General features: G+C 39.0%; 2 protein-coding genes and 1 long non-coding RNA gene across 5 annotated transcripts in view; 1 reads left to right on the forward strand and 2 right to left on the reverse strand.

Annotated features, from left to right (window-relative positions):
* LOC121295433 (alpha-N-acetylgalactosaminide alpha-2,6-sialyltransferase 1-like) overlaps window positions 1–10,302 on the reverse strand; it is a 17,222-nt gene extending 6,920 nt beyond the window's left edge. The window contains exons 1-5 of the mRNA XM_041220033.1: window positions 10,168–10,302; window positions 7,351–7,708; window positions 4,612–4,780; window positions 3,458–3,623; window positions 728–866 (exon numbers count right to left, since the gene is read on the reverse strand). Of these exons, the coding sequence (XP_041075967.1) occupies window positions 728–866; window positions 3,458–3,623; window positions 4,612–4,780; window positions 7,351–7,708; window positions 10,168–10,283 (948 nt within the window). The 5' untranslated portion in view covers window positions 10,284–10,302. The remainder of the gene's footprint in view (window positions 1–727; window positions 867–3,457; window positions 3,624–4,611; window positions 4,781–7,350; window positions 7,709–10,167) is intronic.
* Window positions 10,303–20,952: 10,650 nt separating this feature from the next.
* Window positions 20,953–79,751, forward strand: LOC121295436. Of its 2 annotated transcripts, XR_005946930.1 has the most exons (4): window positions 20,953–20,993; window positions 45,425–45,524; window positions 46,307–46,452; window positions 47,194–47,233. It is a non-coding gene; the product is annotated as an uncharacterized LOC121295436 (long non-coding RNA). The 2 variants fall into 2 exon arrangements; XR_005946931.1 differs by lacking the exons at window positions 46,307–46,452; window positions 47,194–47,233 and adding an exon at window positions 78,464–79,751.
* Window positions 74,698–103,661, reverse strand: LOC121295435 (alpha-N-acetylgalactosaminide alpha-2,6-sialyltransferase 1-like). 2 transcript variants are annotated; one of them, XM_041220041.1, is made up of 9 exons: window positions 103,473–103,661; window positions 92,914–93,163; window positions 91,338–91,506; window positions 87,671–87,836; window positions 84,715–84,853; window positions 81,174–81,277; window positions 77,856–77,894; window positions 76,059–76,158; window positions 74,698–75,767 (listed from the first exon to the last, which is right to left on the reverse strand). In XM_041220041.1, exons 1-9 carry the CDS (start codon window positions 103,568–103,570, stop codon window positions 75,597–75,599), a joined length of 1,236 nt encoding a protein of 411 aa, XP_041075975.1. In that variant the 5' UTR covers window positions 103,571–103,661; the 3' UTR covers window positions 74,698–75,596. The 2 variants fall into 2 exon arrangements, with proteins under 2 accessions (XP_041075975.1, XP_041075974.1); XM_041220040.1 differs by having other exon boundaries at window positions 77,811–77,894; window positions 103,473–103,659.
* Between the last annotated feature and the right edge of the window lie 40,518 nt (window positions 103,662–144,179).

Here is a 144,179-nt window from a genome sequence, read left to right on the forward strand (position 1 = left end):
TCTGCTCCTGCCCAGCCTCCACCTGTTTTTCGGCTTTGTCTAAAGGGGAGGGCAGCTATCCTGCTCCCCTGCCCATGTATTCCCTACAGTCAGCCTGTCCGTTATCAGCAAAGTACATTATGGGCAGGGACACCTCGCAGGCCAAAGATGTAATGAAGATATGTATAACATAGTATTTGTTGTCTAAGCTTTAATAAATATTGTTCTCTATAGCATGAGTTTTCCTGACTGAAAAAATTACTTTTTTTTTACTCTGCGTAAAGTTCATTTAAACAAAGCTTTTCTTTTTTTCTTAGTGCGGTAGAGTTCTATTTTTTGAATGTCATTGTTGCATGGATGAGTGCAAACTTGCCTCACAGGTTTTATTATTTTCTGTTTAAACGTTTTTTTATTGTTGCTGTTATTCAGTCAAAATTCAAAATAACACATTTCAAAATGTCATCTTGACCAATTACAAACATGCATACATGCAATCGCACTTATTAAACATGTGAACAAAAATTGTCCTCAACACTGTGATTTGTGGTAAGCATTTTTTGACTTTTGCACTTGTAGGTGGACTTGCATAATTATTCTCAACTCAGCAGCCTCTAGACTTGAGGAAAAAGCACTTGTAATAACAATAAAGGCTGAATTCAGTTGAAAAAGTCCCTGCAACTGCCTGTGTGAAACACATCTCATTTGAATATCTGACCCTCAGTTCTTAGTATCAAGTCTCAATCTTTACCTTATCCATGGGTATGTTGGTAAAACCTAGTTCCTCATAACCCACGAGAGACGAGAGCATGGTTTGAGCTGTGTGGACATAAAATGAGGTTCTCACTCCAACATGATCTTCAAAGCCTTTGATAACAGCCCCATTCACACTGTAGGAACACAAACACATCGGTCTATATGTGTTTTATATAAATATAAACAGTGTGTGCTAGGTCACGTTAAAATTACATACATTACATTTTCAAAAATTGGTCTGCATAATGATACAAATCCATCATTGATAAATGAGTGACTTTTGTTAAACACTCATCAACCTCTTTCTATTCTGCATTAGCACATTAAATGACTGACAGGCATTTCAAATATACAGCACTGTGCAAAAGTTGTAGGCAGGTGTGAAAAAATGCTGTAAAGTAAGAATGCTTTCAAAAATAGACATGTTAATAGATTATATTTATCAATTAACAAAATGCAAAGTGAGTGAACAGAAGAAAAATCTACATCAAATCAATATTTGGTGTGATCACACTTTGCTTTCAAAACAGCATCAATTCTTCTAGGTACACTTGCACACAGTTTTTGAAGGAACTCGGCAGGTAGGTTGGCCCAAACATCTTGGAGAACTAACCACAGTTCTTCTGTGGATTTAGGCAGCCTCAGTTGCTTCTCTCTCTTCATGTAATCCCAGACAAACTCGATGATGTTGAGATCAGGGTTCTGTGGGGGCCATACCATCACTTCCAGGGCTCCTTGTTCTTCTTTATGCTGAAGATAGTTCTTAATGACTTTCACTGTATGTTTGGGGTCGTTGTTATGCTGCAGAATAAATTTGGGGCCAATCAGATGCCTCCCTGATGGTATTGCATGATGGATAAGTATCTGCCTGTACTTCTCAGCATTGAGGAGAACATTAATTCTGACCAAACCCCCAACTCCATTTGCAGAAATGCAGCCCCAAACTTGCAAGGAACCTCCACCATGCTTCACTGTTGCCTGCAGACACTCATTCGCGTACTGCTCTCCAGCCCTTCGGCGAACAAACTGCCTTCTGCTACAGCCAAATATTTCAAATTAGTCCAGAGCACCTGCTGCCATTTTTCTGCACCCCAGTTTCTGTGTTTTCGTGCATAGTTGAGTCGCTTGGCCTTGTTTCCATGTCGATGGGATGGCTTTTTGGCCGCAAGTCTTCCACGAAGGCCACTTCTGACCAGACTTCTCCGGAAAGTAGATGGGTGTACCAGGGTCCCACTGTTTTCTCCCAATTCTGAGTTGATGGCATTGCTGGACATCTTCCGAATGCGAAGGGAAGTAAGCATGGTGTGTCTTTCATCTACTGCAGTAAGTTTCCTTGGCCGACCACTGCGTCTACGGTCCTCAACGTTGCCCATTTCTTTGTGCTTCTTCAAAAGAGCTTGGACAGCACATCTGGAAACCCCTGTCTGCCTTGAAATTTCTGCCTGGGAGAGACCTTGCTGATGCAGTATAACTACCTTGTGTCTTGTTGCTGTGCTCAGTCTTGCCATGGTGTATGACTTTTGACAGTAAACTGTCTTCAGCAACCTCACCTTGTTAGCTGAGTTTGGCTGTTCCTCACCCAGTTTTATTCCTTCTACACAGCTGTTTCTGTTTCAGTTAATGATAGTGTTTTAACCTACATATTGAATTGATGATCATTAGCACCTGTTTGGTATAATTGTTTAATCATACACCTGACTATATGCCTATAAAATCCCTGACTTTGTGCAAGTGTACCTAGAAGAATTGATGCTGTTTTGAAGGCAAAGGGTGGTCACACCAAATATGGATTTGATTTAGATTTTTCTTCTGTTCACTCATTTTGCATTTTGTTAATTGATAAATATAATCTATTAACACGTCTCTTTTTGAGAGCACTCTTACTTTACAGCATTTTTTCACACCTGCCTAAAACTTTTGCACAGTACTGTATATCTACCTAAACAAGCTTAATATCCCAGCCAATCAGGAGTACAGAAGCAGCTTCCATAATGCCATAATGCCATTCCATTATATATATATATATATATATATATATATATATATATATATATATATATATATATATATATATAAACCCAGGCTGCGCTTGGCATTAAGGAAGCTGGTCCTGTACCCCTGATTGGCTGGGATATTAAGCTTGTTTAAGTATATATCAGTAACATACATCCCAGTCGTGGGCACTGGTATCATGAAAATGCAGATTACCATAACATACATCCGCAGAATGACAAAAGGTACCTCATACAAAAAAAAGATGATGAAGACATATTGCACCATATTTTCAAAGCATAAATAAATAAATAAATATTCATGTTACAAAACTAGAGCCAGGCAACTAAGTTATATATTTCAAGTTATCTTAAGCACTCTCGGTGTGTTTTGTTTTTTATTTTGTAACAGCAACATGATTTCTTCTCCTTTCAGAAAATTAGAGTTAATTAAAAAAAAATACAGACCTGTATTTCTTCCTAACTTTGAAAAGTCAGGCCACACATTCTCAATCAGATGCAATTAGTAACTTAGACTATTTTTTTTTGCATTATGTTATATAAGATATGTTTTCTGAAAGAGACAATAATAATCAGATTTATAACCAGGTGTTTGATGGTTCTGTGAGATCAAATATAGTCGTGGTTGAGCTGACCATGCCCCCAGCTGTTCTTCTATTGAAGTAGTGGAAACATGTATCTTGCATTAGAAAATACTTTAGAGCACCTCGTACCGGAATACGTAATCATGCGAGTCGATTTCAGCACCCTTCCGAGAGCCGTTCAATATCCCTCCATTCCCAACAGCAGCACAACGGATACAACCGTCATTCCTCTTGGAGCTGAGCAGGGCTTTCTGTTCTTTTAGCCCAGGTATCAATTCCACAGCCTGTTTGACTTCTAAATAAAAATGAACAGGACACAGAAAATGAATTCTCACTAAGCCACCAGCATCACTTCTAGCTTCTCGCAGCACCTGATTTCCATGCAGGCTCCATTCCAATACTAACCAGGGGTAACCTTGCTTAGCTTCTGAGATCTAATAAGATCAGGCAGCAGGGATACAGGGGTTTGATCAAAATATTTCACCATCTATCAGGTAAAAGGCACACAATAATCCAGATTAGTAACATGCTTTCACACCAAAGGAGGTCACCTTAGAACAATAGTGCTGGTCATGTGGTGGCCACATAACTGATGTCTTGTCATCTTTGTAGCATTATGAACTCTCAACTAACTCTCAACTAACCTGCTCACAGGTTTGCATATAATGCTGTGCTAGTACCTTGGGTGAACAAGCATTCACAGTCTCAATCACCATATACAAACACAGAGAAGTTAATGTTCGGCAGAGATGCTTAGTTGCCAGTATATATGAGATCTCCACTAGACTGAAAGTAACTGGGTAATGGGTAATGGCTTGAAGTAACACCACTGTTTAGATCATTCAAATGAATGGAAATTACACATCAAACTGAGAGCATTTCTTTCTGTAAAAATATGTCATTCGCCAGGGAGGTCCCGTCTTAATGATTTAGACCCGCCACTGTTTAGATCAATTGAATGGATTATTGCTAGGCAAGTTACATTGACTCGATGACGTAGTTCACTGCTTGCAAGCGAAGCAACATGTGTATGTAGTGCATGTCACAAATGTACTGGTCCTGCACATTCATTTTCATTTTTCATGAAGACCTTTACACAGGGCCTTGCTGTGATGGAGACCTGCTCTGACACCAACACCATGTCATGCATTGCATATCCTGATATTCCATGCAGGTCATCAACTTACTAACCAAGACCAAGCATGCAAATCAAGTTAACATGGCTACAGACTACCTAGGAAGGCCCTGGGTGTGCCGGAGTCATTTCCAAGCTCATTCCTCACCTGTGTAATTAGTCCCCATCCATCCATATGGAGGGTTGAAATGTTCCAGCCTCTTCCACTCCTCATCATTAAAGTGTTCTTTGTGCATGAATAGGCTGATGTCAGGGATGAAGATCTGTTTAAACCAATCAATTTCAGCAGACCTGGATCTTATAGACTCTGGGCAGGTCTGTAACAGAAACATTGAGAAAATGTAGTGGGCTAGGGATGTGAGATAATGAACAAGAGGAAGCCATTCAGGGCACTTAAACTTGTATTGTGCATTTGGGTCATAAATTTAAAGAATACCTTTGCTGACTACAAAAAAATGATTTGTAATAATTCACAAGTAATTTGCTGTAAGTCGTATTTACATTTTTAAAAATGCATCTAACATCTTACTAAGGAAAACATTAGGCACCCATCATTGTCTCAGAGGAGAGTAGAGTGAGCAGAGCTGCCAGCACCTAATTCCTTCATACATCCACTCTGAATAATGGATTTCCCAAAACACACACTTTATTTTCAGAGTGAGGTTGTAGCTGCTATAATTATAATAAGAGAAGTACTTTTGTATTAAAATATTTTCCAGCAACAGGATTCTTTGTTATAATCTTAAGCACTGTAAGCTACTGTTACAGGGTGCCCACCCCGTTTATGTATTTATGTCTTAGTATTATTTTAATTGCATTATTATTACAGATGTTTAAAAACATTAGTCTTATAATGTTTAGTTGGTGTGGGTGGAGTTAAATCCCAAGTCCCTATAACCCTGTGAGCATCTGGCTAGAGCCTTAGAGGCTAGAGAGAGAGAGAGAGAGAGAGAGAGAGAGACTGCTAGGTTTAAAGGTACTTGTTTTTTCTAAAGTTCAATTATTGTTTGTTTTGTTTTGTGCCCTTTTCTTTCCTGTTTTTGTAAAACTGTTTAATTTATTATTAAATAAATACACTGCTGCAGCAGTTTCAGTTCAGTACCTCTGTTTGCGGTGTACTGCGTCCTGGTTCTGACATCACTACACACATCACTCAAGCCTACCCTGTGACAGCTACACAGAGAGTTCTGCTTGGTGTTGACATGTCTATGGCAAGCCGTTTTAACATTTAATCCTCAATTGCTGATACTAAGAATGGCATTTCTGATATCAAAAATTGCATTTTGATATCAAGAATGGCATTTTTGATATCAGTATTGTAATTATATTTTTCATATCAAAAATACAATTCAATGTCAAAAGTACAATTCTTGATATCAAAAGTACAATTCTTGATATCAAAAATGCCATTCTTTATATCAAAAACGCCATTCTTGATATCAGAAATATCATTCTTGATGTCAAAAATGCCATTCTTGATATCAAAAATGCTTTTCTTGATATCAAAAAATGGCATTCTTGATATAAAAAATGCATACTAATGAGCATCCAGTTTGAATTCTTGATATCAGAAATGCATACTAATGAGCATCAAGTCTGAATTCTTGATATCAGAAATGTATACTAATTAGGTGATGAATTACACCCATGAATTACAATTATATGTCTGTTTTGTGTTTGGCAAAATGTCTGAGAATTCTCATGACATGGACAATGTTTTATGAGCAATTAATAGAAAATGCACTTCCAGGCAGGATTGGAACTCACAAGGCTTATATAGTTTCAATTAATTAAGACAGAAATAGTAATGTTCAGCTATTGCATTCTGAATGTAGAACATTTTTTGTTTGTTTGTTTTTAAATACATAGGTTATACAATGTGTTATGACCATACAATAAATTGTTAAATATCTTTTTATTCATCTTTGAAAAGACCTTCATGTTAAAGTCACTAACTCTGATGCTTCGTTATTGTTAGACATGTCCATTCTGGCTGGCCTTTCTATAGATGAAAAACGTGCCTTAATACAGCAGAAATATTATCAACACTATCGGCCATGGCATTCTTGACATACCCAGGATAATGTGCTTACAAATGTGTCGACCAGAAGTCTCCGTCTTATTAGTATGTGTTTTTAAAGTCCAAAATTGAATCCAGATGTTCATTAGCATGCATTTTTGATATCGGAAATAGAATTGTTGATATCAAAAACAGAATTGTTGATATCGGAAATAGAATTGTTGATATCAAAAAAAGAATTGTTGATATCAGAAATAGAATTGTTGATATAAAAAACATCATTCTTGATGTCAAAATGCCATTCTTGATATCGAAAACACCATTCTTGATATCAGAAATGCCATTTTTGATATAAAAAATGCTATTCTTGATATCAACAATTCAATTTTTGATATCCACAATTCTATTTCCGATATCAACAATTCTATTTTTGATATAAAAAAATAACATTGACAGTTTTTGATATCAAAAATAGAATTGCTGATATCAGTATTAAAATTGTTAAAATGGCTTGCCATACATGTCAATGGTTTTAACAGCGACAGTGTGGAGATGTGTACATCTCAACATACTGTACTTGTTATTTATACTTATACAAAATGTACAGTAAAAACATATTCCCCTGTTTTGAGAATTCAGAGAGGTATGTTGTGAAATTCCTATTCATGCACTTTTGCAGTCGTGGGAAAGCAATGATGTCATTCTGTGCCCTGGTTGTGCCCTGTACAACTCGTATGTAACAAAGTGTGCATGTTAACCACTGTGATAAGGCAGGGAGGGGGTTAAAATCCTCCCTGCCAGAAACGTATTTGTTTATTGTTTAATTACAATTACAATTAAGAAATATCAAGTCAACAGTTTCCTTACTGTGTTTTTTGCAGAAGGGTCCTGGTGGTAGTCCTCCTCTATGTCCCACTTGGGGTAGAGTTGAAAATCTTCAATCCTTAAGGACTTTTTTGTCTGTGGTCGTGGATTTTCTGTGGTAGACTTCTTTGTTGTGGGTTTGAGTCTTACTACAGTAGTACTCTCAGTTATGGGTTTGGGTTTTTCTCTGGTAGACTTCTTTGTCGTGGGTTTGGGTACATTCACAGGAGTGGCTTGCTTTTCCACAGTGGGTTTGAGAGGTGGCTCCTGGCTCATCACTGTAGATCTTAGAGAAGCAGCTGCTTTTTCTCCTAAAGTTGCTTTGTCTCTGTTTTCTGGAATGGGAGCCACCATGACATACCTATTGTTGGATTTACAACAACAACAACAACATTTTATTTATATAGCCTTTCTTATCAAGTATCCCAAGGCACTTTACAAGAAACAAACCAAAAGAAAAAGTGCAATTAAGTACAGTTGAAAGCCAGTTAAAAGTACAGTTAGATACAATTGAAAGACTATTTAAAATAATAACCCTTGATGGTTCTGATGTTTGACAAACCAAGCATGGAAATAAGCTACTAAAACGGTATAACTATCCCCACGCAGTTGCTGTTTGCATACAAGTGAAATTGTCCATCCTATTTCTCCATCCAACTAGTTATAATAATCAGTTATTTATTTAATATATATAAAAAAAAATTGGCACAGGCTTAAAATACCACTCCACTGTTACATGTGAGTAATTGAGCCCACAGTAGGTGCAATCCAGAGAGTTATCAAAAGATGTAGTTGTTGATTTTTGTACATTATTAGCATTTTGCTGTAGTTTTAGGCAGGCAGGCAGTTTAACTTTTACTCTGCATGACTTATCAGATGATTTGGTTCACTTTTTACACAGCTTCTTTGAGATTTTAAGCCATCCAAGAGGTGGTAAGTAAAGAGACCATTTCAAACATTAATACCACAGATCACATAGGCACCTGCCACTTGTTTTATGGAACGTACACAAGGAAGGCTTGCTCGCCAACACGTGGCAAAGGGTCATGCTTTATGTTAATGGCCATTTTTTTTTTACATGTTAATGTACATTATTTATTTTCTGTTAACTGTTAGTTAGTAATATATAGTAGGCCAGTTAAAACTGCAAACACCAGAGCTCTATGGATGAACAATCAAACACCAGAGTCGATAAATGGATGATAAATTCCCAGTCGATCGTATGGTGGGAATCAGTTCAAATTGTTACTGTAGTAATTTTTAGCAAATTAAATCGGGTTTTTATTAACCCTAACCCTTAGCTAAACATTAACAGTTAAAAAAAAAAAAAAACAGCCCTTAAAATAAAGCGTGACCTGGCAAAGAAATTGAGACCCCTTCATGTAGTTTGTGTGTTCACCAGCTCACTTTTACTGTGATTTGATGTATTATGTTTTAAAGGGCTGAGATGTGTAGAAATGCTTGAAAAGTGTAATTGCGATTCTAAGTTGTAATTGCACATTCTAAAAGCTGTGTGTATTTCCTATTTGGTTTAGACTTGTCTCATTCAGTGTGTATACAAAAAGTACTACAAATTTAATATAAGTTTGAAAGGTGTTAAAGAAATATAATGTATACATACAGAGCTATATATACTAATATTAGTTATGTGTTTGTAAATACTGCAAATTTGTAAATATCGTCCTTTGTACAATTTTTGCGTGCAATGTATTAAACAGCTCTTTTTCGTGAACAACTATAGTAATAATTTGCCAACAGCATAAACTACTGGTCATTATACAGGAGAAATCAGAATTTACATCTCATTATAAATAGATTCGTAACGGCAAAAGTCAAGATTTATAACTTCTTTCTGGCAAAGATAAATGAGTGGTGTACCGTACAGAACAGAAAGAAGCTGTAGGCAAATATAATAGGATCAAGCTATGGCTTCTGCAGACTCCGACCTTGATGCAACTATGGCACCAGCCAAAATAAAAAGGAAAATAAATTTCCACAAAGACGAAGTTGACCTGTTATTAAAATTGGGGGGGGGGGGATATTATTAACACTTCGCAGGGTCAAAAAAACATTAAGAAACATGGAAAGAAATAACTAACAAAATAAATTCACTGGGACTCTGTAACCGCCATTAAGAAAAATGGCATGATCTTAGGAGAATTACAAAAAAGAAAGCAGCAGAAAACAAAAAAACAAACAGGACAAACTGAATGTGATGTTAAACCCAGCGGAGACCCTGAATGTGATGTTGAACGCAGCGCAGACCATGAATGTGATGTTAAACGCAGCGCAGACCATGAATGTGATGTTAAACGCAGCGCAGACCATGAATGTGATGTTAAACGCAGCCCAGACCCTGATTGTGATGTTAAATGTAGCGCAGACCCTGAATGTGATGTTAAACGCCGCGCAGACCCTGAATGTGATGTTAAACGCAGCGCAGACCCTGAATGTGATGTTAAACGCAGCGCAGACCCTGAATGTGATGTTAAATGCAGCCCAGACCCTGAATGTGATGTTAAATGCAGCGCAGACCAAGGCACAGCGAAAACAAGCCAACACGTAGATCTAAAGAAAGGGTTCCCAAAAACGGAAAGCATAAATAAAACTAGGCTTGTTTCTAAATATGGAAGTTTAGCATGGGAAACGTGCACAGTAATTCTGCAGTTTGTCGTGTTTGTACTCGTCTGTACCCTAACCATGCATCTTTATGCTTTCTGTGCTCTCATTTATGAATATCACAAAATACTTTGGTTTGAGCCTATGTAAATTTTAGTTGTTTAAAGGGGAAAAAAGTATATATATATAAAGGTAACTCACCGGTTTAGATAATCCACATTTACCTCATATTTAAATATAAAAAAAGAGGCTATGATTAGTATAAAAACTACGGTCATGAGACCAAAAATGATCTTCTTCAAACTCTGACACTTCATGCTGTAAAGGTAACAGAGCTTCATGCTGTAAAGGTAAAGGAGCTACCTGCACATTGAAGTTATCTGCCTGTTTTGGGAGTACACTGTGACCTGAGGGAGGTTCCTTCAGTGATTTACTTCTCTTATTGGCAAACAGAATTGTTTCAGTGCAGGATTTGTTACAGCATTTACCTGCATCCCTCATTCATTAAAAAAAAACTTGCCAGCTTTTACTTTAAAGTACATATATATTTTAGAAGGTTATTTTATAATACACTCATTATTTCAATAAGGTGATCCTTTTATCATCTTCCTGAGCTGAATGTGTCACCTCTAACCTCTGCTGCAAGCACACCAGCAGAACTGGTTTTAGTCCCAGCGCATGGGTTTTACAGTCTGTCTTGTTTTTTAAAAATATCTGTTTGATTTTTCTTCAGTGCCAGCAACTATCTTAGTGCACCATGGAGACAAGAACTCAGAAGGATCAGTTAAACTACATTTCAAATATGCTGTGAGCAGCCAAGGCAGGGTTGGAGATGTTTAAACGCTTCTAGCAATTTTATTGTTGGGTTGGGTGACAAACATAAGCACAGAAAAAGTTGCTTCCTCAAGCTTGTAATTAAGGGTAGGGGCAGCTTCTCCGAGGACTGATACAGCAACACACTCAGAGCTCTTCAGCTGTAGAGTTTGTCTTTATATCACATGGCTCTCTGATTCTTACAGTGAAATCCATTGCTTTATCTATCAGTTGCCAATTATGTGAACATTGTAGTTTGCAAATAATTGTTTAAAAAGCTTGTAGCAAGTCTCAGTGCAGTTGTGAATCATCGTTTTACACAAGCAGCTGTGGAGCTGAATGAATGAAAACCAGAAAGTACTAAATTACAATTAACAAATCACACAAGTTTTGTTTCAAATGCACTCATGTGGATCAGTTCTCATGGCCACTCGTGCATTACGGATCAAAACCAACTTGAGACATGTTATTAGATGGTAATATATTCTGACCCATATATTATCCTCTATATATTATCTATTATCCAAGAAAGTAATGGATAATACAGTATATAAAATGCAGTAAGTGTTCAGCCCAGCACTGGAGAATGCATACCCCAGACATGTGTGCCACATGTGACAGGTTGTACCGTTGTTAATGTTTTTTTGTTTTTTTTTCCAAATGTGCTGTAGAAAGTTATGAGCAGCATTTTTTTTAGGCATTACTATTATGGGTATTTGTTTGATGCTGTGGTGAAAGCAGCAGGGCTTCTATTGTTTAGTATCTGATCAAAATATTAAACAAAAAGCCTAAAAAGGGACAAATTAAAGAGTAAACGTGTATTAAATGGATTAGTAAATGAAGAGACTATTGAGGCTTGTCTTTCCCTGCTATCATTCCCTGAACAAAGTACTGAGTAACTGATAGAAAATCTAATATTTATTCAAGGGCTGTTCCTTAGTAAAATGTTACAATGAGATGGTATTGGTGTTATGCTAGCTTTAATTGTGACTTGTGTAACTAAGGTATCTTGTGTCTCATATGCCCTTAGGATGTTTGATATACGCTTTGCAGGTTTTTGTGTACATAGTTTAAAATGCAACCTTAAGCAAATACTGATGTTATATTACACTGTGTAACAATTTTTTTTGTTTTGTTTTGTTCCTGAGTAGTAAGTGTTATTTCCTAATTGCTTATGCCTCAAAAGTATAGAAAACGGCTATTATTCCCCACAAACTTTGCTTTTGTGACCAGGACAGTGATATTTCAAAATATCACTGTTTCCAAAGGGAAAAATCTTTTCGTTCACAGCGAGTAGTTTTTCGAGATTTACAATTATACTGTAAATACAGTATAATTGTAAATCTCGAAAAGCTACTCACTTCTAAATCTTTTGTAATCATCTTTGTATTACTTTAGTATAAATACATGTTAATTTGGATTCATATGTTGTTTTTTTCTGACTTTATGTGAACGAAAATACACACATTTGCCCATTTTCCCATTTTGAAATATCACTGTCCTGGTCACAAATGCAAAGTTTGTGGGGAATAATAGCCATTTTCTATACTTTTGAGGCATAAGCAATTAGGAAATAACACTTACTACTCAGGAACAAAAAAAAAAATAAAATTGTTACACAGTGTTATATTTATCAATTAACAAAATGCAAAGTGAGTGAACAGAAGAAAAATCTAAATCAAATCCATATTTGCATTCAAAACAGCATCAATTCTTCTAGGTACACTTGCACAAAGTCAGGTGTATGATTAAACAATTATACCAAACAGGTGCAAATGATCATCAATTCAATATGTAGGTTGAAACACAATCATTAACTGAAACAGAAACAGCTGTGTAGGAGGAATACAACTGGGTGAGGAACAGCCAAACTCAGCTAACAAGGTGAGGTTGCTGAAGACAGTTTACTGTCAAAAGTCATATACCATGGCAAGATTGAGCACAGCAACAAGGTAGTTATATTGCATCAGCAAGGTCTCTCCCAGGCAGAAATTTCAAGGCAGACAGGGGTTTCCAGGTGTGCTGTCCAAGCTCTTTTGAAGAAGCACAAAGAAACGGGCAACATTGAGGACCATAGACGCAGAGGTCAGCCAAGGAAACTTACTGCAGCAGATGAAAGACACATCTTGCTTACTTCCCTTTGCAATCGGAAGATGTCCAGCAATGCCATCAGCTCAGAATTGGCAGAAAACAGTGGGACCCTGGTACACCCATCTACTTTCCGGAGAAGTCTGGTGAGATGTGGCCTTCGTGGAAGACTTGCGGCCAAAAAGCCATACCACCGACATGGAAACAAGGCCAAGCGACTCAACTATGCACGAAAACACAGAAACTGGGGCGCAGAAAAATGGCAGCAGGTGCTCTGGACTGATGAGTCAAAATTTGAAATATTTGGCTGTAGCAGAAGGCAGTTTGTTCGCCGAAGGGCTGGAGAGCGGTACACGAATGAATGTCTGCAGGCAACAGTGAAGCATGGTTGGGACTGCATTTCTGCAAATGGAGTTAGGGATTTGGTCAGAATTAATGTACTCCTCAATGCTGAGAAGTATCCATCATGCAATACCATCAGGGAGGCATCTGATTGGCCCCAAATTTATTCTGCAGCATGACAACGACCCCAAACATACAGCAAAAGTCATTAAAAACTATCTTCAGCGTAAAGAAGAACAAGGAGTCCTGGAAGTGATGGTATGGCCCCCACAGAGCCCTGATCTCAACATCATCGAGTCTGTCTGGGATTACATGAAGAGAGAGAAGCAATTGAGGCTGCCTAAATCCACAGAAGAACTGTGGCTAGTTCTCCAAGATGTTTGGGCCAACCTACCTGCCGAGTTCCTTCAAAAACTGTGTGCAAGTGTACCTAGAAGAATTGATGCTGTTTTGAAGGCAAAGGGTGGTCACACCAAATATTGATTTGATGTAACTTTTTCTTCTGTTCACTCACTTTGCATTTAGTTAATTGATAAATATAATCTATTAACATGTCTATTTTTGAAAGCATTCTTACTTTACAGCATTTTTTCACACCTGTCTAAGACTTTTGCACAGTGCTGTACATCAATAAATGTAAAAAAGGATTTATGGTCATTTCATTTGCAGCTCCCGTTTCCAATATTCAGGATTAACCCCATCAACCAGGACTGGATTATAGTATTTACAGTGCACTGTAGCTGTGCGCCTCGCCCCTGTGTGTAATTTTATGTTTATATGTTGCGTGTCATGTATTAATGTTGGTGTATATGTACTGGTACACTGGATATATTGTGGGGTTATGTATATTTGTATTTAGAAGCATGGGGAGTACAAGTAGTTCACATGCAGATGTATCGAGATTCCAATTGAATGAATGATTAACAACTCAATCTCGATATAGCTGCATAAAAGGGTGAAAGGGAGAAGGAACGGGAAAGAGAGAGGATAATTAAGAATTAAAGATAACCCTTGCTATTGTGCTGGAGGGCCAGCACAATACTACTTGTGTGTTTAGTGTTTGTTAGTGTCTGTCTGTGGATTTCCCTTCCTTTCACTCACCCTATCACTTCACAGTGTTATGTTTCTTTCGGGTCTGACGTCACAACTCAGGCCAGCTTGCCACGTGCACGCAAAGGACTCTTTACATCTTGCACCAGCTACAATCAAATCCTATCTGTCAGGAATTCAATACCAATGTGGCTTAATGTTCATTACCTCCCTGTAGCAGGGAGAGATCTGTGCTGACTCTGCTGGCGTGTTCACAGTACTGCAGGAAGAGGGCGGCAGTCTTCCAACAACCGCCTGTGAGTCTTGGCAGTGACACGGGGAGGTGGGAAGGTAGGTGTGTGGACTTTCCCCCTCGCTGAATGGCTGAGAAGCGAGTCTTGGCAGATTGCTAGCCCTATAAAAAAATGCTCTGCTGTTTCCTCAGCCCACCTAGACGCAACGAGAGTGCGGAAGCTCTGATCCAGGACCGGGGATCAGGCGAAACAAAGAGTTTCACAGCGAGACAGAGCGAGAGCGGGGAACCCTTGGGCAGACCCCGGCGTATTGTAAAAGAGCAGGCTAGTTAGCCTACAGAGTAGGACGGTGATCCGGGTCATGCGGGTAGCGGCGACCTGGATAACGCTGCCGAGTGCAGCACGTTTTATTTGTAGTTTTATTACTGTTTTATCTTCCATTGTTCTTTTCGCCTTCTGTTTTCATTATTATTTCGTTGAGCACCTGCAAGCGCACTTGCTGTTCACGTACCAGCTGTGGTATTTCCGTGGTGCTGTCTATCATCGTTGATAGGTAGCCCACGGTCAACAGTGCCCTCTGCCGGAAAAAGCAAGAACTGTTCTCAAATAAAACTGGGCACCTGGGTGGTGTTTTCAATTACACCTGTCTGTCTCCTAGTCAGTGAATTACCCACACCCCTTCCACACTCCCCAACCATCAATTCCAGCTGTCCCTCTCCTCCTGCGCGCAATCTTTAAGAGCTCTCTGACAGCTTCTCCTTCTCGTGTGCCTATCTCTATAGATATTCTGAGCAATTTGATTTCAATTCTCCGTCAAGGCTGCTTCTCTACATTTGATGACCTAACAATGGAAACTATATGTCTAACTCAATTTTTTTGCTCAAAATATGCAGTTCCTTCTATTCCCAGCTTTCCTATGCTAGGTATTCACTGCAGTGATCTCACGCTCATCTCCAAAAAAGAAAGTTTTTTTTTTCCTTTGTACTCAGTGGAGGATCTTCACATAGTAGGTAGCCAGTTGCTAACATTTTTTGTTGTGTTAAAATGTTTTCTTTCTTTCTTTCTTTCTTTCTTTCTTTGTATATGCATTGGCAGTTCTTTTGTTTGTCTGCACATATATGATTGTTTAGTTGGGAACTGAGGGTCCATTCTTTGGGGGGTTAGTGATCTTACTTTCTCCAACCCCTGTTTAAGCTCTGCTTCCTTTACCTCAGCAGGAGGGTTCTCCACGAGTAAGAGGGGACCCCCAGCCTAACCCAACCTTTCAGCATCTCATGATCTCTCACTACCCTAGCAATCTGAGGGGCTAAGCTTATTCTTGCTAAACCTTGCTGTAGGAGCTCTCCCTTCGTAACACAAGGCTCTCTTCTCATTTCAGGTTCTTTAGGGGGGGGGCATCACCATCCCAGCTTTGGAAGTCTATAATTCATGTCATCAATGGCCGCTCTCAGCGAGAGTTCTCCCTTTTCTTTCACCTTCCTTTCAGGTGCTTGAGCCTCTATTTATGTATGGCCCCCCCCCCCCTCCCCAAGAGACGGGGAGCCTGTCTTATGTCGGATCCCCCAAGAGATGGGGATCCCTTGTATATGTCAGGTCCCCCAAGAGACAGGGACCCCTTTTCTATATGTTTCAGTCTTTACTAACTCTTGAGGGTGCTGTGCCCCCAGCATTGGAGATCTTGCCTAACTGTGGCAGTGACTTCACCATGACATGGACCTCGTCCTGCCGAGGGCTTGGTACTAACATGGGCGGCTGTCCGAGAAGTCAGGCAATGTCACTACAGGTAGCCTGGCTCCTGCCCCATGAATTACAATTCGGGCCTGAACTGACTTAGGTTCGACCAGATTAAAAGAATCTTATCATTTGAGACATCCGTTTACACTTGAGCACAGACCTATATAAAGGGGGGCCCTGGGATTTACTCTTTTCTGTCTGTAAATAAATAGACATCTACATTGCACTCCAACAAGTGTGGACAGATGAATAAATGCAGAATCGCTTACTACATATGCAGAGACACTTGATCTCCTCCATGCAGTTCAGTATGTCCAGCCCTAATGAGTCCTGGTTTGCTGCTATGAATAATTCTACAGGACAATGCTGCTGCAGCGCATTCAACTCGTGCACTGCATAATATATTATCTACCCAAAACCAGGGCCGAACAGCACTCGAATTCCAGAGGTGTGAGATGTGACAACACCCACTCATCCCATATAGTATAATGGCCAATTGAAAAGCATTGGGTTCACAGCAGCAAAGCAATTTAAAAGTCACTTTCAGGTCTTTATACCAGCTGAATCCATTAGAAAGGAACTCAATTAGATTAACTGATCCGGACTGGTCACAGGTTTAATGTACAAAAGCTGAGTTTCCGACGAAGTCTTCCTGAATTCCATCGAACTGCAGTGTGAGAGATCAAGGCCAAAGAAATCAAAACAACCGAAGAGCAATAACTGCAGATTTCACAGATTGTATGGTGCACGTTTGTAACTAAACTTATAAAGCACAAATGACACTTCAGAAGGGCAGCCGCACCCCATTGTATATTTAAAGCAGTTGTAGCTCACAACATCATTCCAGGAATCTTAGGCATTTTGCACTTCCATTAGTTACAAAGGTCTCAAATGTGCAGTTATGAAAGAAATACAATCAGACCTGGTACTACTTGAGCTTAATGGAAAGTCAGTTTCTATGCCCTATTATTGGGTTATCTGTTTGCACTTGTACTTCCTGGGTCATTACACCTCAGCAGTGTCTTCTGGGTCAAAGCAAGTTACTGGCTGAAAGCATGTCAATCAGTAAGGGAAACAGCTGACTATAGACAGGAAAGAAGCCACTCTCCAGGTGAAATAACCCAGGAAGAGCAAGACCATCTAAAAGCATGGCTTACAAACAGATTTCTGTAATGTACTATAGTCTGTTTTAAAGTGAAAATACAGGTTTGCTGTACATTATAATATAGTCAGAGGAACGGTTATGATCGAAAGATACATCGGGGCCAAGCTAAATTGTAGTTTGTATCCCTTACAGTTTTAAAAGGAAAAATGTAGTCCTGGTAGTTTTAAAAAGGAACATAGAGACACCCAGAGATTAGAAGGCAGTGTGGTCCAGTGGTTAAAGTCCAGGGCTTATAACCATAAGGTCACTGGTTCAAATCCTGCATCTGTTACTGACTGACTCCCTCTGTAACACTAAGGAATTCGCTTAACCTGCTTGTGCTCCATCCTGTGGATGAGATGTTAAATCAATGGCCTATTCTATTGTAAGTGACTATGCACAGTTCACAATCTATCTTTCTGATGGTGCTCCACTATGAAAGATGCTATATAAAAATAAAGCTTTTTTTGTTTTTTTATACATTTTTCAGAATTCTCAGCTTGCCAGCAGTTAATAAACACAGGGCTTGTAATGGGAAACACCTGTGATAATGAAGGCTAACTATATAAACAGATGACTGGAAAAGGATGGCTGGGTGGCGTTGGCCTGAATGTAGACCTGGAGGGATCGAATTTCTAAACATAAAGGAAGAAAAGGTTAGTTTAGAACTTTAAAAGTTTTAAAAGTTTAGTTTGGACTCCTTGGAGGAGTTAGGCTTTTGTTCTGTTTGTTTACACCCTATCTGCTGGTTATTTAAGTACTTTTACACCAAAAGACAGTAAAAAGGTCCAGAGAGGTGGCAAAGCAAGACCCACTTTGCCACACCACGTATATGTGTTTCTTTCTAAACTGCACATTTTAGACCTATATAATGCTTACATGTGCATGGCAGAGAAGTGTATATGGAATTATTTTGTTAGCTACAATTACTTTAATTTCAAAGCTTATTGATCGAGTGAGATATTTGCTCTTATTTTTAAACCCCAACAGATGGTTTTCTACAGAGGAGTCCATATATACTAAAACTATACTAAAAACTTAATAAATTCAATGACAGATATTTAGACTGTAAGTATTTCTCAATGTCTTCAAGGTGCAATGTTCAATGTGGTTGCATTGCCGACAGTGAGGAGTAAAATAAAGACCCAATGTTCTTCCAGTTGTATCCATCCGTATGTCTCAATGTTTGTATATCATTTGTATGTAAAAAAAAAGAGAAGAGGTAGAACAGATCCTTTTAAATGATGTACAGCTTCAGTTGTTCTTCCACGTTGTCACAAGTAACGTTGAATCAGCTAGGCTGGTCAGTAAAACATTGAATTCCTTTGTATGGAGAATCGCAGTAGCTAAGGCTCATGGTTCATCAACTGATTCAGATTCAGTTGTATTGTGTCTGCCAACTGATGATGTGAGGCAGAACAGTAATTGGATACCAGAAAATATGAATAACAGTGAGTTTTGGCCCTCTTCAGTATTCTGGATGGAAGGCATACCTCACAAAGTGACCTTGTGTGAGCAGAAAGAAATGTATAGTAACAATGTGTACAGATCCAGAACTATTGTATATGGTGCAGAAGTAACCCTGACACATAAATTAAAACATAATCCTCTTGTTAATTGTGCATGTAATATGTGCCAAACCAAGTCATCGGTGACTGGGCCCAGACTTTGTCCGGCATGCAGTCATTTGGCTAAACACTGTAGAATCTTGTTTGAATGCAATGATTCTGTAGGAGTTTCTTTCTCTCATTTAAATGTAAACCCAAAAGATATTAAGAGGATTGAATGCATGAGTTGTGAAGGAGGTCACTTAGTAAAATGGGCACATCTGGGAAAATTAGAATGTGAGGAAGGTGTCCCTGCTAAGCGTATACAAGTGTCTTGTAGGTACAAGGTCAAGGCCATGGCGACTCCCACCTGTGATGCGAGACGATGGATTCGAGGGCCCATTGTCGTGTTCGCTGAACCAACCCGAGCTGAACCTGAGACCAAAGTGGAGTCCTGCTGGGAGCGAGCTGAAACCCTGGACATGGATTGGATGATTTAAAATGAAATGTATTAATGCAATAATATGTGTTATAATCCTTTGTAGTGTTTGTATAATCTTTAGTTTGGAAAAAGTAGTGTTTATATAATCTTTAGTTTGTAAAATTATGTAAGTGTGTAATCAAAAGTAATGCTTAATGCTGTTTTAGTCAGTAATTGTGAAACTTATGTATTTTCTTTATATAAAATCATGCAGTAGAAACTGGTATAGTTTGATACAAGTGGCCAGTTTTTAGGTGGTTTCTTATCAAGATGGGCTTGATTCCCAGAATTGAATGCTAAGTTTCTACAGCACCCTTTTTAGCCTAAGAAAATGTTGTTAAATGTTTAAATAAGCTTTAATATGCTTGCTTTTTATTAAAAAACTATTTGTGTGTGTAAGACCATATGCTTAACACTGCCTGTTATAATAATATACATGAAATTGTTTCTCATCAAGATAAGTTTACATTTAAAATAGTTAGTAATCGTGTGCCATAGGGAATAAACTGTTTAGTTTGACTCTGAGTTAAAGATAATGCAACATAAAGAGATGTTGTTTGAAATATAAAATAAGAAGCTTAAACAAATAATAAAAAGTAATTTTAAAAGTAGAGGATAGGTTTTGAGAAGGTAAACTTTATGTGACCTTTCTTCCCGAACTTTCTGTGAGCCTGTTTTTTAAAAAAAAAACGTCTGGTAAAGGGAGGCATAGTTGACACGTAGAGCGAGAATTCTTTTATCAAAAAGATTATAGCGTCAAGGTTAGAATTTAACAAGGGAGTTTATTTTCTCATCCTAGAAGAAGGGGGAGCGTTGCTAAAAGATATTAATTATCGTTGGAAATTAGGAGGATTGGTGTACCACTAGCGAACCGGTTTTAGCTGGCTTGTGTGCTACTGAAAAATAGGAGGTCGTCCACAGTTCAGCTGAGTTCATGCTGTTAAGAAACTCATAGGACAGAGACATTACAATCTTACACTTAAATAAAAAACAAATAGATTATCCATGAAGAGAAACTCTATATTAGAAAAACATAAGATGGAAGTTCCCTATAATATCTGTTAAGCACACACCTGTAAGGAGAGAAGGAAAACTAATTTGAAGAATAGAATGGCATGAGGGAATATATACTTAGACATTAATACATATAATCAATATAATCATAACTAATAGTGTTGTATATATTTTAAACAACACTCATATACTCAAAGTAACATTATTCTTTTTGTATACACATATAAAAAAAAGGAATAGTGAACTATATTTTACCAAAATTTTTAGATAGAGGAGGGGTCGAGAAATGAGTGAGTGAGATCACGGTCAAGTGTTTGGAACAGGTGTCATATCTTGGAAAGTTATTGGCATATGGCCCTAAAATTTTAGGTTGTTGCATGCCAAAGAAAGATAAGAAGTGGATTTGATAAAGTCTGTCCATGTATTTCAATGGAGACAAAAACCTATAAAGCCTCAAGTCTTTTACAATGAGGTACCACAATCAAGACTCAGCTTGGCAGAGTGAAGTGGTCCATCATTTGCAGATCTCCACAAGACAATTCTGATTCCTTTGTTCAAGCTACTCTTCCTTATAATAGGAGGTAAGCATATTATCTACAATATTATATCTCACATGTATTGGTTGTATTGCTATAGGGTATTGCAACTATGTTTTAGTTTTTGAGAGAGTGTTATATTGAATGAACTGAAATATAGAAGTGGGTGTTTTTTTAGACCGCGTGTATAGCTGGCCCGGTGGCTGCACAAATACATATAAGTGTATTAGGTCATTGCCGTGTGTATAGCTGGCCCGGTGGCTGCACTGATGCACGAAGATGTATCATGCCAATTGAAGTGTTAATGCTGAACTTGCAACTAACTTAGAAACGCTAATTGTTATTGCATGTTTATGGGTTTTGGTGGTGTGCGCAAACTGCCTTTCCAATATTAAAAGCATTTCAATAAAGCAAAGGAGCATTGCTCTGATTCGTAAAACTTCAGATGAATGAGTCTTGTGTGTTTTTCTTGATTAAATAGGGGTTATATGGACATACATACAAGCTCGTCCAGTGTTCGAACATAAACAACTAGGAGTTTATATCATCTCTGTCCTCCTAACATCTCCCCTGAGTTAAGAGTGTGTTCAGAGTGAATAAAAAGAGTATGTGAAAATCTGTGAACGCAGCAGACGTGACAACGTCTACATCTGACATCTCTCCAAAGGTGTCCTTGTCCTCCTCCAGCAGTCTGACGATCACGGTCAGCTGCTCTCTCTGCACTCTGAAACATAAACAGCACAGATTGGTGGAGGACCTTTCTTTTGGCGCCGTTTTGGGAAGCTTTGATCCCATAGCGCCTTGTCTTTCACATTGTTTAACTATTTAATAAATGTGATCGGTCTGATATAAAGTTTACATATAACAATACATTGCCTAAACAATACTGGGACAGATTTTGTAGGAATGATCTTTTTTAAGAGTTTGTTTCCACATGTACATTTCATGGAAACTAAAATAGCCAAGTGTGGCAATGTCCCCTGTCCCTGTATGTATTTTTGTGTTATATGTTGCATTTTTGTGTTAATGTTTGTGTATTGTAAAGTGCACATGGTATAAAGTGGGTTATGAGCACCAGTGTTATAAAGTGTAATTTGTATTTAGGCACAAGGATTGCACAATCACTTAACGTGCAAATTAAAAGGGCATTGATATGTGAGCACAGGAGTGCACAGATTAGTTCACGTGCTGGGATTCAAGTGAATAATTCATTTGGTAATTGAATACCAGCACAATTGTATATATAGATGCACAAAGCACTCACTTGGGGTTATGTATAAGAGAGAGACAGACAGAGAGAGAGAGAGAAAGAGAGAGAAGAGTAAATTTAAAATATAACAAATGCTACTCCTGCGAGAGGACTCGCACGATGCTTGTTTAGTGATTCTCCTATCTGTCTGTCTGTCTATTTGTTTGGCCACCGCTTCGTGTTTTTTTGTGTCTTTTGTATTTTCTGTCTGTTTGTTAATAAGCCACGCAGCAGCGCATTCAATTCACCACATCACCTCACAGTACTGTATGTTCCTTTCTGGTCTGATGCCATCTCTGCAACCACTCTGCCACACAAGTTACAATAAAGGGATTAGGCAACAGGAACTATTAGCAAATAAAAAGGGCGTCTAAGTTAGCAATAGTGCTTTCAAAACTTGTTGTAGATATCACATGTTTATAGGGCTGCTCCCTTTTTTCTAATTCGGCTGTTTTTGGACATGTCAATCAATGCTTTCTATCAATTATATTTTTTGGGGGAAAAAAAAACAAACAATCCATACCTTTAGACTGCTAGGCAATGCAGACCATAACAATTCTATATTTAATAGTAAAATAAAATAAAAAAAATATTTAATTGACGTGACTACGCACACTATACACAAGGAAAGTTTAATCAGAAAAGTCAGAAAGTAAATCTCTTAAGTTTCTAAGTACAAAACTCACCATGCATTCACGCAGCTAGCAAGGCCAGTGAAATAGGACACTGCTTATACACACACGTGTCTAGCAGTTTGTTAAACCACACACACACAGCCTAAACTGAAACGGTGCAGACAATCTTAGAATATATCACTGAGCCAGGGTAGCCGGGTGGGCATTAAGGGTGTTACATTCCAAAGATTCCAGAATCGATTCTTAATTTGAGAATCGATTCCAAGAATCGATTCCCAAAGCCATTCCTGTCGATTCCGATTCCTATGCCTAGCAAAATTAAAAAAACCATGACCAGCCAGAGAGTAGAAAAAAAAAATGTGAGCAAAAATACGACTAAAATAGGGGTGTCTGGAATAGTTTTCTTTTTATATAAGGAAATAATAACTTGAAAACATACAATTACATTGGCTTAGACATATATTCATGATGACAAAAAGTGAATTTTAGTAATATTGTTTGTGACTGCTGGTCAGCTCTGTACAAAACATGCCACCCTCTGCACAAGTTTTGTGGATGGTCTTCCCCATCCATACTGCCAAACAATAACAAAATATTGTGTTTTAAAATCAATAGAAATGCATTTAACCCTCCTATTAGGTTTCAGGTCTATTTGACCCGACTCTAGTTTCCAGTTAACTTAAATGATATTTTTTTTTTCATTTTCTGTATAATATTTTATGACTTTTCCTAAGTTGGGGTCATGAATTTCTATACAGAAAACAGAAGCTTTGAGATGTTTATTTTTTTTTTAGAACAAATAAGATGTTTCGGGTCACTGTGACCCGTGGCATTTATCTATGTAGATTTGTGTGCACGAATAAAACAAACTTCTTTAATTTGTTATTTTATTATTATTACATTTGTATTATTATCTCTGGAAATGGCTGCACCTGTCTGGAGATATTTATAAACAAAAAAACAAACAGTATATATCTACAAGGCAGAGCCTAATTTTCTCTGTCAGTATTGCAACAGCATCTCACTGGTAAAGACACTCCAAAATGAGGAGCTCCCAGGTGGGCAGTTTTATCACAGCTCCTGGACTAAAAGAGCATAAAAGAGTAAGACCTTTGCAAATAAAAACATTTAATCAATTTAAGGCTGTTTAAATTAGTTTGAAATTGCATCGGGTCAATATGACAAAAACATAACAGATGTACCTAAATTCTGTACATAATAGGAGGGTTAAATTACACATTTTTAAATCATAAATACACTGTGTTTTAACAAAACACAAAATACTTTTTAAATAACACAAGATACAAACACTTCTTTTAAAATATACATAGCAGGGTTCTCCCCACTGCAGGTATTTTCCCAGGCTGAAAAAACCTGATCAGCCCATCTTGCAGATGCTACTATGCCTTTAGCAATAAGGATTTATTGCTCTTCTAGCAGACTGGATCAGTTGCACGTCGTTGGGTGAAAAAAATAGGACCCACGTGACAGCTGTGTTACGTCTTGACACAACATTTAACCAATTAAAGTGTTGAAGGGGCAGGTTTTCTGTGTTAAGTACTTCAAGAGGCGAAAACGTTAAAAATGACTGCTAAAAAAATAACCAATTATTTTCAAAGCAAAAATAGTGACAATGAATGCAGGGGGTCAAAAATAAGCAGACGAACAGTGCAATCCACCACCTAATACTATATTTGTGCTGGCTACTTTATTACTAAGATTATTTTCAGGTATTATCATTAATCCATTTTTTGTCATGTTATTGTACTGTAAGGTGATACATAGTACATCATAGCTATGCATATCCACCAAGAAAAAAAAAAAATATATTCCTTTTGTTGTGATATCGTTACAATATGTACCCGGTGCTTGTGAGAGATATTGAGGGTTCATGTATAGAGGCTATATGCCTATAAGAAGAAAAACATGATAGGATATCAGCTGTTCTCAGATGACATAAAAATGCTTATGTGCAGAGGTGCTGGATTATTACATTAGAACATAAGAACATAAGAAAGTTTACAAACGAGAGGAGGCCATTCGGCTCATCTTGCTCGTTTGGTTGTTAGTAGCTTATTGATCCCAGAATCTCATCAGGCAGCTTCTTGAAGAATCCCAGGGTGTCAGCTTCAACAACATTACTGGGGAGTTGATTCCAGACCCTCACAATTCTCTGTGTAAAAAAAGTGTCTCCTATTTTCTGTTCTGAATGCCCCTTTTTCTAAACTCCATTTGTGACCCCTGGTCCTTGTTTCTTTTTTCAGGCTGAAAAAGTCCCTTGGGTCGACACTGTCAATACCTTTTAGAATTTTGAATGCTTGAATTAGGTCGCCACGTAGTCTTCTTTGTTCAAGACTGAACAGATTCAATTCTTTTAACCTTTCTGCATATGACATGCCTTTTAAGCCCGGAATAATTCTGGTCGTCTTCTTTGTACTCTTTCTAGAGCAGCAATATCTTTTTTATAGCGAGGTGACCAGAACTGCACACAATATTCAAGATGAGGTCTTACTAGTGCATTGTACAGTTTTAACATTACTTCCCTTGATTTAAATTCAACTCTTTTCACAATGTATCTGAGCATCTTGTTAGCCTTTTTTATAGCTTCCCCACATTGTCTAGATGAAGACATTTCTGAGTCAACAAAAACTTCTAGGTCTTTTTCATAGATTCCATCTCCAATTTCAGTATCTCCCATATGATATTTATAATGCACATTTTTATTTCCTGCGTGCAGTACCTTAAACTTTTCTCTATTAAATTTCATTTGCCATGTGTCTGCCCAGTTCTGAATCTTGTCTAGATCATTTTGAATGACCTTTGCTGCTACAACAGTGTTTGCCACTCCTCCTACTTTTGTGTCGTCTGCAAATTTAACAAGTTTGCTTACTATACCACAATCTAAATCATTAATGTAGATTAGGAATAGCAGAGGACCTAATATTGATCCCTGTGGTACACCACTGGTTACCACACTCCATTCTGAGGTTTTTCCTCTAATCAGTACTTTCTGTTTTCTACATGTTAACCACTCCCTAATCCATGTACATGCGTTTCCTTGAATCCCAACTGCGTTCAGTTTGAGAATTAATCTTTTGTGCGGGACTTTGTCAAAAGCTTTCTGGAAATCTAAATAAACCATGTCATATGCTTTGCAATTATCCATTATCGATGTTGCATCCTCAAAAAAATCAAGCAAGTTAGTTAGACACGATCTCCCTTTCCTAAAACCATGCTGACTGTCTCCCAGGACCCTGTTACCATATAGGTAATTTTCCATTTTGGATCTTATTATAGTTTCCATAAGTTTGCATATAATAGAAGTCAGGCTTACTGGTCTGTAGTTACCTGGTTCAGTTTTGTTTCCCTTTTTGTGGATCGGTATTACGTTTGCAATTTTCCAGTCTGTCGGTACCACCCCTGTGTCAAGAGACTGCTGCATGATCTTGGTTAGCGGTTTGTAAATTACTTCTTTCATTTCTTTGAGTACTACTGGGAGGATCTCATCCGGCCCAGGGGATTTGTTTATTTTAAGAGCTCCTAGTCCCTTTAACACTTCTGCCTCAGTTATGCTAAAGTTATTTAAAACTGGATAGGAACTGGATGACATGTGGGGCATGTTGTCAGTATCTTCCTTTGTAAAAACTTGTGAAAAGTAATCATTTAATATATTTGCTATTTTTTTTTCTTCATCTACGATTTTGCCATTTGTATCTCTTAAACATTTAATCTCCTCTTTGAATGTTCGCTTGCTGTTGCAATATTGGAAAAACATTTTGGAATTGGTTTTAGCTCCCTTAGCAATGTTCATTTCTATTTCTCTCTTGGCCTTTCTAACTTCCTTTTTGACTTGCATTTGCAGTTCCGTGTACTCTTTCTGCGTACTTTCTTTTTGGTCCTTTTTTAATGCTCTGTAAAGTGCCTTTTTTCGCTGAATATTTTTTTTAATTGATCTATTAAACCATTTTGGCAATTTAGTTTTACATTTAGATTTGTCTACTTTAGGGATGTAATTGTTTTACGCCTCTAGTACTACATTTTTGAAGAATAACCATCCTTCTTCTGTGGGTGTTTTCTTTATTTTACTCCAATCTACTTCTGTTAGTCTCTGTTTCATACCTTCATAGTTTGCTTTTCTAAAATTGTAAACCTTAGCTTTAGTCACTACTTTTGGGGTTTTAAAAAACACTTCAAATGAGACCATGTTGTGGTCTGAGTTTGCCAGTGGTTCTCTGACCTGTTTTAGTTATTCTGTCTTCGTTATTTGAAAAGACTAAATCAAGGCATGCCTCCCCTATAGTCGGTGCGAGTACTGCTGTGTAAAAAAAAATAGTTAAAATTAACAGCTGCATTCAGAAAACGTAGAATAGTGAAAAACTGGAGCTCACTCCCCATTTTTACTGTCTAACTGTGGATGCCTTAGTTGCAATAGTCATAGGCAATTACTGTTCTTTTTATTTCTTATTGCAAATCACAAAGAGCAATATACAAAACAATTAAAAACAAACCATTAATATTGTACTGTTATCATATACACACATATTGCAAAATAACACAAAGCAAATTAAATATCTACTTGCTGAAGCGGTTTTAATTTTAGCCAACGAGGTGTACACATGTGGAAGCAATATATTAGCCAGTCACGAGGCAGTTCCTCAGCAACAAGCCTCCTGTGTTGTTGGGATTGGATTCTTTCAATGCAGCGGGTTTGTGCATTTGAGAAAGGAGAGGAAAACTAATGAAATTAATTGGAGACTGAAGTTGACGAGAAGCAATTACCCTCCGCTGTACGAATTAAAACAGTGTGCTGCTTTTTATACAAAAAATGAGAAAAAAAATCAGGTTGTGAGGAGGATTTATACTGGAGCCCGATGCCCCTGATAAAACGAGGGAGTGGTTGTACAGTATTTATTTGTTAGCCCCTTTGTTTTTCTATGGGTCTCTCGCTATAGTGCGGCCCTCGATATATAGCAGATTTTTATTGGACCCTGACACCCGCGATATAACGAGTGGGTGGTGTCTTTACAAGCAGGGCTTTGCCCTTCCCCCTTTAATTATGTGCAGGGCATTTTCTCATGTCCAGGTACAGTCATGCTGAGTTTACTAATGGTAAATATATTAAGGATATAGCAAGTTTACTTTTAAAAGAGATTCTTCATACAACAATATGAAGTAGATTACTTATAGTTACTTCATCAAGTTTTGCTAAAAGTTGTTTCACGCGCAAGGTGTGGAAGCTAAATAATTACTAGTTCAATTATATGTGAATGTGTTGCAATTCATTACTTTAGTTCCATAAAATGAGAATGCAAATGGAGTTATACTCAATGGTTGAAGTGTTCTACTCAATCTGTTGAAGTGTACAGTATATAAGCAATGAAGTCTTCAGTCCCAGTACAAATCAGAAGCTCAGCAACAAAGTCTTCAATCCCGATTAGGATCAGCAAAAATGGTGCAACAAAGCCTTCAATCCTGGAATAGGATCCACCACAGCGCCCATCCGCTCTGTCCTCTTCGCTAAATCTTTAGCTACACAGGTAGCAGGCACAGTTTCTTTTGGATACTGTGGCTTTAGGTATACAGCAGACCCAGACTTCTTTGTCTGATAAAAGTCTCTATGTTTTACAGCAGTCCTCCAGCCAGGCCTCAGTCTCGTCGTATTCGATCGTTGACCACTTGCATCTTGCTGTCTGTTCTTGGGACCTGTTCGCAGGCAGACTTCCGGAGTTGCAGCTGCGTTAAGCAGAGTGACAGCACCTTGTTAAGCAATCGATGTGGAGCGTACAATGTTTAATTTTGCTCCAATATTTATAGTCTTCACTGAGTAGCTACTTTCATGAGGCCATTTGTGTACCTTGCCTCTTTAAAACTCACAGTCCTTTGATGTTTAATGTCCTTTTCTCCTCTGGACATTGATACTTTATGTCTTCCTTGCATTAAAACTCTTGTTGTTGCAGTTGTCAATTATCTGTACATAATTCAACTGTCCTTTCAGCCTAATCCCCCAAACCCCAGTCACCTAGTTCAGTAGTCACACAGTTCAGTATGTCCGCTAGGAAAAGGGCCATTTTCTTCAAGACATAGAGATTTCATTACTTAGTCCAGTTACATTTCTAATACACATTCAGGTATTAATATTATATTCAGGGAATATGAACCACACCAATATTGGGCACTGTGGTAATAACACAATCAATTTGATAACATTATGAAGAAATTAATAAAAGGGCTACAGAGTTCAAATAAATATACATTTTATGTTAGGTTGTTGTACTTTGTGTCTGCTTATTTCTCCTAATCCAGGGATGAGCAAATCCAGTCCTACCAGATCAACTATGCTTTTAACTGTTAAATTGGACCAATCAGGCCCCTGGCCAGGTCCTGAAGCATGAAATGATGTCATTTTAACTGTTGAATCAGATGTAGAATAGCCACCCTGGACCAGAGATGCCCACAATCCATCAGTAAGATCTTCTTTATGAAGTGACGTTAGAGTATCTGTGCTGAAACGACAGGAGAATGGTATTCCAATAATTGGGTAGGTACAGTCTCTGAGCTGCAGGGAATAATGCAAGACAATGGTAAGAATGCTGCTGTAGCCGTGGGGTTCTTCTGCACATTCTGGAGACCGACCAGAGACGTGTTTCAAAGCCCTGTAATCTGTAAATCAGCAGCCTCAGGAAAAACGAAAGCAACACTGTGGCAAAGTGGTTTGTAGTGCACAGGTGTGGAGGTCATGCAGTGCTCAATAACAACAATGCAATAATAGTCCAATGGTGAAAAGTGAAGCTTTATTAATGTTTGTTAAATAATAATACTGACTGTACACAGCGAGTCAGTAAAACCATGGGGTTCAGTCCTGAAATAATAACACACTCTATACACAGACACGATCATGAATCCCAACAGTGACTGCTCCTTGTGTAAGTGATGAATTATACAGCTACAGTAAAACAGTAGTGCAATGTAGTCCAGGGTTGATGCTGGCTGATCAATGACATTTCCCGGATATTTTATGACAGGGATGGCTTTGTGGTGACATCAAGCCAGAAGCAGGAAGGAAACAAACAGTACAAGTGCAGTACTGCAGGACAAAGGACGTTGTGGCGTCATTTATTTAAATAATAAAAGGAAAATAAAATATTTTAACAAAGCACTGCTCACAGAGCAAAACAAAACAGGTTTACAAAAACAAAAATCACGAACACAATACTACTGTCATCAGGCTGGGCAGTAGCCTTCATTGATCGTACTTATTATTCTTATACGCCTCTCTCGCTTGCTCCTCTAAACACCCACCTCAAGCAAGGAGAACTGCAGGCTTATATATTGTGGCCAAGTATTAATGTGGACGGGATTTCCATTCCACTTTGCAACATAATACAAAGTAAATACAAAATATGCACAGGGCAAGGGAGTACACTGTTCTTAAATGAATACAAAACAATAATGTGAGGGACAACACCTAGCTTGTCCTCCACATGCTTTGCCCTGCACCTTTTCATGTACAGGGCTTCTGGCCCTGTTACACCATCCATCAATGACAATCCAATTATTAATAGACCGACAAAAACAACACAAAAAATACTCACAGTTGAAATCACAGTAAGTTCTTACAGGTCTTTTCCATAACCGTAACAAAGGAACAGATCGCTCGGCCACACCCCCTGATATACCTTCAGTCACACCCCTTTGGTAGTGAATGCAGTCACGTCTCCTCCAATCCATGACTGACACACCACCTACCACAGTGAGGCGCTGACTTCTAGTATTGTAGAAGTCTGTGTCTGTGGCACACTGTTCCTGTTATACCATGCCCTTACATTGAATGTTGACTTGGATTCATTCGCTTTCTATGACATATCCCACAGCTCAGAGTGGAGCCGAAGAAACACTCAGCTGAATCTACTTTCCCCATTACACCCCCTACCGGGAAAAGTAATACGCATTTTGGTGATCTTTCCCTGCACAGTATGTCATGAAATATATGAAGGGTTGTAGCGCCGGATACCACCGAGTTATTCGTGCATTGCTATCCTTCATTGTGCTTAACAACTTGAGTAGGGCGTGGTCTGTGACGAGATTGAATGTGAATGTCATCAATACGGAGCAGCATAAGGCCTAGGTTAGTGGTCAGACTCTGTTCCTTCTCAATGTTCTACTCCATCGACCAGCTGGGAAAGATCGAAGAGTTCAACATGAGACACCCTGTCGGACAAGGAAAGGGTATGGTACACAGCCGACACCATAACTTACAACAAGTCATAAGGTAAGGGCTTGGCATAGACTTATCTGTCGAACACCTCGGCAGTCCATTGTCAGCGCCTGTCAGGCAGGTCAGGAAGATCGATGTGTGGGGATGGCCCTTTCATTATGCTTGCTACATCTTTCCCTGCACAGTATGTCATGAAATATATGAAGGGTTGTAGCGCCGGATACCACCGAGTTATTCGTGCATTGCTATCCTTCATTGTGCTTAACCGTCTGGCTGGGGTGTGGTCAGTGTCGAGATTGAATGTCTCAATACGGAGCAGCATAAGGCCTATTTAATGGTCAGACTTTCCTTCTCAATGTTCTACTCCATCGACCTGCTGGGTCAAGACCGCTCCCAGACCAACATCCGAAGTGTCGGTGTGGAATATGAATTCCATGTCATAAGGGTAAGGGCTTGGCAGATTATCTGCTTAACCCTTTGCAGTCCATTTTTTCAGCGCCTGTCAGGCACGTCAGGAACAATTTATTTTCATATGCTCTGCTTATTTTACACACGCTGTTTAAAATATTTTTTCTGAGTAAAACTTTGTTTATGTGTGCTTATCTCTGTGTGGTGCAGCTGCTAGGGCTATTGCTCACACGTCCTTTTTTTGGTTTCATTCGGCTCCTATTGGTCTCACTCGGCCATTGAATGATTTTCTCGGCTTTTTCCAGAGAAAAAACAACTAGAGACCTGTGCTTTACGTCTTTTCGATGATGTCAGACAGGATCCGACATTGGACTGGAAAGGGAAAATCGTAATGTCGGACCTGGAACACAAAGGGTTAATAGTATCAAATGCCCCCTGACATTCTTCTCTCCATTTAATTAAATTTGGTGCACACTTTTTAGTGAGGATCACTAAAGAGTGGACCGCTGTGGCATATTTGGGGATAAAGCGTTGGTAATAACAGGCCAACCCCAGGAGAGACCTTACCTGGGTTTTCGGGATTGCCACATCCATCAAAGTCTGGACTTTGGCGGTGACAGGCTTCACCTACCCATGCCGAATGCACATTTACCCAAGTTGACTGTCAGCCGAGCTACCCTCAGAGACTGCAGGAAATCCATGAGACTACCCGTATGTTCTCGCCAAGACCTGGACCATTAGTCTATGAAAGGTAGCAGGTGCACCATGTAGCCCAAACGGCATGGTTATGAAATGAAACAGACAATCAGGGGTAGAAAATGAAGTTTTCTCTCTAGAACTGTGGGATAAAGGGATCTGCCAATATCCCTTCATCAGGTCCAAAGTTGAGATGAACCTTGCTGTTCCCAGTCTGTCAAGACAAACTCTTCGACCCGAGGCATGGGGTATGCATCAGACTTGGCAATAGTGTTTACCTTACAGAAATCAATGCAGAAGTAGTTGGTGCCTTCCTTTTTGGTGACTATCACAACTGGCCTGCACCACTCACTCCTGGAAGGCTCAATCACCCCAAGCTTAAACATCACCCACACGTCTTTACTAACGCCACTTCGTTGACTTTCCGGTATCCAATACGGTCTCTCTGGAACCATGATACCTAGGGGGAGTGATAATAGCATGCTCAACAAGGTTAGTTCTCCCAGGCACATCAGAAAAACATCCTTGACCTCTCCACTTAACTCACGCAGATCTGGAAGTAACTGTTCCCCCATCAGAATGCTTTGAGTGCTAGGGGCCTCTAGACAGGGTCCAAAATCATCCTCTGCCTCGCCTGGGGCTATAAATAAGGCCTCCCTTGCCTGCCAGGGCTTCAATGAATTCAAATGGTAAATTTCACGCTCATTACGACGATCGGGCTGCAAAATTTCATAATTCACTTTCCCTGTAGCCCGAATCACCTCATACGGCCCTGCCATTTAGCACATAGTTTGGATTCTGATATGGGAAGAAGCAACAGTACCTTTCCTGGTTGAATGGTCATGCATGCATTTTGATTGTGCTGCTGCTGTTGTCGGTGCTGAGCCAATTTGAGATTGTCCTGGGCCAAACAACCAACCAAATCCAGCCAATTTTTCAATAGGAGCACATGCTGATCTACATTTCTGGTCGAGCCTTTGTGCTCTTCCCACCCCTCTCTCAACAAATTGGCCATACAAGAGCGTGAAGGGGGAGAACCCTGTTGAACTGTGCGGCACTTGTTTCACTGCAACAAGGAGGTAGGGAAGAGGCGTTGCCCAGTGTTTTTGTTCTTGGTTCACATACAGTCTCAGCATCTGATTTAGGTTCTGATTAAAACATTCCACCAAACTGTCCATCTGTGGATGATAAACAGATGTCCAGATGGGACGTAGTGTTAATATTTTATACACTTGCTGTAACTTTTGAGAAAAAAAGTTAGTTCTATGATCAGTCAGTATCTACTGGGGGATCCCTACTCTAGACATAATCTTCACTAGTTCTTTGGCTATTGCAGCTGCACTTATAGACCACAATGGAACGGCCTCCAGGTATTGGGTTGCATAATCTACCACTACCAGGTGCAGCTGGTGTATAGAGGGTGTTGGGGCACCGCCCCACCAGTTTTAATTCAGTAAATAATGCTTTAAGTAATTCATTATTTTATCCTGACCACAGACAGCAGCAGAGGTTACCATATTGTTACCTACCTTATATAGTATTGTTACGGGATTGCTGCTGCTGCCGCCTCATATGAGCATTTGGGTGGTTTCCCATGCTGCCCCTGTACCACATGCGCCACAGCGATTTCCTTATCGTTTTGGTAAAGCAAAGGTACTCAGTGCTCAGTGGGGCGAGTCCACTGCTGCCCCTGTAGCACATGCACAGGAGTGGTTTCTGAGCTCTGTATCGAACAACAATGCTCACGTGTTCAGTGCCTAATGGGGTGTGTTATTTTTCGCCCAATCGCAAGGTTTCACGGGTATATCAGCTGTTACCTAGGAAACCGAGTATACAATCTCAGAAGGCCGTGGTTGTTGACGGATAACTAGCAAGAGAAATGTTGGAGATTAACAGTGTTGAGAAATTATTGATCAATTCATTCCTTGGAATGAGTTTCGAGGAGAAACTAAAACTGAAAAGATTAGGACCAGATCAGCCTGATCTGACACTTCAGTAAACTGCAAATTCTTTCAAGAACTCTTTCAAGTAGTTTAGGCACACTCAGAGGAACAACAAGAAAAAATTAGGTGGATCCAGAAGGCAGGCCACGGTTTTTCAAACCAAGACCAGTCCCATACGCCATGAAAGACAAAGTGGATCAAGAACTGGACCGATTTATAGCAGAAGGGGTTATTGAACCAGTACAGTTTTCTGAGTGGGCAGCCGCAATAGTACCAATCCTAAAACCAAACAGGTCACAGTTAACCAGTTGGCAAGGATAGATACATACCCTATTCCCAGGATCTTTATGCTACGCTCTCAGGAGGCAAGAAATTTACAAAAATACTGTCTACTGGACAAAGGATCCAAACCTTATGTGACCATTAACACACATCAGGGACTGTTTTGCTATAACTGCTTGCCTTTTGGAGTGTCAGCAGCACCTGGTATTTTTTAAAGAATAATGGATTCGCTCTTACAGGGCATACAGGATGTGTGTGTGTACCTTGATGAAATTGTCATTACAGGCAGAACTGAACAGGAACATCTTGCAAATTTAGATTAAGTTTTACACAGGCTCTCATAGTCAGGAATGCTTCTAAAAAAAGACAAGTGCATTTTCCAGGCTCCTGAAGTCATCTATTTGGGACGTAAGATAGACACATCCGGTCTACATCCCGTGGAAGAGAAAGTGAGAGCCATATCAGAAGCTCCAGCTCCAAAGTCGGCTACTGAGCTAAAATCATTTCTCGGACTGCTCAACTATTATGGATGTTTCTTGCCAAATCTGTCTGCAGTTTTAGTACTATTGCATAAACTGTTGCAGAAACAGGTCCGGTGGCATTGGGGTCTGGAGCAGACAAAGGCGTTTACGCAGGCAAAGGCTCTGCTGCAGTCTTCAGACGTACTGGTGCACTATGATTGTAAGAAAGCCCTGGTGTTATCATGCGATGCTTTGCCTTAAGGTTTGGGAGCTGTGCTCGCACATAGGATGACGGATAACTCAGAGCAGCCCATCAGCTATGCATCACGATCTTTGGCACCTGAAGAGAAAAAGTATTCCCAACTGGAGAAGGAAGGGCTGGCTGTTATTTTTGGCATAAAGAGGAAAAGTATTCCCAACTGGAGAAGGAAGGGCTGGCTGCTATTTTTGGCATAAAGAGGTTCCATTGCTATCTGCTGGGCAGACATTTTACAATAAGCCCCTCCAAAGCTTGTTCAATGAAAATAAACCAATACCCCCAATGGCCTCAGATGCACTGAGCAGACTTCCTTTACCTGAAGGCCCACAAAAAGTGCCAATGCCAACTGAAACAGTTCTTTTATTGGAATGGCTCTCAACGTCCCTATTAGATGCAAGGCTATTTAAACTCATACAAGGCAGATGTAGCTTTTCTGCAGGAAAATAAAAAAAAAAATCTGAAAAACTTAAAAAATCTTGGGTAGGTAGGATATATTCAAGCCCAGGTACTTCCAAGATTAGAGGTGTGTCCATTTTAATAAATAAAACTTTAAATTTCTCTGATACAAAGGTTCTGGAGGTTGCTATATTATAGTAATGGGTTTGCTTATGGGAGTTCCTATCATATTTTGCAACACATATGCAGATTGCCCGGATTTCTTTCATGGGTTGTCACAAACCTTATTAGAATTGGGTGATGCTCCAATTATTCTAGGGGGAGACTTTAACCAGATTATAGATCGGGATCTGAATAGGTCTAGGCCATGTGCAGGCGCAGAGAGTAGATCAGCAGCTGCAGTCCACCAGTTGGCAATGGACTTAGGTTTAAAGGATATTTGGAGTCTGATGCTTCCAGACAGTAGAGATTATTCTTTCTTCTCCCCTCCACATAATATTTATACAAGGGTTGGTTATTTTCTTATCTCACTATCTCTGATTGGCATGGCCCTTACCTCCCAAATTGGTAATACAGTTATTTCTGACCATGCTCCAGTATTCTTATGCCTCACTCCTGTCTCAGCTGTCCCAAAAAGCCGCAGTTGGCGTTTAAATATCCCTTTATTGAAAAACCCGGATTGTGTTAAACTAATAGAGAGACAGATTGTGTTCTTTAAAATAAATGAAATAAATAACAGGGGGGGACCTCCCTTGCTGTCTGGTGGGATTCACTTAAGGATATCTCAGAGGTAGAATTATCTCTTATGCCACATTTAAGAAAAAAAATGGCCAATCAGAAAACAGTTGAGCTGGAGAAGAAATTAAAGTCCTTGGAACTGCAATATGCTCAGCTGAGGGACCGAGTTGTATTGAATAAAATAGTTACTGTTAAATATGAACTGAATAGGATTTATCATAGAAAGGCTGAATATGCTTTATTTCGCTTCAAACAATCATACTGGGAATCGGGTGAAAAACCAGGTCACATATTAGCCTACAGATTAAAACAACAAAACTGTGGGAACTTTTATATCAGCTATCAATACACAAAAGGGAGAAATCACACATTTAACTGCACAAATTAACAAAGAGTTCAGACACGTTTATAAAAAAATTATATACTTCTCAAGGCAAGCTAAAGACACAAAATATAAATCGTTTTTTTGCTGATAGTGATAGGGCACTGCTAGAGGAGCCTGCCTCTTAGACTGGAAGAGACTGGAGAGGCTATTTGCTCAATGCCTACTCATAAAGTACCCAAAGACGATGGCCTGTCTGCTGACTTTTATAAAACAATTTTGGCCAAGCTTAGTCCTATACTTCTTGATATATACAACGATACATATAGTTTGGGTATACTACCCTCTTCCATGCATGCAGCAGTTATTTCTTTGATACATAAAAAAGGCAAAACCTCTCTTACCAGACCAAACTGTTTTCATCCCTTATCACCTTAGCACAGATAATCTTAGGCGTTTAATCAATCTGCAGTGGGTGGTGCATGATTCAACTTTTCCAGTTATTGCTTTGTCACTTGATGTGGAGAAAGCATTTGACTGTGTTGAATGGAGATACTTACAGGTTGCCTTAACTCATTTTGGCTTTGATGAGGGCTTGGGATCACTACATTACACAAGTCTCCTTCCGCCTCTCTCCTCATAAATGATCTTTTATCTGAACCGTTTGAGCTGCAGAGAGGTACGAGGCAGGGGTGTCCCTTATCTCCATTATTGTTTATCGTGGCATTAGAACCCCTTGCCCAAAAACTTAGGGAGGATCCACAAATTCATGGCATTCAGACAGAGGACAAACAGCATAAGCTGATGTTGTATCCAGATGACATGCTTTTATTCCTATCGCAACCTGAGGTTATTATCCCTAAATTGTTACAGACTATTGACTTATTCTCTGCCTTTTCAGAGTACTGGATAAACCGGGGAAAGTCTGAGGCCCTCCCGCTGTCTGGTTACTTATAACTACAAAGATGCTGTTTCAGAAAATTTTAGGCCTCTATTAACTAAGATAAAAAAATTATTTTTCAAAATGGTCAAAAATGTATCTTTCATTATGGGGTAAGAAAATTCGATCAAAAAGATGATGGCACCTATTTTGTTTTATACATTAACACATCTTCCATTGAAGATTCCTGACCCCTATTTTAAAAAAAAATATTAAGTGTATTTTGGAGTTTTTGTGGGGTACTTCAAGGCCCCGCTTGCGACTTAAAAAACTACAAGCCTCTCTCTAGAAGGGGATTTGGCTTACCCAACTTTAAATGGTGTTACTGGGCATTTCATGTGAAACAGATTAACATAGAGAGACCTGGATGGAGGGGTAGGCCGAGGCCTGATTGGTATGCTATGGAGGTCGAGGTGGGAGGTGGTGTTCCCCCCTGCAACCCAATTTACAGGATCACCCAACAATTACTGTCACCCGAGAGGCTTAGTTTAAACTACTTGGAGCAGGGCACTGGGAACTTCGTATATCACCACAGGCACCAATCTGGGATAATAGAGATATTCAAATTGGTAGTAAAATAATTTTCTGGGAACAATAGAGTATGGCAGGCATTAAACATGTAACTGATCTTTATGATGAACACACAAAATGTTAGGCTAACTAAAGTGCACAGTATTTTTTTTAAAGCTCGCTGCAGCGTGTGCAACAGTGATTTCTCAATTTCACACGGTGGAGTGTGCGACGTGAAACGGCATTCAACTGGAGAAAATCACATTTGCAACACTAGAACGAGGGAGCAAAGTCAAGTCACTGCCAAATTTCTAGTTACTGAAGGTTCACCAGAAGCCAATAAGGTACAGTATTTTTTAGAACCTCTCTGTGTTGTCCAAATAAAATAGATAGTACACAAAATACTATCTTACCATGTTTTATTAAACTGCACTGATTCTTAGTTAAAACAATCACCATATGCCTTTAACTGATATGATATGCATGATTTATTTTTAGTAAAACTAAAGAAAACAGTATTAAGACTAAAAGTATGTTCAATACAAGTTGGCTATTAAAAAATAAAATCACCACCTCTGCTCCTTTTAATTTAATGATAACATCCTGTTCATTATTATTTTAATGCATCTGTTAAATGATAATGCATTTCATAACCAAACGTAAGCTAATAATTCTACTGCTACTTCTAATAATAATGAAATCCTGCACTGGGTAACGTGCCTGTACTTTTTTTTTTCTTTTTTAACATTGTAATGAATATACGACTACATGTGCTAAAAGTGCTTCATTGCAGTTTCCTGTCTCCTCGAGTCTCAATTTCACATACACCATCTTCACCAGCCCCACCAAAATGACAATATAGTGTGAGATTTTATTGAAAAAAAAAACAAAAAAAAAACAAACACAAGTGCTGATTCTTGTTCTTGCTTACTTGTGAATCATCCTGGTTAAAATGTGTAACTTTTTAAAACACACTAACACTACATATGCTCAAATTGCTTAGAGGTATTATTCATTTTTAATGACGTTTATACAATATTGGCACAACATTTTGTCATTCAGTGTTGCACCTGGTTTATAGCAAATGAACTGTAATCTGTTTCAATGCATTCATACAGTCCTTGTAAGTTACTGTTAGGATTCTGAAGCCCATAATATGGCAATTTCTTAAGGGCTCACAAATGTGTTCCTTATTTTAGAGTTCCTCAGGTGGCAACCCTACCTCCAATCCATGTCTGACACATACAGTCCAATCCAGGATACACTGTTCCTGTTATATCATGTTTTCACAGGTTGCGAGGGAGATTCATTCACTCTCTGTCACAAACACCCACGGAAATGAACCAGAAAATTGTTTATTCAGTATCACAAAGCATATTTATATAAAGACAATTACAGGATATAGTACAGTTAGAATTATGTGTGTACACACTGTGGTGCTACAATGTGGTACAATTAAACCCAACTGTATAGTACCCTAAGGGGAACCCTCTTCAGGACAGTGATTGTTCTAAGTACTGATTACAATCTGAACCACATTCAAAAATCTATTTCATTAGGACATTGTGGTTCAGGCCTTACTGAAAATCAATCCTATCAAAATCAATAGATGTTTATAGGAAGCTACAGAAAATGTAAGAAATGTGTCTCTAGCTTTACAGATCTATTGGACATGTAAGAAATCTATAGAAAAGAATGTCGATCTGTAGGAAAAAGGCAAAACAAAAACAACTGACACAGTATTAAAAAATAAATAAATAAATAAAAACAAAAAAGACCAGTCATGTTCAGGACATAACCTTAAAATATCTAATTTCCAGTTGTGATTACTCAATTTGTGAACTGTGATATTGCTTGGCATGTTGAATATATGGGGTCTGATCAGCACTTCCGATCTTTCCAAGCAGGTATTGTTTACTAGAAATGCTGACATTGTAAAAGCTTCTCTTTGAATTCCTCAGGAAGCTAATGACGCTTCTTTGAAAATGGCTGCCTGTATGTCACGGATGCAATGTTTTGATCGTCGTTTCTCGGCAGTCAGTCACAATGCTGTTTGTGTACTCAGGTAGTCATGTCTTATGTTTGCGATTTTAACACACACGTCACAATACTGTACTCGAATCTAAGACGCAGGCTATATTTGAGAAGTAAAAAATAGCCCAAAAAGTGTGTCTTAAATTCGAAAGAATATGGTAATAAACTATTGAGCAAAACCATCTCATTGTCAGTTATTCTGTGGAAGAGCCAGATTGCAGGCAGTTTGCTGGCAAACCTACTTACAGGATGTACCAACACCAGTTCTTGTTTGTGCAACTTCTTAATTGATGCAGCAACAACCCTGCACACTGCGCAGCATCAATATAACTTGACACGTTAAATACAAATATCCAGCTATTTGGGATTCTGACCTTAACAGGTTTTTGGTTGACAAGAGATGTGGATTTTCCTGGTTTACAGTCGTATCAGCCTTTGCATGGATTTCAATTTCAAGCATAACCAGCAAGTCTGGTCACTCATTGATCCCAATTTCAAGACAATATGTTAAGTCTACCTCTACAGGATGAAATTTCTACACTGCAGCATTGCTCTGCTTTTCATTCTTCAGGTTCTTTGAAAGACGACACTGCTGTGCCGCCCTTATCTGCATTCAAACCCCACTGAGCGTGCCTGGCTCGATACGGACTGTAAATGTGCACCCGGGGCGAGCCTCAACAACCACACACCCTGTCATGGATTATTGAGCACTAGAATAGAAAGAATATGGAACATGCTAATTCCAGCCTGTTGGAATGGTTAGAGGCTAGTTTTCTAGATATGGTTTTACTCAGATTTGAATAGCTTCTGATCTTGGGAGGGTTATATAAAAATGTAAAGAGAAAGGGCCTGTCTTCTTGAGCTATCCCTTTGGCTTGTAACAGTCTGTCAGCTATTGTATGTCACTCTTTCTAAGTATCTTCAATGTGAAATGAGTTTTGAGTCATGCTCATGTACCATAGGGTTTGATGAGGTCCTGTCAGGCATTAGCCTCATTTAGATGTGAAGAAGTCAACTACTGTTAGTAAATGTAGAGTTTTAGTAAGAAAACAAGATAATCATCTATGAAAGTCCGTTGCATCATGAGAGAGGTGAAGAAAAGCACAGCAGCCCAAAAATACAAAGTAGAATCAATCAAAGCACATCACAAAATACATTCAACAGCTTGCTAGAAGAGTCCCAACACTCAGGGACTGAGACACACAGATTAGTTGGCAACCCAAAGAAAAGATCCAGACATTTGGTTATCCCCTATAGTACCACTGTTGACCAGTCATGGTGTAATGATGGTGGCTGGACACGGTTTGGCTGTTGTCCCATATACCAAGCATAGTCTGGAAATGATTAACCAGGGTAATAGAGGGTCAAATTAAGAGTGACCATGTTAATGGTTTAACAATGATTAAAACAGAACAGAGTTTAATCTGGGGAAAAAGGCTAGTTGAAAATGTTATTTTAAAATATGAGGGCTCAGACACAATTATAATTAAAACATAAATGATATATTGTCATTATTGTATGGATTAAAAACATATATAATAAAGATTTAAAACTTGAGGCGATCCTGGAAAAACTTGGTTCCAGATATTCAAAGCGATGTGCAATCCCCTTGCAAAATTTGTGGTTTTGCACAAAAATGTACATTTTCAATGGATATACCAATATAGCAGAATGCACAAGAGTTATACGTGAATGTGCAGAATTGGAATACTACATGACAATGTAATGTCATGGAAACATTCTACGCATTGCAAGCCTGTCAGACTTGTTGCAAAACTTTTTCATTCAAATTTGGCCTTCAGAGCAATTCAAATATTTTTGGCCTTAAGCTTATGAAATTGCGCCAATGCACACATTTGAAGATAATGTTTATCATTATCACAGACGTTAGCATGGCTAATAAGCTAAATATTTACAGGGCCATCACAGATTCTACGGAACTCAAACAGATGTATCTATGCTCTGCTGTTTGCTGGGAAGTGGGTTTATGATTTCTCCATTATTCTGACAGGTGTCACACAAATATGAGTACATGTTACTGTGACAGAAAGACAATGATTCTTGGTGGTAAATCTTCCTCCCGACCTGTGAGGGTGCTAAGTAACAAGCACAAAGTACTCTGAACTACTTGGCCTGACACTTCATTCCGAGGGTTAAAAGGAAGTGGATCATGTAGGAAAGAGACAGAGCTTCGGTACATTAACTCACGCTGCTGTATTACTTAACTTCATTATTGTTTACTTGTTTGTTTTGCCATCAGGCACTGGACACAAAAATATCATTAAACAAACTTTACACCTGGATTATAATTGTATGTTCATTGATCACCTGCACCTGCACACTATCACCCACTTTGCCACAGTTACCTATTCTAATTAATTTACATTTACTTTCTTGTTTCCTGTTACCATCCATCCGTTTTTTATGTTGATGTTCTTTCTCAGTATTAGCTGTGATCTCGCTTATCAAACCGCTATTGCTCCCTGTCTGGACTGATCTGACTTTTGTAATGTGTTTTTTGTAAGAACTGTAAGTCACCCTGAATAAGGGCGTCTGCTATAAGAAAATGTATACATACATTAACAACAACAACAAACAACATGAATTAATAATATTAATAATCCAGCTGGAATCACCTATATGTATAGACACATACTGCTGTATGTGTCTATTAAAGCAAAGCTTCCCTGCATTATGAAGGATCTCGCAAATTGCTGGCCACTCCCACTAAATTGTGCTATGCATACATTATATTTGTGCACAGTGCAAAATGGATTGTAGCATGCAAAAAGAAGTTTCAAATATGGCACATTTTGGTCAGTCACGCATAACGGCCATTTGCAAATTTATTCACCCTTCTGCGCGGTGCGCAAACCAATCGAACATCTTTAATCTTGACTGGGCGTTTGCACTTTTGCTTTTAAAATGGAAACAAAACCTGTTTTATTAGCATCAGTTAGATTTTTGTTTTAAAAAAACATCCTTTTGTATTGTAAACCACCATACTTGAATGCCTTAAGTGGTAAACACTGTTAAAACTGAAAAATACTAAAAGATGTCTATAAATAGTGAATCAATTGAAAACGTGTATGGCAATTTAAACAGTAAAAAACCGTCGACACACAAGGTTTTAATTGCTTAATCTGTTACATGTAGGTTAGCAGCCTTGGAAATAATGTTAGGTTACTTACTGTAACCCTGGTTCCCTGAAAAAGAAATGTCAATCATTACGAGTTGGGAAATGACCCTCGTGTCACATGGTCTGAGCACAAATTTAAAAAGCTGCCTATAGGCCCGGCCTAACCACGTGTCTGTTGCATTCTGGAACATTACGTTATGTCACACAGCAACCTTTGCCATTTGATTACGTATGGCAATGAAGGCGAGCTAGCGACCTCACAAATTTGATGGTTGACATTTCTTTTTCAGGGAACCAGGGTTACGGTAAGTAACCGAACATTCCCTTTCAATCTCGAAATGTCAACCATTACGAGTTGGGAAATGTATACCCAAGCTGTTGCAGTGAGCTACAACAGACACAAGCCTTGCCCTGGCGTGAGCCTAAATGGAAGGCTGCTGCGTAAGAGGGCAAGCTGCATCAAGGACTCTGGACCCCACAGAAGGCACCGCTAAAGTAGCCACATTCAATCGGTAAAACGTGTGCGGTGTGGTCCATGCTGCCACGTTGCACATGTCAGGTAGGGATGCCCCATGAAACACTGCCCAAAATGTCATAGTCCCTCTAGTGGAGTGAGCTGTAACATCACTTGGAGAGGGTAGGTTAGCCAGCTCATAAGCCAGCCGGATTGTATCCCACGCATCTGTGGTGAATTTCCTCCATGCCAGAAGGTGGTGCTGGCTGAATGGGTGCAGGGCCAGAGGCTGGAGCCTGTCAGGGTTGCTACTGCTTTTTGCGAGCTGCTTTGACGACTCCCTCGCACAGTGAGACCACTGCAGCATCTCTTCCACAGCTGGCCCGAAGGTGTAGCTGGGGGAGATGGGCTTGTTGAGCAGGGACGCTTTGTCTGTGTCCGGGACCCTGGCCTGGGAGAGCCAGCTGGCGTCACGCAACCACAAGGGCTCCCAGGTTATGTCTGATAGCTTGTGCCAAGCTATGCGGAGAAGCTGGTCATTCACCAGCCTCAGCTCATTAATAATATGAGAAGGCTAGGGAGACAGGTCCTTCAACAGCTGCGATTGGTACACAGTCAGCAGACCAGCAGTGTTTGCTAGTCTTGCTGCCAGTGCCCCCGCACTGTATGTCCTTTTTAATTGCATCTCAGTGACCCTACACTGTTTATTTGGGCAGGAGAAGTCACGGGACAGCATTCACTAAGGCAGCCACCACGGGATAAATGGGCGGGAAATGCTGGAGCCCCAGCTTCTCCGCGCCCTGGAGAATACAATGCTTCCACCCGTCTGGAGCAAGTGGATGCTGATGCTAGGCTGCCCCAAGAAGACTGCAACTCCTCCACAAATTCCGGGAGGACCGGGAGGGACTTACACCCTGTGTAATCGACACCTAGGTTTCAAAAACCTGGGTCTCCTCAGTCCAAGGGATCAGGACCTGGGCAGCAGTAGCTCTGCTCACAAGGGCTGCTAGCTCGGCCACCAGCGGACTGTTAGGAACTATATATGTCTCAGATGGGGAGCCCTCTAAACAGGAGGGGGCCTCCGTTCCCCCTTCGAATTCCCCTTCCTCCATGGAGGCATTCCAGGACACCACATCGTCCTGCTCCTTCTCAATCAGCTGAGACTGTGGGAGAGCAGGGACCAGTGCTGGAGCTGAGGGGGGCTCCAGTACCCCAAAAGCCAGAGTGGGTGCAGGGGGAGCTGTCAAATTGACAAGAGTCTCCAACAACGACTGCTGATTTACAACCATGCTTGCTAGCTGCATCACTTGAGCCTGTAAGACTGACACATCTGCATTGGGTGAGCCTGCACTTCTTCGCTTTCTTGGTCTTGCGCTCTGGAGAGACTGAGCTCTGCGGCTTGCACATGGCTCATGTGAGGGGCTCAAGGCCACAGACAGCCAGAGGAGGTGTTACGACCTTGAGCATGGTCTGACCTCTTAGCCCTGGCCGCTTTTGAAAACTAGCGCACACAGCACCAAAGGTGGGATCTGGCAGTGCTCTCTGGGCATGATCAGCACCAGACATTGGACGCACAAATTATGGCCGTTCTCTGGGGAGAGGCTGGCCACACATCTCACACAATCGCGGAATGACATTGTAAGGATGGATAAAAGTGCGGAGCAAATAAGTCTTTCCAGTCTTATTTTATATAACTGTATACTTACCAGATATATTTTTTATTCAGGGTACTCCTAAAGCCGATGCCAACCTAAACATCGGGGTCTCTCTATATCTATTTCTTTTCCTTTTCAAGGGCACAGTTGCGAGTCCATTCTGTCCTCCCGAGATGGGTCATCTATCCTCTTCACCCTATGGGTTTGCATCCACATCCAAGTCACCGCCGTGGCTCTCAAGTGAGTAGGGGACTAACGTTTTATGTTTTCCACATCTCAGGGGTCATCAAGACCAGCCTTCAGTTACCAAGGTTCCTGATCACGAGACTGAGACTTGCTTTCCCCCTGCATCTCCAGCCAAGCCCAACCCCTTTTTTGCTGTATTTTTCACATACCTCTTTATCTACGTGCATACTGATAAATCCTCTCCTGATCACTTGTTTTATCACCAAACTCCTCAAAAAAATGCGATCCAAGTCATTATTTTATTACTATAACATCTCAAAAAGCTCTGCAAATGTCGGTGATATTCTTTGAACGCTGGATGTGTGTGTCCATGTTATCTTTGTGGTGCAGGTTCTATCTGTATTGTTCAGATATGCCCCTTTTTTCAGTTTCATGCTCCTCCTATCAGTCTCACTTGGTCATTGAAAAGTTTTCCCTGCTTTTTCTAGAGAGAAAAAATGACTAGAGACCTGTGTTTATGTCTTTTTGATGATATCGGGCTGGAAAGGGAAAATCGTGATTTCGGACCTGGTCTGACATAGGACCGCAAAGGGTTAATAATTTATTTTGAAAGCCGTTCAACTTCCAGGTATCTCTAATAACACAGGTGACGCTCTTTCTAGTTTACAGATTAGCAATTCAAATGTCTGGCTCCCTCAGCTCAACCTTTCCATCTACCCAACCCTCGATCCAGAGAACTGGTTTTCAACTAAAATTACATTTGCAATCTTCTGTCTTCAGTTCATTCTAAAGCCTTTCTTCCTCTCCAATCACATACTCCCATTCATTCCTTATAGGTGCAGCAACATCAGCAGCCAACCTTAACATCAGCCAGTCCTTCCTCTGTGGTGGAATCCTACATTCACTCTCCTCTCCTCGATATTATTCCACTAAACAAAGTATTGCTAGCATGCCTGGAGTGGGGGCCATCTCTGCCACAAAGGTGGGGTTTTTCCTCTCCACTGAGCGGTTAGATTAGTTCAAAAATAAAAAAAATTATAATATATAATAATTGTAATTTATCAAATATTGCAATTAAGCACTAACTTTTTAGTCAAACCACTTTTGGGGGCAAATGAAGTTCACTTCCTGACCTTAACCCTTGCAGTCCATTTATTCTGCGGCCGGCAGGCTGGTCCGGTCCAATTAATTTTTGTGAACAAAATAAAATTTCAGACCATGTGCTGTTCAAACTGAAATAAAGTGACTTTATTTGCTTAAAACAAGTAACAAAGCAGTGCAAGTCCAAAGGGTACTGTGATGAGTCAAAGGGGTTTCGGTCTGCAATTCAGCCTCCCAACAGTAGAAGGCATCAAACCAACTCGGGACTTCCCTTACCAAGGTCTTGTGACCATGACAAAAGTCATCTTTATGAGGGGCGGCACCTTGGTGAGGGGCGGAAGTACGAGTATGTAAATTCCAGCCACTGGAGTCAAGTGAAGTTAAGGATACCTGTCAGTCTGGGATTGGTGATCCACTGACTACTGGGGCGGGGTTTGCATACTAAATGAACGTGCTACTGTGTTCGGGGTTGGTCCTGAGGAATAGAGGCGGGGAAAAAAAGGCTGGAGGGAAGGACGTGCGTGGTTGGACTGTGTTATTTACTTTTAATTACGGACGGAGGCCTTACTAACTTTGCTCTTTTCTGTTTTTATTCCTTTTTGTTTCATTTTGGATTGAGCAGATCACGAAGAGGATTAAGAGGCTTCCGTTCCTTTATTTTTGATTACTCCAGCACTCCCTCCCTCACATCCTTCTTTATTGTTTTTTTTTCTTTTCCGTGTAATATTAAATAAAATTTTTATTTTTTTTACACGTAAATCGCTGTCTGGAAAATCCATTTTTACTCACACGCCTCACAGGTACCTTATACAAAGACGTGTTTTTTTTTTATATTTTATATATATATATATATATATATATATATATACATATATATGCCTTGCAAAAGTATTCAGACCCCTGACCAATTCTCTCATATTACCAAATTACAAATGGTACATTGAAATGTCGTTCTGTTTGATATTTTATTTTTAAACACTGAAACTCAAAATCAATTATTGTAAGGTGACATTGGTTTTATGTAGGGACATATATTTAAGAAAAATAAAAAACTGAAATATCTTGCTTGCATAAGTATATAAGTATTCAACCCCTGTGCTGTGGAAGCTCCCAGTTTGCACCGATGAAAGAAATTTCCCTAACGAGGACACAATTACCTTACTATTGGCCTCCACCTGTGAACCATTAAAGTTGCTGTTACATTTTCTGGATAAAAACCCTACTGTTGAAGGATCACTGGTAAGGCTGTGAATCTGAAGAAAAATGAAGACCAAAGAGCATTCTACAAAAGTTAGAGATAAAGTAATATAAATGCATAGATTAGGGAAAGGGTACAAAATAATATCCAAGTAAAAAAGCTCTGCATAACATTGGCCTGTATGGGAGGGTGGCAAAAAAGAAGCTGTTACTCAAAAAGTACCATCTGAAAGCACATCTAGAGTTTGCCAGAAAGCATGAGAGTGACCCAGCTGTGATGTGGGATTTTGTGGTCAGATGAGACCAAGATAGAGCTTTTTGGCCAAAACTCAAAGCGCTATGTGTGGCGCAAACCTAACACTGCCCACGCCTCAAAACACACCATCCCTACAGTGAAGTATGGTGGTGGCAGCATCATGCTGTGGGGATGCCTTTCATCAGCAGGGACTGGGCATCTTGTTACAATTGAAGGAAGAATGGATGGAGCAAAATACAGGAAAATACTGCAAGAGAATCTGCTTCAGTCCGCTCTGAAGCTTGGTAGGAAATTCACCTTTCAGCAGGACAATGATCCGAAGCAAAAGGACAAAGCAACATTGGAGTGGCTCAAGAACAAAAAGGTGAATGTCCTACAGTGGCCCAGTCAAAGTCCTGATCTCAATCCCATTGAGAATCTGTGGCACTATTTGAAAATTGTGGTCCACAAGCGTCGTCCAACCAACCTGAACATTGAAAAAAAGAGTAACAAAATGTCACAAAATTTGAGTTTTTGCTTGATTATATTACCTTTAGAATAATCAGACAGGTACAAAACTTTTTACAAATCAATGGCACACTACTACAAACAAACAAAAAATAACTAAAAATTATTTTTCATCAATGCTATAACTATTTACACCAGACGAGGTGTGCAAACAAAAAAGGCATTTAGTGACAGAAATTATCTGTATGTGTCCATGGTATGGTATCTTTCAAAACAGTCACCTGGGTGTAACCCTCGGTTCTCCGAGTAGTCAAGGGGAAGCCCTTATTCTGTCACTAAGTCACAAGCACTTTGTCTTTATCCTAGTAGTCCCTTTATGCAAGCCTGGCTCCTGCCTCGTGAAGTTTCAATGTAAGGGTCTGACTCCTTGCTTTATTATATGTGTGTGTTGTAGAACTTTTCTTGGGATGCTCGTTTCATCCCGTATTTTTTCCCAGAGCATCCACGTGCTGGTAACAGAATATTGTATTTTCATGCTGGCTGCTGTGTTACCATATCTAACTTATTACAATTACCCTTGATGTGATTAAAGGGAAGGTTGATCAACCAACAGCATTAAAAAGCAGCTGCACTAAAACTTGTCGCTCGAAGCTTGTCGTGGTTTGAACACTTTGCGTATTAAAATAGCCCTTCACAACAATAGGAGGGGCTCTAAAATAGGAGAAAATGATCCTGATCATATCATATTTTCTACTACAATAAGTCTATATTCACCAGTTCACCACCCTCTAAGAAACGTATGTTCCTAAATAATAGAAAATAATTTATGAACTAGCTATCTCCACACAGAGAATACAAATAACAATTTGACAGAAATGTTTTTGCACATACAGCCAGAAGTATAAGAATCCCTGATGATTTAATTTGGATTCATCACCCTTTATTGTTATGCCCCTACCTGTTCCACCACCCTGTAGCATACTATACCCCTGTAATAAAGTAACCAGTCACAATTCAATCGGTGAATAACAAGTCTACCTGTAAGTAACCCTGCTTAATTATCAGTACTAAATAGGTTGATAAATTATTCGATACGTACAATTTCAGCATCTAACAACCATACAGTGAACAACAAAGTCACCATACTCCATAAGTACACAGATAAGTAAGCATACCAAACAACTAACCAGGCTAAATAAATCAATTAACATTAAATCAATAAATACCGTTCCAGTGATTACCCAATCGGATCTCCAAAACACCAATAAATAAGTTTGTCATAAAACAATATAATTTACTTATCATACCTCAGCATTAATTTACCAAATCCAGAAAGTGTTCAGTTCCAATATCTACCTGCACACCCTCCTAAAATCACATTATCCAACTTTCTTTTTAAACCTGGAACTATTTTTTGTCCTTCTCTAAAGAGAAATACAAAAATATGCAATTCGTAAGTATGGTGTGCCCCCTGCCGTAATTCCCTGGTAATGCGCCCAAACCAATTTCACTATTAAGCACATCCAAATTGCAGTTGTCTTAGCATGGTGTGCCATGCGTAAAAAATCTTGTATTTTTTTCCCAGATTTAAAAATGTACAATATTTTATATTGTATATAAAAATGTTGTATATATACATACATATATATATATATATATATATATATATATATATATATATATATATATATATATATATGTGTGTATTTGAATGTGTACATTCAGATATCATTTTAAATCTAGTTAAGAGATTTAAGATTTTGTTAAATATTTAGCTAAATGTTAAAATTAGTTATTAAGAGATTGAAGATTCAGTTAAATAGTTATAGCTAAAGGTTAAATCTTGTCAGTCATTAATACCCCCCTACCACACTTCAGATGCAGCATGACAAGTCATACACAGCTGTTTCCAACCATTATCTGTCAAGGTGCTTAAAATACAATGCCATTTACTTCATTCCCCCAACATCACAACCAACTCGGCTTGTGATATATTTTGCACAAGTCAAGTGCCAGGAGCTCGTCGGCAATTTTGGAGTTCAAAAACCGTCAGACACGTGTTGTGTTGTTGGATGCAGCAATAGACAAGGCCAAAAGCTGAATCTATCATTTTCCTGCATACCTAAAGATGCTGAGAGACGAGAAAGATGGATTACTGCCATACATCGTAAAAACTGGAAGCCAACAGCGTACAGTTGTTTATGCAGCGAACACTTCATAGCAGGCAAGATTCTGCTTTTCAAAAATATATAACAGTTATGTTGTAATTCAAATTAACCTCTACATATTTGTCATAATCACATAAAAATAGATTTTTTTTTGTCACTGAAATATTTATTTATTTATTTTAATGTGTAGGGTTCCTGCCAAGTCACGCTAACAGTGCATTCACTGGTGGGTCAGTTTTTTGTTGTTGATTCAAAATTTCTAGCATTTATTATGTATATAAAATACTCTACACTTTGCAATTAAGCTGGTCTTATATAATGCGGTTCTCATACTACAGTGTTTCCTGTACCATTCGGGCCTACCTAATAGGAAAACAAAAATGCGCGTGTGGAGTTTTAAACTGCGGTTTTACAATCGCTTCAAAATTTGATTGGGTGAGAAATTATGAACTGGAGGCCACTGTGTTGTGCAGCCACATCAATAACAAAAAGGTTAATTCAAGTTAAGGAACAAATAAATAAATACATAAATAATGAATTGCCCTAGCTAAATTACACTTATTAGGTTTCACTTGATTCTGGGGGCCCTGAATTTTTAAGCACTTTAATGTAAGGGAAATAGGCAGACTTGCTATCAGTAAGTGGGGTTGTCACTTGGCCCCACAATCCTGGAGCACTTTGAGACAGAGCGGGATTTTAAACTTGCTGTTAAATTGAAATAAATTAACGTGTTAATTAGCCTTAGACGTTTGCTAAAATTAAGCCTTTGCTGAATTACTGTGCGCAACAAACAAGTCATTCTAATCTGTTCAACATACTGCCTCCGAACAGCTGAGCAATGTTACTGATTGGGACAGTAATTGTACCTTTTAGTGATTTATTATTAACAAACAGAAAGTAAGTGACTTTTCCGTATTAGTGTCTGCAAATAAATCAATTAAATATTCTTATCATTAATAATAATAATGAAATACATGAAAAGTAATATATTGTATTAATTATTATTAATTATACAGTGTGCCGTGTATTGTAATTAAGCACCATCATTAATTTGATCCAAGGTATAGGAGCTAATTAACACGTTCTTTTCTTACAGTTAATTAGTCTTTTTAAAATCCTGTTCTGTATCAGTGTCCCGGTATTATGGGGCCAGGTGGCAACCCTATCAGTAAGCAATATTATTTTCATTTATATTTTAAATAAAGCGCACACCTTCAGAAAAGACGGGATTCTTACACAACAATGTCACCCTACAATTCGTATAACTTAAAAACAACAAAACTACAACAAAAACCTGCTAGTTTATCAAGTGAAATTGAGACGTGGTTACCTTAGCCATGACGATGGCAGACGCGTCCTCCTGGTATTAGCCACTAATGCAAACATGTCACCCATCCTGATATGAAATACATGTGTGGGTCAAGGCTTTTGTATGCCTTGCGATCTTGGCCGGTGTACGGGGAGATGTTGTTTATTACATAGTGATATATATCGTGAGGCGTGAAGTCAGGCAGGGATGTACTGTCACACTTGACAACCTCAGAGAAGAGACCAGCTGGCAGCAAATACGCATCATTTTGAAGCCTGGCAAGCAAAATTTTCTCGTTATATCTATCTCGGTGTTCACCTCTGAGATGACTGGCTTTATAGAACAATGTCAAGTATGGTTCTTCAGACTGCATGATTTGAAAAAAAAAAAAAGTATTTAAAAAAAAAAAAAAGTTCTACTTCGTTGCAGGTTGTCAATAGGAAGAAGTCCAAAGCTTTTTGACTTCCAAAATGGCCGACCACACTTAGGTCACGTGATTTGGTGACGTATGTACAGATCATCAATACATATTGGTACACAATACATTTAGAAATAAGCCTTATAAAAATAACTGATCAATTATAACCAATTCACCATAAACAAGGAAGCTGAAAATACTGAAAGAGTTGTATCCTCTGCAGGTATCACTCAGTCATGTACTGTAATATAACGAGGCTTGCTTCTATTTGATTTTTATTTTTTGGACAAATCGACGACTAATATCGATGTTTATTTTTTAAAGAATTTACGGGGTTTTTTTCCATCTTTATTTTTCAATTCCATCAAAGAATGCGTGAAATTGACCTTTATGCTATAAAAAACGGACTGTTTATGCCATTGTGAAACCCCTTGATTATTCAACATATAACAAAACCATGGTCATCAACATTCTGGTAGAACAACATTCAAATGGAAATGGCGTTTGGACAATGCGGAGCTATGCCTTGTATAGATAAAGATCCTACACCATTGAAAAAAAAAGTCTCAAATAAACCGCAGAAAACACAGCATATAAATGTTTATTATAGAGTCTTTTATAGAATACATTTACTAGTAAAAAATATGCACAGAACAGAACTAACTTGCACTTATTCGGAGTCTGAGCTCCCCCCTCTCGCACTCAGCTGGGCTCAGATACTATGTTTCCAGGACACCTCCCTCAACTAGTAGCACTGAGCAGAATCGCTTCAATACACAGAGCATGCATTAAATCATGAGGGAAACCAGCACCGAATTCTTGTTTTTTTTTTTTTTCTTCATTTTCAACAAGCAAGCAATTTTCATATTTTTATGACCTAGTGATTGACCACCTGGAAGCTGGTTACTTATTCCTGGTTCCTTATTCGCAGTATAGTTGATAAAGCAGCGTGTCCTTTTTCTGTGTGTTTTGACTCATTTACACATCTTTCTCAATTAATATATTGCTACTATTTAAAAAAATAACCCAGAAAATATTAATAACAAATCTGTATCAGCAGCACATTACCCGCTTGTTTTACCCCATTTACCCCCTTAGACACCTTGCTCACTAAAAATTTTGGTGACTTATTTTGGTGTCTGTAATAACCCGAGATCCAAGATGCAAGAGTATAACTTTAATCACAGTGTCTTTATTAGAACAATCTCTGTTGAAACCTACACATTAGTGTTTTTTAAGGACTTCCTCGACCCCACGGTATCCTAGGTAGAGGGTAAGTATGTAGGGCGCTACTGACCTCTAGTGGCATAACTTGAACTGCATTATATACATACACATTAACATTACTACATTCTCCCCCCCTTAAGATTTCAGCTTCTCTAAAATTTGGAAACAGTTTAAACACAGTTATAAACTAAATGTAACACTAATACACTAGATGTCTCTGAACTATTGCTGTAACAACAACTAAACGCAATAGTCCATCCTTAACTGTACATAAACATTTAATTTCAAACTTTTTTAAAAAAATTTTATTTACAAGTCAAAGTCCTTCAGGTAACCAGGCTTTTTGACAGTTCTTTGGGAACGACTCACAGCTTGTGCCATGCTTTGATTGTCCCTGCCCACCTTTGGGGAACTCCCAGTTTGTTCCTCTGGTTTCAAAGCAAGCTGCTCTGAGACAGTGTCCACATTGTTTGGAACAAGTTCATCTGGCATGGTTACTCTAGCTGGTGGGTGTAGAACCTCTGCAGGTGTGTCCTGCACAATATCCTCTGACCCAGTGGTGTTGTCCTGTTGTCTAGACAGGATCTGATCTATGTGTCTGCGTACTATTCTGCCATCTCCCAGCATTACCTTGAAAGATACAGGACCAGTCACTGTTACAATGACTCCTGGTATCCACTTGGGACTGTAACTGAAGTTTCTTGTCATCACAGAGTCTCCGTCTCCAAAACTCCTCCCCTTTGTGTGCTTGTCGTGGTGTTCCTTTTGTTTATTGTGCTTAAGTTCTACTTTTCTCTTTAAATCGGGATGCACTAAATCAAGCGTAGACCGAAGTTTCCTCCCTAGTAACATCTCTGCTGGGGAGAGTCCTGTGGTAGTTTGAGGTGTTAACCTATAGCTGAATAGTACCCTTGACACTTTAGTTGACATGCTTCCTTCTCCCGCTTTCTTCATCATCGTCTTGAATATTTGAACAGCTCGTTCTGCGAGACCGTTGGAAGACGCATGAAACGGGGTTGATGTAACATGGACAATGCCATTTTTGTTCATGAATTCCTTGAACTCTGAGCTGACAAAACAGGTGCCGTTATCAGAAACTACCATTTCTGGTAATCCCTGATTGCTAAAACTTTTTCGCAAACAGTCAATTGTAACAGCTGATGTTGCTGAAGTTACCGGGTAAACATTCATCCATTTGGAATGTGCATCTATGAGTATCAAAAACATCTGCCCCATAAATGGTCCTGCATAATCTAGGTGCAATCGCTTCCAGGGTCTGTCTGGCCACTCCCAGGGATGTAGCGGGGCTGTGGCTGGTGCTTTCCGGTGTTCCTGACACTTGCTACATGCCTTTACCCGTGTCTTTATCTCCTCATCTAGTTTGGGCTACCAGAAATAACTTCTGGCCAGAGCCTTCATGCGTGAAACCCCTGGATGGCACTGATGCAGCTGTTCCAACACAGCCTGTCGTCCTCGCTGTGGGATGATGACACATGCCCCCCACAAGACACAACCATCTTGCACACTCAATTCTGTCTTCCTAGCAGAATAAGGTGTAAAATCTGTTCCTTCCCCCTGCTGTGGCCACCCCCTTAAAACATACTCTCTCACCCTAGACAGTATGGAATCTTTACCTGTCCACACTCTCACCTCCTCTGCGGTCACCATCGCTATGTCTTCCATCATCAGCACCCTGTCTTCCAGACCTGTGGATTGGGAAGTGTCCGGCAGTGGCACACGACTCAAGGCGTCTGCGTTGCCGTGGTCCTTACCCTCCTTGTAGACTATCACGTACTCATACGCCCGCAGTGTCACAGCCCACCTCTGGATCCTCGGTGACACCATCTGTGGCACAGCCTTCATTTCGTTGAAGAGTGAAAGAAGCGGTTTATGATCTGTGCATATGGTGAACTCCCACCCATCCGGCATGAGGTGTGAAAGTACTGCGCCTATCCCGTAGGGGGAGGTGTCACAGGACAGAATCAGCTCTTTCTCACTGTCGTAATGCACAAGTATATCTCTGGATTGCATTAGCTTTTTAGATTTCTCAAAAGCAGCCTCCTGCTTTTTTTTCCATTGCCATTTTGTGTCTTTTCTCAACAATTTGTGCAGTGGAGCCAACAGTGTTGACAGGTTAGGTAAAAACCTGTTATAATAGTTCAATAGTCCTAAATAAGCCTTAAGCTCTGTTATGTTAGTAGGTGCAGGTGCATTCTGGATAGCTTGTACCTTGTTCTTAAGTGGGTGTAATCCTGTGGCATCCACTTTGTGACCCAGAAACTCAGCCTCACTTCCCAGAAAGGTACATTTACTTCTCTTTAGCCATAGGCCTGCCTCCTCCACTCTCCGAAGTACCTTGCTTAGTATCTGCAGGTGCTCCTGATCATTCTTGCCCGTCACCATGATGTCGTCCAGGTAAATGGCTACATGGGGAATTCCCTGCAGCAAACCCTCCATAATTCTCTGAAAGATAGCTGGACTGGATGAAACCCCGAATGGAAGACGGTTTACAGTAAATAACCCTTTGTGTGTGTTTATAGTTACGTACTTTTCTGATTCCTCATCCAATATTACCTGTTGATAGGCATGACTCATGTCCAATTTGTTGAATTTTGCACCTCCTGACTTTGCAAAAAGATCTTCAATTCTGGGAATTGGAAACCGTTTCAGTTTGGACTCCGGATTTACAATAAGTTTTGAATCTCCGCAAATCCTCACAGAGTTATCAGGCTTTAGCACTGGGACTATGGGAGCTGCCCACTCAGAGAATTTCACTGGTTCAATTATTTTGTCTCTCAAGAGGCGGTCCAGCTCAGCCTCCACCTTCGGTTTCATAGCATAAGGCACAGGTCTTGGCTTAAAGAACCTTGGTGTTGCCTCTTTGTCAACATATATTTTAGCAGGTGGGCCTCGCAATGTCCCCAATTCCTCTTTGAATACATTCTCATGTTTCTTCAACACATCCTGGAGTGTTGTTTTGTCTCTACCTATCTGGTTTACAGTGCCCCAGTTTAATTCCAACTCCTTAATCCAACCGCGGCCCAGTAGGTTTGGTCCTAGACACTACTACTACTGGCAGCTGTTTAATGCACCCAATGTTTTCACTCTTTCCCCTGTATAGGTTCTGAGATGCAGGGAACAGCTCAGGTACTTTTGCTCCATTCCTTAGTTTGGAGTACTCTGTTTCATTCATAATTGTAACACTGGACCCCGTGTCAACCTCAAATTGCACATCCGACTTGTTCACTTTTAACTGTAATGTGATAGACGCTATGTGGCAGGCTGGTGAGTGGATAGAGGCCCAGAGACAATCTGTAGTTCAAAAAAATAATTAATTTTATTATAAATACACAAAAATAAAAGGGCGCAAGGGCCAAAACAAAGCGATTTAAACACAAAAAGAAAGACAAAAAGCAAAACTAACAAAAATAACAATTTCCAGGCTGGGCAATGCCTTCACTGGATTTATCAAAATTCAAAAATCACACACCAAAAACCACCAACCTGCTTCCTCAGCTCCCTCCTCCCTACTGGGAGGCTGAGGCCTCCTTTTATGCCTGGTGGCTAAACGATAATTGATTAATTACATTAGTTGATTGCTCCCACCTGGGGCAATCAACCTGGGCAGGGAGGAGAATTTAACTCCATCCCTGCCAGTACTTCCAAGGGCAGAGCCTTGCTCTGCCACACGCTACCTTGGGAATGCTTGTCTCAGTTACATTATTCATAATGAACACGTCTTCACCGTCACTTGCATCTGTTTAAGTATTTTCGCTAATGTGATGAGCCCCATGTTTTTCTTCCACTTTTCCCTGCTTTTGTTTTCCTCCCCCTCTAGGTTTGGTTTTCTCCACAGGTGAGTTCGCCCTGCACGCTTTCCTGATGTGCCCCTTTTTTCCGCATCTGTGACACATTTCCTTAAGAAAACGACAGTCATTCGCCATGTGCTCACCACCGCATCTATAACATGCCCTCATAGTTCCGCCAGTTTGTGGTTCCCTCCACGTTTTTAGCTTTTGCACTGTAGCCTGGCTAGCATGTTTCCAGTTAGCACCATTGCTTCCTTTGCTTTGCCATTGTAAATCCTGAACGTCCTTGTTCGCTGTCTCCAATGTCTGAGCAAGCTTCAGTGCTTTTTCAAATATTAACTCGGTTTCTGCTAACAGCCTGCGCTGAATACGATCATCGTCTACACCACAGACTAGCCTGTCCTGTAACATTTCCTTTAGCCTATCTCCATAGTTGCAATGTTGAGCCAGTTCTCATAGCACTGCCACATATTCAGTCACACTCTCATTTGCCTGTTTGTTTCTCAAGTTAAATTTAAAGCATTGAACCATTTCGCTGGGCTTTGGGTTGTAGTGCGTTTTCAACAGTCGTCAAACGATTTGTCCCCTGGCTTATCTGGGCTTAACAAATTTCTCATCAGACTATATGTTTGGCTTCCTACCGAACTTAAGAGAATCGCCCTCTTTTTATTGCCGTTGTCAATCTCATTTGCTTCAAAAAAATGCAACAGCACTTCGCAATATTCCTCCCATGTCTGTAGTTGACTATCAAACGGCGCAGTTGTTCCTAACGTGACAGCCATGTTCCGTTGTCTGTGAGCGCTCTCGCTAACGTTGGCAGGTTGGGCCGAAGCTATGCAGCTACACTTGTCTCTTCTCCTTCGTTGTCTCCGTTTTCAACGATCTAAGACAAGTCGCCCGATTTCCTCGTCGCCATATGTAATAACCCGAGATCCAAGATGCAAGAGTATAACTTTAATCACAGTGTCTTTATTAGAACAATCTCTGTTGAAACCTACACATTTGTGTTTTCTAAGGACTTCCTTGACCCCACGGTATCCTAGGTAGAGGGCAAGTATGTAGGGCGCTACTGACCTCTAGTGGCATAACTTGAACTGCATTATATACATGCACATTCCTATGCATAAAAATGCATAGGAATTCCTTTGCTCTTACTTGTTGATAAACAGGATCCAATGTATGATGCCAAAGTTGGCTTCTTATTCAGTGAGCTTGTTATTCGCATTCCAGCTGATTGTTCACATTCCATCTTATTCACATTTCAGCTTCTTAATCGCATCCCGCAAATGTAACACAAATTGAATAAGTTAATAGGGTATTTCAGGGGTTAAATAGTTTTGGGCTACTTATTTCAAAGCTGACTCACACAGGGGTAACCCCTCTATGTAGGGATGTGTGGGTTTCAGTTTGCCGCGGTTTAGGTACATTACGGTATTAATACCGTTGCTTTTATTCTAAACCGCAATTATCGTAATTCGGTTATACACCTGTTAACGCATTTTTTCAAACGCAAACATGCTTCTTCTAAATCAAGCGATGGTATTTGCAGCCTAAGCAAAGTGTCTAAGGAAGATCGGTTTGTGAACTGATACTGTATTTTGAAGAAAATGGTCAACGACACAGAATACACGTTTCAATTGCTGCGTTCTGTTACCCAGAGCTTGCTGCGCCGGCTGCTCTTGGCTGCTGTCTTTCTGACCTCTCACGCAGCTTTTAGAGAAACGCCTTCTCCAAACCTTGCAGCTCAGAACACATTTTCAATGTGCTATGTTTACATTTGTCTGGGTTATCAACAGTCAATTTAATGTAATAGATAAACATTAACTTTATTGTAAAATTATACATCACTTATCATGGATTTACTACATTATGGTTTTTTGTGTTTTTTAATAATTGATTTATTTGTTTACTCTAGCGTTAACAAGGCTATTCACAGCTTCATTGTATAATGATAAAATGTCGTCCGCCTCCACTAACAAGGTGGCAGCAGTAGTTTTAGTGGTTATTTGCATTACGATTAGCAGTTCACGCGTGATCTATGCATCGTCCCTTTGGTTCACAGCCACAGCCAGTCTCCCGCAGTAACATTTCAAAGCTGCGCTGGGCTGTGCAGAATCTGCATAGATTTCTGTGGGTGTTGTGCGACGTCTACAGCGCATCACCGCGATTCTGTGCAGAACTGCAGAAATCTGCGCTATAAGAACATGACCGATTTCTCAAATAAAACTAGCATAGACCAGCAACTGCAACAAGACAGCCTACTTATCAATGTAGTTTTGTTTAATATACACTGAACAAAAATATGAACGCAACATGCAACAATTTCAAAAAATTTACTGAGTTACATTTCACATAAGGAAATCAGTCAATTGAAATAAATTCATTAGGCCCTAATCTAAGGATTTCACATGACAGGGAAGACAGATATGCATCTGCTGGTCACAGATACTTTATAAAAAAAATAAAATAAAAAAAAAGGTAGGGGCATGGATCAGAAAACTAGTCAGTATCTGGTGTGACCACCATTGCCTTCGCATAGAGTTGATCAGGCTGTTGATTGTGGCCCATGGAATGTTGTCCCACTCCTCTTCAATGGTTGTGTGAAGTTGCTGGATATTGGTGGAAACTGGAACACGCTGTCGTACATGGCGATCCAGAGCATCCCAAACATGCTCAATGGGTAACATGTTTAGTGAGTATGCAGGCCATGGAAGAACTGGGACATCTTCAGCTTCCAAGAATTGTGTACAGATCCTTGCGACATGAGGCTGTGCATTATCATGCTGAAACATGAGGTGATGGCAACGGATGAATGGCACGACAATGGGCCTCAGGATCTAGTCACAGTATCTCTGTGCATTCAAACTGTCATCGATAAAATGCAATTGTGTTCGTTTCCGTAGCTTATGTCTGCCCATACCATAACCCCGCCACCACCATGGGGCACTCTGTTCACAATGTTGACATCAGCAAACCGCTCGCCCACAAAACGCCACACACGCTCTCTGCCATCTGCCGGGTACAGTTGAAACCGGGATTCATCCATGAAAAGCACACTTCTCCAGCGTGCCAGTGGCCATCGAAGGTGAGCATTTACCCACTGAAGTCGGTTACGACGACGAACTGCAGTCAGGTCAAGACCCTGGTGAGGACGACGAGCACGCAGATGAGCTTCCCTGAGACAGTTTCTGACAGTTTGTGCAGAAATTCTTCGGTTGTGCAAACCTACAGTTTCATCATCTGTCCCGGTGGCTGGTCTCAGACAATCAAGCAGGTGAAGAAGCCGGATGTGGAGGTCCTGGGCTGGCGTGGTTACACGTGGTCAGCTGTTTTGAGGCCTGTTGGACATACTGCCAATTCTCTAAAACGACGTTGGTGGCGGCAAACATTCAGTTCTCTGGCAACAGCTCTGGTGGACATTCCTGCAGTCAGCATGCCACCTACACGCTCCCTCAAAACTTGAGACATCTGTGGCATTGTGTTGTGTGACAAAACTGCACATTTTAGAGTGGCCTTTTACTGTCTCTCGCACAAGGTGCACCAGTGTAATGATCATGCTGATTAATCAGCTTCTTGATATGCCACAATTGTGAGGTGGATGAATTATCTTGGCAAAGGAGAAATGTTTGCTAACAGGGATGTAAACAAATTTGTACACAAAATTTGAGAGAAATAAGCTTTTTGTGCGTATGGAAAATTTCTGGGATCTTTTATTTCCACTCATGAAACATGGGACCAACACTTTACATGTTGTGTTTATATTTTTGTTCTGTGTAGTTGTAACAGTATTCCAATATTCTTAGGTAAGTGAAGAAATCTTTTTTTTTTTTTTTTTCAAACAAACTCTACATGTGTAATAATCATTGGAAGCTTACTTGTGCAACGTCGTAAATGTAAATCATTAACACGTTTTAGTATTGAAATACTTAATTTTTTTCAACCAGATACAAAATTAAATATGTATAGCAAAAAAAAAAGACTCCTCTCTGCTCTTAAATAATAACCTGTACTGGTACATGTTTGTGTTTTAGTGGAAGCGACAGCGAGTGGGAGAAGTACAGGCATGGAAAAGTACAGAGCAGTTTAGAAGCAGAAAGGAGAAATTGCATCTTGAATTGCTTTAATCAGAAAACAGAGGACACTGGGGAAACACAGCAGCAGCTCAGAGTCAAACAGCCGCGTGTGTTTTTCTGATAACAAACAAGCTGAAACTCGGAGCAGCTGATTCAAATTCAGCGCCGTTTTGAGACACGGGCGAGGGGAAGGAGCCAACAGCACAGCACAACAACGCAGTTAAACGAGGCAGTCTTCCCAGCGACAGTGAGTGGAAGCGACAGCGAGTGGGAGAAGTACAGGCGTGGAAAAGTACAGAGCAGTTTAGAAGCAGTTTGAAAGCAGGCTGACAGCTGCAGAAGAAACTAAACTTAAAAAAAAACCCCTTCAACATGGTCTTCAAGCCAGTAATCTGTGACACCTGCTTGATGTGGGAAATCCAAGAAAACCCAGCGGAGCTAAACCAAGTTTGCGTAAAGTGCCGCACGATCCAGGATTTGCATAAACTAGTAAGTATGCTAGAAATGGAGCTGGAAGAAGTGAGACAGCAACAGGATCTTGAGGAACTGGCACACCCACAATTCATGGAAGTCTGCATCACCCCTAACAGACTGAAAGCCACCAGGGAGATAGAAGGTCAGAACAGCTGGGTTCAGGCAGGCAGAAGCAGGGAAAAAAAGAAACTTCGTCAAACACAACCACCAGAAATCAAAACAACCAACAAATTTGAGTCACTTCAGAATTTTGATGAGCACAACCAACAACAAGAGAACGAAAGGAACAACATCCAGGACCCTATTGACAGTGGTGACCAGACAGCAAAAAGAAGGGAGGTCATGATTGTTGGGGACTCCATATTGAGAAACACAGCAAGTTCAATTCGCAGTTTGGACCCCCTTACTACAACAGTGTGCTGCCTTCCAGGAGCCTCAGTCAAGCACATCACTGAGAACGTGGACAGGCTCCTAGAACGAACAGGAGACGACCAGGTAGTAGTCGTCCACATCGGTACAAACAACATTGGAAGAGACAGACCAAAATCCCTGCAAAACAAATTCAGAGCGCTAGGAAGGAAATTAAAAGAGAAAACCAAAACTGTGGTATTTTCTGGTATACTACCGGCACCTTGCAAAGGACCATATGGACAGCTGGAAATAATTAATCAAAACGCATGGCTGAAGACGTGGTGCACACGGGAAGGCTTCACCTATCTTGATCATTGGACCACATTCTACAACGAGGACTATCTGTATAGACGGGATGGACTGCACTTAAATAACAAGGGAACCAGTCTACTCGGAGAAAAGATCCTCGAGCAGATTCAGAAGCATTTAAACTAGAAATGAAAGGGGGGAGAAATCAACAAAAAAACAGAAGGGAGACCGCATCAAAACAAGAACAACAACTCAGGTAAGACAACCATTAAATGTATTTATCTAAATGCTAGAAGTATCAGAAACAAAATTCTAGAACTTGAAGCTACTGCACTAACAGGTAACTATGATGTGATAGGTGTTACAGAAACGTGGTTGTCTCAGAGTGATGGAGACAAATATAATATTTGTGGGTATACACTGTATAGGAAAGACAGGCAGGACAGAAGAGGAGGAGGGGTAGCGCTATACATAAGAAACAGTCTTGAAGCCCAGGTGTTAAACCTGGACAAAGAAAATAAAACCGAATCAATATGGGTCAGAATAACGGACAAAAATTCAAAGGGCATAATAATAGGAGCATGCTATAGACCGCCAGATTCAGACGGTGAGCACAATAATCTGTTATACAATGACATTAGAAATGCGTGTAGCAAAGGAGAAGCCATACTAATGGGGGATTTCAACTTCCCCCAAATAAAATGGGAAAACCCGATGGGTAGCGCGAAGGATGAAATAGAAATGGTGGAAATGACAAATGACTGCTTCCTAACACAATTTGTCAAGGCACCGACTAGAGGGGAGGCATGCCTTGATTTAGTCTTTTCAAATAACGAAGATAGAATAACTAAAACAGAGGTCAGAGAACCACTAGCAAACTCAGACCACAACATGGTCTCATTTGAAGTGTTTTTTAAAACCCCAAAAGTAATGACTAAAGCTAAGGTTTACAATTTTAGAAAAGCAAACTATGAAGGTATGAAACAGAGACTAACAGAAGTAGATTGGAGTAAAATAGAGAAAACACCCACAGAAGAAGGATGGTTGTTCTTCAAAAATGTAGTACTAGAGGCGCAAAACAATTACATCCCTAAAGTAGACAAATCTAAATGTAAAACTAAATTGCCAAAATGGTTTAATAGATCAATTAAAAAAAAATATTCAGCGAAAAAAGGCACTTTACAGAGCATTAAAAAAGGACCAAAAAGAAAGTACGCAGAAAGAGTACACAGAACTGCAAACGCAAGTCAAAAAGGAAGTTAGAAAGGCCAAGAGAGAAATAGAAATGAACATTGCTAAGGGAGCTAAAACCAATTCCAAAATGTTTTTCCAATATTACAACAGCAAGCGAACATTCAAAGAGGAGATTAAATGTTTAAGAGATACAAATGGCAAAATCGTAGATGAAGAAAAAAAAATAGCAAATATATTAAATGATTACTTTTCACAAGTTTTTACAAAGGAAGATACTGACAACATGCCCCACATGTCATCCAGTTCCTATCCAGTTTTAAATAACTTTAGCATAACTGAGGCAGAAGTGTTAAAGGGACTAGGAGCTCTTAAAATAAACAAATCCCCTGGGCCGGATGAGATCCTCCCAGTAGTACTCAAAGAAATGAAAGAAGTAATTTACAAACCGCTAACCAAGATCATGCAGCAGTCTCTTGACACAGGGGTGATACCGACAGACTGGAAAATTGCAAACGTAATACCGATCCACAAAAAGGGAAACAAAACTGAACCAGGTAACTACAGACCAGTAAGCCTGACTTCTATTATATGCAAACTTATGGAAACTATAATAAGATCCAAAATGGAAAATTACCTATATGGTAACAGGGTCCTGGGAGACAGTCAACATGGTTTTAGGAAAGGGAGATCGTGTCTAACTAACTTGCTTGATTTTTTGAGGATGCAACATCGATAATGGATAATTGCAAAGCATATGACATGGTTTATTTAGATTTCCAGAAAGCTTTTGACAAAGTCCCGCACAAAAGATTAATTCTCAAACTGAACGCAGTTGGGATTCAAGGAAACACATGTACATGGATTAGGGAGTGGTTAACATGTAGAAAACAGAAAGTACTGATTAGAGGAAAAACCTCAGAATGGAGTGTGGTAACCAGTGGTGTACCACAGGGATCAGTATTAGGTCCTCTGCTATTCCTAATCTACATTAATGATTTAGATTCTGCTATAGTAAGCAAACTTGTTAAATTTGCAGAAGACACAAAAGTAGGAGGAGTGGCAAACACTGTTGTAGCAGCAAAGGTCATTCAAAATGATCTAGACAAGATTCAGAACTGGGCAGACACATGGCAAATTACATTTAATAGAGAAAAGTGTAAGGTACTGCACGCAGGAAAAAAAAATGTACATTATAAATATCATATGGGAGATACTGAAATTGGACGGACACTCGGTCAAGACCCACCCAGCTGCTGATTACCAGCATAGCTAATCACTTGCTGCCCTTTCTCTCAACCAAGCCTAGCAGGCAGCAAGTCTCAGTCGAGCGCCCGTCTGTAAACAATAATTCAATCACACAAATCAACTCCAAAATGACACAAAATAAACCCATTCCCACATACAAACCACACCAACGCTAATTTACCATTGTGCTGAGCAATCACCCTGCCACACACACCCTGTGGTGCTGATATCACACACACCACATATATATATATATATATATATATATATATATATATACATATATATATATATATATATATTATATATATACACACACACACACACACACACACACACACACACACACAGCTCTGGAAAAAATTAAGAGACCACTGCAAAATTATCAGTTTCTCTGGTTTTACTATTTATAGGTATGTGTTTGGGTAAAATTAACATTTTTGTTTTATTCTAGAAACTACTGACAACATTTCTCCCAAATTCCAAATAAAAATATTGTCATTTAGAGCATTTATTTGCAGAAAATGACAACTGGTCAAAATAACAAAAAAGATGCAGTGTTGTCAGACCTCGAATAATGCAAAGAAAATAAGTTCAGATTCATTTTTAAACGACACAATACTAATGTTTTAACTTAGGAAGAGTTCAGAAATCAATATTTGGTGGAATAATCCTGATTTTCAAGCACGGCTTTCATGCGTCTTGGCATGCTCTCCACCAGTCTTTCACATTGATGTTGGGTGACTCCTGGTGCAAAAATTCAAGCAGCTTGGCTTTGTTTGATGGCTTGTGACCATCCATCTTCCTCTTGATCACATTCCAGAGGTTTTCAATGGGGTTCAGGTCTGGAGATTGGGCTGGCCATGACAGGGTCTTGATCTGGTGGTCCTCCATCCACACCTTGATTGACCTGGCTGTGTGGCATGGAGCATTGTCCTGCTGGAAAAAACCAATCCTCAGAGTTGGGGAACATTGTCAGAGCAGAAGGAAGCAAGTTTTCTTTCAGGACAACCTTGTACTTGGCTTGATTTATGCCAAAGCTGCCCAATTCCAGCCTTGCTGAAGCACCCCCAGATCATCACCGATCCTCCACCACATTTCACAGTGGGTGTGAGACACTGTGGCTTGTAGGCCTCTCCAGGTCTCCGTCTAGACGACCAGGTGTTGGGCAAAGCTGAAAATTGGCCTCATCTGGGGGTGCTTCAACAAGGCTGGAATCGGGCAGATTTGTCTTTGTGAAGGGCGCATGAATCAAGCCAAGTACAAGGTTGTCCTGGAAGAAAACTTGCTTCCTTCTGCTCTGACAATGTTCCCCAAATCATTGTCAATATTTTTATTTGCAATTTGGGAGAAATGTTGTCAGTAGTTTATAGAATAAAACAAAAATGTTCATTTTACCCAAACACATACCTATAAATAGTAAAACCAGAGAAACTGATCATTTTGCAGTGGTCTCTTAATTTTTTCCAGAGTTGTGTGTGTGTGTGTGTATATATATATATATATATATATATATATATATATATATATATATATATATATATATCGGGCGGTGTTTTATATATATTATACCGCCACAAAAAACTATATATGATATTTGTACCCGTTTGTCCCAAAAGGATTGTTGATACGAAAAACCAAAACATGGCACACAGCAAGTTGAATAAGTAACTGGGGTATTTCAGGGGTTAAATAGCTTTGGGTCGCTTATTTCAAAGCTGAATCACACACAGGGGGAACCCCTCTACCTCACCCATGTGTATGTATCCCGGCCCAAAAGCTTTGGATTTGATACAAAAACAGCAAAAATCATACAATAATCTGGGACGTCATCATTTGCAAAGACTGTAACTCAGTAAGAGTTTCCGAGCGCATTTTGTTTTTTTGGAAAAAATTATCTTGTCTTTTGTGATTTCGTTTCTACACAAGTATTACATAACAGTAGCAATTTAATAATATCACTTTCCAAGGTTCTATTTTATTGCTGATTACTGCTGCAATCCAAAAGAAACTGCATCCTCTCTCTTTGAGTAAAACTTTCCATCTTGCTCTCTCTATGCTGTCCTTCAGTCCAATCTGCAAATCATGACCTTCCTGTATGAAAACATTCCATATCTCCATTATTTCTATTTATTAAATTGTTACTTCATATTTTTTTTTCTTCAAAATATTACATTCCTTACTATTTAATATTTAAAATAAATATATATATATATATTATATCTATATATTTTCCAAGCCACTTTCTGCTATTAAACTATTACTCTAAAAAGTGATGGCATTTGTTAAATACCCTATTATGTGACTGTGTGCAACAAATGAAGTGCACTAATCAGCTTTTCTGAGTTTTGTTGAGAAGCTGCCCTGATTGCAGAAACAGGAATTTCCTTCTGAAGTTATTAAATATGTAAAATCTGCATAGGCAAACCCTTTCAGTTTCTCTGAATAGTTGTATTTCCAGATTCCCCCTTTAGCATGCTGTATCACTTAAAACGGAAAGAAACCTGTTAAAAACGTGTTAATTGCATGCGTGATGACATTTCCTGCCTATTCCATTTTTCAGTACCACCCAATGAGCATGAGAAAGCGTCTTCTGACAATTGAAATTAGCCTACATATTTTACGAAGGCTAATTTCTTTGCTTTCTTTGATTCCTTTTCTGATCAAATAAGATGTTGTCACTTCTTTACTTATGAAAGGAATACTATTTAGTCTCCCTTAATATAAGCATAAGCATTAGTCTATGTAAAATGTGCAGAGAACTTTTAAGGTTTTCATGATGTGCTTTCTCATTCTTATTGGTACTGAAAAACTGCATAGACAAGGCAGGGCATGTCAACATACAATTACCACATTTGATAGGTTCTAGTAATTCAAGCCCAGACATTTGCCTCTTTTGCTGAAGGAAAATTATCAATGTGTGGTTTTCTTCTATTAAACTACTTATAAAAAAAAAACAACCTTATATAGCTATCACATTGCTAGCAACATATAGCATTAATCTGTGTCTCTATTTTAAAATCTACTTCTTCTATAATACATTTAACAAATAAATAAAAATAAGGGGTCACCAAATTAAAAAGATGTATCCTTCCTCTAAGGCAGCTTATTTCAATATTTTTTTTTTTTAAAGAAAGGTAAAATGAAACAGACATGATTGTTTTTTTGTAATTGTTTTATACTATTTGTATCATACAGTGCTATCAATGTAAACACATTTTAAAGAAATGAAATGGACACATGGAGACCTGAAAATATTGTATTTCATTATTGCTAAAAACAACATAAAATGTATACTTAAAGAAATAAAAACATTTCTGAAACTTTGAAAATATTTTAACAACATGAATTTCATAAATGTGAAAATAGCTAGTTCATAAATTATTTTCTATTATTCACTAACGTAGGCTCCTTGGAGGGTGGTGAACTGGTGAATATAGAATATAGACTTATTTCAATAGAAAATATGATGATTTTTTCATATTTTACAGCCCCTCCTATTGTTGTGAAGGGCTAGTTTGGTGCACAAAGTGTTCAATCCACGATAAGCTTCAGTGCACTGCGTTGTAAACATGTCAGGGTAATGTGACATGACAGCACTGATTTCCACAGTTGTCGCCTATAGCTTCATACAAAGCAAAGTCGTTTGCACGCAGATATACAAATATCATGGATGAAGAGAATAATTCCAACACAATAGTACCTGTATGAGCCGTTATTGTTGGACTACAGTAATCTAACCTCTCCTCACAGCGAGAGTGAGGATTCAGGCAAGGACAGCCACCAGTTTGTTTTAGCAACAGTGAGTGGATAAACCCACCCGCAATTCTCTGTGATTGGTTGCAAATATGAACATCGACTGTTCAGTAATTCTCCAGATTTGCACAGCACTGTGCAGCTGCTTTTTAATGCTGTTGGTTGGTCAACCTTCCCTTTAATCACGTCAAGTGTCATTGTACTGTAATAAGTTAGATATGGTAACACAGCAGCCAGCATATTAGGGAGTGGTTAACATGTAGAAAACAGAAAGTACTGATTAGAGGAAAAACCTCAGAATGGAGTGTGGTAACCAGCGGTGTACCACAGGGATCAGTATTAGGTCCTCTGCTATTCCTAATCTACATTAATGATTTAGATTCTGGTATAGTAAGCAAACTTGTTAAATTTGCAGACGACACAAAAGTAGGAGGAGTGGCAAACACTGTTGCAGCAGCAAAGGTCATTCAAAATGATCTAGACAAGATTCAGAACTGGGCAGACACATGGCAAATGACATTTAATAGAGAAAAGTGTAAGGTACTGCACGCAGGAAATAAAAATGTACATTATAAATATCATATGGGAGATATTGAAATTGGAGAAGGAATCTATGAAAAAGACCTAGGAGTTTTTGTTGACTCAGAAATGTCTTCATCTAGGCAATGTGGGGAAGCTATAAAAAAGGCTAACAAGATACTCGGATACATTGTGAAAAGTGTTGAATTTAAATCAAGGGAAGTAATGTTAAAACTGTACAATGCACTTGTAAGACCTCATCTTGAATATTGTGTGCAGTTCTGGTCACCTCGCTATAAAAAAGATATTGCTGCTCTAGAAAGAGTGCAAAGAAGAGCGACCAGAATTATTCCGGGCTTAAAAGGCATGTCATATGCAGACAGGCTAAAAGAATTGAATCTGTTCAGTCTTGAACAAAGAAGACTACGTGGCGACCTAATTCAAGCATTCAAAATTCTAAAAGGTATTGACAGTGTCGACGCAAGGGACTTTTTCAGCCTGAAAAAAGAAACAAGGACCAGGGGTCACAAATGGAGTTTAGAAAAAGGGGCATTCAGAACAGAAAATAGGAGACACTTTTTTACACAGAGAATTGTGAGGGTCTGGAATCAACTCCCCAGTAATGTTGTTGAAGCTGACACCCTGGGATCCTTCAAGAAGCTGCTTGATGAGATTTTGGGATCAATAAGCTACTAACAACCAAACGAGCAAGATGGGCCGAATGAAAACTTTCTTATGTTCTTATGTTCTTATGAAAATACAGTATTCTGTTACCAGTATGTGGATGCTCTGGGGGAAAAGAAACGGAATGAAACAAGCATCCCAAGAAAAGTTCTAGGGACACTGGGACCGTGTTCCAAAAGTGGGACTGCCCCATCCAAAGCGGAATGTCTTGTCACCTTTTACAATTAAAGAATTGTTCTTAAAACAGGTTAACTTTGTACTGGGCAATGGTCTAGTAGCTATACAACACACACATACAAAGAAGCAAGGAGTCAGAACCTTATATTGAAACTTCACGTGGCAGGAGCCAGTCTTGCATAAAGGGACTACTAGGATAAAGACAAAGTGCTTGGGACTTAGTGATTGAATAGGGGCTTCCCCTTGACTACTCAGAGAACTGTCCTCGCTGAGGTGAGTCAGAACCGATTGACCACCAAGGCCCGGAAGCGAGGGACTTACCCCAACGGGAAACTAAGGACGGATAGGAGGATTAGCCAAGGTCTCCTTGGCTTACTGAGTCGTCTAGCCGAGAGAGGTCAGACTCAGCTGATGCTCCGAGGCCGCATGGAGAGCCTCACGATCTACACAGGGAAACAAGTGCTGGAAAAGTGAATATGGAATAAACCAGGGGCCAGGGGCCAGGGGCATCCCCCCCTCCCCTCCCCAGCTGCAAGAGCCACCTTTCGATAAGTTGAGTCAAATGCTTAGCTCGAAAGTTGGGAGCAAGCTTTGCTCATCGAAGGGGAAGACTGTCAGATGTGCAAATTAATAGATTAGCAGGAGAATGAAAAATGTTATATAGTTAAAGTTATTTGGCCAGGGGTCCCCAGTAGCCAGCGGAAACCTTCCTCATGGAGGGCCAAGCAATGTAATCAGCCTTTAAGGTCAGGAAGTGAGGTTCAGTTGCCCCCAAAGGTGGACCCCCGGCTCCCCGCAACTGTGCCACCAATGCAGAGAAAGAGAAATTGTTAGTTTTGAATAAAAGTTAGTGCATAATTACAATATTTGAGAAATTACAAATATTATATATTACAATTTTTTTTTTTTTTATTATTGAACTAATCTGACCACTCGGCAGAGAGGAAAAACCCCACCTTTGCGGGACAGATGGCCCCCACTCCGGGCATGCTAGCAATACTTTGTTTAGTGGAATAATATCAAGGAGAGAAGAGCGAATGTATGATTCCACCGCAGAGGAAGGGCTGGCTGATGTAAAGGTTGGCTGCTGACGTTGCTGCACCTATAAGGAATGAATGGGAGAATGTGATTGGGGAGGAAGAAAGGCTTTAGAATGAACTGAAGAGAGAAGACTGCAAATGTAATTTTAGTTGAAAACCAGTTCTCTGGATTGAGGGTTGGGTAGTTGGGTAGGTTGAGCTGAGGGAGCCAGACGTCTGAATTGCTAATCTGCAAACTAGAAAGAGCGTCACCTGTGTTATTAGAGACACCTGGAAGTTGAAGGGCTTTCAAAATAAATTATTAACCCTTTGTGGTCCTATGTCGGACCAGGTCCGACATTACGATTTTCCCTTTCCAGTCATCAAAAAAGACAAAGCACAGTTCCCTAGACAAGGGCGTATCTGAGCAATACAGATAGCCCCTGCACCATGGAGATAACATGGACACAAAAAAAGGAGATGGATGCTTCTGCATCCAGCGCTCAAAGAACATCACAGACATTTGCAGAGCTTTTTGAGGTGTTATAGTAATAAAATAATGACTTTGATTGCATTTTTGAGGAGTTTGGTGATAAAACGAGTGATCAGGAGAGGATTTATCAGTGTGCACATTGAACCAGGGGTGGGGCTTGGCTGTAGATACAGTACTGAGGTTTTTTTTTTGCAAGTCAATGCCTTTTGAACCTGTTTTACTTTGGGGGAAAAAAAATTTAAACAGCGCGTGTGAAAATAAATGGAACCTGACATGCCTGATGAGCGCTGAATAAATGGAATGCAAAGGGTTAATACTTCAATACAGTGATACAAATATGGTTATCATATTTTGATCTTAGACGATAAAATGCAAAAAGCTAATGCACGCCGCCCACCGCTAAATTCTAGAACATTATATATCACTCTCTTAAGACTAAGACATAATTTCTGTACCGTATAGCAATGCATCATTATAAATGAGATATACAATTCAAATATATGCTTACCTTCCAGTATATGAAAGTGTAGTGTAGGAAATGTTTAAAAATAAGAACCGTCTTCAAAAGGCAGACACTTGTGAATACGACCAAACAGCAATCAGTTTTTCAGAGATCCTCAGAGCTTGGTCCACACAACCTGTAGTAAGTCGTGCGATATTTGACTGGGCTTTTACCTTGATTTTTATAGTATTTTCCCTCCATTGAATACCATATTCAAATTAACCCCGCCCTCAGATTAGCTCCGCCCTCGAATTAACACCTCACTCAGATATCAGCTTTTTAATAGACGCCGCCCTTGAATAAACACTTCTCTCAATAAATAAACATAAATGTATTTTTTTTCTACCCCTGCTCAAAAAATAAATAAACGCTATGTTTATGTACATGTGACGTCCCAAAGAGACTGCAGCCTCAATCCACCATGTAATCCAAACCAATGTACACACCTTAGTAAACACATTTTATTTTATGGTACAGTCCCGACAGACAACGCAATATAAATTACTTACAGCACAGCTGTCCTTAAATTACGTCAGCCAACACAGCAGGGTATAAAATAAGGGTTGTCTATTTACCTCGTCCTCAGCTTGGATGGTGAAAACTTAAACTCAGGAACTTGGAGCTTTGCTTGTAACTCTAGCGCTATCCGAAAGCTGGCCAAAGATATCTTCTTGTAGGGGGATTAGTTGTGTTGTTTTTTATTTGATTGGAATTTTACTCAGTCCTGTACAATTAATTCTATGAGAAGAATTAGTTTTGGTTTCTCTTACAGAGAAATTACAAACAAGCAGGTAAATTACAGTACGAAAAAATAACCAGGTAAGATATATTTTAGTTTTAACAGAAATCAAACCGATGTTCAGAGGTAATATTTTTCGTTAAAAAAAAAAAAAAAACTGCATCACACTCCACTACCATTCTCTCCTCTTCTTGTTCCGCCCCATAGCAACCAATACACACTCCTGATTCGCTGGTACAGCACGTCCCTGGCCTCCCAACTCCCACCTAATAGGCTCTTGTTAACTGTCAGTAAATGTACTGTACACAAGCCCCAAAACACACAAGAGTATAGTGCTGCAGATCGGAGCCTCCCACAATGTCGCTTCTAAAATGCCTTAAATTATGTAATAAAAAATTGCAGCATTTGTAAAGCATAGTATTATTAATAAAGGCCGCCCTCGTATAATCGCCGCCCTCATTTAAGGGCCGCAGTCATTTTGATCAATTTAAAATAATCCGGCGCGGGCCGTGGTTTGCCTTCATTATACCAATATATTTGGTTATTGTGATTAAATTCCTTGTCTATGTATAATATTTGCATATTCTTTTTAGATTTGAATAATAAATATATTCAATACATGTTTTAAAACAATTAGTCATGTATATGAATAAATTAACTCAGTATTTACATGTCACAATTCAGTGAGTTGAACCTGCCCCCACCAGTTGTGAAAGCGTAGCAACAGGAAGCCAGAAGATTGCAGTAGAGTTTGCAGTGCCTAATAAAGATGCCTGGTCACCATGGCAACTTACCACTCCCTGCAGTGACTCCATGAGGGTGTTGCCGTGGTAACCAGGGTCTGTTAAGCACCGGTGAAAAACCTGGGCAGTACAGCAGTGTCGTTGGAGCATGTTGTGACCAGTCAAAATCACAAGCCACCACAGGCTGAAATTGAGTTTGTAATGGGCTGGATAGGTCTTTTAAAACGTTGACTGTAGCTTATGGGAGATCCAGGACAGGTGGAATGATAAATTGTGCTGGCTCTGTGGGAGCGGGTGGGGAGCGCCTGGTTGCAGGCGAGGAGTAAAAACAGATTCAGCAGACAAAGCTTTGTGGTGGATTTAAATAGAGCTAAGACAAGGCAATCGCAGACTGTAGGCCAGTCCTTTTTGAGTTACAAGCGCTCTGCCGTCAGTAGACAGGGAGCAGTTCTCTTCCCACGGGGGGTCTGGACTGCCGGCATGAAGGGGCCGTCTTCCAAATCAGATGGAAGGAGATCTGTGATCAGCGATTCCATTTCCAGGCAAACAACAAAAGGGGGGTAATCCTAAAGAATGGTCGTAAATCTGTTAGCAAGGGAGATCCGAAGAGAGAGAGAGAAGAGAGAGAGAGAGACGTCGACCAGAAACAGGCAGGAATAATCCAAGAATGGTAGTCCATGAGCAAAACAGCAGAATCATTCACGTGCACACAGATGGCATCCTTTGCAGATGAAATAGGAATTTTCAGGCAGAAATTGATCTCTTAATGTAAAAGCAACAAGCCCTACTGAGAAGGTTCATCGCATCTGTGAAAGGGCAGCGTCACTGGCAAAGCTGATTACTGGCAGGAGAGAGATTCCGACACAGACAGCTGCAGTCAAAGCACTGAGGCACACGCTTATTAAACAATAACAAAACCAAATAAACAAGGCACAGGGGCCATGTGAAAGGATGGCTTGAGTGGTGCGTGTGGGTGGTGCCGTGAGACCAGGAAATTAAACCAAAAACAGCAGAACATACGGGGCTAAACTGAATGCAGTAACGCTCAGCTTTTTATTAAAAAATAAATAAACAAACAGTTTAAACAAAAACACAATAATAAACAAAAGGGCACATAGGCCAAAGTAAAATAACACACACTGTAATTATGTTATACAAACAAGTACCTTGTTCGCTGGTTGGTAGTGTACGCTCTTTAGCTCGCTCCTAAACTCTCATGAGCCCGGAGTGAATCTTTTATACTGTGGCTGAAGCCTTAGCTACCCATTAATAAAGGGCCCATTCCGGCTCCAGCCACATTCCCAGGGGTTTATTAGCATGGGGAATTCACCCCCATCCGTGCTTACTGCATTTTACGAGACCGGCTTTTTCACCGGTCTCAAATAATAATAATAATTATAATATGGATGGACAGCTTTGTAAATAATACAGAAATAATAATAATAATAATAATAATATAACACAAATACAAATTATATACATACGTAAATAACTAAATAGGCAAAAGGGGAGCGCTCCCTGTCACAGGCCACAATAAACAGTGCAAACAAAATAAATATTCAATCAAGACCCAGCCACATTCCACACGTGTATTTGGCTGGGACTGAATTAACCTCATCCCTGCCAATCTTCAATAAAGATACACTATTTAGAAGTGCAGGGCTTTTGCCCTGTCACAGCATGGTACATGTATTTATATCTCAAAATATCATATATGACTTTTTACTATCAAACAGCAAGTGTTAATCTATTGAAATAATAGTTATTCACTTTGAACAGTTTTTTTTAAAGAACTTTAAAACAGTTTTCTACCATCTACCATAAAACACTGGGTATTCAGTAATGAATATACCTGCCACAGCAGATTTCCCTGCAAACACATATCTGATACAATGCCACTAATAGGAAAGTTTTCTCTATCTCCTCTGATACAAGTTCATGATTTTAGCATCATGCAGTTTCTTCCACTCCTTGATTTCCAATCCATAGTCATGATTGCCGTAAAACACAGTTTCTGTCTTTGCCTTGTCATAGTAGTGGTTTGGATATTTGGCATAGTCTTCTGTGATATATCCATAGGCATCGACCTGTAGAGATAAATGTATGTGTGTTTTGGGTGGCGTGTGGACAACATTTTTGGGGTTCTGTTTTTAGTAAGCAAGGTGAGGGAAAAGTTAATTCTGCATTTCGTTACCTGTCCCAGTTTGTTGGACGATAGTGTATAGTACAATGACTAAGCTGTCTGTGTATCTCAGGAGACCTGAAAGTCTTGTGCTTGTACAGTAGCCCCATTATTCTCTAACTGGTTCATGCAGACAATGATTACTTTCAACCTGAAGGGGTGAACCAGGGTATCCCCCATTCCCAATCGTACTTACAACATCACAGAGGTGCAGAGCCAGGAGTAGAGCGAAGGCGCCGGTGCTTGGTCTGTACATGGACCAATGTTTTCCTTCAAAAGTTACTGATTTCAAGAACCTGCAAGTCAGATGAAAAAACCCAGAGTCACTTTCTACCGTAGCAGAGGTTCCCAACCTTGGTCTGTGACTAAATACCAGGGGGGTCCCTATAAAATAATGCAGCTCTGTCTCCCACACTTCCAAACCATTAATTTGCTACTTGGCAAACGCCACAGCACATCTACATATCCAAAATATGTCTCCTTATAACATCCTGCTACCTATTAATCCTGAATAGTTTGCAGCTTAATTCTGATATTTTGAATCCTAAGCTGGCTGTGGTCCATGAGAAAATACTTAAATGCCATTGCCAAGGAGGAAATGGAAAACATTGAACATCTATATGAACAGTAAAACCTGTCCAACCCAGAGTCTCATGGGAAATCGTGCCGAATTAGACAGTGCTGACATGTAGAGGATATAGATGAGACAGGTTTCTCTGTACTGCTAAACAAGTGAAAAAAGTCAGAGGTGGTGCTTGCTAGGTATAATTCGGGATGAGAGCAAGCCCCCGCTCCAAGCCCCTATCAAAGTGCTTTGTCCCTTCTCTCAGCGCATGCATTACCAGTATTCCAATCACATGTTCACAACATCCCTCCACCTCCCCCTTCTCCTCCTTTACAGCTGCCCCCAGTATTATATATGTGGGGGTCTTTAATCACCCCAAAATATTTATCGAGCGATAAGCCCAGCCGAAGAGAAGCCCAATATTGTACCTATACAAAATTGGCATTTTTATGTATTCCATTGCGGTTTTACAAATCTGTTTATTAAAATAATTTTGGACAGAACACTACACTAGCTCTGTAATATCTGGGTAGTCACACATGCAAATAACCACTCAGTAAACATTGGAGACTTATCCTCCATCTCTTTCTCTCTTACAGAATATACTTACACACACACACACACACACATATATACACCGTATTACTTCAATTTGGCGCCCCAGCGTTTATTTTTAAATTGATCAAAATGACTGCGCCTCTTAAGAGGGTGGCCTTTATACAAGGGCGACCTTTATTAATAACACTACGATTTTCAAACTCTGCAATATTTTATTACATGATTTATTACATTTGAGAAGTATCACGGTTGCTTATTTTCTGTAATACAGTAAGCCTACCTGTATGTAGCAGCGTGTGTAGCTAATCTACTTTGACTATAGTACATTTATCGGTGACAGTTACCGAGAGCCTATTAGGTGGGAGTTGAAAGGTCAGGGGAGTACTGTACCAGTTCTGTACATAGTTTATCTTGCATTTTCTTTCAGAACTGTACTACCACAAAATAAAATGTGCTTACTATGTGTGTGTACATTAGTTTGTAATTTACACGCTAGATTGAGGCTCCCGTCTCTGGCGGCGTTACATGTACATAGTCAGTGTTGTGTGTTTATTTGTTACCTTAATGTTTCTTTATTGATAGTGGCGTTTATTCGAGGGTGGCCTCTATTATAAAGCTAATATGTGACTGTGGCGTCAATACAAGGGCGTGTTTAAATCGAGGGCAGTGCCAAATTAAAGTAATACGGTGTATATATATATATATGAATCATTAAAACAGATCAAAATCATTTTAAAATCTTCAGGTACATAGTGGTTAAAAAGTGTTTTTGAAAGGTATGTCAACACAAGATCAGAAAGACACATAAATACAAAAAAGATGTACCTGTTTTTAATGTATCTGTTAAAATCAGGGTGAGGAACCAAATACCTTTCTGGTGTGACATCCGTCCCATAATACGACCTTGGCCTAAGCAACAAAAAATACACATGAAGAATGTTACACAAACAAACCACTTCTGCCCCATTGTATTTTGACCGCTGGGCAGTGGTAAGGAATATTCACTAGATACTGTCCTCGAGGCATCAGATGATTCCAGGGCATTTGCTACGCACTCCCACCTTTCACTTCCCGAGATCGGCATCTCTCTAACATCAACCCACCCTGACCCTAACACAACCTCAACACTAACCTTTAAGCAACCACAGCCCTAAAATCTAACACTAACCATGAAGAATCATCTGATGCTCCAAAGACAGTTTCTAATGGATATTCCTTTGTGCTGCGACTGCCGGCGCCATTTACATTTCTTTCAATAGCTCAGGGTAGGAACATCGGAAATCGACAGATCTGGTCTTGTTTAAGAGATGAGGCTTCACTCTATTTATCAAGCTAAGACATCATAGGTTGCCATAAAAGGAAGATACAGGAAGGCGAACAACAGGGTTCAGTGAGAGTTTGTTATTTTGAAAATATGACTTCAAAACAAGCCCTGAAAACAAAAGCTGGCACTTAAATAATGTTTTTCCACCACTCAGAAAGGGATCATTTTGACAATTATTTGCTGTCATCTGATGAAGAGGAGGCCATTTCTCAAGGAATCAATGCCTCACTGGAGTTGCAAGTAACATTTTTTTTATTATTTTATTTATTGGTATGCTATTTTTATAATATTTTTCTAATTTCACTATTATTACTTATAACTTATTTCCCAGAGTAAATAATGATTATAACTTTATAATTCTGCATTGCCAAAATGTCAGGATCTCACTTTCTAAATCCCAGGATAGTACTTGGTAAATACACATTTCTTACAAAACCAAATTATTTGTAATAAGTTATCTAATGTGATTGTTTTACGTGTATAATTACAGAGACCCAGAGTGGGGACTGCTCTCTGAAACGTAGAAGAGTATCCATTCACACCTACAGCCCCAGGCAGTGTGCAAATAAATGCTGGACCAGTTTTACAGAGGGCGTGGCAGACTGATCACCTCAATGCTCACAGCTGGAGACAGTGATAAACAGATAGCGAGATAAGAAGAAAATGACTGATCAATAAATCTGACTGATAAATTATTTGAAAATAAACTGAAGTACAATCTCGTAAATGAGTGATTTTGTTGCAAACTTAACACAAGAGCAAATGGAATTGAGATGTAAAATTTGTGTTTTGCAAAACCTTGTTTTCTTTCTTTGTCCACAATAATAATGATTCCAACACAGCAGACTTGCATTTTTCTGTGAGCTTTTCATCATGGAGTTCATTTTTCTTAAGTTTTTTTCTTTCATGTCCTTCATAAACAAATCCATTACTCCGACTTGTTTAAAAATGATCTAAAAGAATCCCCTTCGAAGTGGGTCACATGTCTGCTGCTGCGCTCTGCAAGCCATGTCATGTGCTTCTGGGGGAAGCCAATCCATGCAACAGGAATTATAAACAATGATTTTTAGTGTCAAAGAGAGCCTCTTTAATAGTAATCAATAGTTTGTGTATTACTGAGTAAACAAAATCTGACCCGACCCGAATATTGCGTGACAATTTTGCACCCGGTACGGGTCGGGCCTTGGGTCCGGGTAGACCCGTGAAGACCGTTCTGATTTAGTTTGAATTGTTTTTTTTCTGGAAATTGTGATAACACAAACAAGAAGGGTAATACAATGTTACAAAAAATGTTACCAAACATTGTTGTTTCATTTTATTGATATTGTTACTGTAAATAGGTTCATCCCTGTGAGGGAGAGCGAATAAATCCAAATCAACAATCTCCCTCTCGACCAGTGAGGGCACTGTACAACAGGAATTGCAGGCTTCCTACTGAATGGTTGGGCAGTTCATCCCAGGGACAGTCGGGAGCCGGCCATTCAGGAAGAGGGCAGCGTTACGGTACCTGGAGTCATCGCCCTAGTACGGTGAGCGAAGTTTCAGTCATGAATTGGAGGAGACGTGATTGAACTAGCTATCGGAGGGGGCGGGGCTTAGGGTACTTTAGGGGGACGTGACGCCGTAATCGTCTCCTTTGTTGTGGTTAATGGGAGGAGACAAGGACGGAATCTTGAATGAAGTGTGGGTTCATTGAGAAGTGTTGTGTTTGTTTTGCCAGACGGCTGATACGAAGCTGGAGCTGCAGCGAGAAGCCCCGACCTGAACGCACACGAGCACCAGCACTCAGAGCACCGCACCTGCACCAGAGCACCCAGTTTGGAGACGTGTTTTCTGTGGTTATTATTTCGGGACTGCAACCCCTTTGTTTTGTAGCTGGTAATACCCATTGCTGGGTAGAACCAGCTTTATTATTTTGAGTCCAGTTTTTGCTGGCAATACCCATTGCTGGGTAGAGCCAGCTTTATTATTTGAAACCCGGTTTAAAGGGCATTAAAAGAAACCTGACCGGTAAACTTTGTGTTTGTCCTTTGTTGGAGCACCATCAAATCACCTATACACCGGAGCACTACAAACCACTTTGCCACAATCCCACACAAAGAGATCTGTGAGCAATTCGGAAAACTTTGGTTTTTGAACTGGCAGCTGAACTGCATCCCATGCAGACAACATCACTGGTATCTGCCTATGACATGCATCACTTGCCAGAGCCAGTTACAGAGTTAGGTGAAACTGCTTCACAATCCAAGGCAACACAAGGGAGACAGAACTGTGCTTATTGCAGAACAGAAGGGAAGAACATCAAAACACCTTGGCAGTGTAAAAAGCTGCGATTGTGCCTCTGTGTATAACTGTTTTCTAAATGGCACAACAAATAGGGTTTTTACCCTTTATGAAACACATACGTATATACTGATGTCTGTCTTTTATATATAGTTATTTTGTTACTTATGTTCTGAAAGGGACTTTTTTGGTAAAACTCTGAACAAACTCGTTTTTTTCTCCAATTAGGCTGGAATTTTGTATGGAACTTCCCAACATATTGAACTTTCATTTCAAATTGTCAGCAACCTTTTGTTATATAGGTTTTCATAGTGTATAACCCAACAAAGAGTTACTTTTTATAAATGTGTTTTTATTTTTTTCCACATTATCTCATCTCTAAGAGTCTCTGAAGCATTTTTTATTCCAGATAACTTTCATAATATGAAAGGAAACTTTGTTCTTTTGATTCTATATAATAATGCCTCTAGGACAGAAAAAATATGATTTTTAAATGGAGGGGGGACCAATTAATGTAATTGCTTGGAGTGTAAAGGGTTAAAAAATATTATATTCATAAATACACACAATAATAACCTTACCTCATTCCAAGATAGGGTCCTCTGGAAACCTCTGTATTCAGCATTAACGCTCTTAGCCATTGGTAATCCCTCATGTCTTCTGTAACCAAGATGTATTTTGTTTCCTACAAAAGGCAAAGTGTCTGTTTTAAAGCAACACACATTTTCAGCATTCAGCATCATTTTACAGATATTTACAGAAAGACTTGTATTATTATTCTGCTTATTCACTACCTGGTGTTTAATGAACTCCTGTGGCCTCAGTATAGTTCACAGTCTCAATCTAGGGTTATTTCCCGGCACAGATAAAACAGACAGTTTTGTTAACGTATGGAATGTCTTTGCTCGTTGCTATGAATGAGTGTGCTTCTTCCCAGTAAGGGATATTAGACTGGACCCTAACTTTTAACGTCTGCATTAAATAAAGAATGGTTCATTAAAGAGAGTCTATGTATGAAATAGTTTTATAAATCAAACTGTTTAGACTCCTTAACATTCTAGGCAAGTTTCATGAATAGCAGTTTTATTTCCAGAATCAGGGGTCCACCTTAATAGTGACTCTCTGAAGGAACAGACATGTGTAGAAGTAGACATCATTCTTGAGCTGTATTGAGATGACAGGGGTGCTTTAAAACTATTATTAACAAAGCAAATACATCAGATAACTCTAATATTGCATGCCCACACCAGGCTGCTCTTTCAGGCTGATTTAAAAGGTGGTTCGGGTCCCCCTGTCTGACATATAATGAAAATGGACCTGTAGGATAACTCCAGCCCTTCACTCTCAATATATAAGTCAAACACAAAGGCATCAACATTACAGTTTCAGATTCGTGATGTTTTCTCATGAATACCAGATCTAAAAATAGTCTTAAAATAACCTGTGAGTTTAAGCTTTGTAAATAGGACCCCTTTATTATGTCAATTCGGAAAAGCAAGTTTATTGGGCCAGATATTCAAAGATTTTGCAAATTTATGTAACTTCTAAGCAACTTGCATTGTGACTATCTTGCATATATTCATAAGTCTGAAATTCAAAAGAGTTGCAGGGAATTGCTAATATCGCAAGGCTGAGGTAATGAATACATTTAAATTAATCTAAACAGGAGATTAATCTCAACTCAGATTACACACAACTGATGCAGGTGTATTGGCGTACGAGGTAAGTAAAGGCTTAAAGTGTTCAAAACCATCACAATGGGCAACTTTAAACTTTAAACAATGTCTACATTTTTAGATAAACAGTTCACAAATAACGTTCGCTTTTCTGTAAGATTTATTTTAGTATTGAGTTGTTATTATTATTACATGATTGGAAATACCCACAATGCAACACTGTCCACCGCTGCTACACCGAAACCTGAAGGCTACCAGAACACAAATGCAATTATGTGCGAACCGCATTACTCGTGAACATTGAGGAAAACGTTTGTATTCATTAGCAACAAAAGCTAGTGCAGTGTATAACCACGAAAAACCAAACTAATAGCAACAGAACCCTGATAAGAGGGCTTTATTGTCTGGTAAGGCACTTCTTGTTATGTCGCCTTCACATGGGGCATTTAACAAGGTGGGGCTTACCACACTTTCTATTGCTTAAAAGGGTGTCCCAAACCTTTCCCATGTGGTGTCGGGAGCGCTCCGGGCACAGCTAACCATCAGTGCCACTTTACCAGTATCTGGGGTTAAACTTACCTGGGACGCCAACATCCTCTCTTGTACACCAGAGTTTGCCTCCATCTTTGATCCTGCTTCCACCTGTTTTCCAGCTTCGTCTAATGGGGGGAGGGCAGCTATCCTGCCCCCTTGCCCATGGTTACCCTACTGCAAACTAGATTATGAGCAGGGGTACCTCGAAGGGCTAGATCAAAGGCCAAAGAAGGTAACAAAAATACGTATATGTGGTATTTGTTTAAGCTTTAATAAATATTGTTCTCTATCGCATGAGTTTTTCTGACTGATTAGCAGCATCTATTTGTGTTTGTTTTTTTCATTTTTTCACTCTGAACAACTTCATTTAAACAAAGCTTTGTGAACTCTAAGCTCCCAATTGCGGTCAACGATTTTTCGAATGTCATTATTGCACGGATGAGAACAAACTTGTCACAAAGGTTTTATTATTTTTATTTTAAATGTTTTTTGTTGTTGCTGTTGTTCAGTCAGCATTCAAAATAACACATTTAAAAATGCCATCTTGATCAATTAGAAACATGGAGTTTCCATGCGGGTCAATTTACTCGTGAAATGGTGATGTGCGTGCACGTTTGGGAGAATTACTCGGGTAAATCAGGTTTGTGGCCGAAAAAAACGGCCAAAGATAGGGATAGGGTAAATCTCATTTACTGGTGTAAATGACGAAACGCCCAGTTTCGCATGGAAACCCACATTTCACGTGTAAATGTTAATGGACGTGTTTATTCTTAACTATAAATACTGCAAGGGAGCAGGTCAGTTGTTACTGTGGATTCCAAGACAGCAGAAAGCGGTGGCTGATGGGTGATTTTATGGTTTGCAGTGGTGTAGTTCACCTTAATGATAATGCGGGCGCTTCTTTTTTTTTTTTTTTTTTGCTGCGTCTGGTCTGTCATGTGTATCTCTTGTGGGTTTACAGTTCTGTATAAAATCACCATGAAATGCGTTATGCCCGTGTTATAGTATTAATGCAGCTGTTTGAGAATACCCTTGCTGCTTAAATGTCTAATTGAATTAATTCCTGTCCTTTTTTGTTCCCAGCTATGTCCAAAGATAACGCGTGTCTGCCCTCCACGTTAGTAAATATAGTTGGTGAATTGGATGTCATAAGCCATCTCGATCACCCAAAACAGCGCAACAACATCCAACAAGTTATTGATGCTCTCTCAGAAGTGACCAAATAAAATTGAGTCGCAAGATACGTTAGTTGAAACAGTGTCCACTACTAATGATATTTGAAAAACAATTTGGGCAAGAGCAGTAAAACACATTATTAACCAGCTAGGCATGAGGTATTTTGCTTTATTATAGCAGCTTAGATTCACTTGTGCACTAGTTCTCTGCGCATGGAAACCACATTTTCACAGAATTTCACTAGTAATCTACAAAAACAGCACGAGTACTTTACGCACAGTTCATTTACATATCAACCCCCACTTTTCCCATTCATTTGCATGACGTCGGGTGAAAAGCCTGGTTTACAAACTGAGCGAATGGAAACCAGAAACCGCATTTTACACGAGACGTGAAACATGCACACACTCAATCGCACTTGTCAAACATGTGCAAGCAATTTGTCCTCAACATTGTGATTTCTGGAAAGTATATTTTGACTTTTGCACTTGTAGCTGGACTTTGCATAATTATTCACAACTCTGCAGCCTCCAGACGAGGAAAAAACACTTGCAATAAAAAAAAAAAAATGAACAAGAGCTTTTTTTCTTCCTCCAATGCGGTTTTAAATTTCACTCGCAGGCATAACTTTTTCTCAAGGCTGAATTTAGTTGAAAAAGTCCCTGCACCTGCTTGTGCGAAACACATCTCATTTGAATATCTGACCCTCAGTTCTTAGTATCAAGTCAATCTTTACCTTATCCATGGGTATGTTGGTAAAACCTATTTCCTCATAAACCCAGAGAGACGAGATCATGGTTTGAGCTGTGTGGACATAAAATGAGGTTCTCACTCCAACATCACCTTCAAAGCCTTTGATAACAGCTCCATTCACACTGCAGGAACACAAACACATCGGTCTATATGTGTCTTATATAAACATAAACAGTGTGTACTAGGTCACGCTAAAAAGAACAAATTGAGTTATTCTGTTAATAAAATACATTTTCAAAAATTAGTCTGCATAATGATACAAATCCATGATTGATAAATGATAGACAAGCATGTTTTCGTTAAACAGTCAATTTCCCCCAATATTTATTATCCTGCATGAGTGACCACAGCCCCACATTATATATATAATCTATATATATATATATATAAGTATATATATCATACTATATATATCATATTATATATATGTGTGTCACGGAACGTTTTCGTATACATTCAGACCCCTGACCAATTCTCTCATATTACTGAATTACAAATGGTACATTGAAATTTCGTTCTGTTCGATATATTTTTTTAAAACACTGAAACTCAAAATCAATTATTGTAAGGTGACACTGGTTTTATGTTGGGAAATATTTTTAAGAAAAATAAAAAACTGAAATATCTTGCTTGCATAAGTATTCAACCCCCACACATTAATATTTGGTAGAGCCACCTTTCGCTGCAATAACAGCTTTAAGTCTTTTGGGGTAAGTATGTACCAGCTTTGCACACAGTGTCAGAGTGATTTTGGCCCATTCTTCTTGGCAGATTTGCTCCAGGTTGTTCAGGTTGGTTGGACGACGCTTGTGGACCGCAATTTTCAAATAGTGCCACAGATTCTCAATGGGATTGAGATCAGGACTTTGACTGGACCACTGTAGGACATTCACCTTTTTTGTTCTTGAGCCACTCCAATGTTGCTTTGGCCTTGCTGATCATTGTCCTGCTGAAAAGGTGAATTTCCTCCCAAGCTTCAGTTTTTTAGCAGACTGAAGCAGATTCTCTTGCAGTATTTTCCTCCATCCATTCTTCCTTCAATTGTAACAAGATGCCCAGTCCCTGCTGATGAGAAGCATCCCCACAGCATGATGCTGCCACCACCATACTTCACTGTAGGGATGGTGTGTCTTGAGGCATGGGCAGTGTTAGGTTTGCGCCACACATAGCGCTTTGAGTTTTGACCAAAAACTTCTATCTTGGTATCATCTGACCACAAAACCTTTTCCCACATCGCAGCTGGGTCACTCTCATGCTTTCTGGCAAACTCCAGACGTGCTTTCAGATGGTACTTTTTGAGTAACGGCTTCTTTCTTGCCACCCTCCCATACAGGCCAGTGCTATGCAGAGCTCTTGATATGGTTGACTGGTGCACCATTACTCCACTCCAAGCCACTGAACTCTGTAGCTCCTTCAAAGTGATTGTTGGCCTGTCCGTGGCATCTCTCACAAGTCTCCTTCTTGTTTGAGCGCTGAGTTTTGAGGGACGGCCTTTTCTTGGCAGTGACTGGATGGTGTGATGCAGCTTCCACTTCCTGATTATTGATCCAACTGTGCTCACTGAGCTATCCAAACACTTGGATATTATTTTGTACCCTTTCCCTAATCTATGCATTTGTATTACTTTATCTCTAACTTTTGTAGAATGCTCTTTGGTCTTCATTTTCCTTCAGATTCACAGCCTTGCCAATGATCATTCAACAGTGGGGTTTTTATCCAGAAAATGTGACAGCAACTTTAATGGTTCACAGATGGAGGCCGATGGTAAGGTAATTGTGTCCTCGTTAGGGAAATTTCTTTCATCGGTGCAAACTGGGAGTTTCCACAACACAGGGGTTGAATACTTATGCAAGCAAGATATTTCAGTTTTTTATTTTTCTTAAAAATATTTCCCAACATAAAACCAATGTCACATTACACTAATTGACTTTGAGTTTCAGTGTTTTTAAAAAAAAATATCGAACAGAACGAAATTTCAATGTACCATTTGTAATTCAGTAATATGAGAGAATTGGTCAGGGGTCTGAATACTTTTGCAAGGCACTGTATTTATATATATAAACCAGGCTGTGCTTGGCAATATGGAAGCTGCTCCTGTGCTCTTGATTGGCTGGGATATTAAGCTTGTTTAGGTACATATCAGAAACATACATCCTCGTCATGGGAATTGGTATCATGAAAATACAGATTACCATAATATACAGTACATCCACACAATGAAAATATTTTCCTGATCCAACATTTTTGTTTTTGGCAGGTGAAGATATATTGGATCATATTTTTAAAGCATTTACTCCAGTCTTTAACTACTATTTATCAAAATAGGTAAAACACCTATTGAGTTTACAAAACTAGAACCAGGCAACTAAGTTATATATAGCAAGTGAAAAATCAACATGATTTTTTCTCCTTTCAGAAAATTGGAGTTAATTAAAAAATTAAGTCAAGTCTTTGAAAATACAGCCTGTATGTCTTTCAAAAAAGCTTGTACAAGACGTTTTTCATGAAACAGACAATAATCGTATGCAAACGTTTAATAAAGGATGGGCAGGAATATATTTTACTATTTACAAAATAGTATTTACTATTTTAAATTGAATTTTCAAATACTTTTTTAGAATGAAAAACATTCTGTATCATTAACATGATTTGTTCTCCTTTAAAAACATATAGGAGTTAATTAAAGACTGGTGTAAACACTTTGGAAATAACACCTATTATATTTTGAACAGGATTACTTTAGAGAATTTGAAATTTAAGGCACTGTTTAAAGTAAGCTTCAAGCTTCTAAGACCTGTTAGCTTTAGAAGGCATCTACTAATGGGATAATGAAAACATGGAAGCTGACAAGTTCAGAGGGTCCATAAGGCTTATAATCAGGTGTTTGATGGTTCTGTGAGATAATATAGTCTTGGTTGAGCTTTTAGAGCACATCTTACCGGAATATATAATCATGCGAGTCGATTTCAGCACCCTTCCGAGAGCCGTTCAAAATCCCTCCATTCCCAACAGCAGCACAGCGGATACAACTGTCATTCCTCTTGGAGCTGAGCAGGACTTTATGTTCCTTTAGCCCAGGTATCAATTCCACAGCCTGTTTGACTTCTAATGAAAAATGAACAGGACACAGAAAATGAATACTCGAGCCTAGTGATATAATTTCAGACCAAAGGAGGTCACCCTAGAACAATAATGCTGGTCCTGTGGTGGCCACACACAAGTGAAGTGAAACACAGAAACAAATTTGTCCTCAATATTGTGATTTGCATAATTTTGAATCTTACACTGTACTTTCCAACTAACAGTTTTTCTGAGAAGAACAACACATTGAACTTTTTGTGACCTGCTAAAATAAGAAGATTGTGCTTAGAGATTACCATTTAACAGACTTTCCGCAGACTGAAAGCCACGGTGTTGCTTGGAACTGCAGTATCACAAGCTGACCGTAGTGGTCTGGTGATGTTCTTCTGAAGAATTACCACAAAGTGTCGTTTTGCTAAATGACCAAGTGCAGGGTCCGGTCAGTATGTTTAACTAAGAGGTCAACCTGCTAAAATTATTATTCTTGTTAAAATGTTGAACAAAAGCACAATATTCATATAAACCAAGCTAAAACATTATATGAATTTTTTACTTAAATACAATATATGTATTTTTTTAGCATGATGTCAGTAATGCAATACAGGTATATCAGCTTTCAACACATTGTAAACATATAGCATGATAGGATGCAGTGATATCAATGAGGACGAGTTGGCAGCTTCAAGACAGATAAATATTTGAGTCAAACTCCACTAAATTGTTCTCATAATCTCCAATCTCAAACTGAGTTTGTGATTTGAGGAACCCAACTGTTACAGTCTGAATCCCGAATAGAAAACTCTGCCTGAAAACTCTCACTTACTCGACATCACTTGACCACTCTGAATTAATTACTCCTTAAAAAAATAGGGTAAGCATAAGTTTTCGTCCTGAAAAATAGATGTTTTATATAAGTAGAATATGCTAACACTGTTAATTTTAGATGGGTGGATAAGATTATGTTGGATGCCTGAATAACACAGAACTGTCAGAAAAGATTTTTATACAATTGAGTTCTTCAGGATAGGATTGTAGTTTTAAACTTACCGTTTTTTAATCGAAGGCCTACAACTCTTAATATAATAAAAATCTCTCTGAAAGAGGCTACTTTTCTTTTTCCAAAAGCTGAAAAATAGGATGGCATTCTTGAACGATAGAACTATGTTGTAACCAAAAAAAAAAATACATTGAGAATGTGTTCTGAACAAAAGGGGTATGTATTCTTATTAGAAAACGATTGGGTGTGAACAGCCAACCAACTGTGAATTACATTTTAAAATCAATCCACGCATACATACCGGCTTGTTCCCTTAACATTCTAATCTACAACTAATCTGTTAACATAAAAAACTGCTTAAACATACTTTCTCATGCTGGTTTAGAGACAAGCGAAATCATGTCTGTGACAGGACACGGCAATGAAGGCTCAATTCGCAGCTACTGGACAGCAAATCAACAAGGAAGACACGACTGGTCCACAATTCTGCCATCGGCTGGATCCAAACAACACCCTCCCTCAAAACCAGACAGTTAAACTGCCAACCGTGTTTCAGTTCTTTCCTCACTAGCCAATCCTCTCCCTCCCTGACTCAGACTCAATACTACACGGAGTATTCAATAATTATACATATCCAGGTAAATTATAATAAGAAAGAGTAAAATAAATAAATATGTTAACAATAATAATAATAATAATAATAATAAATAATAATAATAATAATAATAATAATAATAATAATAATAATAATAACACTTTCTCTGTGTTTGTCGTTTTTTCTATTCTAATTATGTGGGGGACTATTTTCATCAGCGGAATGTTACCTGGCGAAATATCAGACGTTCAAGGTAAATATAGGTTTTAAAGTTTGTTTGTTTTTAAAGAGAAAATAAATAAATCGTTTTCTAATAGCAATAGAGCCCTCTCGTGCGGGCTGTACCATATGGTAGATGACTTTGACTTTCGTTAGCACCCTCGTCTACAACGCGGGGCGCATAACTCCAGTCGCGGTCATCAACCACACTGTAGAGCCCGCGTCGATGGGCTCTATCGCTTAAACAGGGCTGTGCGCGAAAGTTCGAAGGGTTATTCACTAGCCAGGGATTCGAGGTCTGTTTTAAACTTTTAAAGGGTCAGTCAGACCCCATTGACTGTGTTTTTTCTTTGGTTTTTTTCCTGTTAACAGAAACTGTTTCACAATATATGAATAGTATAAATCACACATTAAATGTCACTCACATGCAAATCTTTTGATTTGTATAATGCATATTACGCTGTTGTATTAAAGTCCGCTACCAAATCATTATATGTAGCCACTCCATATGGTGCCGCTGCCGTGTATAAAGAAGGGTATCGTATCCAAAGCAAGGGGGTATCTATAGCGGTTGTAGTGCTTCAGTAAAATATGTACTGAATACCTAGTGTACGACAGAGGGTAAGGGAAGTGGTATGGTAGAATATGTTTGAAACATACAAAATATATGATAACACTAATCATTTTAACTTCAAAAACTGAGCACCGTCCATCCCTTCCTCCACCAGCTCATTAACCAGAGGCAAAGTTCTTCATTCTCCATCTCGACAGCAATGCTGTATAGCGTAAGCTGTATGGAAATAAATATCTCGAAACCCCTCTGCTGTTTGGGATTTTTTTATTAAATACCCAGACGACCAAAAAAAAAGTTGAATGCAAACTGTGCAAGCGACTCGTATCATGGAGATATAACCAATCTCTGGAGTCACTTGACAAGCGTAAGTTCATATTATAACTATTAGTATTAATATTTTAGTAGTAGTAAAATGTGACTGATAGCCTGCCTAGAACGGTGACTGTTTAAATAAAGCTTTACTTTGCCTAAGTCTGCTGCAGTTGCGCAATGCAAGCTTACTGTACATATCGCAAACATCTTCAATTACGTGTAAATAAACAATGTGTATTTTTTTATTTAAATTATATTCATCTATATAACATATTTTTAAACTACATGTGAATGTTTTATTCCATTTGTATGGATTACCTGTAAAACAGTAGGATTTTCAATCAAATATAAACAAGCAGCTGTGGTGACGTCACCAGTAAATTAAGCAAATGAGTACCAATGAAGGTTCGAACCTTCCTTCGGTAATGTGTGCCGAACCTTTGCAGGTCAAAATTTACCCTTCGTTGCAGCCCTAATATTTAATAAATAAATACATTCTCCAAAAGACGCTGTTGTCCTGTTATAAGTGTCATGACTTTTTGTTTTCTTAAAAGGTTTATTGAGTTGCACAAATTATATAATTCATAGAACACTCCAGGATAAACAACAACCCTGTGTCTATCCTTATTAGGCACTAAGGTGACAATATGCTAGGGGAGTTACAAAGACTCAGTGACATAGTTCACTGTTTGCAAGCGATACAACATGTGTATGTAGTGCATGTCACAAATGTACTAGACCATGTGTGCAAATCAAGGTAGTATGGCTACAGACTATCACTAGGAAGGCCCTGGGTGTGGCAGAATAATTTCCAAGCTCATTCCTCACCTGTGTAATTAGTCCCCATCCATCCATACGGAGGGTTGAAATGTTCCAGCCTCTTCCACTCCTCATCATTAAAGTGTTCTTTGTGCATGAAGATGCTGATGTCAGGGATGAAGATCTGTTTAAACCAATTAATTTCAGCAGATCTGGATCTTATAGACTTTGGGCAGGTCTGTAACAGAGACATTGAGAAACTGTAGTGGGCTAGGGATGTGAGATAAGGTTGGAAAGAAGAAGTTCCCAAAATTATAAGATAATTCTATCCAGTAAATGTACGCATTTGCAAAACTCCACAGAATAGAATTAGCAAGCTCTTTTACACCAAAATAAAGTTTGCAACAATTTGTTATTATACATCTGGAAAAGCAATTGAATCATCAGTTTCACAGTAATAGGAATAAAAAAAATTTTACAACTTGAATTTAAAACAAAATACTGTATGTCTAGTAACTGAAAATCGATTCAATTTGCAGAGAAGGGTTCTAGCTACTATAATTATAATAAGAGAAGTACCTCTGTATTAAAGTACTTTCCAAGTACTTTAATACAGAGGTACTTCTCTTTGCTATGATCTTAAGCACCGTAAGCTACACAGAGTTCTGCTTGGTGTTGACATTTCAGTGGTTTTATCAGCTACAGTGTGGAGATGTGTTTATACTTGTCATTTATATTTATACAGAATGTACAGTAAAAACATATTCCCCTGTTTTGAGAATTCAGAGAGGTATGTTGCGAAATTTCTATTCATGTCCTTTTGACAGTCATGGGAAAGCACTGATGTCACTCTGTGCCCTGGTTGTTGTTTTTGTTTTGTTTTGATCTTATATGAGTTTCATTGGGTCTGCTTTATTTGTTCTAAAGTTATGCAATAAGTATAATTAACACTAGACTTGTAACAGGATTATAGGGGATTAGGATGTATATTTCCATCTCAGTAAGATTCTTGAATTTGATGCTTTTTGACTTGTGGAACAATATTAAATCGTACCAAACTTGTTAGGTCACTGTCTGAGTGAAAAGTGTACAGCCATTCCTGCATTCAGCCCTGTCACTCCTCCCAGTGATGTCATAAGAATATCTATAGTGTTGCTTTCCCAGTACGATTACAAGTGATGGATTCTCTGCACACCCCTCATTTTAAGTATTCATTTTAAGGGAGCCCCTATTTTAATATATAAAACATCAGTACCGATAGACACTGAGACACTGTTGAGTTGGTGAGTTTTATAAACAGCTGGTATATAACAGAGCATGCATGTTAACCACATTGATTAAGATGTATAGACAACAATTGATTGCCTTTAGAGATTTACAGTAAAGGGATTTTGAAATGACTGTTTGTTTGACAGTGCTGAACAAGCATTACCAGCACTCAAACCTTCATGACCAGTTAATAAAAGCCACCCGCTCCAACAAGGTACAGGAGTGCTGACTTTTTTCTTGCAGTTATCTTCTTACAGTTATATGTTTTTCTTATGCATTTCCCTTACACCCATCACCCTTACAGAACATCACTGTATTTTATAAAGAAATAAGAATTTATAAGAAACATCAACCCAACACTCTTAGCTTTCCTTACTGTGTTTTTTGCAGAAGGGTCCCGGTGGTAGTCCTCCTCTATATCCCACTTGGGGTAGCGTATAAAATCCTCGATCTTCAAGGGCTTCTTTGTAGTGGGTTTGGGCACATTCACAGCCATGGCTTGCTTTTCCACAGTGGGTTCGAGAGGTGGCTCCTGGCTCATCACTGTAGATCTTAGAGAAGAGGCTGCTTTTTCTCTTAAAGTTGTTTTGTCTTGGTTTTTTAGAACGGCAGCCACCATGACATACCTAATTGTTGGATTAGGATTAATACATTTAATGGTGGAATGGAGAAATTAAAATGAATATTTTACAATATTTCCATAAACAACATATGCATGCACTATAAAACGTAATGATGAGATGAGATTAACTTTTTTAGGTAGTTATGAATTGTTGTGTTGCGAGAGAGAGACAGAGAAAACCACTGTATCGAAGGAGAATCAGGATCCAACAGGATAGTCATCATCAACCACTACACATGCTTAATGAAGGAAAGTAATTGATAAAATGATAACTCATTATTTTAATAATTAGCTAAGGCATTTTGGCTTGCACCTTCTTCAGGTAGCATGGTGGAAACAGCTAGATACATGGATGTTGTTCTTTAAGTTTGCAAGTTGCACAGTAAATACTGTAAATACAACCATTGGTCTAGTCAAGCTGGTACTTTTTTCTATAGGCAGAACCTTGTTAAAAATTAACTTAAGAATATTTAATGATTTGTTATGAAAATGTTTATATGACGCTGTAACAGGGCAAGACTTGTGCTGGCTATCTGACGTCATGATCCTGTGGGGGAGGGGTCGTAAGCCCTACAAGATCCACCTGTCGAACATGGCGATGACTCAGAGAGGTTGGATGAGGGTGTGTTCTCTCCCTCTATCTGAGTGGTCAGGAGGCGGGCCTTGGGGGATACCTGACCTATATAAACTATGCTTTGTTATTCCTCAGCCCTGCCCATCTAGGAAGAATCACTGTGACAGCCCTGGTCGTGAGGGACTGGAGAAACAAACAAGGCTGAGGAAGACTGCCGAACAAAAGAAAATAAACCACGAAAAATAATTATAATTACTTACCCAAATCGGGATGTGTGTAGATAGCGGAGAAACCCTGGATAACCCCATAGAGTATAGCAGAGGAATAGCAAACCGCAGACTGAAGACCCAAGCCGTATGGGTAGCGATGGTGGGGGAACTTTGCAAGTGCAGCAACTTTTATTTGTAGTTTTGTTATTGTGTTTTATTTTCATTTTTTTCTTTTGTCCTTTTGTTTTATTATTTTGAGCACCTGCATGTGCACCACGAGTGAACGGTCAACCTTTTACCATTGCTGGTATTGGGTTATGCTTTGACCACAGTGCCACACTGCCACCTTGTGGCATAAATAAATAAATGCACCAAACGGCGTTTCAACTAAACAATTCTGTCTTGCGTGTAGTGAATTCCCACACCGTCTCACAGGCGCCCAAAAAAAGTCTAATTTCAGTGCCTGGGCATCAATGAAGTGATCTATTTTTCATAGGGAAATCAAATCAGTCTTTCTATTAAACAGGCACTAGGAACAAAAAAATCAGTGTCCGATTCCCTACATATCAGTTTTGATGGTACACTTTGTAATGTTGTAATTAATTCCAGTTTGGGTTTTACATGCAGCTTACTGGACTCAGTAGAGCACATTCCAGTTCCAAGTCTTGCAATACACATTTAGAGAGCCAAGAGTGAAATGTTTGATCTGTTCCTGGATGTAACAATACAATGCATTTAACTTTACAGTGCATTTGTGTCTTCTCTATACACAACAATCATAGCAACACTGTATTTGGTGACAATGGAACCTGTAAGTAGGAAATCTACACACCTTATTTTAAAAACAAAAAGAGAAAAAAAGAAAGAAAATACATTCCCTGTAATTGATATACTTGTTGAACCTAGTTCAGTGGGACCTCGCTGGAAGAAATGGATTAAAAGATTTCAGAACTTTCTAGCTGCGCTTGATATAAAAGATGCCATGTTGTTACACTATGCGGGGACTAAAGTATACAGTATTATTGACATGTTACCTGAAACGGGGAGCGGGTGCTCACAACGCTGCTGGAAACAAGCTGTGTGAATAATTCTCACCAAAAAAAAAAAGATTGAGTATGAGATTTCTCGTCGGGCAAGACAAAACGAAAATTTAACTTTAGATGCATATTACACGAGACTCAGACAGTTAGCAGCTACGTGTGACTTTGTGGATATAGACAAAGAGATTAAATTCCAAATAATTCTGAGCTGAACTTCATCGCGTTTGAGACGGAGAGTACTAGATGATTCAAGTGAAAGGAATTGAAATGACACAACAGCAGCCTCAGATAGAAAGGTCGGTAGATGCATTATACCTTAGTAAGAGAAAACACACATTAATAGATCATTCAATAATAAATGCAACAACTGTGGAGGTAGCTATCCTCATAAAAGAGGGTAAGCCTTTTGTCCTGCTAAAACTTGGAGAGCATGTGGGAAAATGAACCACTTTGAAAAGTGCTGCAGGTCCAAACAACTGAGAACAAAAACAGATGACTCAGGAAGACTGCCCACACACAAGCAAAGAACAAAGTACAATGTGCATAACGTCCATGTGGGAATGACAGTACAAGTGGTAAAGACCCCAGCTCATCTAGCTCAGAAGAGGAATATGACTATGTGGCAGAGCAGGGCTCTGCCCTTGGAAACACTGGCAGGGATGGAGTTAAATTCTCCTCCCTGTCCAGGTTGATTGCCCCAGCTGGGAGCAATCAACTAATGTAATTAATCAATTATCATTTAGCCACCTGGCATAAAAGGAGGCCTCAGCCTCCCAGTAGAGAAGAGGGAGCTGAGGAAGCAGGTTGTTTGTATGTTTGTATGTTTGTATGTTTGTATGTTTGTATGTTTGTATGTTTGTATGTTTGTATCCAGTGAAGGCATTGCCCAGCCTGGAAATTGTTATTTTTGTTATTTTTGCTTTTTTTGTCTTGCTTTATTTCTGTTTAAATCCCTTTATTTTGGCCCTTGTGCCCTTTCATTTTTGTGTTTATTTATAATAAAATAGTTATTTTTCTGAACTACAGACGGTCTCTGGGCCTCTATCCACTCACCAGCCTACCACATTTGGTGTCAGAGTGGGATAGTGCCACCTAGAGGCTCAGCAGTATTTTTTTTTTTTTTTTTTAATTTTTGGGAGAATTATTATTATTTTTGGGGGATTATGGGAAAGAAGAGCAGACAGCGACAAAGGCAGGACAAGCAGCAGCTGAAGAAATGTAAGCTGCTGCAGCCACCGCTGGCGGACCCGGTCAGCCTCTTCCCCTGTTGTTCCTGGTGCGGGAAGGAGGACCATCGTTGGAGGTCCTGCCCAGATGTGTCACCGGCAAACTGGTGTGGCCGGTGTGAGGAGGACGGCCACAACACGGCCCCTACAACCAGGCCCAGGAAGAGATGCAGTGTTCACCCCGGGCATCAGGAGCCACCCCACTTCCTCCAGCACCACCACCTTCACAACCGTCCCAGGAGATTTGGGACTGGTTGATGCACCCTGAGGCAGACCTCGTCCATGATCTCCCCATAGTTATCAACACGTTGTGGCGTCAAGATGGGGAGAGGTGGGAACAGTGGGAGGAACAACACCACTCAGCGTCCTTCCCAGAGGCTGCCCTCATGGTGGTTAATTACCTGGCGGTAGACATGGGAGATGCCCCTGTCACTCCAATAAAGAGGGGTGAGCCTCCTTCCCAAGAGCCAGAGAGGGGTGAGCCACCTTCCCGGGAGCCAGAGAGGGGTGAGCTGCCTTCCCGGGAGCCAGAGAGGGGCGAGGAGCCGCCGCCGCCCCCAGAGCCCAGAGAGGAGTAGCTATGGCCCAAGGATGCCTGCCTTGCACCGCACAGGGATGACACATTCGCATCGCCTGGGGTTGCCTGCTGCTTCGCATCGCCTGGGGTTGCCTGCTGCTCCGCATTGCGTGGGACTGCTGTTGTCTCCTTTTTGTTTTCTAGGGTTGCTGAGGGTCTGCCGCCGTCGCCGCCTCCGCCACTAGAGGGAGCCAGGCCGCCGTCGCCGCCTCCGCCACTAGAGGGAGTCGGGCCGCCGTCGCCGTACTACCTTGGAGATCTGGGGCCCCCTCAACCAAAGAAGGCTTGGGGGCTCTGACATCAACCCCGCCCACCACCACGCACCATAACAGCCTACCCAAGGGACATAATTGGACTCTTGGGGGGAGGGTGGGGGGAATGGGGGGAGTTTGGCCGATTGCGGCCTACGTACTTTGTACGTGGGGGAGGTGTGTGGCAGAGCAGGGCTCTGCCCTTGGAAATACTGGCAGGGATGGAGTTAAATTCTCCTCCCTGTCCAGGTTGATTGCCCCAGCTGGGAGCAATCAACTAATGTAATTAATCAATTATCATTTAGCCACCTGGCATAAAAGGAGGCCTCAGCCTCCCAGTAGAGAAGAGGGAGCTGAGGAAGCAGGTTGGTGGTTTGTTTGTATGTTTGAAAGTTTGAATCCAGTGAAGGCATTGCCCAGCCTGGAAATTGTTATTTTTGCTTTTTTGTCTTACTTTATTTCTGTTTAAATCCCTTTATTTTGGCCCTTGTGCCCTTTCATTTTTGTGTTTTTATAATAAAATAGTTATTTTTCTGAACTACAGACTGTCTCTGTCTCTGGGCCTCTATCCACTCGCCAGCCTGCCACAGACTACCACAACAGCAGCTTGAAGGCTGTATTTAAGAGACTCCAGGTGAGGAATCTCATCCTCAACAAGGCACGATGTGAGCACAATATATCGATGTATGAGTTCTATGGATACGTTTTCTCAGAAGGCATTTCTATTGACCCAAAAGAAGTTGATGCGATTGTGGCAGGGCAGAAGCCCTGCTGTAAATAGTGTGTGTGTGTGGCATGTAAGGTTGGCAAGGATGGGGTTAAATCTGTCCCTGCCAGCAATCGTAAGTGTGGCCACATGTATAGAAAGATCCAGAAACCCACTGTTTGTTGGAGGAGTTTGGGGGTGAGCGTTTGTGCTGTGATTTTTGTATTGTTTGTAAATGTGGTAGCGAAGGCTAATGCCCAGCCTACACAGTTATTGTTTTGTTTAAACCTTTTATTTTGTCCCTTGTGCTGTGTTTATTTTGTTCCTGTGTTTTCTGTTATTTTGATAAATAAGTATTGCAAAATTAAAACTGCCACTTTCTGTCCCTGGGTCTAATTCCTGCCGGTAGCCAGTCAGGGCTGTGATGCTACCCTGTCACGTGGTGTTGGAAGTGAGATAGTGCCTCTTGTGACCCAGAGCAGGACTGCAGTTGAAAAAATAAATAAATAACACAAACAAAATGGATAATTGGATCTGCTGGAACCCAGTGGGATGGCAGACTGGACGACCCCCTTGTGGCCTCAAGGATCAAGGTTGGTGCCATGTGTGCTGGGAGTTCAGGCACAAGGTGGTATGCTGCCCCTCCAAGAGGAAGAGGAGGAGCAACCTGCCCAAAGGCTAGAGAAGAGCAAACTGCCTTCCCCAAAACGAAAGAAGTGGAGGAGAGGCTGTTCCTGGAGGTGAGGAAAGAAGCTGGTGACATCTCTAGTGCCAGAAAGGTAGGTGCTGCCTGCCCCAGAGCCAAAGGGGGAGGAGCATCTGCCATCTCCAGAGCCAGAAGTGGAGCGGCTTCTCCGAGCTCCAAAGTCAGCAGGCCAGCATCACCAGCCATTACACCTGTTTCTGAAGGGCAAAAGCCAGACATATGCCCACTGCTGGAGTGCCAAGCATCATAGCTGACAGCGTTGCCACTGTCCGAGTACCGCACGACGCTGCCAGGATCGCCACTGCTGGAGTGCCCAATGTCGCTACCTGCGTTTGCCACCGCCGGAGTGTCCAGTGTCGTTACCTGCGTTAGCTACTGCCAGAGTGCTCAGCATTGCCACTACAGGAGTTTCCAGTGTTCAACAAAGTTCACGATCCAAACGGAAATGTTTATTTATAATCTCGGTCTCGCGACCGCAAAGATTAACACTGTGTAACATTTTCTTTTTTTTTTTTTGTTCCTGGGTAGTAAGTGTTATTTCCTAATTGCTTATGCCTCAAAAGTATAGTAAATGGCTATTATTCCCCACAAAGTTTGCATTTGTGACCAGGTCAGTGATATTTCAAAATATCACTATTTCCAATGGGCAAATGTGTGTCTTTCGTTCACATAAAGTCAGAAAAAAACAACATATGAATCAAAATTAACATGTATTTATACTAAAGTAATACAAAAATGACTACAAAAGATTTAGAAGTGAGTAGTTTTTCTAGATTTACCATTATGCTGTATTTACAGTACTACTCACTTGTAAATCTTCTGTAGTCATTTTTGTATTACTTTAGTATAAATACATGTTAATTTGGATTCATATGTGTTTTTCACATGTCCTGAATTTTTGGCAGACGTGATAGGTGCATCGGAATCAGGTCTTTTAAACTGCCTGTTTGAAAAACCTGATTCGATGCACCAATCACGTCTGCCTCGGGTTTCAGTAGTACTGTCGGTGGATTCCGATTTTCTTTATTCAAAAGCTATCAAAGCCAGTATTTAGGAATCTCTTTGGAAACGCTCGTATTCTCTTTCTATTAGGCATCAATATAAATAATGCAAAATAGTCTGCACTGTAAATGTTTATTATGTTACCATTTGCTTTCCACCTCAGCATTCGGTGAGCCATTTAAAATGTTTACCATATCAAAAAACATTAACCTCAACATTGTGTATTTTTTTATCAAAACCAACATAAACGTTACCCAAAGGGACTATGTAGTGTGCATCAATTTCAAACACCGAAAACATTCAACTGCTGTTGCTGTTACTAAAAATGCAGCCGCGGTAATAAATAAAACTAAAACCGTCGGAGTATGAGTATTGTGATTATATTAATGTTTACCTGAGTATTTATACTTCTAAAATATGCAAAAACATTGCGCTTCACTGGTACGACAAGTTGAAAACAGTATAGATCATGAGCAGTACAGACCGCTCTAGTCACAATCGCCAGACGTCTGCTTCACAAACAGGTGCAGATTAACTCACGAGCCCGCGGGGCCCCAACAAAACTCACTGTAACTAGGGGATCAGAATATAGCAGTAAATAAATAAATATAGCAAACAATGTGACAATAAATAAATATTAGGCCTATACAAGATGCAATGCGTGATGCTACAGCTGTCACTAAATTAAAAATGACGTTTTTTTTGTTGTTTTTTTTATAAACTTGTGTATAGTTTATAGTAGGCTAGTTTTGAATGTAATCTATATGAAGTACACGAGTTTGTATAGATTACTAAACACATATTTTAGTAATACCCCTGTAGTATGTTAGGCTTGTTGCATATGTGATGTTTTTTGTTTGTTTTTTCTCCTTACGCCACCAAGGCGTAATTACATACTTAAGGTTTCACTTAGCAGTAATGATATTAAAATAACAACATCGCGGGGAGAGGAATGGAGCGGAAATGCAAGTGGGACGTATAGTCATCGATATTTCATACTGCTGTTTTGAGGCTTGACTGGGAGCCCTATTGTATTCATATCATTAGGTTCGTTTTATGTCAGTGTTGTTGCTTTAAAACGACTCTGAAGTATTGTTTACACTGCTTGCTCCTTTGAAATGAAATGCTGATTTGATAATTTCAAGTTTAAACGCAGTGTGTGGGCGACCAGAGCAGCAGCAGTTTAAATTTAATTTCAGGAAGCATTTGCTTTTTTGGATTATGGACCCATCAGTACTTGGTTGTCGTTTATCTAATATACCATTGTATAGGACAATGTAAGCCAACTCAGTATATCATAGGTATGCAATAATATATAATAAAATAGATAGTCTAAATACAACCACAATACGTTTTTCTTACGGTTGTGGTTTTATGCAATATAGATAAATTGGTAAACTTTTTACTGTTTCCAATCCATCATTATTAATTAATTAATTAATTAATAAATTAAATAAAAAAAAAACAAAAAAAAAAATAACAAAAAAAAACCAAAAATAAAAAAAAACAAAAAAAACAAAAAAAAAAAAAAAACAAAACCACACAAAAACAAAAAAAAAAAAAAAAAAAAAAAAAAAAAAAAAAAAAAAAAAAAAAAAAAACAAAAAAACAAACCACCAAAACAACACCAAAAAAAAAAAAACAAAAAAACAAAAAAAAAAATAACAAACAAAAAAAAAAAAAAGAATAACAAAACAAACAAACAACAACAACAAAAAACAAAAAAAAATAGATAAATGCTAATTAGCGCGCAAGTATAACGTAAGGGCCTTGCCCTTGTCACACACCACTGCCTTGTGGGATGCTTGTGGTTTTATGCAATATAGATAAATCTGGTAAACTTTTTACTGTTTCCAATCCATCATTAATTAATTAATTAATTAATTAATTAATTAATTAAATGATCAGACTGCAAGTATAGGGTGCGGGACTCTGACCCTTGTGGGCACCACCAAAAATTATGCAAACCCTGCGCCTATGACTGTAAACAGGGTCAAGAATGCCCTGTTCACATTTATTTTACACTTGTGTGTTATTATTTTTATAATTGTATTTATTGATTTGATCAGAGCATGCTTTATGTTGTCTGACACTTTATAATTGATGTGTATCACGTTATATTGGCTTCTCCACCTGCTTACATATATTTGCCCTGTTGCGCACGTAGTAATTGAATTATTGACCATTGTACACACCTGAATATGAATAGCACGTGTTTTTACAAACGGGATGGCCACCCTGGCGGTTCTATGTCTGTGCGGGAGTGGGAACGCAGTGTTTGGCACGTGGAATGATGTGTGATAGAGACGGAAACGGACCAGTAAATGAAGTATCCCGACAATAAATATTAGGCTGATTGTATGCCGGTGTTGAATAATGAGCGCGAACGTCTCGAGTGCGTTTAGCCCGATTGGGGGTAGATTGTAATTTACGAAGTGTACAGAATAGGCTATATTGCGATGGTGGTTCCCTCTCACTCTCTCTCTCTTTGTGTTCCCTCCCCTGCACGCGTGTTTGTGGTCGGTATTGTTTTTATTATGACAGTTCTACTGTGTCTTTTAATGTGTATCTCCACTTTAGTCCTGGGTAGCAGCGTTGTTGCATTTGCTCTTTATACACGACCAATTTAAGATGAACTTTCTTGAACTGTTTGAAATCTTGCTACCTGTTAATAGGGGAATGGAGTTACTATCTTACTATACTGGTATCCTTTAAACCATGTGTCGCTAATGGAAGTTTACAATAAACAAACGCCTGCAAAATGTATCTGTGTGATTTTCTTGGCTACCTTGTAACAACATTTTTTTAGATATGTTATCCGAATAAAAAGAACCTGAAGGATCTTCTTCAATTTGTTCTGTGCCTTCTAGCCCTGAACTGGCGTAGTCGCTGTACATTTTCTGATATTTTGGAGCTAAAGGCAGGTGTGTGGTGAAGCTGTACGCTCCCTTGACTGTGGAGGTGTTACATTACTACCTCTAATAACTAGCATGTTATCTGAATGCGGTAGCGCATCCCACAAACATTGTTTAATTTACTTAAGAACACATTAAATGTTTGTTTTGTAAAACAAACAAAAAAAAAAAAAATGGCCATGTACAGCATTTACATTGATAAACAATTTATTGATAAAGAATATTAAATAGCTGTCTGCACAGTACCCCTTAAGGTTTAATCGCCTACCTGAAAGTTATTTAATAAGTTATGCAGTTATTTACGGATTCGGACACGAAATGCCAACAAATGTTTCAACAGTCTTCTATAGTGTACAATATGACGAATGTAAAACATTCGTCATTAGGCATACAAGATCGCCTTCTCTGCACTCATTCATTGCTATAAACGTGTCCGTTTTTTTCCAGCATTCACGGTGTTAGTTTTGTTTTTGTGCATTTATATAAAATCCACTGTATTTAAAGTTGTCAGAGTGGCCCCTGCACAAATAATTTAACATGTTCCCTTATTTTATTTTTTGGTGGTGGTGAAATGAAGACGCTGCCTCGTCTACAAAATTTCTGCCTTTAAAACGTCTTGTTTAATTATCCAGTCCTCTGTATATTAGCCGTTTTAAAAGTAATGTATTTATGTATTTCTCGCGCTGAAAAAAAAAACGTCATCTCATAGCAAAAGTACAGCCTCTGCTCTGTACACCGGTGTCTACTGCATTTGAACTGGGTGACATAGTGCTGAACACAGATGCTGTAAAAAATTGCCGTTCAGGACTAAGCATTATGTTTAACCTATTTTCAGACCGTCAAATGTTGTGAAAGTATATTTCAGAAACACAAGCAACTGGCACACAGTATTAACGGACTGTCTGCTCTGAACCACATAACCATGCCGAATAAGAAATGTTTGCTTACAGATAGAAAACAGATAGGTAGCACATAAATTAATCTGATCCTGCCTTTATCAGTATTAAATGTTTACAAATTTATATATATATATATATATATAATATATATAGATATATATATATATATATATTATATCTCCATATGAGGGGGGTAGAGGTAACTCACCGCTCTAGATCACCCAGATTTCCATGGAAATAGGCTCCGGTTAGTAATAATACGGCGATTAGACCAATAAATGTCTTCTCCAACCTCTGAGTCTTCATGCTGTAATTGTAACTGAGCTACCTGCACACTGAAGTTATCTGCCTTTTGTGCGAGTACACTGTGCCTTGAGGGAGGTTCCTTCAGTGATCTTATTGGCAATCAGATTATTTCAGTGCCAGTTTTGTTACAGCATTTAGATGCTGCAACCCTAATGTATTTCAAAACAGCTTTGATATAATGTACAGTTCTAAAAATAGTGCCACCTGGAAGTTGGTTCCATATTCACGGTATTTTGACAAAGCAGCGTGTCCCTTTTCTGTGTGTTTGAACTCACTTACACCTTGCTCAATCAATATAATGGTAAAATCAATGCCCCCTCCTTCATGAAAAACTAAAATATCAATTAAAAAGCTGTATCAGCGGCTCTACACATTTGCTTGTCTCCACGCTGCTGAAGTTGGCTTCTTATTCGACCAGCGTCTTATTTGCATTCCAGCTTTTGTTCGCATCCCACAAATGTAACACCAATTGAATAACTAACTGGTGTATTTCAGTGGTAAAATCGCAACGGACCATTTATTTAAATTGTTGTATTGGTTATAATGGGCTACACTGTGGGATGCTGCTGTTAAAATCTTTAGCGTTTTTGCAGAGGGGTTGATAACATATCTAGGGCTGTCTAAGTATTTAGTGAGCAAATTTGTGATTAATATTTTCGTTTTTCTTGAAGGAAGGAGTGATTATCTTTTAAATGGTGTGTGTGTGTGTATATATATATATATATATATATATATATATATATATATATATATATATATATATATAGAGAGAGAGAGAGAGAGAGAAAAGAGCAAGTTGTGTGAGTTAAAACACACAGAAATTAACTTTACATTGTACGTCATATAATGGTTAATAGCTCCTATATTTATTTTTGTTCACACGAATTTCAAGAAATGTATTAAAACTTGCTGAATATGCAACATATTTGGGCATCAACAAACGTGCCATTTCTATATAAATTATCTACATTTTAGAAAACGTTTTGTTTAGGAAAATCATCACGTTTCAAAGCTAAACATGGCGTTTATTATTAGTAGTAGTCCTATTTTAAGGCCCATTTTAATGGGACTACACCATCTGTCCAAAAACAGCTGGAAAGAAATTCAAATTAGCACCCTTAGGGGTGCTAAAAAGGATGGGCCTTAAACTAATTCAACAAAAACCGGTCAAAAAGACTTCAAATTAAATATTCAAAACAAAAGGGGAGGTGGTACAGAGCACGCCCCCTAGAGTCCACTGGTCGACAAACGATGCCATGTCGCCAGCAGACTCCGCTTGGGCGCGCTCTAAATTAACCCGCGAACGGATGAGGGCACTGAACATGGCCCCGCAGGCAAAGAGACCTTCCCCGCTCATCTTCTGCTTCCTGGTCTTGTAAATGGCCAGTTTAGCAAGATATGCTTTTCTTGATGTTCTTGTTCTTATCCCCATTCTTGTTTTGTATAAAAATTAAAAACATATAGTACTCTAATCGTGTTTTGTCATTTAATGCTACATATTCGTTTGCTGTCCTGTTTCTCTAACCTGATACTTGCAAGTTTTCTCACACTTTAACATTATAAACCACAGGAGGGACGCCCTGGCAGCTGCAGTTCTTTAATGGGGGTAAGCGATACCAAAAGTATGTGCATATATGTGTGTGTGTGTGTGTATATATATATATATATATATATATATATATATATATATATATATATATATATATATATATATATGACACACACACACACAAAGCAATAATTAATCCATTTCGTCAATTTACTGCAAAGGCACTATATTATATTCGCTTGCGAGTTTGCACATAAAGTGACGCAGGCTTGCTTTTAGCTTGTATATTTCGTGTTCATAGAACGAGATTAATAACAATGCAATATGTCTGCGTGAAATAGTGTTCTTTTGCAAGAACAATGCATGGTGAATATTTATGCTTATTTTTCATGTTCATAACTAGAGATTGCTAACTCGCAAATCAACGAGACATGGTTAAATTACTCCTTGGCATGACATCTTTTATTATGTGAAATATTAGTGTTTTGCGCGAATATCGAATATCCAATATCAACCTAATTTCATCGGGTATTACCTCCAAATGGTATAGCGTTGATTTATTTTAGAAGGTTATCTTATAATACACTAATTGTAAATAAGGTGATTATTATCTTCCTGAGCTGAATGAGTCACCTCTAACCTCCGCTACAAGCACACCAGCAGAGCTGTGACTCAGACACACCAAACTGGTTTTAGTCCTAGCGCCTGGGTATTAGTTCTGTCTTTGTGTATTCTTATCAAAGCCACTGTGTTTGAAGTTTTCAGTGTTTTTGCTCAGCTGTGCAGAGTGGCTCCTGCACAGATAATTTAATATGTTCCCTTGTTTTATTTTATTTTTTGGTGGTGGTGAAATGAAGATTTTCGCTGCCTCACCCACAACATTTCTGCCTTTAAAGCGCCTTCTTTAATTATCCAAGTCCTCTGTATATTTCCCGTTTTAAAAGTAATGTATTTCTCGCGCTGTATTTCTAACATTTGCAAATCGAAGATAACATCAATTGTAATTACATTACTGCTTGGGCAACACCCATTGAAACGGAAACATGTTTTATAGACCTATTTTAAATAAGAAATGTTATTACAATAAACAACATTTGTTTTTATTCTTTATTTACAAGGTGGGCATACAAATGAAATATTGTACAATTTACTGTTTTTCAGGTAAACATTTAAATATTTAGGAACATTTGTTGTATTTTGTTTTGCTTTAATAAACGTTATGTTTAATCGTAACATATCGTTAAATACCTATTTTTAGACCGCCACATGTTGTGAGAGTATATTTCAAAAATACAAGCAACGGGCACACAGGTGCAGTCTTCTGAAATGTAGTCTGAATTGTTTATTAACGGAATCTCTGCTCTGAACCACAGCCATGCCGAATAAGAAATGTTTGCCTACGTTAATACGTTTGTTTGTAGAAATGCTTGAAAAACGTAACTGAGATTTTAAGTTCTAATTCTATGTTGTGAAAGCTGTGTATCTAGATCCAGCCTGACACTACAGTGGACTGTGATGAACTCTTATCTCGTTTATGCACCATCTTTCCTATTAGGTGCGTCGGACTTGCCTCATTCATTTTGTTTCCTGAAATTGTACCAAAAGTACTACACATGCAAATATAAATTTGAACGATGTAAAATGAAATACAATGTATATCTGTTTATATATATATATATATATATATATATATATATATATATATATATATATATATATATATATATATATAGAGTATTATATATATATATATGGAAGAGTGTTAAGGTAAAGATAAATATATTTCTATTATACCATTTCTCAAAGATGGGTAACTAATCTACATACTGATTACAATTATGAAATGAAATTTAGATAGTAGATAGATAGGTAGCAATCACAAATGAATTAGACGAGGACTTTATAATCGTAATATATGTATATATATATATATATATATATATATACCTATATATCTTTCACCCCCTGAACTTTTTCACATTTTGTTGTGTCAGTGCCTCAGTTTCATGCATTAAAGTACGTCATTTACTAGTAAAACAGCATGTGTCGTATGAGGTGTTACAAGACAAAAACCTTTTTAAGAAAAATCATTCAAAAATTATATATTAAAAATACAAAACTGAAAGATCATAATTGGATAAGTCTCCACCCCCATGAGTTAATATTTGGTGGAAGCACCTTTGGCAGCAGTTACAGCTGTGAGTCTGTTGGGATAGGTCTCTACCAACTTTGCACACCTAGATTTAGCAATATGTGACCATTCTTCTTTACAAAACTGTCCAAGGTCAGTTCCTTGGGGTGCATTGATGGACAGCAATCTTCAAGTCATGCCACACATTTTTGATTGGATTTAGGTTGGGGCTCTGACTTAGCCACTCAATGACACATTTACCTTTTTGTTCCTTAGCCACTCTAGTGTAGCTTTGGCAGTGTGCTTTAAGTCGTTGTCATGCTGAATGGTGAACTTTCAACAACTTTGTCCCGGAGTTCTTTTGAAAGCGCCTTGGTGCTCATGGTTGAGTCTGCTTTGAAATGTACAATCTAGCAGAGGGAACCTACAGGAGCTGCTGAATTTATCCTGAAATCATGTGAATCACTGCAATTTAACACAGGTGGAGGCCACTTGGTGTGTGATTTGGAAGGCGATTGGTTACACCTGAGCTAATTTAGATTGCTATTACAAGGGGGGTGAACACTTATCGAACCAAGCTATTTCAGATTTTTTTTTTTTTTTTTTAAATTAATTTTCTACAAATTTCTTTAATATTTTTTTCACTTGGAAGTTGTGGGGTAGAATGTGTAGATAAATGAAAAAAAACTTTTAATGCATGTTAATTACAGGTTATAAGGCAACAAAAGGTAAACATTTTGAAAGGGGGTGTAGATAATCCACATTTCCCTCATATTTAAAAAAAAAAAAAAAAAAAAAAAAAAAAGGCTCCGATTTGTAGTAAAACTACAGCTATCAGACCAAGAAATCTCTTCTCCAGCGTCTGAATCTTCATGAGGTAAAGGTAACAGAGCTACCTGCACACTGAAGTTATCTGCCTGTTTTGGGAGTACACTGACCTGCGGGAGGTTCCTTCAGTGATTTACTTCTCTTATTGGCAAACAGAATTGTTTCAGGGCAGGATTTGTTACAGCATTTACCTGCAACCCTGTGGCAATTTGGCTGGTGATTGTGAACAAGTGTAAAGGGGATGCAGTGCAAAGGGAATTGCAAACAATTGTAACCCGGTAGGAAAGTGGTTTTAATTGTAATCCGGATCTGGCGACCAAATAATAGATCCCGGCAAAACACAATGATGTGTATTGCACAGAGAAAACAACAGAGTTACAGTCCCAAACAATAATCACCGACGTACCTGACCCACAATAATACGGCACACGGTCACCAGTCCTGGGTGCGTGTGGTCGTGCTCGTGGTGGGTGATAAACAATGTTATTTCGTGACTGTATTGGTGCAGTGCCGAATCCGGCTTGTGCTGGCCCAAGGCGACAGCTCCGGATACGTGTTATCTGTCTAGTGGTTTAATAAACACAGACAGTTACTAACAGACAATACAAACAAACACAACACTCCCGAATATTCTTTTACGTTCTTTTTTTATTTCTCTGACAGTCACTACTGCAGCTCTCTCGGCGAAGGAAAAGATTAGCGTTTCTCTGGCCCCTTTTATCCTACCCCGCATGATCCCTTGGTAAACGATTCCAGCTGCGTCTTTTGCTTGCAGCTGCTACCTCATTTACCTTCCGGGTCAATACGTTCCTGCAACAGAGTCTCACTTTCATCCAGGCTGACCGACTTCCCGACCTCGGAAACGAACTGTCAGGCCAGCCCGTCCAGATACTTTTCCTTTCGCTATTTAGCACCCTCACAGGTTGAGAGGGAGATTTACAACCAAAACTCATTGTATTTCTGTCACAGTCCCTCTTCCATTTTAAAAACTTGCCAGCTTTGACATTAAAGTACAGTTCTAAAAATAGAGTGCCACGTGGAAGTTAGTTCCTTATTCCTGGTATTTTGACAAAGCAGTGTGTCCCTTTTATGTGTGTTTTAACTCACTTACACACAGAGGCGCCATTTCAGATTTAAGTTGTGGGGACGCAAACTTTCAGCGGGGGTCCAGGAGCCACTTGGGTTTTTCACATATAATATCTTGAATAACAGTTTACTACATAAGCATTTTCTCTGATAATGTACTTTGTTATATAAATCACAAACTAATTACAATATGAATTACCAGCACAGGAGTAACTAGTGAATTTTAAAATGTGGTATGCAGACTCACTACTGAAAAAAAGCCTTTTTTACATTCATATTTGTTTAAGATATAATATACAGTAGTAGCCTCCAGAAATATGTATGCCCTAGATACAATGTACAGTGACTGAAAGCTGGTTTTAGCAAAAAAAAATTAACTATTTTTTTTTGGATAAAACATCAAAATTGTAAGACTAGCAGTACTGGACATTGCAAAAACATCTGTACAAAATAATTTCATTTTCATTTACAGGGTGTGAATAAAGTTGATCATGTTTTTAGAAAAAGATAAAATTATTTTGGATAAATGTTTTTGGGATGCTCAATACACTGCTAGTCTTACAATCTTTATGTTTTCCTTTATTTATGCAACAAATACTGAATGTACACTATTTTTGCTAAATAATTCTGGAGGCTACTGTAGTGTTAAACATCCAGTGGGGAGAGGGAGTAAAAAGTAAAGTAAAAATGAAAGGGCCCTTGTAGATGAGATCTAGGTTCAAACATACATTGACAACAGGATGTCAAAACAGGAATTCCTGTTTTATAATTTATTTACATTCTGAAATGTCAGTGTTAGCTCCCTCTCTGGGCATAGCAGTTCCCTCTCTGGGATAGTTTAAAGGAAAGTAAATAAATAAATAAATAAATACAAAATCCTGATATCAGTTAAGGTAATGAATAACGTTGTGTTTTCATCCTGGCAAAAATGTTAATTGCCTTGCTGACATCCAGGGATTTTGCTACTTCACACTCACAAACCAAGAGTACCAAATCACTGCCATAGTGGATCTTAACTAGTCTTTAACTCGCTTGAGCACGGAGAAGTACCTCTCATTTAGTACTGTAGAGACTGGGAGACTCAGCACTATATCAACAATTGAAAGCAAAGACTGATAACCTCTTGGTAAGTCATTCAGAACATCCCTGAATTCTGTTATCGATGTCAAGTTTTTGGGAACAATGTGCATCTTGGCAACTTCAACTTTGGCTTCAAGGCTGTCAAAATTGATTCCCGTTGATCCATAGTGATCTGCAATTATGCTTAACTTGTCATAGTCAAGAAAATATTCACTGCTTGGAGTACAAGGAGTTAATGCAGAGAGCAAAGTAGAGTTGGAGGTGAATCTCTGGTCAAGCTCGTAGCCAGCTTGGATGTAATTTTGTTTGTTCTTTGTGTCTTTGCTTGTGGATTGCTGAGGTCAACTCCCTGTCAGGAACTGGAATTTCAAGGTCCTTGGCCATGGTTTGAGCTTAATCACTTAGCTCCTTCCATTTGCTTTCAGTTGATCTCACATCTCGAAGAGTAGCAATGTTGCTTGCTACCAATTCCATAGCACTTGATAAATCCAGGTTTTCATTTTGCAGTTCTTCTGAAGCAGTGTTCAAAATGTTGAATATTCTTTCCAAAACCAAGAACCTCAGCAGAAAGGAATAGTTCTTTAGCCTTGCCAACAGTCCCTTTGCAGTGCTAGCTGCTGGTCCATTGGCTGTTTGAACTGAAATTGCTTCCAGTGTTTCCAATACAGAGCCATTTTTCAGAGGGAGTCACATTGACAAGACCAACGTGTTTCACATGGTCTTCCAAGTTCAAGTACCTTCTGGCCTAGCTCCTGCTGTGCTTTGACAAACAGCACATGGCACTTATAACTACAGCTGAGGAAGATCTACAATGCCTGTACAAAGGAAAATATGTCCTGGCACTGGGGGATGCTAGAACATGTGCCTGCAATCACAAGGTTAAGCCTGTGAGCATGTGTCACAGAGACGGCCGAAGTGGGCGGCGTCAGAACCAGGAAAGGTAATGCAATACACAAAACACAGGACGGATGAAATGAAGTGATGAAGACGCCTGTTGCCGCCGGTTTAATACAAAATAAAAGGTTTACACAAACACGAAAAACACAGGACACGGCACTCTACGCCAAAATAAATAGACAAACGAAAACAGACTAAACTTAACAAAACGGTGCACGGACAGACACTGACAAACACGGTGAGCAGATACTTTGTTATTATTATTACTACTTTACTTATTTCCTTCGTCTCCAATCCCGTTCTCCGCTCACCGAACACCCAACCCAGTATGTGACAACGTGCATCTATATATACTATTGTGCTGGGATTCAATTACCAATTATTCACTTGAATCCCAGCACGTGAATTAATAAAGTGCAATTCCCCGTGCTCACATATTACTACATTTTACTTGCACGTGAAGTGCTGTGCAATCCTCGTGCCTAAATACACATATACATTTTTTAAACACTCGTGTTACACAGACCCGTTTATATCCCGTGTACCAATGTCTATACACCAACATTTAAACACACCACACGCAACACATAACAGATAATATACACAGGGGCGGGCACTTTGTTACAGCATGACAGTGCACATAAATGGCTTCTAGAATCTTTTCCCAAATTCGAGCTTGTACTCCTGTTAAATGCCCACTCAGCACAGAAGTGCCACCTTGCACTGTGCAACAATGTAATTAAGATCATCCTTCAAACTTATTAGTTTCAAAACTGCTTATTGAATTGCTATTTCAGCATTCAGGTTTTTCATGTTGAACCAGCCCAATGCTCTTTCTTGAATGATTCATTTTTAATGGTAACATAGTAGGAGACACAGATGTTGTTTTTTGACTCCTCTTTTGTTTCACAACTAGAACAGAAAAATACTTGGCTTGTTTGACCTCCTCAACAATACTTTCTCTGAGGACTGCTGCAGAATGTATTAAATCATTCTGGTACTGGTGAGATGTGTAGTGTCCATATCTGCTTTTCAGTTGATTCAAAAGGTCGGGTTGATTTGAAGCAACCAGCTCCAGGATTTCAATTACATTGCCTTTATTACTGGAGTCGTGTTTTTCATCATGTCCTCTATAAGCAATACCCTGTCTTGCACAGAGTATTGTTACTTTTAAGAGTGTTTCAACATACTGTTGATTTTCAGCTATGGCAGCCTGTTGACTGGAAATGAGTTGGTCTGCAACACATGCTGAACTGGTTCTCCTTGTCTTCATATAGTTTTGCCATACAATGAAAGCCCTCTGATGCCTAGTACTGAGTGCATGTTGTTGTAACAAATTTTTAAAATCCTTCTGCTTTTTAAAGCCATGCTCTGTTGTTTTTAGAACAAAAATAAATAAAATATTTAAACAAAACAAACACTGCTCACAGAGCGAAATAAAAGGTTTTAAATAAAATAAATCACGAACACAAAAATACAATATAGGTCTGGTTGGTAAATTAATCCCTCCTCTTGCTCTCCAGTTCTCCACTTCCGAACACCTACTCAGAGCAGGGTGAGCTGCCGGTTTATATGTTGTGGCTGAGGGGTTTAACTAGCTAGTAATTATTTTATTATCTCTCGGCCACAATCTGCACGCGTTTATTAATTCGTATCTGGCAGAGGACGGGCTGCCACCTCGCCTCTACCAGAACACATTTAAACACAACAAAACACGGCGCTTCACCGTCAAATATAAATACAATATATAAATAAATAAATACAAAAACAATAACCACGGCTTTAACTGTCATAAATAAATAACTACTCATAATACAAACACAAAATACAGTACAGGGGCAGAGGGGGAAACCCCCGTTATAAAATAAACAAACACCTATAAATAACAGGGCCTTCCAACCGCCTTGCTACATGGTCTAACTGTGCTTTCAGTTTCAAAGTGACGGCATAGAAAACAAAACACAGAATCCTGTACAGTTGAGTATTCAATGAAGGGGTACAATGAGAACCAACTACTGTTGAAACGGCAACCATTTGTAGCAGGATATGAATCCAGTTGAGGCATGATTGGCTGTTCCACTTTGCACAATGAAATATCTACAGCCGTGGAGATGCTGGAGTTGTTTCCATCAGGAACAGGTAAATCCTGTGTAACACAATCTTCTGGTGATCAGAGCACAAAGGACTTCCTGTGGTGTGCAGATGGGGGCAGCTGCCACTGCCAGTCTGTCTTTTACTGTTGACTGCAGGGCACTGGTGCTTGCAGAAGTATTTTCACAGTTCTTTTTCAAGGATGGTTGTTCATTGGTAGTTAGTTCGGCCATGATAATTGTTTATTACAGGTGGATTAATTAAATCGAGCTTAAAAAAACAACTCACAAATCCAGTTAAGGATCTAAGTTCTAAGTTCTAAGGAAGTTATTATTAATTATTTTCTTAGAGAGTAATACGGCCCCAGATTGTTATTGCCAACAGTTTACATTTTTGTAGTCCTACCTGCTTTTTATCTTTTTTTAGTCTGCCCCCCCCAAAAAAAACAACACATAAACAAAATAAAGTACAGAATCTGACTGTTTAAACTTTTACAAGCATTCATTTGTGTTCATCCATACCAGCTCACATAAGTAGCCTAATTAATGCTTTTAAAAAAATACATACATTTTCTTTTTGTTGATACTGTCTTGTAATGTACATTTTACAAATGATTCTGCATTAACCACTGGGCATTTGGGTTGGAAATGTTTATGGTTATACTGTATGTACATATCAGATTGTTGAATTTTTTTTTTTTTTGTTGGAGGCCTAACTTACTATTTCTGTTTCTCTCCAAAAAAAAAAGACACAAACACTCATGATGTTTCAAGATACTGCCTACAGATAATTAAAAAAAACTTAATGGTTTTCATCAAACTGAAACTGTTTATAAATAATAATAGTAAAAAATAGATATGAAAGTTTTACTCACATGTTTGTGGGTTTGAAGACAAAAATCACAGCGGAATTCTCCCTCCTGCAGTGTCTGACTGGCTGTAAAGCTAATTTTGCCGCCAGCTTAGCTTGCACTGGCATTGTAGCACCACCCGTGTGGCGGTGAATTATGGGATTTGTAGTCACAGCCTGCAAAAATCGTCAAATGAAAACCACTGCACAAACTACTCTTATTAAATGTGTATTTTTACTAAAATTTTAAAAAATGTCACACATCTTTGGGGGGGGGGGGGGGCAACTGTCCCCCGTCCCCCCGAAAATATTAATTAGAAAGCTATACTAGCGGTGTAACGGTACTAAATATACCCATTTGTTTTGCCCCATTTACCCCTTAGATGGCTTACTCGTTAAATATGTTGGTGTCTTGTTCTCATCAAGTGTAGCCCATTATAAACAATGCAGAATGCATGGGGGCATGTCTTTTGATGCCCCATTAGCCCCCCCTTAGACACCTTGCTCATAAATTATATTGGTGTCTTCTGATAGGATGCCGTTCCCATCTTAGATTTTAATGAGCAAGCCGTACCCTACGAGCAGGAGCACTCGAAGATTTAACCAATAAAAACACACAGGAATCCCCTTTGCTCTTACTTGTTAACAAACAGGGTCCAAGGTGTGGTGTCTTAGTATTTATTATTTCAGTGGTAAAATCACACTGGACCATTTATTTAAAGTGTTGTATTGGTTATAATGGGCTACACTTTGGGGTGCTGCTGTGCAGAGGGGGTGATAACATATCTAGGGATGCCTAGATATTTAGTGAGCAAAATTGTAATTAATATTTTCATTTTTCTTGAACAAGGGAGTAATTACCTTTTAAATATATATATATATATATATATATATATATATATATATATATATATATATATATATATATATATATATATATATATATATACACACACACACACACACACTACTGTGCAAAAGTCTTAGACATGTTGCATTTTTCTACTTTGATGCATTATGAGCATCAGCAATTTACTCAAAGCCTCCACTAGTGTTTTCTACTATTATAACAACCTTGACTTGCATAACAAAGGAAAAACATTGAGTGAAATAGCTCAATTCACAAAATTTTCAAGGTGTGGTGTCCGAAGCATGATCAACAAGTACAGAGAAACATTATCTGTAACTGACAAATCCAGGACTGGAAGACCCACAAAGTTGTCTAACAAGTATGAACAATACTTGAAGGTAATATCCTGAAGGAATAGAAACAAGACAAGCATTCAATTGACAACAGAACTGGCAGAAGGCACAGGTGTCGTTGAGCAAGATGTGTAAGTGAGTTAAAATACAGACAAAGGACATGCTGCTTTGTCAACTATACCATGAATAAGGAACCAGGAATAAGCAACCAACTTCCAGGTGGTATAGCGTTGATATATTTTAGAAGGTTATCTTAATAATGACCTTATTTACAATGAGTGTATTTTATCTTACTGAGCTGAATGTGTCACCTCTTGAAGTAACTTAAAAAAAAAAAATGATGGTGAGTAAGTAGATTCAAGAAAATGCACAGAGTCCTTTTCTTCAATCAGTTGCCAGGTTTATTGAAATATGCAGGGAATCTGGTCCCAGGTACAGGACAAACAGAATACTCATCATTACAATGTTTGTATGACATTAAATACCCTTCTGTATAGATGGTCCACCTCTCCTTTCTCTGACACTTAACCAATGGTCAAGGTACAACACATTATTCTGTTAATTTAGTGTGTGTGTGTGTGTGTGTGTGTGTGTGTGTGTGTGTGTAGTCTAGTGTGACAACCTCTGAACTCAGTGTATTCTTCACACTCCTGGAGAAAAAAGGTCCATAAATCTACCCCTTTGATCCCAGTGGCATTATCTCCTTCGATCTCTCTAAGAACCTCTGGGTCCAACACCAGTCCTTGGGAGCCTTTTAGCCCCTTTATGATTTGCATTCCAAAGTCTTACAGCCTGGCCCCTTCTGGTCCACAGCATTGTTATCTTTTTAGCTTGCAGTCAATGCTGGGCAAGAAACTTGTAGACACAAGGTCTCTATCAATTGTAAGCAGTACATGCAATTTGAACCAAACAGTCTGCTATCTGCAATATTAGTCTCTTTTCAGAAAAAAACACCAGTATAGCTCTGCCAGTCCACATGTGTAGCAAACTGCTAATCAATTCTCAATCCATGTTTTCCAACACCTCTAAACTCTGCACACCAGCAGAGCTGTGAATCAGACACACCAAATTGGTTTTAGTCCTAGCACCTGGGTTTTAGTCTGTCTTGTTTTTAAAAACATCTGTGATTTTTTCTTCAGTGGCAGTGGGGATCTTAGTGCACCATATGCACTGAAACACAGAAAGATCAGTTAAACTGCATTTCAAATATGTTGTGAGCAGTCAAGGCAGGGTTGGAGATGTTTCAACGCTTCTAGCAATTTTATTGTTGGGTTGGGCAACAAACATAAGCACAGAAAAAGTTGTTTCCTCAAGCTTGTAATTAAGGGTAGGGGCAGCTTCTCCGAGGACTGATACAGCAACACACTCAGAGCGCTTCAGCTGCAGAGCTTGTTTTTATATCACACAGCTCTCTGATTCTTACAGTGAAATCCATTGCTTTATCTATCAGTTGCCAATTATGTGAACATTCTAGTTTGCAAATACCTCTGCATGAAACATGAACATTTTGGATTTCATGCAGGGTGGGTGGAACTGAGTTTTATGTATCCATTTTCTAATTATCTACGTGGTAACATATCATTTTTAAAGATGACAAACTGCTTTCAGAAAGTAAATTATAATTAATTTATGAGGTGTAATTTACAATATCAGCAACTGAATTGGAGCAAACATGACCCAGCCCTTAATTAAATAATGATTCACCTGACAGACATACTTCAAATTGTGTTATTCTACCATATGAAGAAGTTCAAATAAAGGGGAATTGTTTTTATTTGGCGTAGATCTCTTGTTAAACATTCAACATTTTGTTAAACTACCACACCACTACTTCTCCACTACCAGTTCAATTAAAAAGTAATTAATTTGGGATAATTTAAACCAGGGATGCACATGACATTGATATTAAAAAAAAAACATTTATGCATATCTAAAACAAATACTCAGTCATTGCACCGTGACACCTGGGGGAGATATAATGGCATATTCAACAAGGTTACTTTTACCGGGCAAGCCAAAAAAAAAAAACATTGAACTCCTCAATTAACTTACGCAGCTCTCGTTGCTGATCTGAAAGTAACTGTTCCCCCATCGAAATGTCTTTAGTGCTCGGGGTCTCTAGACAGGTGCCTAAATCATCCTGTACTTCACCTGGGCCTATAAATAAGGCCTCCCTTGACTGCTAGGGCTTTAGTAAATTTATGTGATAAATTTCCTGTTCATTATGGCAATTGGGATGTCTAATTTCATAATTCACCTTTCCTATAGCCCGAATTGCCTCATATGGCCCCTGCCATTTAGCACATAGAAGCAGCATTATTTTGTATCCTGGTCAAAAGGTTTGAATTCTTGCATTTTGATTGTAATGCTGCTGTTGCCCGTGTTGAGCCGATTTGAGATTGCCCTGGGCCAAACGACCGATCAAATCCAGGTGATCTCTTAGTAGGAGCACATGCTGCACTACATTTTTGACTAGCCTTTGTGCTCCTCCCACCCTTCTCTCAACAGATCGAGGATGCCACGAGGCTGTCTGCCGTACAAGAGCTCGATGGGAGAGATCCCTGTATAACGCTGCAACATCTCTCACTGCAAAAAGGACGTAGGGGAGAATTTATGATAGCTGATGGTAGCCAGCTGCTCAAAGGTGACCAGCTACGCTTCAGGGTCATCCTCCACCGTCATTTTCTGCGCTCTTGGCTTTGGGGCCATCATCATGGGTCCGGTTGGTATATCAGTACCATGTACGAACAGTGCCATGTACCATTCCTCTTTCCGTCTCTCCTCGATCTCCCATCTGCCATCCAGAATACTCATGATAACAATACGGGTTCTCCTTATGGTTCAGCATTAACCATAACAAAAGGAAAAGATGACTTCACTACATCTCCTTATATACCATCAATCACGCCCCCTTAGTTAACGATTGCAACCACTCTTCCACGTAAATCACATGAAGCAGTATCCAGCAGGATTCTTACACAGCAATGGAGGTAAGCTCTTGTTCTGTATGGAGATCACTACGGAAACTCATCTGTTGACAGGCATTTAGATTCACCGAAAAGAGAAAGGTGGAAATCCAGACCAGTGCTGAGACTGCTTTACTTGAAAAGAAACAAAAAACAGTCACTTCCATATTCCAAAAGTCCACTTACTAAATTTTGACCTGACAGAGGCATTTGTTTGCGCAAATATCCTTTTTAAGAAAAATTGGACAACCAAAAGTTACGGAAATTCTTCAGACAGTGTAGCAAATGGTGGAGTGAGTCCTTTATCAGCCCACCTGAGATGAGAATACTTATCTAAAGTTGTTGATTATCACAAGCAGGAGATTATGGAATTGGTAAAACAGTCCAGTTGCTTGTCAGTGGTCACCATGACGAGTCGACAGATGCACAAGATCAGTATAGGTTATACATTTTATTTGTTTTGCAAGACCTAAATGGTGAACATGCACCTGACGTACTAGAACTGAAAGCTGTCCTTGCAGATACACTTTACCTACAAGCTGTTAATTACAACACCGTTTCACAAGCTATTGTGAAGCGTTTGAGTAACTTTGATGTTAATTTTGATGTTAGTGCATTTATTTGTATATTTGCACATTTCGCAAAATACAATACTTTACCCTGTGACAATGCTGTGTTTCCGATGAAGTCCAATTAAGTCTTCCTGAATTCGAACTGCAGTGAGAGAGATCAAGGCCAAAGCAATCAGAACAACCAAAGAGCAAAAACACAGATTTCACAGATTGTATGGTGCAAGCTTATAACTAATCTTAAAAAGCACAAATGACACTTCCCTTTGAATGATCCAGCTCACAAGGACAGCCGCACCCCATTCTATATTTAAAATAATTGTAGCTCACAGTATCATTCTGGGAATCTTAGGCATTTTGCACTTTCATTAGCTACAAAGGTCGCAAATGTGTAGTTGTGAAATAAACACTTGCAGACCTGTACTTTTATTTTAAAACATAATATCTGTTACTGCTTGAGCTTAAAGGAAACTCAGTTTCTATGCATTATTCTTGGGTTATCTGTTTGCGCTTGTACTTGCTGGATCACTTCACCTCAGCAGTGTCTTCTGGGTCAAAGCAAATTACTGGCTGAAAGCAAGTCAATCAATAAGGGAAAGAGCAAGACCATCTAATAGCATGGCTTACAAACAGAAATTATACACAGGAAAAGAGATACATCTGCTATTTGCTTTGCTTATTAAGCCCCAACAGATGGTTTTCTATAGAGGATTCAGAAATACTAAATTAAATGTAATTCATTCAATGACAAATGTTTAGACTAAGTCTTTCTCAATGTCTTCAAGGTACCATGTTCAATATGATTACATTGCCGGCAGTCAGGAGTAAAATAAAGACCCAATGTTCTTCCAGTTGTATCCATCTGTATGTCTCAATGTTTGTTTATCATTTGAATATAAAAGAAGAGAACAGATAGAACAGTTCCTTTTCAACAGCTGTGGCAGGGCTGAGGCCTACCCCTGTAAATAGTATGTTTTGCTTTGGGTTTCTAAATAAAATATGGTTTTGGGTTGGTTTGTAAATCATAATGTCTTTAATTTGTTTAAATGGACGGCAGGGCTGGGAGGTTAGACCTCCCTGCTTGCCTTATTAAAATGAATGCGCGGCAGGTGACCAGGGGTGAATTGAACAATTGACAAGCAATTAATCCTGCGCACCTGCCTTTAAAAAGAGGCTGAAAAACCAGTTTCTTTGTTCTTCTTTTGTTCTGTTTTTGTTTGATGTTCTGGGGGTGAGGGGAGAGGGGAGAGGGGAGAGAGGGAACCCTCACGACTGCAGGTTTGCCTGTGGTAGGGATAGGGATTAATTTAGGGGATTTATTAATCCTAGTCAAGTTTATTTTAGTTTATGTAGGGAGAAGGTTCCTGAAGAGGGATCTCCCTTTTAGTGGGAGTAGCACTGGGCTTGGTTTCAAAGCCCCTTATACTGTAAAACAACAGCAACACCCAAGGCAGAAAAGCATTTCTTCAGTGATGCAAAACATATTTATACTTGCACTACCAGTCAAAAGTTTTAGAACAACTCAATTTTTCCAGTTTTTATTGAAATTTACGCAGTTTAATGTCTCAATGTACTCTGAAATTAAAGCATAGAACAAATAAACAATTGGAGATAAAAAAGAAATCATGGAATCGTTTTGTTTAACAAAATTTAATCTAAATTTTTGACACATCAAAGTAGCTACCTTTTGCAGATATAACAGTCGAACACACTCGTGGTATTCTTTCTACAATGGAAATCAAATATTGTTCAGAAAGTTCTTCCCAACGCTGTTGCAGAAGTTCTCACAAATGTGTTGCACTTGTATGTTGCTTTGCTTTCACCCTTCTGTCCAGTTCATCCCAAACCAGCTCGAAGGGGTTTGTCTGGAGACTGTGCTGGCCATTCCATGATTTGAAGCCTACCTGCTTAATCTTTTCTTATAAGGTAGTTCTGACATAGCCTGGAGGTATGTTTTGGGTCACTATCTTGCTGTAGGATGAACCCCTGACCAACTATGCGTATACCAGAGGGTATTGCATGGCGCTGCAAAATGCTGTGGTAGCCGTTTTGGTTCAGGGTGCCACTCACTCTATGCAAGTTGCCGACTCTGGATCCAGCAAAAGAGCCCCAGACCATCACACTTCCTCCTTCATGTTTGACAGTTGGTGTCACACACCGCCTCTTTTTCTTATTTTGCCATCTTAGCTATGGCTTTCTTACTGCCACTTGACCTTTCAAACCTACAGCTCCAAATTCTTCTCTTCACAGTTGAAACTGAGGCTTGCTTACTTTGACCAGTGTTAAGCTGTGCTTGAAGCTGTTGTCCTGTGAGCTGCCTATCAAGCAAGCTGTTGACTCTCAGAAACTGATTCTGTTGTGGCTTTGGGTCCTCCAGACCTCTTCCTGTCAGAGTTTCCTCCAGTTTCCAAGTGCCTTTTGATGGTGTAGGAAACTGTACTCACTGATACCTTGGCTTTCTTTGCAATTTCTCTAAAGGAAAGACCTACACTTTTAAGGGTTATAATGGTCTGTCTGTCTTCCTTTGTTAATTGCCTTTTTCTCGCCATTATGATAGCAATATACTACTTCCTACAGTACAATACTGTCCAAATAATGCTTAAGAGGGTGTAGTAACAGAGTCTATTCCAACACTGCTTTTATACAGACAAAGGGTTTGTAAGTAATCAACAAAAGTTGGGACACCTGTAGGAATTGTTAGCATCAACTTTCAAGGCTTAATTTACTAACATTGCTGCAGAACAGCTGTAAGTTGTTAACCCATTACTTGTTCCCTGAAAAAGGGCTTTTTGTATAACTCTGAAATGCACATTATTTTTCAGTTTTTGGTAACCTAAACTTTTTTTTTTTTTTAACCTCTGGCAGTTTACCGCTTGCCTTTGTACCATTTCAGGTTATTCACTGGACTTGAACTGCTTAAATTTCAATAAAAACTGGAAAAATGGGGGTGCTCTAAAGCTTTTGACCGGTAGTATAGACAATTACAGGATATAGTGCGATAAATCAGGATACATTGCAGTTGCAATTCTGTTTGCAAACTCTGTGGCGCTATAATGTGGTACAATTAAACCCAACTACAGTACTGAGATATATATGTATAGTACTCTTATGTGAACCCTGTTCAGAACATTTATTGTTCCATGTACTGATTAGAATCCGAACCAGATTCAAAGATCTATTTCATTATGGCACTGTGGTTCTGGCATTACTGAAAATCAATCCTATCAAAATCAATGTAGATTTATAGGAATCTACAGAAAATGTAAGAAATGTATCGCTAGTTTTACAGCTCTGTTGGAAATGTAAGAAATCTATAGAAAAGGGTGTCGATCTGTAGGAAAAAGGCAAAACAAAAACAACAATATGAAAAACGAAATTAAAAATAAGACCCAGTCACTGACTGTTCAGGGCATAACCTTGAAAATGTAGACACACAAGCGTTAAACTGGAATAAAATAATTTGATTTTTTCGTACTTAAGGTTGTCATAATTCAGGTAGTACAGTATTATATTACATATTATGAACTATACCCATAGGGCCTCATTTACGAAATGGCTCTAAACATTACTGTGCACCATCATTGCAATTAGTGTGCAGCACGTTAATGATTTCAATATTTACTATTGCTATTTTATTCATTATCATTATTTTTACTGACTCGATTACTTTGATTCATTCAGTTTAGTGAATCAATTCAACAGATTTTTTTGTTTGATTCACTAAAGCAAAATAAATATATCTTGCTGACACATGAAATGGTATACAGTTAAAATAAAATAGAAAATACTGTAAAGTTTTCAATAATTTTTTAATTCACTGTGTAACAATTATTTTTTTTTTTTTTTTTTTTTTTTTTGTTCCTGGGTAGCAAGTGTTATTTCCTAATTGCTTATGCCTCAAAAGTATAGAAAATGGCTATTATTCCCCACAAACTTTGCTTTTGTGACCAGGACAGTGATATTTCAAAATATCACTATTTCCAATGGGAAAACGGGCAAATGTGTGTCTTTTCGTTCACATAAAGTCAGAAAAAAACAACATATGACTTCAAATTAACATGTATTTATACTAAAGTAATACAAAAATGACTACAAAAGATTTAGAAGTGAGTAGTTTTTCGAGATTTACGATTATACTGTAAATACAAGGAAGGGGAAAAAAAGACCTGTAGATATTCAACAATCCATTTAAGCAAATTATTATTATTATTATTATTATTATTATTTATTATTATTATTATTATTATTATTATTATTATTTAATTTATTTGTATGTCCCTAAATTTTTCAGTGCCTAAAAAATTTAGCATAGAGCATTTGTTCCGGTTGTTTTGTTCTGGTTGTTTTGTTTTATTATTGCTGTCTTATGTATTGGACTCTGTTATATTAAATCCTGCTAATAATTGTAAGTCATAGCTTACTGGTGGATCGCAGAGCCCGTTGAGATCCCCCAAAATGGATTGCAGTCATGGGGTTTCCATGCAAGTTTTTTGTTTTAACTCGAGACATTTACATGAGAAAAAATGTCTTGCATAAATTGCTTTTTTAGGTTTCCATTCTCTCAGTTTATTTTACTCGAGTAAACCAGGCTTTTCACCTGACGTCATGCAAATTAATGGGAAAGGTGGGGGTTGATATGTGGAGAGGGTCACTGTCCCCACTCCTGGTGGCAACCTAGTTTACTTCCTTCTGCGAGGAGAGGCACGTTGGATACTTGCATGACAAGCGCTAGAACCCTTTGGATTTAATGAGAGTTGAATCTGTGTCTCTCGCCTTGGTGGAGCCAAAAACAGGATGCCCAAAAACGAGAAGGGTGGGGGGAAAAATGCAGCCAGAAATGCAGCATAGTCTCATTGAGGTTTGACATTCGTTATTTTAAGGCATGGTCCTGGCCCGGACAAAGTCTCCTGCTTTAGTTAAAAAAAATAGTAAGGGTCATCACAAATTATTATTATTATTATTATTATTATTATTATTATTATTATTATTATTATTATTATCAATTTATTTTGTATAGCGCTGGGGGTGATTCTTTACAATATTTGTCAGAAGCCCCGCCGACTATGAGACCCAGCGTTTATATATCAGCACTAATATCTTCAAACACTTCAGATGCAATCACACAGAAACCATTAACACACAACCTTATAGCATTATCATAATTAAATTGCAACATTCCAGCAACATCGTTAAAAGGTTGTGCCAGTGGTTATTAAATAACAGTTTTATTTTATAACACAATGCCACTATATAAAGCAAAAGTAAATACGGATATGCAACACGTTTGAAGATGAAAATGCAGAATAACGAATCTGCATTGAAAAAGAATTGCATCGACCACTGTCAATAATAAAAACAATGAAATCCACTAGAAAGACCACATCCTGTGTAACGCTCATTGTGGTAGCCCCTACTGTATTTGATTAACACAGAGATCGTGCAAATGATAATGAGCGGTTTAAAACAGTAGATATTGCTGAAATGAAAAGTTTCCTTACAGATAGTGAAAATTTACATAGTTGTATAACGTTTGTAGAACTTCAACCGTAGCTTACATATTAAAAACATACAACACATTAATGGTTCTGTTGTGGTTAAAGTGCTATAGGAAACCACAAGTAAAGTACTGTACTCTTGTTTGTTTTACTTGTTCTGAACGTCTTGTGACTTTTAGATGTAGTTAAAAACCGATGGAACAGCTTGCCGGACCAGTTTTCTAAGAAAAACGGGAACAAAAAACAAAGAGTGGGCAGGGACTAAGAAATATAAAACCCTGTAAATACAGGCTGCAAATGGAGTTTCTTGTGTTCTAATTATTTGAATGCCTTTGGTATGAAAGCAACTTGACTGCGTTGAAATTCGCCTGCGCCTTGATGTGACGCGCTCCGTGTGAACATACCGTAAGGCAGGATTTTTTTTTTTCCTTCTTCAAAAGCAAGATGACGCTTTAAAAAAAAAAAAGTGTGTTACTGTTCAGAGAAGATGTTTTCAATAGAGCAGCGATACAACATTTCGTTCTTTCTATTTTTTATACATTTATAAATAAGTAAATACATTAATGAATATCAAATATGTTTGGCTGCATTAAATGTGCAGTTAATTGTAAAGCGCTTTACTGTAGTTACCAAAAACATGTAGAGATTGAGAACAAAGTAATAAAAAATACCTCCATTATGCAATTAACACGTTTTCAGCATATTTGGTTTATTTGTACTTGTCGGCATAAATAGTTGAATGGTAAATACAGACACAGTAACACAATTCTAAGAAATTGTAAATATTGCTGCACATTTGTTTTATACTATGGTTCAAGGTGTTTTTTCTTAAGAAAAATATATATTTAAAATAGAGTGTACTGTATATGAATTTAATATAATTACTAAATTTTAATTCGTTTTTGTGTACTTAAAGTATGTTCTAAGATTAGTTTTGTTATATGTTACAATTTTGTAAGTCGTATTCTTTTGTATACAATATATTACAGTATACACTATTTTAAAGATTTTATTTTTGTTAGTAGTAATTCTTTCTTAAATTGTGCACTTTAGTATACATCTGTGCTATTTCCGATATACTCCTTGACAACTTTTCTTCTTTTGTTTCATCCGAAGAATCATCTGACGGCAATTAACCACTTCAAAGGATCTTTAACAAAAACTGAAGCAAGAGTAGAGCACTGCCAAACATTAACCCTACACTTGATTCTTCTGCATTACCTGCTCCCACACCCAACATCTGTGCCCCAGAATCCCACTAACACCCCACAAGACACATGGAAAAGGATGCAGCCTTGGAAACACCACAGCTTATGTCGCCTTCAAGTAAGGCAGCTGAAATGTAATTTGCTTGCGGGGTTAACAAAAAAAAAACAACAATAAATTAATGTTTAAAATAAAAAATTGAAAAGATTATTTTTGTAATTGCTTCTCACTAAATAAACTGTTGTGAAAGGATGCTTTAAATTAAGCGTATGAATATTATTTAAGTACAAGTATTTATTCCAGCACCATGTCATGCTAACATCGGATTGGCACAGCCACAAGTTGTTTATGGTTTATTTATTTATTTGCTTTTTGTTGGCTTTGAAACATCTACGTACTCATAAGTATTGTTTTAAACTGGTATATGGCCTCCCACTGTACACAAAGTGATACGTATCATTAATATTTATAAACACCTCCGCACTCGATGCCTGGCGGGGTAAACTTCAAAGCTGACCACTCCATGCCCGGTGTCCTGGAGAGCGAGCAGCTTGGTTCCCATCGGTTGCAAACGTCTCGTTGTAATATCAGTGTCCACTGTTCTCTCAAACGTGGTGTGAGAGTTTATCAGTGTTGCTGAAGAGTGGTGGATTAAAAAAAAAAATTAATTTACCTGCACTCGGTCATACATGAGATACATGGATTTTCCTATCTATATTCCATAACAAATTACCCTGTGGAGTATTAATGTTGTATCAGTGGAACTGATCTTTTATATTGCCTTATATATTGTATAGTAATATTTGTTTTGTATTTGCTGGTGTAAACATATTTGATGACAAACCACATTTATGTTGCATATTGAAGCTGTTGAGAGGCACATTCTGACCATGTTGCATTGCATACAAGTGCAAGCACAACACAACACTTCTGTTCTGCAGTCACTAAGCCATGGCCAGAATATGCACTCAACCCTGTTGAGTTCTGGCCACTAGAGGGCATGCCCTCACTGGATGCCCCGGAAGACACACTAATCCAGGAAGTGGATCTGAAGAAGACAATTTTAAGTGTTAGTGTTAGCCAAGTTAGAGGGGTTTTTTTAGCACAGAATTGGATGAATCTGTTTTAAATATTTTCCAATATTACATATACTTTTTTCATATGAAACTATTGCATTAAGTCCAAGACTACGTTGAGAAGATAGCTGCTGTTAAAATAACTGATTACTTGTAAAACATGTTGTTGAAGCACATTTAAAGGAGGCGGTATACAATTTGATATGGTTTGTGAAGTTTAACCTGCAATGATTTCTGCTGTTTTGCAGCTTGCCTTCCTTGCCACCACTGGTGGCAGGTCACTGAGTGGCGTACTTGTGAAAAAGTGTTTTCATAGGAACTGTCTAGGCAGCTAAACTGGTGTGGAAGAGAACTTAAAATCTGGGGTGCCTCCAGTGAGAAATCCCATCGAAGGAAAAATTAAGACAGCAACTCCCATTTCAATTAAGTTCAAAGCCCCAAGGAATTCTCAATAAAAGCAACAGTCTTTATTTTAACATATTTAAAACCACGGTAAACGTAACAATGGCTTACGCGTTTCGACGCATAGGTCTTCCTCAAAGCATAATAGAGATTTTGAACAAGGGAGGGAACCTTCTAAATAAAATGAATAACAGTCATTGTAAGTTGCAGGTGGTCATTCACTCACACATATTACAAATCAGCACTAGGGGATAGCAATCAATTAACACAACACCTTTTACAACTATCAAAGAATTCAGTTATTCTTACAACTAGAGTTCAAGGACAACAAATTGCATTCCTCATTCTGTCCAAAATGACTAACATTTGGAATATAAATGTCCAGTGCACCTTTCAAAAGAAAGCAATCAATTAACCTATTACTATAATCAAATTATTAATTTAAAAAATGCACAACAATTATTAGAAGCTATACATTGTCACAACTTTAGATACAATTTTTCAATTCAAAAATATAAGTTGATTGCAAGTTAAATCATAGTAATTCTACTATTTCTCATTCAAACACCTAGTACACATTTCTTAATAAGGAACAGCAATCATTCAGCACATTACCCAGATGACACACAGTACAATTGTCACTTTCCGATGTCTTTCAGTTAGTATGATCCATCAAATATCACATAACATAAAATATATTCATTGCGATTTAAATGAGGGGACACAAATTCAACTCCTCAGTAAGTCCAAATGGTTCTAGAGCTTATAATACAAATATCAAATGTGCCTCTCTTTGTAAATTAAAAGCTAGAGGGTATAATGGCCATACTTTAAAGTTAGCGATTCAAAAAGCTAAAGATAGAGAACGGAATTCTATTCTTAGAAAGAAAACAAAGATTAAAGGTGACCAAACAATTTGCTTCTCTATTGAGTTCAATTATGTATCGAATGATGTTAGGGGGATAATTTTAAAACACTGGCACATTTTGAAGTACAATCTTACCCTTAAGGAGAGTATTAGGGATAGTGCACCACGTATTGCATTCAAAAGTGCCAGTAATATTAGAGATATGTTAGTCCAATCGTTTGAAAATTGATCAAACTAAATCATGGTTGCCAACCCTCCCTGATGGTAATTTTAAGTGCGGACATTGTATACATTGCTCTATTAACCAACTAACAGTAAGTATTTTGTTCTCCCCAGATCTGGCAGAAAAATAAAAATTAAGGGTTTTATTAATTGCAATACCACTGGCGTAATTAACATGCTGACATGCCCGTGTGGACAGGTATATGTGAGCCAAACAAAAATAGCTTTAAAATTACGTATTGCTGACTATAAAGCGGCAATTAGAAACAATAACCAAGACTATTATATTGCGAAACATTATAGGAAAGCTGGACATGGATCTTCTCCACATTCACTCAGATTTGTGGTTGTGGAGAGGGTCACTGTCCCTACTCGTGGCAATTAGTTGACCTCCTTCTGCGAGGAGAGGCACGTTGGATACTTGCATGACAAGCGCTAGAAACCTTTGGATTTAATGAGAAGTTGAATCTATGTCCGTCACGGGTGGCTTGAGTGGTGCGTGGGTGGTGACGGGATGAACAGGTGAGCTGCTTAAATGTCTGTAAAAGAAACGCTGATGTACAGGTAAGTAAGCTGGGCTGAGTTGAGTGGGGGACGGAGGGGGGTGATGCTGGGACACCAGAATCACCGTCGAGCCCTCTTGAGGTGTCGTGGGCTAGTCGACGAATCACCGAGGATGGAAGGTGCCCACTTGAAGACCCCAGAGATGTACCCTACTTAGCTCAATCCAGACGGTTGTCATGCTGATGCGCTGGGGAGGGCGCACTGTGGTTGATCCCTGGAGCCAGCATCCCAGCCATTGTGTGTGCTGATGCGCCAGGGAGGCAAATAAGCTGATCCCTGGAGCCAGCATTACACTTCAGCCATTAACACTAGACAGAAGGATATCTACATCATTATATGGAAGGAAATGCAAATGGATGGAGACACATATGGATCACATTAGTTTACTGTAAAGCAACGTCTTTGTTGGTGCTTATCTTGGCGAGAGCCTAGTTCAAATCAGCATGAAGTTTTAACATCTACTCTCGTGTAATGGAAATCTTTTTTTGATCCCAGCTATGTCTGAAGACACCGTGTGTCCGCCGTCCACGTTAATATATATAGTTGATGAAATGGATGTCATGAGCCATATGGATGTCGTATATACCAACAAGTTGCTGATGCCCTCTCAGAACTGACCGAATAAAATTGCAAAATGAACGTACTGATTGCGTTTTATTTGTTTGCATCATTAATATTTAACACAATGGTAAATCCAACACTACTTAAAAGGGGAGAATCTCTTTCAGAACAGGACTCCTCAGATCACAGCTATCCAATTGAAATTTGCGGCTGAGGTAACCTTCCCCCTGCCAGTCTCATCTAATTTTGTTGTTGACAAGAGTTTGTGCAGAATACAGCAGGCAGTGGCAATGTTTTGCTGCACTTCAGTCCGTTTAATCAGTATGCGTCACCTCCCTTTCATGTGCCCACTACCCATATTTGCCCAAGCGTGGTGTTGAATGCTTCCTCAGCAACAGTCAGCTGCAGGGACAGGTAGGGTTTTTAAGCCAGGGTAGTATATGCAGCATCACCTGATCCCCTATATGCTGCATTGCCTGGATGAAAGGGAAATTATATATAACGTCTCTACCGGTTTTCAGCCATAGTGATCTGCAATACCAGTTGATCAGTTTCATTTTATACCTCAGAGGTCATTTTTAATTAATGAGTCGTAAGATGAATTAGCTGAAAGTATATTCACTACTAACGACAAGACACCCCTTTAATGACATCTGAAAAACAATTTGGACAAGAGCAGTAAAACATATAAAATAACAAGGCACGAGGTATTTCGAAATCAGAACTTAAATTCTCTCGTTTATCAGTTCTCTGTGTGCATGGAAACAACATTTTCACGAGCCATCCGCAAAAACACAAGAACTTTAGGCATAGCTAATTTACATATCAACCCCCACCGTTCCCATTCATTTGCATGAAGTCGGGTCAAATGCCACATTTTCTCAAGTAAAATCAACGGAGCGAATGGAAACCTGTAAAAGCATTTTGCAACATTTTTTGCAAAAAACACATGCATAGGCGGAAGGCAGAAAATTGCATCAATGACTGGCTTAGGCTGGCCAAGGACAGAAAAGGAGGCACAGAAAGAGGGAGGAAAATAAACAAACTGGGGAAGCAAGACCAGAAGTTGATTAGAACATTTGATTTAAATCTAGTTTCTTTAAGTAGCAATAGAAATATGAGGGGCATTTCAGGAAATATGGTTAATGAATAAATACTATGGTTCTTATATACAGTATATGGTTCTTTATATACACAAGATGTTTTGTTTTTTTTATTTCTATATCCACTACAGACCTCAGTCTATGTTTTTCGCCCAACACAATCGGTGTTATGTTATCATATATGAAGAGGAAAAATATGAGGAACAGGGTTTTAGTTCAATATAATGTGAGCATTAAAGGGTGTGTTAAGCAACTCTGTAAACTGTTGTATGGGACAAAAAAAGATGCAAGATAAAAATCTGGGAGTACAGCCAAGCAAAGCCAATGTTTAATGAGCAGGTAGAACAGTGTGTGGGAGAGAAGCTATTAGGTAAGAAAGAAGAAGCTAAATAGAAGCAGGTTTGTACACTGGTAAAAAACAATATTTACGACACAGGGTTAAGTATGTAGTATAGCACGTTCCAGAAGATTTGGGCTGACACCCTTCCCGAGGGGGGTGTATGTTTTAAAACCACGAAGGAGGAATACACTAGTTTAGTTGGGGGCACTGTCTGTACTCATTGGGTAAATGCTTAATCATCTGTGGTAGGATATGCACTGGGGAAGTTAACCATTGTAAAATGTCATGCGTCAGGAGAGCTCCTCAAAAAGTCTGATACCTTCTCCAGAGCGTTCTGTTTTGTATGTTGTTTTGCCACGGCTTGGAATAAACCACCTGTAGTTTTGAAACCAGACTTAGTCATCTCTGTGTCTTGAATATTTCTTCTCCCTACATTCAGAATCTTTAATTTGACACATTTGGCAAGTTTCGTGTTTTTTTTTTTTTTTCTGTGTATTTTTCATCAGATTTGCATCACCATTAAAGTCTTTAAATGCTTGCAGTTTGTACTTGTTTCATATTGTATGGTAGGTCTCAAGAGGATATACAAGATGGTTGACAATCAGCTTGAAAGTCATTTATTGCAGAATGCTGAAAGTTGTTATTAGGGACATGTTTAGGCCTATAGGATGTAATGTACATGACTGAATGAAGCTGATTGGCCCCATGGATGGCAACCAATCAATGTTTAGATTTCACTTTCTCTTTTTTGCTTTATCACATTTTAGAGCTCAAGTTTTTATCAGTATGTTAACAAGTGATATGTTACTGAGAAGTATTAATAATAATAAAACAAAATGATCAAATGTTGCATTGAGTTTTCATTGGTGGTGTTCAGCATTTCAGATTATTAAACTATGTGTTGAAAAATACTGAATGCTTTTCCCCATATTACAGATAGTAAAGGGTAAGTGGTGGAACTATAAAAAGCTCAGCATTCAGCAACAATGCAGCAATAATTTTTAATTTAATAGTTAATTAATATCATATGTTTCCTGCTTTTTCAAATTGTATTAAGGTTGGGAGTATTCTCAAATACTACTATTGCTTTGTACTGCCCTGTTCACTGCTGGATCTCTTTTTGTTAATGAATACCGTTTTCGATTTTTTTTTTTTTTTTTTTTTGTGTTTCATTTCCTGCTATTTAACCTTGCTCTTTTTAAAATACTGTATAACTGCAATTCTATAATGTGTATAATGTTATGAATATAAAGATTGTATTATGATTCTTGTAAATGCTGGCTAGACTTCAGATAAAAGGAAGAATTAATATAGTAGGTAATAAAGCTGGCTAGACTTCAGATGAAAGGAAGCATTAGTAGGTAAAAAAGCGGGAGAAAGGAGGGCCTCTGTCGACCCGTAACACTCAGCATTGGCTGGAGGGCATATGTGGACATAGGGCCGACCGAATGCTTATGAGCAGAATTATGCTGAGCCAACTAACCCTACAATGTAGGGCCTACATATAGGTGTTATCTGGGTAGGCTGTCAAGCCAGTGATTTTGAGATTTAAAAAATGTACGTTAATCTTGGTTTTAATCGCATATTTAATTGATACAAGTACTGCATCCATCTCTTTTAAGTTTGTTTTATTACTGATGCTATTGTAATGTTGGAATGCATTTTCTATTGTTTTGGCTCGGTTACAGTATTTTCACTGATCAGATTATTTTATTAATGTTATTAGTGTAGAATTAATAGCAAAAATTATTCGTTGGCACTCTGCTTTGTACTGCACAGGTAATGCTACTGTATCTTTAACTCGAAGACCTCACACATTGTGACGGGGCTGCTGAACTGTGGGGAGTTTGGTGGTATCATGGGACGAGTGGGAGAGAGTGCTACCACGGGTACTTTGAGCAAGTTTCATTGATCTCTGTATTCTAACGCTGTAACTAAACACAACAAGCCTTTGCCAAGGAAATAAAGACTATTGCTAAGAGGGACAAAAACAGGAGTGCAGTTAAATTTGCATTAAAAAATGAATCTCCCAAAAAACTAACATGTTTATCACAGAAGTTAACTGTGATTCTATTGACAGCCCTGGTTATTACCTCCAGTTGTGGAGAAAGGAGACGGAGAGACAGTAAGAAAAATAACATTTACTACTCATGCTGGCTTTACACCAGCACCATACAGTACAATTGTGACTGTTTATTTTGGCCACTGTGGCCTTATTGTTTCTGCTTTGCTTTTGTTTCTCTTATTTAACAAATAAGAGCACATCTGCGACGCACCCGCAGTACTGGGCCTGTGGGTGCGTTAAGTAAGTGAGCGGCTCAGTAAAAGAAGTCAACTTAACGATTTGCTCAGTTCTGCTCCTGCTGAGCTGTTCAGAGCACTCCTGAGCATTATTGGTGTATGTTTTCAATTAAAGGGTACGGTTGTGGTTTTCCATCGTCTGATTTTCAACTTTGCAAAACACAAGCAACCTATATTAAAAGCAATTTAAAAAAATTGTGAAAACATATACTATGTAGTTTCTTTAACGTATTTCAAATTAACACACAACACATTAATATAGGCCTATTTAATGTATTTTTATTTTTTAAATCGTAGTACTTATCGGTCTCTTTAGCTAGTAAAACTACTGTTAAATTTCTGTCCAGCTATTCCAGTATAACCATAAAAAAAAGAGGAGGGGATAGTATGGCTTGAAATGGTCTGACGATTGAGTCAAGGAGGGGTGTGACAGAAAATGGCATTGCGGGAATGTCAGGTAGGAATGAGGAAGTAAAAATACAGGCAAGTACTGCAGTTGAAAAAAGAGACTGGTGGTGCGCAGTTTATTTTAAATACAAAAATAAATGAAATATCTGAACAAAAATAAACACGAACACATACCAAACCAAACCAAACCCAGGCCAGGCTGGGCAATCGCCTCCACTGAATCTATACATTTAGTTTTTTAATTTCTTTCTAATTTCTTTCTCCTCTTTCTCGAACACTCACCCAGAGTGCAGAGAGCTTCGGGCATTCCGAGGGATTAAATTATCAATGCTCTCATTACCCCTCGGCCACATTCTGCACAAGTTATAAAATTAGCTCATGGCAGAGGATGGGCTGCCAATCTCTTATCTGCCAGAACACATCTAAATAAAAACCAAACAATATCACATACAAAATAACACAGTACAGAATGGAGGGGGAAATCCAGTTCCAAGAATAAATATTGTACAGGGCTGCTCGCCCTGTTACAAGGGGTGATGAATGATGTCCGACGATTGAGTCAAGGAAGGGTGAGGACTGACTCAAGGAAGGGTGAGGTCTGAAGATGTCCTAAAATGGTCACCGTACAGCTGTACCTAGCTATGTGTGTATTTATATTTTTCTGTTACAAAAGAATGTTCACCCTCCCTGGCAAACAAACAGCAATACATAAATACATGGTGGAACAAATGCTTTCAGAGACAGGCATGCAGATGACTAGATTAAATAAATACAGCTATTACAGCTGGAGAGCAAGGTGGCGTGGCTAGCGACAATGAAAGCCAAGGTGTTTGGAGAGAAGTCTTCAAAAAGTCCTGAAGAGGTCTTGTCTCAACGCAGAATATGCATGGGGGATGGGGATGGGGGGGCTTTAAGTCTTTACTTCGGCTTTGGAGACAAAATTAAACAAAGGGCTGTTGAGTTTGTTTTTTAGTACAACCTGCAAACAGCAAATAAATCTGCAACCCATGTGTAGGGCCATTCAGAAGTCAAGCAAAGTAATGTATTCCTTCGAAACATCAAATAAATATTCACTTACAAAAGATACAATCTCAATTATGCATACTGAGGCAGTTTGCGGCTGTCTGCTGTCACACAGAGCATTACAGTATGTGCTGCTTCTCATTTCCAGTCGCGATTACTCACACACGTTTTTCTCCCAATTTGTGAACTGTGGTATTGCTTGGTATGTCAGAAAATATGGGGGTCTGATCAGCATTTCCAATCTTTCCAAACTGGTACTGTTTGTTAGAAATGCCGACATTGTAAAAGCTTCTCTTTGAATTCCTCAGGAAGCTAATGATGCTTCTTTGAAAATTACTGCCTGTATGTCATGGATGAGTCGAGATCGGGCAGTAACGTTTTGGCTCATCTTTTCTCTGCAGTAAGTCACGTTGGTGCTTGTGTATTTGGGCAGTGGCTTCTTTGTTCCTCTTTTCTCGTCAGTCAGTCACATTGCTGTTTGTGTACTCGGGTAGTCATGTCTTATGTTTGCAAATTTAATACACACATCATCTGTACTAGGATTTAAGATGCAGGCTATTTTTGAGAAGCAAGAAATGGTTCAAAAAGTGCAAAACCGGCTCGTTGTCAGGTACTCTGTGGCAGAGCTGGGAAAGATCCAGATTGCAGGCAGTTTGCTGGAAAACCTACTTACAGGATGTACCAACACCAGTTCTTCTTTGTGCAACTTCTTAATTGATGCAGCAACAACCCTGCACACTGCGCAGCATCAATATAACTTGACACGTTAAATACAAATATCCAGTTATTTGGGATTTTGGCCTTAACGGGTTGTTGGTTGACAGGAGATGTGGATTTTCCTGGTTTATATTCTTATCACCCTTTGCATGGATTTCAATTTCAAGCATGGCCAGCAAGTTTGGTCACTCAGTGATCCCAATTGCAAGACACTATGTTAAGTCTACCTCTACAGGATGAAATTCCCCACACTGCAGCATTGCTCTGCTTTTCATTCTTCAGGTTCTTTGAAAGACCACAGAGCTGTGCCGCCCTCATCTGCATTTAAATCCCACTGAGCGTGCCTGACTCGATATGGACTGTAAATGTGTTTGTTTTTAACAGAGTCAATTCACCAGGGAAAAATTAGCATCGCTTCCTTCTTCACAGAACCGCTGCCAAGTATGAGAGCTCTAAACATTATCTTTCACTTTTTTTGTCTTTGAGGGGTTTGTAAAATATGTTAAAAATTCAAGCCGGTTTTTGTGAAGGGCATGCAACAATTAGACAGTTACGCCCCATTTTTGTTTACAAAAGCAAAGCCGCCCCAGGACATACTGGCATATCTGATTGACATGCTTAGCATCATGCCTGGCAATGCACCCCGTGCCAGCTTCAACAGGGTTTTACCACACATCCTCTCCTGGATTACTGAGCACTAGAATAGAAAGAATATGGAACATGCTAATTCCAGAATGTTGGAATGGTTAGAGGCTAGTGTACTAGACATGTTTTACTCAGATTTGAATAGCTTCTGACCTTGAGAGGGTTATTGTAGCAGGGCGAGCAGCCCTGTATAGTATTTATTTTAGAACAGGATCTCCCCTTCCGCCCCTGTGTTGTTTTGTATTTGTTTATTTTATATTTGTGTTTATAGATGACGGCGACCAGCTGTGTGTTTTGTATTTGTTTATTATTTTGTATTACTGCGCAGCCGTGCATTTCTGTGTTATTATTTTAAAAATGTATTTGATGGCGAACCGCCGTGCGTTTGTTTTGCAGCGTGGATGAAGCCCATCCACTCTAATAATTAAAACCTGTGCAGAAGGTGGCCATCTCCCGAATTAATTAGGTGATTAATTTATTGCTAATCAGGAGAAGGTCACCTGTATAAAAAGCCTGCAGCTCTCCATGTTAAAGCGGGTGTTCAGTGGAGAATGGGAAATGGGAGAGGCGAGAGAGAGGCATATTTAAAAAGAATAAGGATCCATGAAGGCTACTGCCCAGCCGGACCTTAGCGTTTATTTTTGTGGTCATGATTTATTTTGTTTAATTGTTTTATTTCTGCTCTGCGAGCAAGTATTTATTTTTGTTCAAATATTTGATTTATATTTTTTGTTCTCATTAATAAAACGGCGCATGCGTCACTGCATCGTACCTTCTGTTTTGGTTGTGCTTTCTTCTGGTCTGGGTCCCTGCAACGCCGTTTCGTGCCACAGTTATATAAAAATGTAAAGAGAAAGGGCCTGTGTTTAGCTATCCCTCTGGCTTGTAACAGTCAGTCAGCTACTGTACAGTGCTGTGAAAAAGTATTTGCCCCATCTGATTTTTGACACTGAATGTTATCAGATCTTCAAACAAAAAACACAGAATTTTGATACTGATTTCATTTATTTAAAGAAAATCATGCAAAACCCAATTCCCCCCGTGTGAAAAAGTAATCGCATCAAAACTTTAAATTTCGGTCTGTGATTCAGCCTCCTGACAGTAGATGGCAACAAACCAACTCGGGACTTCCCTTACCAAGATCTCGTGACCATGGCAAAAGTCATCTTTTGAGGGGCGGCATCTTGGTGAGGGGCGGAAGTACGAGTATGTAAATTCCAGCCACTGGAGTCAAGTGAAGGATAAGGACACGTGTCAGTTGGGGATTGGTGTTCCGCTGACTACAGAGGCTGGACCTTACATACTAAAGAGAACGTACTACGGGGTTGGTCCGAAAGTAAAATAGGAGGAGTAATTAGGAGGACTAGTTTGGTGCAGCGGGATTTAAAAAAAAAAAAAAAAAAAAAAAAAACTAACATTTCTTTTGTCTTTTTTTGTTTATGTATGGTTTACCACGAAGACGATTAAAGACGAGTTATCACGATCTGTTTTGGATTTCACCCCTGCACTCCTTCCCTCACACCATTTTGTTTTCTTTTGTTATTTAATTATTTTGTTGTGTATAGATAATAAAAATAAATTATTTTATTTCTGTACACATAAATTACTGTCTGGACATTCCATTTAATACACTCTCGCCTCACACGCCCCCTTAGACTCAATAGCTGGTTACACCTCCTTTAGCAGCAATAACTGCAACCAAACGCTTTCTGTAGTTATTGATCAGTCTCTCAGCGCCGTGGAGGAATTTTAGCCCACTCCTTCAACTCTGTGACATTTGTAGGTTTTCGAGCACAAACTGCTCGTTTGAGGTCCTGCCACAACATTTCAATGGGGTTTAGATCTGTACTTTGACTAGGCCATTCCAAAACTTTAAATTTCTTGCTCTTCAACCATTCTGATGTAGACTTGCTTGTGTGTTTCGGATCATTGTCTTGCTTCATGACCCAGCTGCGTTTCACTTCAGCTTACGGACGGATGGCCTGACATTCTCCTATAGAATTCTCTGGATTCATGGTTCCTTCAATGATAGCAAGTCATCCAGGTCCTGATAAACCAAAGCATCCCCAAATCATGACACTGCCACCACCATGCTTGACTGTTGATATGAGGTTCTTACTGTGGAATGCAGTGTTTGGTTTTCGCCAGACATAACGGGGCCCATGGTGGAGAACAAGTTCCACTTTTGTCTCATCTGTCCATAGAACAATGTTCCAGAATGCTACTCGGCCATGAATCCCATTTTTGCCCAGTGTCTTTCTGATGGTGGAATCACGAACACTGACCTTAGCTGAGGCAAGAGAGGCCTGCAGATCCCTGGATATTGTTCTAGGGTTCTTTGCAACTTCCTGGACGATTTTACGCCTTGCTCTTGGAAAGATTTAGGCAGGACGGCCACTCCTGGGAAGATTCACAACTGTCCCAAACTTTCTCAATTTGGACAATATGGCTCTGACTGTGGTTTGGAGGAGCCCCAGAGCCTTAGAAATGGCTTCGTAACCCTTTCCAGACTGATAGGCATCAACAACTTTTTCCTCCAGAGGTCTTCAGGAATTTCTTTTGATTGTGGTATGATGTGTCTCTAGAACCTGTGTGCTGACAACTTCACTCCGATGGTAAGGGCCAAAGTTAGTCATATTTATATTGGGCAGGGGTGGCACAAATCAGGCCTGATTGTTAACCAAAGTATTCAAACAGCTGACCCTAACTAACCCTTTAATTGGGTTGATTTAACTAGGGGGGCAATAACTTTTTCAAACCTGAAGATTGCATGTTTCATAATCTTACACACCAAACAAAATGAAAGAAGCACCAAACTTTGGTATTATATTTTCTCTCAGACCCCCTCTATATACTACTATAACCCTCAAAAAGATCTGACTAAATTCAATGTAAAAAATGTGCAAAAATACAGAAAATCAGACAGGGAGCATATTGAAAGCAAGGGCTTCCACATATGTGTTAATTAAACAAATAACATCCCAGCATGCTTAGGGTCATGTATAAAAATGCTGGACAGGCCTGGTTGCCTATAGCTATGGCTAGCATAGCTGCAATAGGAGATCTCAGTGAATTTGAAAGAGGGGCGATTGTTGGGGCATGTTTGGCAGGAGCTCCAGTGACCAAGACAGCTCAATTTGTTGATGTTTCATGAGCAACAATGTCTAAGGTGATGTCAGCATGGAACAAATAAAATAAATATTCAAACAAAACACACTGCTCACAGAGTGAAAATAAAAGAGGCAAACAAAAACAAATCTTGCACACAAACTGACTACAGCTCAGGCTGGGCAGTCACCTTCACTGTTCCTATAGGTTTTTTTTAAATGTCCTTTCTCCTCTTGCTCTCCTGTACTCTCCTCTGTACACCCAAACCGACTACAGAGAACTGCAGGCTTTTGTTCAGTTGACCACCTTCTACACAAGGTTTTTAATTATACACTAGCAGAGGATGAGCTGTCTAATCTTGCCTCTGCCAGAAACAAAGCAATGACAAAACCCATGGCTTTCGCTGTCATTTATATACAAAAATAAATCATAATACAAACATAAAATAATAAACTGCAAAGGGTCGGAGGGGTACTCAATTCTAAAATAAATAAACACCACATTTGTTTTAAATATCATAAAAATAAAACAATACTTTAACAGCAGGGCTTTGCCCTGCCTCCTTTGATGTACAGGGCTCCTGGCCCTGCTACACCACTGAAATAAAATATTTTCATATACTTCAATTAATCAGTCAGATTAAATCTAATTGAAATAGAGCAGTTTCCAAAAGATAATTGAGTGGTTAAGAAGGACAAGGCTTAACCTGCTTCGAATGCAGGGTAATAATTAGGCTGCTGTATGTTACAGTTACATATTTATGAAGAGTTTAAAGTATTTCAGTGTATTTCAACTTCTTTACTCATTTAAATATTTTCAATACTTTCTGCAATCTGTATTTAATTAATTTCAATTATTTACAGTTTGTATTTAATTATTTTCAAATAGTTAGCTTTCAAAAAACCCCATTTATATTTCTCTCAGGTCTGAGTCATACCGATATTTGTTAAAGCTGTGGGTAGTCCTATGAAGCTGCTCACAGCTACTGATTATGCTAACTGTGAAGCATGAAAACCTGCCTAGAAACAGCATTTTCTATTCCAAATACACCTGTCATTCTTTCATAGTAAACCACTTTATAGTAACAGGAATTAAAGCAATGGCAGACCATGTTGTGGATTTGTTTTTGTGAGTTACTGTCTAATGGGTATTGTTCTCGGGAAAAAAATGGGCTGCACAACTAAATTACCTCAACTAAATGAACAACCATTAATTATAAACTTCGATGCGGTCCATTTCCAGTCAATAACTTAACATGGGTGGAACAGCGAGTCACCTAGTGACATTATCAATCTTCCATCATCCTGAGTAAGGACTAGCATGGTACACAATAATGCAATTCTCACTACTGTGACCAAATGAATGAGGAAGTTAAGAAAATAAAAACACTGGTGGTGATGTCAGGCCAGGAAGGTATGGCAGCAGTACTGCGAGTAAATGTGCTGTTATGCCAGTTTACTGGAAAATAAATTATTCATTTATTATTATTCTTTCCTCTCACTCTCCTGTACCTCCTCACTGTACACCCAAACCCCGAGTAAGTGATCCATGCATCTATATATACAGCTGTGCTGGGATTAAATTGCTAATTAATCATTCACTTGAATCCCAGCACATGAACTAATTTGTGCAATCCCCATGCCCACATACAAATATACAGTTTGAAATCACCAATGCACCAGTACATAAACCAACAATGACACACTACATACAACACAAAACATTCATTGAAACGAGTGCCGTCAGCCGTCCGCTTTTTTTTTCACTCTGCAAGTCCAGTGCGCAGCCATATCCAGAACTCAGGATCCCCCTATGGTGGCCATTATAGCAAGCCAAATAATGATGCCTTATGCAAATATTCTTTACACCAATAAAATACATATTTATCTATTAGTCATCGACCCTATCTTTAAGATTGTGGTTTTGTTTAAATCGATGTTAATTCAGCTCTTTGTTTCATCTCAGCTAGAGGCTGTTCCTGTAACTGCAGATTTACTGTGTTTATTTAACAGCTTTGAACTTTATAAAAGCAGCATGAAGGCTCAGCTCAAGTCATGTGGACACCACGGCACAGAAGAAAGCAGAATAAAAGAACGTCAACCGATTTCATTGAGTAAATGTAATGTTTTTTGTTTCAGTAGGGGTCTTTACCACTGAAGAAATGTTACATACTCACTGCTATAACAGTGCCCAGTATTCCACTGGTCTAATGGTCCCAGACAGTGCTTGACAGAGGCACAGAAATGACTGATAGGCAGGCAGGGGGTGCTAAGGTTTAGGTATTTCAGTGCTGGAGTGACATTTGTTAAACATGTTGTAAGCAAAGTTACCTCGACTTACAGGAAACGTGTGGCTTCACGTTCCTGTATCTATCTCTTTAAAACATGTCCAGGATGCACACAGTAGGGGTGTAGCGATACACTAATGATACGATACATGTGATGGGATACTTGTATGGTGTATATCAAGATCTTGGACCATTGTGTTAAAACACACACTTTAAATGGGATAGTGAGATGTACTCATACAACCTATAAAACATATTCTTCATTCAAGACCCATTTGGGGAACTACAATGAGCTACGTTGTGCTTTTATTCTTGTATCACAATACATAGCTCTATTATGATGCGATATATCATCTAAAGAAAGTTTCGCAATTCCTCAATGCACAATAAAGCATTGCACCCCTAGTTCCTAACATACTCCTCTGAAAAAGATGCTGCTTACCTCACTGTCAAATTGTAAAATGAATATGCCTGCAATTTAAAAGGCAACTCCTCCTCAATGTTGCTCGTCTTGCCAAGAAAGTAAAAGTGCTGCTAATTGACAGGGAACTAAAACCCACAATGTGTGCAGCTCAGCTAATGAGTCTTTGGGAAACTCAACCCATGTTCTTCGCAGCGATGATAAATGACCACTTCACAACCAGTGTAAGAGCAGGACAATACAGGTAATGTTCAGGACAATTTCATTATCTGATCAGCAGTAAGCCTATTGAAGGGATCCACATGCTTTAGGGTTAGAAGCAAAACATGAGAATTACACAATAATCAATAATTCTACTGTCAATCTGGAAGCCAGAACACACTGTTCCCAATCTCTGGATACATCATGTATTTCTCCTTCTGAAGAATCTTTCTCTGTATTAATGAGGTAGGCTTGCATACAAAGGATCAGTTCCCTTCCAATGACTGAACTGTACAATTTAAATATATAACTAGTCTGCTCCGATTATTTCATTAGACTAGTATTGTTGATTCGAAATATTGTTTTCTAAACAAGAAATCAGTCATGAAAAAAAAAAAAAAAAAAAAAAGCCAAGCACTTTCAGAGGGTCTTCAATCACATTTGCATCAAATCAAGAGTTGATTGGACCTTAGACAAAGCTGCTGAACTCGGCTCAAAGCATGTTAACACACAAAACAATTATTTGAGGAATTGGAATTAGAAACAGTGAGAATGACTGCAAACGTCATCCAATAATGTGATTGGAAAACAATGGAAGTGATTACTCGTTAATACAACTAAAACCAAAAAGATGTTTCTAGAGAGGAAACAAATAAAATAAAAACATTGCCTGTCTCAAAGTGCAACCTGGAGCCAACAGACACAAATACATGAACGTCATTCCATTCATCTGACACCTCAATGCTGGGAAGATCTCTGCTGCCCTCAACCCTGATGGTATTACTCAATTCTGCTGATCCCTCGTGAGTAATCCCTGTTCACAAGCACGGCTCAAGTCAGTACAGGGTGGAATATTTGTTTCCGTTCCAGTTAGAGATTTCTGGTAATACTTATTGTGACTTAGAGGCAAACCTGAGGTGACAACAAGTGTTACACAATGAAACAATGATACCTATTCATGGACGTTTTTTCAAATTGCCTAATTTCCAGGTTTTTTTTTTTTGTACGAGTGGAAACTTCTACCGATTTATGCGTCAAGTATAGCACTAGCTAACTGACTGTGTCAACGACACAGAGGTGGAGTCCTAAACTAATAGAACTGATTAAATATACAAGAAAAATACTTGACACAAATCAAATTAATACCTGTAGAGCACTTTCTTTTTACTTAAGCCTAGCCTGGAGAGTCCAAACGTTAGTCAGGTTTCATTTTTGATGGTTTAAAATCGTATAAATTAAAGTAGGCGTTCAGGCAATATGATAATTAGGGCTTCTAGTTTTTGGTTTTTATTTTCCTTCTCTCTCTTCCTTTAAACCTTAATTAATAGTTGGTCAGCCTTAACTGACACCAGATTGTTTAAATTAGCGATGCACTACTAGAAACTAATGCAGTGGAAATTAATAAGCTGAATTCAGCGATTAGAGGTAGAAAGAAATGCAGGTTCAAAAAGAATCAGGAGAGATCAATACAGGTTTGTTACCTCAATCAAGATATGAAGGAAAAAATAAACTTCCTTTGATAATTTGTGTTTGATTAAGAAAGCGAATTGGCTCAAAATATGTTTAAAAAGGGACATCATGTGATCAAAAATAAAACCTGAAAACTAGAAGCCTTAATAATAACAGACGTTATGATAGTGAGGCTCGACAAATACTTGGTCAAATGAAAGTCTATGTGCCAATTTTAGGGTGTTTTTAATTGGCACATTTGTATAATATATATCAAGAACAACCAACAACTTCCGATTTTACAAAGCCCTGGGGATGCTGGAAGTCAATAGAGAAGAGGCCAAACAAAGGGAACAGGAGACAAGCAGGAAAAGAGGGGGTGGGGCAGATCTGAAAAGCATCACTGCACTGCATGCAGTGGGACTGGAACAATTTTTAAAGTGGGAGTGTTGAAAGCCATTGAACTAGGCTAATCCTTCCCCCGGGTGAGTTGTATCCTAGGCTAATCCTCCCCCCGGGTGAGTTGTATCCTAGGCTAATCCTCCCCCCGGGTGAGTTGTATCCTAGGCTAATCCTCCCCTCGGGTGAGTTGTATCCTAGGCTAATCCTCCCCTCGGGTGAGTTGTATCCTAGGCTAATCCTCCCCTCGGGTGACTTGTATCCTAGGCTAATCCTCCCCCAGGTGACTTGTATCCTAGGCTAATCCTCACCTCCAGGGCTGTGAAGGTTTTTACCAATCAAAAAGACAAGAGGATACGTGTAATCGTGTGATTTAACTTTTTTGTTAGTTATTTAAATTAAGAGTTATTATTGGTATTTTAAATTTAAATTTACTTAGTATCCTTCAATTTAGTCACAGAGTGAGATTCACGTTTGTATGTGAATCATTTATTTTATTGATAGTTACCTTTAATTATATATATATATATATATATATATATATATATAGTAACCAAGCTTGGG

This window comes from Polyodon spathula, chromosome 20 (assembly GCF_017654505.1).
Source record: "Polyodon spathula isolate WHYD16114869_AA chromosome 20, ASM1765450v1, whole genome shotgun sequence".
Taxonomy (NCBI): Eukaryota; Metazoa; Chordata; class Actinopteri; order Acipenseriformes; family Polyodontidae; genus Polyodon; species Polyodon spathula.

Coding starts and splice junctions, on each gene's coding strand:
- LOC121295435 (XM_041220040.1), bottom strand. CDS start 103,570: ATGAAGACTCAGAGGTTGGAGAAGACATTTATTGGTCTAATCGCCGTA. Junction 87,837..91,337: donor GATGGGGACTAATTACACAG/GTGAGGAATGAG, acceptor ATTTTTCATTAG/AAGTCAAACAGGCTGTGGAA. Junction 75,768..76,058: donor CTCTGCACCTCTGTGATGTT/GTAAGTACGATT, acceptor TTATCTCTACAG/GTCGATGCCTATGGATATAT.